Below are 144,179 nucleotides of genomic sequence, written 5' to 3'. Positions count from 1 at the left end.
AGAAAACACACCAGTAGTCTTGTCCTTCAATCATTCACCGTTTCTAGGAGCTATGGAGCATTTTGCTCCCTGTTTTATGGGCTTTTTCAGCTTCTGCATCTCATTTCTTCAGATCCACTAAGCTCCCAGTCGTAAAACTCCCAAACCAAATCCTTTGTTCTTTGCTTTTTGAATGTTTTCTTGTGAAATTAAAGCTGAACTGAAACTCCGAGTGCTATTCAACACTCTGGGTGCCACTTTACATTACACAAAGCATTAATCTGCTAAAAGTTTACATTTCAGTCTGTTTTGAGTGCGTCCCAATACTGAAAAACTTGTTTCAGTCATGATATGATTTATTTGTAGGCTACCGAGCGTTAAATTATCCCAGTTTGTTCTCGGTGTAAGGAAAATAAACAAATTGTAGTATAAGTTCTGCATGAAAGGGAAAGATTTTTCATAGTGTGAGGTGCTGCTAAGGATAAACTGTGAGTGTGAATGTGTTATTGTCACCATGTTAACCTATTTCTGCAGAACAGCTCCAACAGCATCCTTCTGTCACAAACAAGTCCATTCTTCATGTTCTCCTCCTGTGTGTGTGTGTGTTTTTTTTAACCAAACTGCAGTGCAGTTTCTCAGAGGATCATTTTCTGACTGTGCTGATGGTTTGATTTCAGCCGTGTGGTAACTTGGCCTCGAACGGTTTGCCAATTTGGACAGAAATGGAGTAAAGCGAGGATGCTGATGGCATCTCCTCTGATCACGCTGGGCTTAACTGTGCACGACCAGCCATTAGCTGCTCCAATTACAGGAGAAAAAAGGGATAAACTGAGGGACCGAAGAGTTTGCATGACGTGAAAAGGAATGAAAAGGCTTTGGATAAAAAGATACACAAAAAAAAAGAAGTCTGAGGCTAACAAACTCAGTAAGATGATTGCAGTCGGTGCAAACATCTGAACGAATCGATAAAACAAAAAGGAAACGTGCTGCTATGATCACCTCAGGAAGGGGCCTGCATGGTCATTCATGCAGCTTTGCCTGCAGGCATCAACCTGCAAAAAGCATGGAGTGTCTTTCCCAAACACTGCAGCTCATCCTTTAGCTGCAGAGGCAATGCTCCTTGCAAAAGCATGCAGATGGTTTGGAGGCAACAAAAACTTCTTTACTCTGTTTCTGTCCAAACCAGAAGAAACGTGCGCTGATGGATGAACCGGATTTCAAAAGAAATCATTAAAACTATTTTTTTTTATAGTAACAGAAAACTTGAGCCTTGCGGAGTCATTACTTGTTTGAAATGTGTCCCAGCTGATTTGCTTTCAGCTACTTTTATAACCTGTGCATGTGAAAACATTATCTTTTTTGTCTTTTTTGTCTTTTATTTGGCTCCGGCTTTCAGGCTTCTCTTTTTACGACCCACAGGAGTCACATTCTGTCCCCAAAATCAAGAGCCAGCCATTTTTCTCGCCTACAGCTTCAAGCTAAATACTTACTGTACATTTCTGAATTACAGTTGTTGTAGCAGTCGTTCTGCAGATCAATTCACAGACTAAACTCATCATCATTTAGACTTTTGTCAATTATCCAGGTGATTTTACATTCAGACCATTACAGATCCTATTTTCTTCTTTGAGTTTTTTCACAGCTCTTCTCAGTGACTTTATTCATCAACGCAAAAGAGGGTTGGACTCTTTTTAGATTCGCATCAGTAGTTGTCATTTTTTTTCTGACCATAAGATTTTTCTTTGACAAAAAAAAAAATACCTTGATGAATGTTTTATTTATCTAGTTGGACAGGATCTAAAGGATGAAAGATGAAAAATTAGCTTCTGGAGATCAACAAATTCACAAACTAAGTGGCTGGAGATATTAACAAACCCAACATTTTACCATCAGATAGTTGTTGTTTTTTTCGAGTAGAAACAAACAAATCCAGATTAGAATCTAGTAATACTACTGGACACATTTGGTTGGCTTAAAGTGAACCAGAGTTCCTTTTCCCTGATAATCCGGAACAAATTTTCAATCCAAAAACACCCTGGTCCAGGTCCAGGACCAGCTCCCAGACCCATCTTTTGAGGTGGTCTTGGTCCGTTTCCAATCGGACTGGGCCAAAATGACCCATAGCTGGGCATTATGGGATGTAAACACAGTAGGAAGGTGACGATGAGACACAGCAACTGGTTGAAATGTGGTTAGTTGAATGCACGCTCATTAGAATGATTTAACGTGATCCACATTGCTTCTCACTGTTTTCCCAACAATCTATATGTCATAAACACCTATCAGCCCGCCTTCAACGCCGACGTCTCCTTAGCAGCACGCCTCTGTCATAACAAAGCAGCGAGTAAAAAGTGTTGTACCCGGCGTTGATACAGACGTTCAAAACTGGTCAGCAAAACATAAAGTTTGAATCAGTGAACTATCCCGACAAGGAGTGCTGAGCAGGACTTCAACAACTCTCTTTAGTTGCTTTGGCCCGCCCTCATTGTTCCTGGCTAATGAGTGAAGAGATCTTTAGTCATATGGTTTTGTTTACAAGCTTTGGTTCGAAACAGACCAAAAATTATGAACAGCTCACAACCGAATTCACGTAACAACCCATCGGCCGAAATCCTTGGCGGACATCTGAGCACATCGACGAACGCAAGAAACACGAATGAATGATGAAGATCACGCATGGATCACCAAAGACCGACATTTCATCCAAGGAAAATGTACGCAGTGGCTTTGTGACACGGCCTTAAGTTTTTGATTTCAGTGAAAATTTTCCACTAGATGAAAATGGATTTCAGCTGCGATGAGATAATGAAAGTTTGATGCATTTCTGGTGTGCAAATTCCTGTTTATCCCTAATGTTTACAGAAATGAAATTCAGGCCTTTTGTCATGCGATTGTTGAGAAACGTCTGCGTTGCTACAAAATGAAAGCACTCTCAATAAGCTTTCTTAAAGACTCACTCTGTTCATCTTTTGATCTGCTTTCAAAGCGTTCCCAGTGGTCTTTTAATCATGATTGTGCTGTTTTTAGCCCAAGTTCAAAAACCTGTGTCGTGTTCTAGGACATAGTTTCTACAGAGCGGCATGAGCTCATTAGAAATTTGCCTCTGAGTTGTGGGCGGGACCAGACAAGTAACCCCGCCCTAAGCTTTTAGCCCGACAAGCGTATTTTCTACGTCACAAATCCAATATTGTTCCAACAGCTTTGGTTGGATCTGTTTCTGATCCACAATGACTCGAGTAAAGAAATACTCAGAAATGCAAACGTGGGCCTAATTTTCTTTACATACATGTCCTCCATCATAAGAAAAACATGCTAAAAACACCATTTTCATAGGGTTGTTCAACGTGAATGTACACGTCTTTTTCTTTATCCCACAGATGCTTTCCAACCTCTGTCGGCGATCCTGATGAAGCATAATGTGACTCACAGGCTCAGAAAAACTCCCAGCACAGCACACACTGCTTGGCAGCCGGATGAAGGTGCAGGGTGTGATGTGTGAACACCAGCTTTAAAATAAAATAAAAAAATAACAGCTGCCATTATTCTTTTCTCATTGAGACGCATGCAGGAGCTGTCAGACAAGACATGTGACGGGATTGGAAGGGAGGTCGGTCGAACCCGGACTTCTCCCTAATAAGTTCTGCTGGATGGACGACTGCCTTCTCACTGGGTGGCACAGCTCATAAAGCGTCTGAGCAGAAATACCACAGCAGTGCGTGCCATGTGCTTGGCTGCAGGCTGCAGCATCAGTCAGATTTAAGATACCAGCTTGCAGGAGCTTTTCCCATGGCTGAGTGCACAGAGTGATGCTCCAAAACAGGTTTAACGTCTCCATCATGGGGGGCGTGGTGATGACTCTGGTGATGGTTTTGTTTTAGAGTTGAGTTGCTTCTTTTTTGCCGTTTTCAGGAACGTGCTGAACCATCTTGTTTTTTTTGCAGATTCACTCGAGCCGCTCTCCTGCCTTGGATGGGCAGATGGTGGCACACTTTCCTTCATCAGATCTGGGTCACCGGTTTGGCTCAGATGGGGATCAGGGGGTTAGCGCGTGTCATCATCTTTGCACACAAACTGTTGTTGGTTTTTTTCTTTGGCACAAATATTTCCTAAATCTGCACCAAAACACGGGACGGAAGCTTCACACCAAGTAAAAGCACAGATAAATAGACGGAAGCGCTGTTTTCCCCTGTTTTCACCTCAATTTATTAATATAAAATAGAATAGAACTTTATTGGTCCCACAAAGGGGATAGTGACAGAGCACAAATTCCTGCATTGCTTCTAATCTAGAAGAGAAACGAAGAACATTCATTTTGCATTTTCTAATCAGCATTGTATGCAGTTTTTTTCTGCTGCTATGATTGTATGTTTACTGCTTCTTCCTTTAACTTGCCTTGTAAATTAAAGTCCTCTTGAAAACGTTAACGCTTTGACCCTTTTAGCCTCAGGGAAGTTTGACTAACTCACTCTCTGACTGACTTTACCCAAGCGTGAGGGGAAATGGAAGCTGCAAAGCTCCTCAACAAGAAGCCGGGGCTTTCTGGGACCCACATGTTGTCGCACAGACTTGTTGTGGATTATGCAACTGGATGAAAACGTTGGTGTCCGTGTGGATTTGGCCCAGCTGAAAGTTTCACATTGTTCTGGGTTTGCCTGCAGAAACGTGCAGCAAAGCATGCAAATCTGAATCGATTTGTTCTTCAGACTACATTTCATCCGCATCATTACTGGGTAATTCTCATTTCAGCTGCAATATAAATCTATAGCTGTCATAACAGAGAATCTGCCCCAGTTTTCCAAAGCGAACATGAAACTGATGTCGTGTCTGGTTACGGCGAAAAGCTGGATTATATTTACACCCCCTTTAAGTCTGTGGTGCATGAAATGCAATGCAGCAGTCCATTTTCATTTCACTTTTACATCATTTTCTAGGCCAATTATCAAACATTTACGATCCTCTACGTGTTTGAGGCTGAAACTGAAATTCTTTTATCAAAAAAACAAAGATGCTTTACAGATGTGCCAGAAATAGGAGTCAAAATGTAAAAAATAACAAAAAAAACATTAGTTTGCCTCAAAGAAACCTCAGAGTCTGAGGGAGACAAACGTAAAGCTCATAACCCCCTACCCTCCCTTTTTGTGGAGCAGAACTGGAAACAGTGGCTTAGAATGATAAAGCTGACAAAGACGGTTTTGGCTTCAGTCACCAGGAGTTTTGGGTTTCACCGTAATGTTTGAGGGAAATATTGGATTCTTTAGTGATTCTTAATCAGGGAGATTCGTGGATCTCTGGAGTCTGAGGAGAAGTGGGTGAACATGAGGCGTTTTGGCAATTTCCTGGCATTCTGAGCTCCGATGGAAAACCGACTTTTTTTTCTGCAGATTTTGGTTTTACTCCATGAATAAAGATAAGGTGGTAGTGGCTTTCAAGGCACAGGAAAAGTCCACCTTAAGTGCAGATATTAAAGTAACACGGATTTTATTAAATACAAGTTTTAAACATATCGGTAAATAATTTAAAATAAAAAAATGTGCAGAGGAGACATGTGTTACATGATGTTTTGAAAAATTGGAAAACATGTTCATAAAAAAAGAAATATAACAAAAGTCATTTAAGGTCACAAAATAATTTTAAACACTAATTAAAAAAATCAACTTAAAGTGACAAAAAGTATAACACAATGAACTTAAACATTTCCTAAAAGGCAACAAACAGAAAATCTGCATGTGAGCAACAGAATGACTTAAATAGACAGAAAAGCAATTACAGAAAATGGAAACAGCTGAGGATGAAACTTAAAACAGCTGGGATTAAAGGAAACAAAGGGGGGGGGGGGGACTGAACCCAGAAAACTATGAATAAAAAAAATAAAATCTAAATTCAGGAGAGAGAAAAAAACTGGGCTGAAAAAGAACAAATCCCCAGATTGTCACTGAATTTAAACCATTTCTCTCTTTGTGTTTGTGTCGTGTCAACCCAAAACCTATATTGACTGAGGAAAACTGCTTTTTACAGATGCATAATTTGCCAAAACGTCTGTCCTGATTTAGTTTAGTAACTTAAGTTTTTGAGGTTGCATCCTCAGAAAAGGTCATAGAAATTTTAAAAAAAGAAAAATGGAAGCAGCAAAAAACAAGGAAACAGGAACAATAAATTAATGTCACTTGCAAAGGTTTTTCTTTTCTTTTTGCTTACAGATGAATATTATTAGCAAATCAGATTCTATGCACTGATTTTTTTTAGAAAATCTTTTATGTAATCCTAAAAGAAGCAAGTTTTTTTTTACCCAAACAGTAGAAAATTAACTGAAAGTAATCGGTTTTAGTTTTATTTCTGCTCTAGCTTAGTGTCGTAAAAATGTGTGTTACCTTTGAACCTGAGGGGTTTCTGTTAACTAAAAGAGAAAAAAAAAAAGTGACAGCCTTCAGTTTAGTGCAGGGCAGGAAGATGAAGTGCTGCGTCTCGCTGTGGCAAAGGTTATTTTTAAAATGTTTTTGCGGATCGTGCATGTTCTCCTCTTTCTTGTGCGGGTTAGGAGGACTGTTTCGATGGCATCTGTGTGCTTTTCTTGCTCCACATCACCAAATGAATCAAATTCATCTCTAAATCCACTATAGGGTTCTGGCAGACGTTCTCAACAGAGAAAGCAAAGGAAAAGCTGCAGCTGGAAGAGAGAGAACATGCAGGTTAGGATTTATTCATGAAGACATTCTCATAATTTGCATTTATCAGTTCTCCAACACTTGTTGTCATATAAACTAGCTCAACAATGAGATGGCGAGCTGTTGTTTGAAGAAAACCTCTTAGGCTCTCTTTACAGCTCTCTGCTTTTCCCATCAATAGCCAGCTCATTCTGGATTAGATTTAATCAGATAATCTCTGATAAATGTTACTTAATCCCATCTCTTCCCAATTTCAGTCAGAGGCCAAACTGATGGCCATTTGGCTATTATTGCGTTTTTTTTCTTATGGCAAAAACCCATCAAAAATCCTTTTTTATGCTTATTTTGGGTTTTCGTTTCATCAAAACTGGCCAAACATTGGTCCAACTATTCCCTAAAGCAACTTTTCTTTTGAGGGATGGAAATATCCTGACACAAGATGGGAAGCTTCTGCTTCAACACAAGAGATCACGGAAAGGCATCACATGTGGTGGTGGAGCAGTTTACAGTTTGTGAAGATACAACAATGGCTGAGAGGAGCTGTGGTTTCACACGTGAACCTTTCCATCCTCAGGCTTTGGTGTGAACAAAGATCAGATAAGCCTCCTGCATCTAGCTGCGCATTACATTTGCCTTGATTTTACATACATTTACATGAATGTTTGCTCATCATCTGCTGGGCCTCATTGATCAATACCCACTTTATGCTAAATAAATCCCATCTCTCAACCTTTTTTTAGTCACAGACTGAGTGCTTCTCTTTGTGCCGGGAATTTATCTGCATTACCTTTGATAAAAGTTACCCAAAATACAACAAAGATGGGTCATTACCATTTATGCTTTACTTACAGAGATCAAAAAAATGATATGTGAATGTTTCACCAACCAAAAACCATCCAAAAAAAAGAAGCATTTTGTCTTCCAAAGGCCTGTATGGCTTCAGGAAACAACATGTGTTTATACATTGGCCAAGAAGCCTGACAAACAGCTAAAAATACATTTAATTTAATTTAGTTTCTCAGAAAATGAGGGAGTAATAATAACCTCCTTGTGTGAATCACACCAAGCTGTGAGCTCATCATCCCAACCTTTACTGAACTGGATGAAATGTCTCGCTATGCAGGGTTTTCCACGGTCAGATGAGCTGATGTCCTCTCAGGTTTAGCCATGTGTTTATCTGCGTTGTGTAAATGTTCACAAAGTTAGATTTATAGGACATAAAGAACCACAATCATGTGGGTCAAAAAGTCTGTTTGGATGTTTTGCTGAAGACTGGTGGAGAAGGTCTGGATGTGAAGAAACAACAGAAAATAGAAAACAGTTTAAAGAGCCACTTTTATTTATTAAAATTGTTGTGAATCAGGAGCAGATGAAAAAATGGCAATGGTAAAAATATCTTATTTGTGACAGAAAATATGTTTTGTTCTTTTGGCTAACAGGGACAGAGCTACGGGGGGACAAGGGGGGGAAGTTCTGCCCCACATTTGCCCCCCCCAATTTCTTAGTCAATTTTATCCCGTTATTTAAAAAGAGTAAAAATTCATCAATGCAAGCTTCCTTAAGCATTGTAAAAAATAACCAAAGCAAATGAAATGAAAACTCTAAAACTATCAGAAATACGTACTTTTGATCCCTTCATTAGTAATTGTTCCATCCTGGTGTTTTGCCCCCCCCCCTTCCTATAAGTCTTCTGTCCCCTTCCCCATAGATAATGTTCAAACACTTTTACTGTTTCTAAAAAATCTGTATTTTCTTTACCAGACCAGATTAATCCTTATCTAAATCAAGTTGATAAATAATACTGCTTAAGAAGTTTAAATTGAATCTTTATTTTGATCCATATATCTTTGGATGTTTTCTTCTATTTTGGACCAGAGGTGCATTATTTTACTTTTGCTCTATAGCACTCCTGAAAAAAGGTTTGTTTTCTTGGTTCGTGCCGGCTTGATTTAAGAAAACGTCTTCCTAGTAGACAAAAATGGAATATTGGAAAACTGAGGATTGTGAATGGCAGGTGGTCTCCTGGAAGACATTCAAGGACTTTGATCTTTCCGTAAAAAACTACCTCATTGGCTCACAGTTACAGAGATGTTGGAGCCAATTCCAGCTGTAGGTCATGAAGAGGTCAACCATGCCGGACAAAATCGATCACAAACACTGAAGGTTGGTGGGGAAGAAAACAATATTCAGAGATTCCTAATGACGTGCACATTCTACTGACTGCATAAATCCATGATTTTGCTAAACTTTTAAAACATCCTTGTCAAAAACACAAAACTCCATCGACTCAGCTATAAATAAACGCAGCAAAAATCACAAACTCTGGGTTGAGTTAGGAACACTTTGATCCTGTTATCAATTTCTCTCTTTTTTATTAAGAGGTTAATTACTTTTAACATTGCAAAAATGTCTTAAAATCAAAGAGATGCTGCAGGAAATATCTTTGTTCTTGCTGTTAATCTGTCGTATTTTATGAAACACGAGAAATCTGGCAACTTTCTCAAGGAGAATTGGATCAACATGCTAAAAAATAATGAAAAGCTTATGCAGCTGCTTTTCCAGAATCTTCTTTTAAATGTTCGTAAAGGTGATCCATAGTTCATTTAAACTTTACAACGGAGTTAAACTATTATTTCTTTAAGAAACTAAACCTGGATCTCAATTTGTCTAGATGGAGAGTCTCATTAACACATCAAATGTCATGGAACACTGTATTGATGCATGAATATGCACTGTATGATGGAAACAAAATGAAAGAAATGGGAAATAATCTGCATGAAAATGTCCAAACACATCATCAACCGTTTTCCTTCACGTCTTCCACACCTGTCTCCCCCCATGTCAGCCGCATCCCTGTGGCAGGACGGAGTTCAGATTAACAGACACACTGTGGATTCCATGAAAACCTGCTGCAAACGCTCGGCTGCGTCATCCTGCTCGCCGACACAAACACTGTAAAGCACAAAGACTTCCTTCCACCCGTGGAGGAATTCCTTCCACCGTCATTATTCACAACAAGAGGCTGCTGAGCTGCAGCGTGCACTCTGTAATTTCAGACGGTCGGAGTTGGGACCAAAGTTTGCTCCTCTCATTACGTCCGAGGCTTTGGCAGCGAAGAACTCTGCATGCGCAGTCCGCCCTCGGAGACTCCTTGCAGCCTGTTTTTTTTTCTTTTTCCTGCTGCTTGTTCTGTGCTGATCTACAGTCATGGATGCCGCTTTGCTGCATTTGGAGGCTGGATGAACGCGCAGCACTGTTTGCTAAAAGGCCATTTATGAGTTGATGCTTCAGTTTTGCACATTTTCTTTACAATGAAATGCGTTCCAAAGTGGAAACAACAGCTTTAGGGGCTCCTCTGTTTCTGTTTTTGGGATCAGATTAAAGCATTCAGCATGAAGTCACTTCGTAAAGAAAACAACATGCAGAGCTGTCTGAACACAGTCAGAAATGACATTATGCAGGCTAGCACAACATCCACTTGTAGGGCTGGGTATCACTGCCAAAGACTGAATGGATTCACAATTCAAAACACAGGAGGACAGCTGTCAATCGGGCAGCAGAAGCTGGAGTTAACAACCATTACTTTATAACAATAGTAATAATATTACTTAATCAATTATTGCAGAGGGTCTTAGTGATTGATCTCTAATTATATCACTCCACTTGTCCCAAAAATTGATTCAGGATTTTTACTAATGAAAGATAATCATAACTTTTGATACTTGATCTGCGTATGCTATGATGATTTCTGAAACAGTGTCATATCTAAATATATTCATGATTGTTCTAATGGAAAAAATAATATGCACATATTTTTGATACTTGATCTAGAAATGCTATGACAATTTCTGAAACCGTGATGTGTCTATTTTTTCTGAAATCGTGTCATTTTTAACTGTAGTCAGGATTTTTCTAATGAAAATAATCAGCATATGTTTTAGATAGCTGATCTACATGCGCTGATTTCCAAAATAGATGTCTATTTGTACATAATAATTAAGTAATTCCTCTTTGTTGTTGTTGGATTTATTGAAGGATTCTTAACTCTGTCTGATAAAAGTAATGAACCAGATAATGACAAATCATGTCATGAAAATGGTTATGGTGGAACAGGGGAGGGAGTATATAAGCTATCTTTGATTTAATGTCTAAATAACCTAAGTTTGACACGTCTTTATGAATACATAACTGCTGATTGTATTGTTTTGTGCATCGTTCTTGCTTTGATTGCTTGAAATAAACCTTTTAAAATCAAATCAAATCAAACAATTTGCTGAAAATATGCATTGCTTAGTTTTAAAAATCCTCTTAAAATCACATTTTGTCTAGTGAAGAAAAGAATTTTCCACATGATTAGTGACAATTGGGGAAAATTAGGAAAGGACTTGATTTGAAACCAAAAGAAGGCGTTGTGAGGTGAACCGGCGCCGCCTGCTCTCGCCCCCTGAGCGGCCGCTTCAGGCCCTTTAACCTCCCCCTTCTGCCACTCTGCCAGACTGACTGATCAGGGCTGTATGTGACAAATTCATGATAAAAGCACTTTTTTCTTTTTGGATTTCCATGACAATGATGCTCAAGGAGTTAGGAGGTGGTAGTTTGAAATCTTGGGGGTTTAAATTTGCTGGAGGTTGTATTTTTAACCTGGTGTTTGTAATATGACGGGAAGATCACTCCAATCATCTGCGGGTTCATTCAATTTGTCCAAATTAATTTTTTACAGATACTAGGTGCGTGCAAAAAAAAGAAGTGATTTTTTAAAATATTTTTTATTAACTTGTCCCGTCCAACAGCTGAGCAGACAGATGAGAGCTGAAAGCCTCTTTTGTTGGACACATTTTACTGTTACAATAGGGGTTATGAAACATTTGACACACTAGGTGTATACTTAAATAAACCTCTTTAGGCTAAATATCATCTTACTCATAAAAAAGGTGAATTTTTGAATAAGTGGTGGGGGAAGCACGGGGGGGGGGGGGGGGGGGGGTTGTGTAAAGGTGCAGAAAGAACAAAGGATTGAAAACAATCAGGTTCTTCAGGACGGCTGCAGGACAGAAATATAGAAAGTTTTTTTTTTTCTAATAGAAAAACAAATTAATTTTAATTATTACATTTTTCTTTTTAAACTTAGTGGCCCTTAGGGCCACTTTCCCAGCCATCAATAGAAAATGTGTGAATAATTCTTGTGTTTTTGAGGAGCCTGTGTGCAGAATCTCTGCTCTTGGCCTTCAGTCTGTTGGCTGCAGTGAGAGCCCATCTGCTGCTGCCCCCTGCGTCTTTCAGAACCACAGTCAGGGTCTGGAGGAGATATAAATGTCCGGCCATAAAATACATCCAAACATCTGATGATATCAATTTTTTTTTTTTCAGACGATGTTATGTCTTTTTTTATGTGTGATCTGCCGTCACTGCACACAAAACTGTAGGGCAGCTACAGCATCCGTCTGCATATTTGATGTTTTCTTTTGCTAAAATCATTTTTTGTTTAAACCTAACCAAAGAAACCCAAAGGAAGTCAATATATCACAAAAATTACATTTATCACAGAGGTAATTTAGAAATAAAAGATGAATAAAATTAGAATTTGACACAAAACTTTTTAAACTCACTTTGTTTGAGCACATATTAAGCATCCAGTCAGATTCCTAGACAGATTCCTTAATTTGTATGGAAGCATCTCTGTAGCATAATTAAAAATAAAAGTCAGTCATTGATATGCGTTTTCATATTCAAAATATAGCTGCATTTGTTGACTCAAAATGAAAAAGATGAAGCAATCCACCAAATGTCACGGTTTCTGTTTCTTTGCACTTGTGGTTTGTTTCCTTTTTGTTCTGGCATGTTTTGAGTTACTTCCTGTTTTATTTTGTAGTGTTTCCTGGTTTGTTGTAGTTTTGAGTTTTACTTTGGTCCCCATCCTTCCTGAGTGTTTCCACCTGTGTCTCGTTTGTCTGCATGTATTTAAGTCTTGTCATTCCCTTCCTCCTGTGCTGGCCCATAGTTTGTAATTGTGCTGTTCCCTGGTTTTGAGCGTTTTCTGTATTTTCATGTTTCGAGTCTCTAGCCTGCCGTATGCAGTGGTTTTGGTTTGGTATCTTTAGTTTTGTTTATTAAAGCCCCCGTTCCCCTGCAACCTCCTGCCTCCTCTCCTCTCTGCGCCTGGGTACTTCCCTTCTCTCCCGTAACACCAAATGGCTTTTTCTTTTTCTTCAACATCACTGATTCTGCCACTTAATTTAAATGATAAAGAAAAATGGTATTTGACATTTCATTTTCAAAAAGTTCTTCAGTGAACGTGTAGCAAAATTCAATAGAAAAATCTCACTTGACATTTAAAATGGATAAACAGAAATGCTTTTTTTCCAGTGCATCAAAGGACTCACTAACATAAAATGAAAAATCAATCCTCCAAAATCCTTTTTCATTTTCTTCTTAAAAACACTTATTCTGTGACATTATTAAAACAAAAATGCAAAATTGCATTTTCCTTTATTTACCTCATAATTTTCATGAAAGGAACAAATAAATGAATAAATGAATGAATGAATGAACATCGATTGTGCGAAAAGTGTCTCATAATTCATTTCCAGCTCAGAATGAATGTAGGATTTCCTCCAAGTACAATAATCACCAAAATCACATTATATGGACAAATTACAGCCCGAGTTGTGCTCTGGAGAAGATTTCTTCAGGTCTCCTTTGTTTCAGCGTAAAACCCTGCTGAGAAGCGGCTAGTGTGCGTTCGGCTCTGAATGCAGTTGGAGCGCAGAAGCAGAGATGGAAGGTCAAAAGATTTGGAAAAATTGGAACCACTTGCTTTTGTGGGCTGTTTGGTGTTATCTGGAAAAACACCACTCTGACGAGGAGGAGGAGGAGAATTTCTTAGAATCACTTTGTCTTCTGGTGGGGCAAAGCTCCAAACAGCAAAGATGAAGCGTGGAGGTAGAAAACAAGCACAAACGAAAAATCATTTGCTGGCAGAAGCAAGAGGAGGAAGATATTTGTATGCAACACCTTCCCTCGGATTCGCAGCAGTTTGTGACGTATATTTCCATCAGAAACCACACATCCAACAGGAAAACACAGCAGGGAGACGCTCTTTGTACTTCACTGTCCATGTCACTGTCCTCATTTTTACGTGCAAATCCTGCCGTTTATAGTAGATGTTGAAAAAGTGATTTGACTAATAACAAATGCACAGCAGCCCAAAGAAAATCCCTTCTTTTCCTGGAAACAACTCTGGGGAATCGAACTGGCTGACTTGTTCGGTAAAATCCTACATTTTTACGTCAAACATCGAAATAAGTCACCACAGACCCTGACATGTGACATTGCAACTTCTGGCAACTCGTGTCGGATGAAAACCCAACTTTTGTTTCACTTGTATGTTTTAAAAGGTTATTTGTTATCAACTGGGATCTCCAGCTGCTCACTGAGCCGACTGGATTTTCTTCTTCTCCACTGGAGAGACGTCATTTTACCTCCAGCACCAGAGGAGGGTTGAGCCGTCAGCTGAACGTGGAGACGACAGCAGACCTGTTGTGTTCTTTGAAGAGCAAACAAAAAGGACGTTGAGGATGAGATTATGTAATATGAACAGGCAGATCTGTCTAAATTGCCTGCTTTAAGGGGTCTCTTAGACTCCGCCTGTATATTACCACACCTTCAGAAAGGGTGGGACAGAAGGGGCTGCTGGACCCTCTGACTCTAGCTCTTCCCTAAAATGTCAACTAAAATATTAAAAACGAAAGTTGACGGCAAGAGACGCCCGGACAAAACTTTTATCAGACAGAATTAAGAATCCTGGAATAACAATGACGCACATGACAAAGATGAATTACTTAATCATGATGTAAAAAACAACTATTTTAGAAATCAACATGGCAAATGCAGATCATTTATCCAACATACATGCAGATGATGTTACTTATAAAAGTCATTTATATGATTAGAAAATAATACTATTTAGGTAAAATAGACATAAAATGTTTCAAAAATCTTCATAGCAATAATTGCTCAAGTATCAAAGTTAAAATATGTCCAAAATTACATTAGGAAAAATCATGAGTCAATTTTTCCATTTTTGGAGCAACTGACGTAATATCATTAGAAATCAATCAGTTTAACCATTTTACAGTCAGAATTTAATCATGAATAAAATGTAATGTTGCATGTGAACCCAACTTTTCTGTTAACACAAAAATCTTTTTTAACAGACTAAACTTTTTTCTTCACAGTATTTTGTGGATAAAATGTATTTTAATGTGTTTCTGTTCCATGTGAAGACACCAAAAGTATCCCATTTCAATAGAATTGTCATCAAATAGTCCATTTGTGTTGAATTTTATAAGTGTTCAAAGAATTCAGGCTGAATGGTTGGTCCTCACACGTTCTTAGCTCAACCAATTTGGCCCAAAAAGTTTGGACTTAGTAGTTGTTTTTATTTGTGTTGGGGTGAATACGGTAGGCCTGCGTGTGGCCAATCCATTGATGACATAAAACTGAGGTGATTATGGTGAATATTTCTGATAAAATAGTGCACCATTATACCTGACACAGCTTCTTTATTGAAAAATTAGAAACTTTTAAGCAGATTATAGCTTTAAATTCATAACTCGTCAAAACGTATGATTTCATTAACATAAACGGTCTTGGTTTGTGCCAGAAAATGAAACTGGGGGAAAACACACAACCACACATTTGTGACATTTTGGGAAATGTTACAACATGGCACGGATTGAAGGAAAAGCACCACAAATTTCAATCTGAAGTGAAATATTAAAATATAAAATATTCAGTTTGAACTGCTTCTAATTCATTTATTTATGATTTTGTTTTCTATGGAAAGTTTAAAAAAAGGTATAATCAAATTTGACCACTTTTTTCCCAGACAAACTGTTTTCTAGATCATTTTTCATTAATTATACATTTTTGATCATGTTTTGTAGGTTATTTTTAGCCCCCCCCCTTTTATTGTCTTTTGTTTAATTAAATATTTCATATATTTACTACTTCTTTCATTTTTTTTTCATATTTGATTCGTTTCCAGAGGCCAAATATCCAGATTTTCTGGGGACCAGCTTCCATCCTTCATCTCCCTATTTTTGGTGCCATAAAGAAGATGCTAATGTCGTGTTTTATTCTCCTTAATTGGTGCAGCAAGGCTTTCACTTGTGAAGCACCATAAAGTGGAAGGAAAAAAAAGAAAAACCTTTGGTGTTTGGAGGAGCGAGCAGACAAGCGCATTCATGAACGATTTCACGTTAAAGATTGACTGCTTTAAGGAGCCACGGGTTTCTTTTTAGAATGGACACAAATATACAATGACTGATGGTTTTTTTTAGGAAGATGTTAGAACATGAAAGAATCTTCAAACACATCGTCCCTAAAAGAGGATGTAAACCTTCAAACTGATTGGATGTAAAAGACTCATATGTTTTCAAACAGGAGATTAAAATCTGATTTTTTTTTTTGCATCCTTTGGTGCCACTTGGATCCTAAAAAAATCCAAAACAGACACACAAAGTGAGCGGAATAAAAATCTAAAGTCTTATTTTTCTTAACTCAACTTGTGCAATCAGAAAAAAACCCAAAAATCTTTTTTAGTTAGCACTATTAGCATTTTACATTTCCACAAAATTGTACAGTAATAAAAGCAAAAAAAGTTATTGAACTACAGCCCTCTTTATATAAGTTCGCTTCCTTCCACTCCCTTTCAAGCATTCTATAAATTAATGACTAAGTATCCTATGTTTGATACGTCTTTGTATGGATGTAAACTTGTTTAATTTTGTTTTTGTGCATTACATTATTCTTGCTTTTTTGCTTGAAATAAACCAATTCCAATCCAATCCATTTTTAACCATATTTTCCCCCTTTCATGGAGCCAATAATACTATTTATCAGCATTTTTTCCAGTTGTGAAGAAAATTCAAACGTACATTTTGTGGTTTATTCAAGAACTTTTTGGGGGTTTCTATAATTGGTCAGAGGGCATACTGGTATTCATGAGCATATTGGTATTCATCTGGCGCTGCATGTCAGCTACTGTGTAATTCTGTCTGAAGGTGAAGGCGCGACGTGAAGAAAACCCCCCATAACCACCGGGATGACTTTTATCGGCGTGGCGCTTGCAGAGCAGAGGGTGAAGGCAGTAGATGCCTGAGCCGGGGCTTTTAAAGGCTCCCTCTGCTCGCTTTTCCTCTTCAACGCTCTGCTAAATGCATTAACCCATATCAGCTGCGCTTCTCATCAGGGACCGAGTCCCAACCGTTGCTCTAAAAAACGTTAAATACACACCAAAATACTGTGTGTAACCGTACCTTCCTTTAAGGAGACGAGCAAGTCCGTGTAAAAGCGTCCATTTGTAATTCTGGCACATCATAACTGCAGCTCTGAGATTTCTGATCCAGCTGTGTGGACTTCAGTCACTGTAACCCTAACTGATCGTTTTCCTGGACAGGATCTTTTGGGTTAAAACTGTTTTACCAAAAGTATAAAAGACTGAATCTTTTGTTGCTTTTTTACATGCAAAAAAGCCAAATGTTTGCCAACAAGTCTAAATATTCGTTGACCACATTTTTCCCATTTGCATCCAAAAACATTCTATCTGCTAACCTAAATGAAGCGATGCGGAGACGGAAAAGTGGTGTTTTTGGAGAAGTGAGACAAGTGTCAGTTAAAGAACCACTGAACAGCCATTTTTTCTTCTGGAGTCAAAGATTAGAATCATTGTCGGCGATTTTTAACAGACACTGTGGTTGATATGACGAACCGCGTGACGCTTGATGTGAAACTATACTAGCTGTGTTTCCATCACACATTTGCGCAAAACTTTAAATTCATTCACTTTAAAAATTCTAGAAATTTTGAAAAAACACAATTTCACGATTACACTGTTTCCACTTAATCCTAATTATGCGAATAAACACAAATCACGCGATAAGTCATTCAGAAACATGTCTGCGGATGTAAACAACACTTTGATTGACAGCTAATACATTGACAATTCTGCCACGACACTAGCGCTCATCATCATCCAAAGGAGACCTTCGGCGGATCGGCTGTGGCGCGGCAGTCTGGCAGTTTCGTGCAATATTTTCAGACTTCAAAAATCTGAACTTTGCCAAATAGAACATGTTGTCTCAACCAATCAGGGAAGCAGCTTTGGCCCCTGACATGTTAACGATATAATCACTGGGTGGAATCTAAAACCAACATGGATAAGAATATGATTGATATACTCCTAAACTTTGATGTTTGTCATATTTGTATAGAGACCATAATAAGAAATTAGTGTAATTTTCTTCTTATTTTTAGTCCTCGTCAAACGGGGATACAGAGACAGAAGTACCGCTGAAAACGGCCGTCATTTAGACATTGATGGTGAAGCTAGGAGAGTCTCTGAATGATGTCATAAACCCAGACACGGAAAATAAATAAACCGGTGAGAACGTCGCATGAGGCATGAGTCCAAAAGCAGCAAAGAAACTTGTTAGGACAAGTTGTTCATTCAGGCAGAACTGAAACCTTCCTATGGAAATGTGTTTATGCAGCATAAACATAATGTGCTAAGAGGATTTATTATTTCAGCATCATCATTACTCATCCTGTTGGTGTTTTCAGCAACAGCTAAGAATTACAGAACAGAAGCGGGCAGCAGAAAAAAAAACAAAAAATCACACGGCATAACATGAAACAGGTTTCACTCCAAGTGTTGAAGCCCACAATGGAAACAGTTTATCTCCCCTGTGACCCCCCCACCCCCCCGGCTTCATGTTTGTGTTGACAGTTTTTCCTTCTCTTCTGTCTCCGAGCCATAAATTCTTTTTTTTCCCTTTCCACTTACATATTTCAGCCCCGTAACCCGATCCCTTTAAACTACCAACAAATAATAGGTTAACGTTGCAGATGTGTGCTGCCGTGTTTCCAGTTTTCAAGCTGACTGGCCACGAAAAAGGTGAAAAATTAGACTCATGCATGCGCGGCACACTCAGTCCAGCGCCTTTGTGTTTCACGTCTCCAACCCGGAGTGTTTGAATTTAAAGATAAAAGTCTCCTTTCTCGCCAGACTCCATCTTTGTCCTCACTGCCATAACTCTGGAGGACGCTGAGAAGCTGCCTCTGCAAAGGAGGGAAGGGGAAAAGTGCTGATGTGCGCCTCCTGTCAGACTCCTAAATTGGTCCTGGTGGTTCCTCAGAACAAGATGTAGGGATAATTATGATCAGCTGCATTGCACTTTTCCTGTGCCGCTTTATTATCCTTCTGTGATCACAGCTTGATGGTTTTTTAAAGTGGAAATGCTTTTTTTATTCCTCTTTGGTGCATGGAGTCACGGTTACAGGCTCAGGAATTTTCCTGACATCACATTACCTTTCTTCAAAGCATTCATCAAAACTCTTCTTCACTGACGTGCACCGTCAAGATGTTCTAGTTGACTTGGGGTAAAATAAATAAATAAATAAATGACAGCCAATTTAGCTAATGAAGATGTCAGAGCTGCTGGTTTGATGGATGCTCTCTTCGGTTCGATCCGTCATTTTCTGGATGTGAGGTGAGGGGTAATTCGCTGATGGCTGGATTGCTGCGTAAGCTGTGTGAGGATAAATACCTGGAGCTAATGTCTCACACTAATGGTCTCATGTTTTCCCTGAGGGCTGGAAAGCTAAGACACCAGGTTTCATCAGGCTCACAAGGATGCACATTAAAACCATACACAGACTGTAAAGATCAAGTTGCAAAGCATTTTACGATGCAGAAAATGCAGCAAGTCCATGGATTTACCAACTGGGATTCGTTTTTTCAGGACTGCTTGTTTGATGCTTCTCTTTGTGTTTTTTAGTGTCACTCTCTTCCACATATAAACCAACTATTATCTGATCCCGCAACAAAATGTATGTTTTTACTTTGAACTCTGCTATTGTCCATTAAAACAGTCCGTAATCTGACTTAAAATTGAACAGCGGCTTTATTTTTGACTTCCCCTTCATTCATTTATCTTCTAAACCCGTTTTGTTCCCTTTGGGGGTCACGGGGCTGCTGGAGCCTATCCCGGCCACTTGTGGGCGAAGGCAGGGGACACCCTTGACAGGTCGCCAGTCTGTCCCAGGGCCACGATCACACACTCGTGCACATTCATATTCACACCTAGGGACAATTTAACCTATGAAGCAGGTTTTTGGACGGTGGGAGGAAGCTGGTGTCCCTGGAAAAAGAAAAAAAACACGCATGCAAAGGGAGAACATGCAATCTCCACAAAGAAAGGTCCCCTTTTGATGTTCTGTTTCAGGCCCCCCAGCTGGGACTTGAACCTTCTTGCTGGGAGGCAAGAGCGCTAACCACTGCGCCACAGTGCAGCCCTGACTTCTTCTTAAACTTGTAATAACCTTAGATTTTGCGGTTATAAAATGTTAATAATGAAAATGGGGGCTATAGCTAATATTCAATGGTCAATTCCTGATAAAAGATGCCGTCTGACTTCATGTCCCTCTAAAACACAGAATCACAGATGCATTTTACAAATCCCAGAGCTTCACTTTGTGTATCAATGCTTAATTTTTTTTGCAGAAATTATCAGAATGTGTATGAAAAGTTTTTATTTAACAACCAGACACGACTGTGCTTCCTCAGAAAGACTTTCTTTCACTCCTCAGTTTGATTTCAAATCATCTAAACTAACAGATTTTCAGTTTTTGCCTAAGTGTTGTGAAGTTATTTTTAGTCTTAAATGTGAATTTCAATGTTCAAATGTTTCAAAGTTCTATGCTTTATTCATTTACAATTACAACGGCAATTTATGTCAGATTGTTTGTCTGTTGGGGAGAATTTTGTAATATAAAAACCGTAAAAATATTTTAAAAAAAATACAAATCTGTGCAAGACTGGTACAATACAACCTTTAAAATATAAATTTATGCTGTATAGATTAAATGAAATCATCATCATGGCGAGGCTTCGTAAACGAATATTATGAAGAGGGCTGTCCACGTCTTCTACAAGCTCGCTCGTGGCTGAGCAATCCAATATGGGAAAGGCAGATCCTGCAGCAGAGGCTGCAGGTGAAAGTCTGTTCTGGATTCGGTGCAGTCGTGAGGCCGGCTATTCTCATTTGCCGTTTGTCTTTTAGCCTAGTCCGTCGCTTGTCTTCAAAAGAGGAGACAGCGTCTTTGATGTACTGGCGCCAGGTGTCACGGTCTTTTGCCAGAGTAGACCACTGACGATGGTTGATGTTACAAGCACCAAGGGATTTCTTAAGAGAGTCTTTGTATCTCTTTTTTGGTGCCCCTCTATCTCGCTGGCCTGATGCAAGTTCGCCATACAGAGTGATCCTTGGCAGTCGGTGGTCCTCCATCCTGTGTACATGCCCAGCCCACCGCAGTTGTGACTTAAGAAGCATGGCCTCTATGCTTTGGATGTCTGCCCTCTCGAGGACTTCAACATTGGTGACAAAGTCGCTCCAATGGATGCCAAGAATGGTGCGTAGACAGCGCTGGTGAAAACGTTCGAGGACTCGCAGATGGTGCTGGTAAGTGACCCAAGACTCAGAGCCGGAAAGAAGGGTGGTCACCACAACTGCCCTGTATACACTGATCTTGGTGGGTTTTTTCAGGTGCTTGTTGTTCCACACCCGACTGTGGAGTCTGCCAAAGGCACTATTCGCCTTGGCGAGCCTGTTGTCTAACTCTTTGTCGATCCTGGCATCTGAGGTAATTGTGCACCCCAAGTAGGTGAACTGCTGGACAGCTTTTAGTTCTGTCTCTCCAATATAGACATGGGGAGGCTGGTACACTTCCCGAGGTACTGGCTGGTGGAGGACCTCTGTCTTCTTTAGACTAACTTCAAGTCCGAAGAGCTTGGCAGCATCTGCAAAGCAGGAAGTTAGTCGCTGAAGTGCTCTCTGGGTGAGAGCTAGGAGAGCTGCGTCATCGGCAAAGAGGAGGTCACTGATCATTTGCTCACGGGTCTTGGTGTGAGCCTTCAGTCGTCTCAGGTTGAACAAGCTGTCATCGAGGCGGTAGCGAATGTACACGGCATCCTCGTCATCAGGGCCATCAGTGGCTTGCTTTAGCATCATGCTAAAGAAGATCGTAAAAAGAGTGGGTGCCAGGACACAGCCCTGTTTTACGCCGTTGGTGATGGGGAAAGTGTCTGAAAGGTCGCTATTGAGCCTGATCTGGCCGCTCTGGTCTTCGAGCAGCTGAACAACCATGTTGAGGAATTTGGGTGGGCAGCCGAGACGTTCCATGATCTGCCACAGGCCTTTTCGGCTCACAGTGTCAAACGCGTTGGTCAGGTCGACAAAGGTTACATAGAGTGCCTTGTTCTGCTCACGACACTTTTCTTGAAGCTGTCAGAGGACAAACACCATGTCAGTTGTGCTCCTGTTGCTTCTGAAGCCACATTGGGATTCTGGAAGATGGTCTTTGGCAATGGTGGGCACAAGTCTGTTGAGTAGGATTCTTGCGAGGATTTTCCCTGCGATGGAGAGTAGGGTAATCCCTCTGTAGTTTGAGCAATCAGACTTTACTCCCTTGTTCTTGTAGAGGGGGATGATGACTGCATCACGGAGATCTTGCGGTAATTTTCCCTGCTCCCAGCAGCAGATAAACAGTTCATGGAGTTTGGAGTGTAACGCTGGGCCACCATGCTTCCATAACTCTGGTGGGATGCCATCAACTCCTGCTGCCTTGCCACCTTTCAGTTGCTTAATGGCTTTTAAGGTCTCATCCATAGAAGGCGCCTCGTCCAGTTCCTCCTTGAGTGGTTGCTGGGGAATACGGAGAATTGCTGACACGCCAACCACACGATCAGCGCTGTAGAGGGCTCGAAAGTGTTCAGTCCAGCGGTCCAAGATGGAAGTCTTGTCTGCTAGAAGCCTCCGTTCGTCTGAGCTGCGCAAGGGACTCTGGATTTGGTGCGTGGGCCCATACACTGCCTTAAGGGTTTCGTAGAACCCCCTGAGGTCGCCAGTGTCTGCACAGTGCTGAGTTCTTACTGCAAGGATGGTCCACCACTCGTTCTTGATTTCTCTGAGTTTGCGTTGGGTGTTTCTGCACGCAAGACGAAAGGCAGCCTTCTTCACAGGACAAGACGGCTGGGCTAGATGAGCCTGATGAGCTGCTCTCTTGTTTGCAAGCAATTCCTGGATTACCAGATCATTTTCATCAAACCAGTCTTTGTTCTTTCTGCTGGAGAATCCAAGTACTTGCTCAGAGGTCTGCAGGATAACAGATTTGAGTTGCTCCCAGAGTGGTACAGGGGAGGGATCACTTGGGCGGCTGGTGTCTTCAAGCCTGGACTGTAGACTTGCTTGGAATTTTGCCTTGGTTTCAGCTGACTGTAAGCCGCTGATGTTCAATTTCTTCTTTAGCGCTCCACCTTTCTTGGGTTTCGGCTTGAAGTGGAGATTGAGTTTGCAGCGCACAAGGCGGTGGTCTGTGTGGCACTCTGCGGTGGGCATCACTCTGGTGTGTTGGTATCTCGCTGACGCACTATGATGTAATCGATGAGGTGCCAATGTTTTGACCGAGGATGCATCCAGGTAGTTTTCAGACTGGCCTTTTGCTGAAACAAGGTATTTGAGATAGTGAATTGGTGCTCGGTGCAAAGCTCCAGCAGCAGGCGCCCGTTGTCGTTGCAGCTGCCAACACTGTGTTTGCCAAGTGCACCTTTCCAGGCTACTGAATCTTGGCCAACTCTGGCATTGAAGTCGCCAAGGATAATAACCTTGTCGTCTGCTGGGACACTTTGCAGGAGGTTGCGGAGATTGGCATAGAAATTTTCCTTTTCTGCAGCTTCCGCTTGGAGAGTTGGAGCATATATGCTGAAGAGGGTTGCATGGTACTTGTTTCTTAGTGGTAGGCGCAGGGAGATGATGCGGTCAGAGTGGCCAGTTGGAAGGTTTTCCAGCTTTGAGGCGATGGAGTTTCTAACAAAGAAACCGACTCCAGAAAGGCGTCTCTCTGTTTCCGGCCTGCAAGACCAAAAGAGGGTGTAACCTGCGCTATTCTCTCTAAGACTACCTTGCCCTGGGAATCGGACTTCACTAAGGGCTGCAATATCGATGGAGAGTCTTGATAGCTCATGCGCAATGAGAGCAGAACGACGTTCGGGACGACTGCCTGCGTCCAGCATGGTTCTGATGTTCCAACATGCCACTTTTAAACCTTTTACACCTTTTGAGGTAGGTGGGAACCTTTTTTTCCTTGATGTTCGACCGCTTCGAAGATGCCCGTTGACCGCGGCTAGCCAACAGGGTATGGGAGGAGATGAGCTTTGTTTAGGCCACCTTTTCTAGGCCCCTCTCCATGTGGAGCAAGCAGTGCGTCCCTAAAAAAGGCTGCTTGGTCGTTCAGGGTGTTGCCAAGTGTTGCCGTCATCTCCTTGCTTCAGCAACAAGCGACCAATATCCTGAACCGCCTGCATGCAGGATTGGAGCTGCGGCTGCCAGTGGCATCTTCCACCTGCCGTTTTTGCCCGTTTCCCATCGCTACAGGACTTGAGGAGTAAGTGGCACATGGACGTGGACTTGTCCTTCGAGCCTGCGCAGTGGGATTTTAAGGTGAAGTGCAGTGTGCGCGGTTCTGGCCCCACCCTTTACACCCGTGGTTCATCTGTCGTGGCCTAGCAAGCTGGGACGGTGACAGCGAGGTCCACGGATCGTAGGTTTTATATCAGACTGTCCGTGTCCTAGCCTCTGGCTCTAAAACCTTCCTCGTAGGCGCGAGAAATATGTTGTCCGGTGACCTCAGGATGAGGTTCATACGCCCAGTGGCACATGCCACAGAAACATGATGCCGACCAGAAATCGATGGATCCCATGCAGACATTTCTGGGATTGAAAGATTTATCGTTACCCTGATGAGGGAGGCTAAGGGTGTACTAGCACTTGCCCGAGGTGCACACCCAGGCTAGTGGAGGGAAGGAGACGCCTTACTACTCCATTCTAGTCTAGCTCCAAGCTAGATCTAGCCACTGCCAATGAAATCATAATTTGCTCATAAAACTGTTCAATACTGAAACTAATTTTTTAATTGTTTCATTGAACTTGTATATTTTGAACTTTGACATCTATCAAGAGTGAAATGAGAAAATTCACCCATTTACGTCAGTGTTTTGCTGAGAAAAAATATTCTATATTAAAGTTTTTTTTGTGTCACATAGAGTGTTTTAGACTCTCAGGCTTCTGGCTTCTTTTGTCTGCACATCTACGACAGTTCCTCCTTTCTTTATTGTTTCTGCCTTTTCCCTTTCGAAAGTTTTCCTCCGTTCAAAAAACCTCTGATCAGAGCATTCCCCTAAATTCAAAATGTTCATCATTTCTCCAAACCAAAACTCTGTTAGTAACTGGTCACAGATATGTAAAAGAATACTGATGAGAAAGGAAGCATTCTGATAAAAAAGAACATCAAGCTGAGTTCTTCTAAGTTTTGAGTCCGAACTAAGCCAGCCCTAAAGAAAAAAACAACAAAAAAAAAACCCTGTTTATTTATGTTTAACAGGAAAAAATCAGGAAATAAGAAGATTGTTATTCACAGCACTGGACATTGTGGATTGTGGGCCCTCTTGTGGTAACAGTGGAGCAAATATATTATCTTCTTTTCTCTTAACTTATAACTGCAGAAATAATGGGTTGGTATCTTTACGGGGCAACTAAAATGCTTTTTTTAAGTATTTTAAATGAAAAAAGTTTAATTACTATTTTAAAAAACAACTAAACTTTTCCCATAGTTGCCAAAAATCCTATTTTTTCTTTTGATTTTTCTTCTTTTAAAAACCCGTTTAGTATACACTTTACTTTATCTAAGTCTTTGCTCCTGATAACTGTCAGTTTTATTAATGTGTAATTGACATACTTGAGTCGCTGCCTATCACTACGCATGCGCTGGCCAGATTTCCTCGCCACATGCGCTGGTTTGAATTTGAACCATAAATTGCGCAGATAGACACCGCGCAGAAGCGGAAGTCAATCATTTTATTTTCATTTTAAACGCCAAAAGCTGTGTGGAGTTAAAAATAGAACAAAGTAGAGGTGAAATTGATATAGTGAAATTTGAGTTCTATTTCAAAGATGATGTAGTTAAAACCATTCTGAAAGATTTTTGGAGCTTTTGGCACTAAGTATAAAATATTTGCTTGCAGTAATTTCGATCAATATTTTGGTAGGTGTCTTTTTCGATGGTTTAGTTTCGTGTGCTTAATTTAAATTTATGTTTTTTATGCATGCATGTCCTTAAAAGGAAAATGTTCCATGTGTCTGGGTGGGGAAACGGCATCTTTTTGTCTTTTTTTTTGTATCCGTTCAACAATATGACGACCCAGAGCTTTATTTTGAAGAGGTGACCGGATGCAGCCGCCGGCAGGTTGGCGCGCCTGATGCGCGTCTCATCACGACGCTCGGAAGCGGCGCTGAGCATCAGAGCGCCGATCCGTGTCTGTGGCGGGGAGGCGGGCAGCATGTTGTCCCCGTGCCGCGGATCGCAGCTCGCAGTCCGGTTCCAGGCTCCGCGGCGCAGAGCCGCCATGGGTTAGAGAGGACGCACGCGGATCATGGATTATCCACTTTGCGCACGCCAGCGAGGATGACGCGGCGCAGAAGGGACTTGTTTTCGGACACACGCTGACAAAGAAGACGGAGCGAGACAGAGCGGCGTTTTTCTGTCCTCTTCCTTGTTTTATTGTTTTTTTATTTTTGATTGTGCGCGACAGACAGAGATGTTTGCAGAAGTGCTGTGCGGCGCCGTGGCTCTGCTCCTCTATGTCAACACTCTGGATGCTGATTTCTGCTACGATGACAGGTACCTGCGTGGCTGTGTTGCGGTGGGGGTGGGGGGGTCACGCACGGACTTTGGCGGGTTTGTATTTTTTTGCAGAGCTGCCTTTCGTGGCATCAGCACCCCACGTGGAGACCGTCCACAGCCTCCGCGCGGGTCGCATGGTGTATTCCAGTGGGGAGCGCAGATTCTGCCTGCGCTTCTCTGTCAAAACTCTGAACTCCGGCAGACACGCGCGCGCGTGTTAGTATGAGTGTCAAACCCACTTTAGACATAAAATGAAAAGAGCATTTTGTTCAGACTTCAGCACTGATGCAGCGGCAGAGCCAAAAAGGCTCCAACATCTTCCTAGTTGATCTCTGGAGAATCTCTTTGCTTCACGTCAGCTTCAGACGTTTTGGAGGGAGCAGGAAGTTTGAGCAAATGCTTTTATTATTCATTTTTCCCTAAAAATAGGCAGACTTGTCACCACCTCCCCTAAGCCGCCTCTGCTGCTCAGGCTAATGCATTACTCATAGCTGGCCTTTTGATTTTGATGGCTGAACGGCTGTCAGAGCCTCAGGATCTTTATTCACCAGCCTCTCCTCCATTTGGGTCACAAGCATCCGCAGTTTTCTGCCACATGAACCTCCTGTTGTCATTCATTTGCCCTCCTTATTAATGGAGGCGTGATTGTAACACATTTCCTCTAATCTTTTATTCATGCTTTGTGTGTGAGCAGCCTGTGAATGTAGAACAGGTGTTGAGGAACTATGAAATCCCAGCCAGAGGGGTGCAGCTCCGCTGAACAAACGCTGCATTAGCACCCCACACATCAGCCGCTGCCGCTGCCGCCTTTCCCTGCACCTCTGAGCTAAAAAATCCCTTCCTCCTCTTCTGCACACTCGCAGGAGGATTTTGTGCTGAAAGACTCCGTCTTTCCTTGTCCGTCCGCAGCCCTCCATGCACTTTGTGCTAAGGTCAGGTGATCCAGCCTCCTCTGTGCACAAAACCTGCTGATCCGTGTCCATAAACCTGGGAGGGAGTGGCAGAGAGCAGGCTGCAGGAAGTTTTAATTGGAGACTGACCGCCAAACCCTGATTACTCTTTGCCAGAATGTTAACTGGCTTTAGATGACGTTTTTTCTTGTAAAGATTACCTTCAGCAGCAGGTTTTGTCCCTGACATGCTTCGTCTGCCTGTCATCCGTGTCATCTTCTTGTAGCACCGAGTGTTTTGGCTTGCGATAGCAGCAGTCTCCGGCGTCCTCGGCCTCTCCTTGGTGGAACGAGCGGGATCAAGGACGGGCGGCTGCGGCTTCCCTGTGATGAGGGGAAATGGTCTTGGATTGGAGAAGGATCTAATGTGATGGTTGATAATGAGCTGAAAAACACGGGATGAGCAGAAACCGGTGTGGAGCTCTAGCTGTAAACCCAAATAGGTTCAGCGAATTCAAAATTTATGTGGAAACTGATTACATAATGTTTTTTTTTAAGTTATCTTACTTAAAAATGATAAGTTAATAGGAGCTTAGAATGTTTGAGTTGACACTTAACACTTTAAACTATAACTTTTTACACAGACACAATCCTCTTGGGGTCACAGGGCTGGCAGAGCTGTGGTGGGGAAAAGTCAGAGTCCCAAAACTGTTTGAAGCTTTATTTTGAAAGTACAACAGCCTTTTTTATTGTGAAACCCGGAGCCGTTTCCCTGGCTTTTTGCCACAAAAATCGACGCGTCGACGGACTAGAAATAGAAAACTCCTGTGTAAAGTTCGCATTGCGAAGGGACGGACGTCACACGACGGAGGCCATGTAAACATTCCGACTGATTACGGTCTTGGGTTTTTTCGCGTCGACGCAACGGAGACGGACGGCAGATGGAAATCCGGCGCAACGCAGCAGTCGTACCTTCAGTTCGTTCATGTGTGTGTGACTGTAAAGCGCTTTGGGCCTTCAAGGAAGGTAGAGGATCCCCAATAAATGTTTACAGCATTTACTGCACATTTTCAGGACATCAGTTAGAAAGAATTTGTGATTGTTTTGGAAAGAATATACATCATTTTCTTCTCTTGAATGTGCAGCACATCAGCAGATTATGGTGTACAGAATCGCATAAACAGCACATTTTTCGGAGCCTACAGTTCTCTCCCTTCGTTCAAGTGACAGCCAAGAAGAGTGACCCACTCCATGGTGCCAAATAGCCCTGGGGGGTGGTTTCTCGCTCTCTTTCCTTTGGAAACACTCATCATTACCACATGCCCGACTTTGACACCTACGCTGGAGAATTGGAATAATGTGTTGTGGTTCGTTTTTCTGCTGCCCTCCAGCAGGACAGAGCCGGTGAGCTCGCCCGCTGCAGCGCACCAGAGAAATCCAAAGAACGCCGCAGACGTTCCAGTTCAGCGTAAGGAGTGAGAAACGGCAACAACCGAGCTGCTTCAGAGTTTTGTTTCACATCGTGGACGTGGCGGACCCCCCCCTTCCACCGTCTCATTCCTTTGGCCCGCTGTGCTGCTGGCCGTGTGGGGATGTGTGAAGGGTGCAGGGGCAAAGCGAAGGACGCCGCTCCTCTTGATGTGATTTATGACGCCCTGCAGATGAAGCCGCTTCGGGGGCCGTCGTGCACCTCTGGTCGAGCACACAGCTGCGCATTTCCCACAGGACCCCTTTGAAAGCGCGCCGCTTGGATCTCGTTCAAGAACAAAATGACCAGATTAAATGTCCTCTTGCTTTTTGGTGTTTGGCTATCTCAAAAGCAGATAAACTGAAGGTCAGCGCCGTGTAGGAGGAAACAAATCCACCTGCCCTGATCTAACGGAGGACGGAGCGGCAGGTTGTGTGTTTCTGTGAGGTTGAAGCGTTACCACATCTGTTGTAAATCTCTCAAACACCTGCAGGAGTCTTTACATGCAAAACAGATTTGGAATCACCAACAGATCTGGGTTTATAAGGCATGAAAAGGGAGGAAATGATGTGCAACTGCTGCTTGATTATTATGGCCAAACAGGTGTAAGTATACGGCTGGAGTTTGAATCTGTTTATGATCAGCAGATTTAGGGATTTCTATTTGGAGTTTGGAGTGAAAAAGAAGCCGCTTCTGTGAGGGACACCACCTAGATGGAGGATCAGAAAAAAAAAGAAAAACAAAACTCCAGGTTGCTATTGGGAGTCTTTTTTCCCCACTCATCTTCTCCAGTAAGAGATGAAGTTGAAACTCTCTGGAGTGTTTGGATGCAGTGACGTGGAACCTCACAGCTTTCCCTGTAGGACTGGCTGCTTTTGGTTGTGGTTGTCCTGAGGGCGGCAACTCGCCACTCCAAGTATCTGGGCCTTCTCCTCAGTCAGGCTTTCCTTGCCTGAACCCTGTAATTACTGAGATGTCTGCTCTGCCGTCTCCTTTTCTTCATCATCTCTTCTTCAGCAACCCCCCTCCCCCCGAAACATAAAAGTGAGGCCTTGTAGACGTCCAGCACCCGTCACACTGGGCCTCCTGATGGGACCAACTACACACTTTCATAGTCGGCTATCATAATGACAACAACTATCACATTGTTGTCATTAAAAATTTGATATGTTAGAAAGGAAATGTCTGAACAAAAGAAAACATTTTTGGTAATTTTTGTATCCCCAAAAAATTTCATTTTCTCAAATTTCACTAAAAAAACGACATTTTCCTTTTAAAAGAGAAATTAATGAAATAAAAAATAAAGCCATAGATTATATTGAATAAGTATGATTAATTACCCTAAAAAATGACATTTCTTTTTCAAAACTTTAAAACAGAAAACAGGACTCTGATGATCATTTTCAGCTTCATCAGTTGCGTTTTTTTTGTTTTAAGGTTTACAATCAGGATTTGAGTTTTCTAAAAACTGGATATGAGGAAAACTCACAAACTACTGATCCATATTGCGACAATGATACGACACCCGAGACAAGAGATAAACCAACTAATGCATGATTTCTATTTTACTGCAACAGTTTCATATTAACAAAAGTCAAAATGTTCTGACAAATGACCCTCATCTATTGGGTCCATCCAATGACACATGTGACCAAACGGATCATTTTAGCATGTGTCACTATTTATTGCCGTCTTTTGCGAAACTCATACTGCACATGCTGAAATTGGGATGATTCTGAATTAGCAATTCGTTGTGCAAGTTTATTAAAACTTTTTCTTTCATCCGCAGATAAAAGCAGATTTTACAAAGATGTTGTTCAGAAAAATGATTAAAAAACCTTTATTTTTTTAAATGGGTTTCAACAGTAGCTCGGCCCTAACCGTTCCATTCCAATGGGGGCCCAGAAATGGGCTTATTGGGTCCATTTTATAATGGAAACGCTTCAAACACCAGACTGGTCTGGACCGGACCGCTCAATGGAAATGAGGCCTTTTTCTATCAGGTGTAGTTTTTGTTCATTCTTTTCCTAAGAGATTAAAGTGCGACAATATCTACTTTGAGACAGAGAAGCAGACTTGGTTAAAAATTAAATTTATGAACATGTAAACGTGAACATTTGAAGTGAAATCTAAATTTGTAAACTCAGATTGAAGGTGATCGTCTGTCTGTCATCCTTCTTCCACACTTTGATTCTAACCCCTGTGAGGCTGGGCGCATTTTAAAAGAAATAAAAATCTATTTTTTTCCATTTTTTTGCTTCGGGTGAGGCAGATATTTTTGGAGACTTTTTTTTAATTGTTCTGAATCTCATCGAGAGGAGAACCAATTTTCGGAATCCCCTAAAATCAGAGTAAAAGTTTAGGCAAGAAAGAAAAAAAATGCTTATTAGCTCCTTTTTTCTGAATAAATGAAAGTGTTTCTGATCTCCAAGTCTCCATTCTGAAACGTTTTGAATGTTTTCTATTTCGGATGATCTTGTCTTTTTGGCTCCATTGCTTCAGTCAAACAAACCAAAAGATGAAATTAAATTGAGGTTTTTTTTGGGGGGAATGACTTATCTTTCCTAAATCTTCGCTGGACTGGAAAGACGGATCAGTTTTAACCACAGACGGTTTGGATCCCCCTTTTTTTCCCCCCCAAAGCTCTCATTTTCCACCAGATAGCCAGTGAGGGGAGAAATTCTTATTTTAGTCCCACCACAATTGCAAGATAAGCTGCTCTGCAGAAATCCATTTGTTTCTAAAAATACCATTAATGAGGGGGGGTTCTAATGTGTTTGTGAGTTTCTGCCCTCACCAACAAAACTCCAAAGAATTGCACCGGGGGCTGTTGTCGCGGCTGAAGGGAGTTCATATTTAGGCTAATGGGAAACAGCTGACCAGATAAAACGTGTTCCTGTGAGCCGACATCAAGCTCTTAATGCAGCTACATTATTTTCTCACTTTCTTACAGGTTTAGTGCGACCCACGTTGGCTTTGGTGTTGCGTTCTCTGCGGTGAAGGCAGAAGGAAAAACAGTTAAAATAAGCGGAATATTTGGAAAATGTGGGGAAGAGATTAAACCCGAGAAGGTGTTTTATTGATCCATTTCCCAGCAGGAAAGCGTCCAAACATGTTCTGGAATGGGTCTCCAAACTCCTGTAGATATTACAGGACGTAGCTGTCAGATTTGTTCTCATTTTGTCTCTTGGTTTATTGCATTCAGAAAATATTACAGAATACACAGAAAAATTTCACTGTGACCCCATTAAAACCAAGCTTTTCTTTTCATTTTATTTTATCTAAATGTTAAAAAAGGCAAAAACTCTATTGTTCAAAACTGTTTTTTAAACAAAATTTTTATTTGATTAAAACCAAAATTTCCATTAAAAAAAAAACAATTAATGTAAACCACATATTCTTTATTATTACATTTGTTCCCCAACAGACATGCATTTGTCCTGTCTGGACCCCCCAGGACAGTCCTGGTGGCCCCGACTTCAGACGAGGTCTTTTCCAGTTCCTGAAGGCAGCGAGGACGCACATTACTGCGGACTTTAACCTACTTTAACCTTTACTAATGTGTTTTTTTATTGATAGCTATATAAGTGTTAGGCTTCGTCAGTTCATGAAAAGTGTAGATAGTTTGATTGATTTATGATTTCTTTTGTTTTCTTATCTTTATTGTGCTATTTATGACACCATGCAGAAACAACATCAAGGTAAAGTGACTTTTAACCTGAAATACACCTGATTTTTTACGCCATAAATCAGATCAACGTTATTTATAAAATACTCACAAGTACTTACACACATACTTGTGTAATTTAAGTGCTCTACATAGTAAAAACATTTGATCCAATTTAAAATCCTTCCCACTTATTGGCAAATAATGTCAGATTTTTTAAATATTTTTTTCCTTTTCAACTTAATGTATCAGTTTTTTTACCCAGAGTTTGATTTTATACCATTTTTAAACTTCAGCATCAATAATTAACATATTTTAAGCTTTGTTTGACATTTTTCTTGCTTTTTTATCTTTCAAAAAGCAGACATTATAATAAGCGTTTGTATTGCGTGTCAGGACCTGGTGGTGTAGGAACCAGCATACAGGACTCCAGGCTTGGTGCACAAACTTAAACATTTGTTAAGTAAACTTAAACATGACAGAAACCATGGACACCCAAACAGGCGGTCAAGCCGACGACCTGAAAACCAGAGACTCAAATACACGGAGGATCATTAACAGAAATCAGGACAGCTGTGCACGATTGGCAACCTGACCCTGGTGTGACTGACATGGGGGGACAACAGCATGACTGAAAACCCAAAACTAGAGCGCTCCATCCTCGCTGAGTGATACTTATCTGAGTCTTATTTATCAGCATCAGCTGATTTACTCTGATGCTGCTCTTCTGTAAAACGACATCGCTAGCCATGATCATGCTTTTCTTCATTATATTTAATCTGCTTTATCTGAATCCAATCCTCTTTTTTTTTTTACAGATTGTGTTGTTCAATCATTTCATAATATATTTCAACTAGTTTTACATTTATACCCGGGCAGCCTGTTTTCTCTTAAATTTAAAAACAATATTTGTTCAAATTCTGTCAGGTATTTTAAAAAATATTGCAGATTTCTAGAAATACCACCTCTTGTGCTATATTTGTCTTTCTGTTATGCTGTTGATCAGATTTCACATTATTGGAGTTTTATTTTGGTGCTTTTCAAATACCATGCTCACTTTAACTAAATGAAAATGTTTCCTGAGATTTATAAAGAATACGATTTTTACTTTAATCTCCGTATTTTAATACAGATTGATCTTGAGGACACCCATGGCTTCTGATTTTCTGTGTTGTGATGGTCTGCTGGTATTTTCTTCGGTGTCATTTGTATTCTTTAAAACAAACGTGGTCATTTGTGGAACATTTTGCACATATGATGATAAATCCTAACTATTTGTCCGGTCCCTAACTTTCTAAAGCCTCTGAAACCCCAACGCAGATCCATCATCCTCATTAACATGTCGACTGTGGAGCTAATCTGTCGTCACGGCAACAAATAACTGGGAAACCAAACAACTGCAGATTACAAATGCTGAGCTAATACTTCAGTTTTTCTGGCTAATCGGAGAAATCCTTGGAGACATTTCCCGGGGAGAACATTGTCCTGCTGCGCTGCAGGACGCCCTCACGTCCAGATGGTGTCTAGACTTTGGTGAAACAAGCACAGGTCCTAGAAAAACCTGGGGCACCTGATGGGCAGTAGTGGGGTTATGTAAAATATAAACAGTGAGCTCCAGAGATGACTTACTCCTGCTGCCGTCGCTTCAGCTGTGGGGTTGAAAGCTGATCAGGAGCAGTCACTGTGCCAACCTATTTTTATTATTTTTAAGCTCTTGCTGCTGTCAAGGAAAGGCCTGGGCGAGCTGTGGTAGAGCGGCATTAATCAGGGTCTGATGCTTTGTAATCACTCGACTGGTATGCGGCAGGATGAGAAACGGGCCATATGTAGCTGTCGCGTTAGCTGCCTGCTGCTGGATTGAGGCATTAGGGATTGACTTCCCTTCATTGCAGATGATGTTAACCTTCGCCCCCATCGCTGCTTGCCTAGCTGTTTAATTAAACAAGAGATTATCTCGCTTAATTCATCATGTGGTTATGGGAGGACATGAGCACATTTGCTGTACTGCAAAAAAAAGCCTGCAGTTATGTTATATGCCTTACATGGGAATATTGTTGAAAGCCTCCTTTCACAGAGTCAGGTTTGTGTGGCAGCCATTCAACGCAACTATTCAGTTATGGGAGAAAGGCGCCATCGTTGCCAAAGAATACACTGAGCTGGAACAAAAGCAAAACTTAAAAACTGTTTTGTTTTTTTACTAGTAATCATAAGCCGTGTTTCCATCGACTATCAAATTGCTCTAATTGGATTTGCGATAATAAATCTAATGGAATCACGACAATTTTGAAAAAACTCGCATTTATCAGAAAAAACGTTTTTGCGCTTGGAGGAGAAGTTGGTTTTTGAAATTGACATATTTACCAAAACTGCAATGGAAACGCATTTTCTAATTAAGCGAGTGTCGTGACCAACAACTGAATAGTGAAGCGCTTCTAGGTAGGAACTGGCTGCCTCAGGCGCCGCACAGCGGGCGTCAAAAGAGGTCTCACAGCATCACACAGATCACCCAAAATCCAGCGTGTCATGTGGGATCATTGGATCTTCAGCTCCTCTGTAAAATCATCAACCACTATGTTCCAAAATGGCTTCATCTGTAGCCCCTCCCACGTGTAAGGAGCTCGCTGCGCCACGGCCTGAAGAAGACATGTCCTTTGATTGATGATGATGATGAGCGCTAGAGCCGTGGCAGAAATGTGAAAGGATCTGCTGTCAATCAAAGTGTTCGCATCCGCAGACATGTTTCTGAATGACTTTGGTTTGTGTTTTGGTTTGTTCATCCGCATTACTTTGATTTAACAGTGCGATTGCAAAATTGTTTTTTTTTTCACATAGAATTTTGATAGTTTTGCGCAAATGTATCATGAAATCGTAGCTATAGATGTAACATATAAAGTTTGAACTGTTTAATGTTATTTTCTGACTATAGGTTGTCATTTTAATCCCACCAGTTTCCAGTGATTTGACTCTGTATGGACTAAGTTGTTAATGGATCCAGACAAGGGTTTGGATTTCCACAGCTAATGCCAGCTGATGGCTCTTAAGCTGTGGCCACTCTCAGGCTCTTGGCCCTCTTCATATTAATGGGATTATCCACACTGTGAATAAAAGGGAGCACGACATGTAAGCAGAGAACTCGAGCTGCCACAAACCAGACCCAAACTGTCCCGCACCGCATCGGCGAGGCCTCATTGCAGGACAGCCTTTTTCACTGCCCCTTTCTGTCTCTGCAACATCATTCCCACCACTCGGAACCCCGGTCCATTTTAGTAAGGCTATGACACAAGTTGGCCCGTTCAGAACAGCGTCTTTGTCTATTGTAAGACAGAGGGGTTGTGTGGTCCCTCTGTTCTTTCTGGACTTAGTAAAGGAGGCCATTTGTCACCAAATAGAGGGGAATTAATCCCTTGTTGTGTTGCCCCGTTGTTTATGGGGGACAAAGAAGCAGGACCTCAGTGTTCACCTTTTCAAGGGAAAACCTTCTGCGTCGAGGGCCAAGCTGGTCAGAAGCAGTTGCATAAACTCATTAGGTTTGGAAGTCCTCCTCAAAGCTCTGGCTGTGTTTTAGAGGAAGGAGGTCAGAGGATTCACAGCTGGTGAGCTCACAGAAACTAGACTGGGCCCTGAATGCGCTGGCTCAGTTTGCTGTTTAGAAAACCTTGGTAGTGTTGGTGGGAACATCTTGTTTAAGTCAAAGCAATTAAAGAAATCAAGACTGGACATCAGTCATCTGCTTGAACACGCCAAAACTAACAGAAGTGTATACAAACGGTGTTTCTTCGTTCACTACATGAGCACTTGTGGCCAAAAGCGACTTTCAGCCGCGTTGAAGTTGTTGGAAATTTAAATATGTATTGTGAAACTTCTTCCCTTGCTCCACTCGCTATGGAATAAAAACTCTCCTTAGGCTCAACCCAAAAGGTCCCTCAGGAATAGTTGGGGTTAGGTTTAGGGTTTTTGCTAGATACATACGCAAATGGCTTTCCACGACCGTTCTACTTATGTCTAATGGACTTTTCATGCATGTATCACCAACGCATAACTTTTATTTATACCATGGGCCGGGTGAATACTCGATTCTGATTGGCTGCTGGGTGTGCGTTAAAACCTGATAACTGCACGGTGAAAAAAGAAGTTCCGGTCACCTAGCTTAAATGTTTTGTATCACTGCGACTGCTTCTATAAAACAACCTTTAGCTTCATCATCTGGACAAAAACAAGCGGTAGGAGGTGAACTTTCTCTCTGAACTGATGCTTTATTCAACCCATCGGAAAGATCAGCATATATATATCGCCAAATCTTGACTGCGGCGTGATGCGGTATAAGCGGGTTAATGGCCTTCGAAGTGTGCACTTCACGTTGGACGGTTCAGGCTTCCACGGCGTGCATTAAAAAGTAATAACGCACACTTCGTCGGCCATTAACCCTTACATCACGTAGACAGCGCAGATATCATTTTCAAATAACATAATCGCCGCACGAATCACTAATGGATATGAACGGGGCAATAATTACACCAGTCATGTTCATTGATTTACGTGTTCTTTGCGTGTTTTATTTGTACTTCTCATGTGTTCTTTGCGTGGTTTATTTGTACTTCTTCCGTGGTTTTAGCGTGGTTTATTTGTGATACATCTGTAAAACTTTCACGTAAAGACCACAACCTTTCTCACTTTTCCACATATATTCATGTATGGCTAATTTTCATCTGCGCAAAATGTTCGTCGGGGCTTTGACATGGAATTTCTCACAGCGCTGTCAAAACTCAACTTGGGAAATAAAAACAACACAATCACAGTTACAAAGATATGCAACTACACAATACGTTCAAATGCTCTTTTTTTTTTATTTAATTATTTTTACTCTGAAACACAACAGTTGTTTACACACACTTCTAATTTACACTTGACCTGCGCTGGTCACTACCCAGGTATTTATCTCTGTGTCACGTTGGCTAAAGATGTCCTGGATCGATTTCAGGTCAGTGAATCGAATTGTTGAAAACGAACCAACATCGACCATGAACCGTATCACCAACCACAAATTAAATCATGGATCCAATCGTTGTTTAACTGAATCGTAATGGGATATCGGCCATCTTTGTGCAATTTTACATCAGACGGCAAGTCAGAACAAAAAGCCGTGCAGGAGTCCACCCCCCCCCCCCCCCCCCAACGGTCTTTTCACAGGCTGACTCTAAAATGATGCCGCTGCGCCCTGGGAATGCAGAGTGTGGTTCAGGCACTCTTCAAAATGAGAACCAAGCACGGCAGCCCACAGTTTTTCACCCTCTGTGACACCGCAGGTTTTTTGCAAGCAGACTACCAGTCTGGACCAGCTTCACACAAACTTTAATTTAATTTAAAAAAATAAAAAGTGTTCTTTTGTAAAAATGCTGTGGTGGTAGCGTTGGAGCTAAATCTAATCCAGAGCTGCAGGCCCAGCCTTTGGAGGGCTTTTAACTAAATGTTGTGTGAGATATGAACGAGCAAAAGCAGACTTTCATACTCTGCTGCTGGAAAAAGTCGTTTTTCTCCAAATCGTTGTCTGTGGACTCACATTTTAAACGAGCAATTTACTGTAAGATTGAGTCCAGATTGAAGGAAACGGATTTTGGTGTTTGGAGTTGTGACTGACATTCCCAATCCCAATTAACTGTGGTGCAAAGTGACTGCCGTCATTGCTGCTTGTCATGGTTTGGTGAAGCGGATGACTCTGACATCTCCAGATGGAAAACAGCTTGCTTTGTATTGTGTTTCACGCTTGGAGCCAGCGCTCCTATTCACGCCGCTTCACTCTCTCTGTCATCGCCAATGAGATCAAACCAGCGACGGATTGATGGGATCGCCGTTGTTTACAGGCTTGATTTTGGCGGTTTATTTTGACTGGAGGGCGACTTTCATCCGTATCTGTGGCAGAAATGTTTCTTCTCCCCATCCTTGACCTTTAACATAATGAACTCAAGCTTGACTTTTTGGTAGAGTGAGGCCTTTGTCTTTATCTGGAGGTGGATCCACTCAATTTTGGGGTTTATTTTTGGTGTGTGAGGAGGGGTCACTGGGAGAAAATACCTTTGACTGCTGAGATTTGACGACCTGGACGAAGTGCTGAAATTTGGGTCAACAAATAATAGGCCTTAGAAATACATTTTTTTAAATGATATTCAGCATAAAAATACAAATGTAATTTAAATATACAAATACGGTATGGCAGGACTACGGACCTGCCATACATTACCATTTTTCTGGGTTTATTTTTGGCCATATTTTGTCTTTAAAAGCTTCTTTGCTCTTTTCAAACACTGTTACCCAATCACATGTAAAGAGCGTCAACCCTCCAGGATCCCCCAAGAGGCTATTCTGAACGCACCCTTCTTTGGTAGACCTCACATTTCAATTTGTTTAGTGCCTAAAACATCACTAAAACATCAAATGCTGCATTAATCAGCGTTATCGTAGGAGAAATGTAGGAAACCGTCCTCGGGGGGGGGCGAGCAGACTTTGTTTTTAAATCTGCAGCTGCTTGGATCTCAGATGAAGACCCTGACCCCCCAGACCTGTTTGTTCAAACAAACTGTCACTCAAACTCTTGACATCCTCATTTCAGGCAGAGAGTGGTAACCTTTCAACTTTCTCGGACTCCCAGCCACATTTGATTTTGGGAACTAGCTCCATTATCTTCCATCTCTGAGGACAGTCACTGTGCGACGCTTCTTAAGGCGAGTTGATTTAGTGTTGGAGGGCCTTAAATCATCGTGTGCTGCTGGCAGATTTCCTTCTCATGTCAAAGAAATTACACAGCAACGCTAAACATGATATTAAGTGACTTGTGCAGCAGCCTCCTAGCCCTCAGCCGCTTCTTCGGTTCTACTCTGAAGCGTTTGCTAATGCAGCACGGCCATCACTCCACTTGATTGATGGGGCTGGTGACTCTCCCATATTACAGCTTCAGCGAAGCAGGCGGGCCTCAGACGGCAGGTTTGATCCCTGGAGTCCAGACTCTGTTCATCGGAGAGAATAGAGCTTGATTGCTGTGCCCCCGCCTAAACAGCATGTCCTCAAGCTCCTATTTTCATTCTCATCAGGAGCCAACATTATGATTAGCAGCTCATTGAGAAATGTAGATTTTCTTTTTGTGCAATCTTTTTTCATTTAAAGGAATAGTCTCTTTGGGAGCCCACAGATGGTCGGGCGCGATTACATCGGTCACTTATTATTTTGTCCTGAAACTGTTAGGAAGCAATTATTTTATTTTACAGCAGTCGTTCCCAAACGTTGGACTGCAGACCGGTACCGGTGGATTAGTTGGTACCGGACCTCAGAGAGAAAAAAAAAATCACAACATATTATTTTTTTCTGTTTTGTTTTTATCTGATTATGAAGGAAGTTTAATTTTGGAAAAACTCCTGAATTCTCTCCCCCACATCTGATTCATTCTCGACGTCTTTACGCGGCTTCTATGATCTAAAAATCGGAACCTCCAAGCTAGCAAAGTTAGCAAAACACAAGCAAATTTGAAAGCTCATTTGTGCAGAAAAGAGTCAGAGAGGAAACAGAAGAAGACTTGGACTTCAAAATAAAAGAAATCTGCATCTAACAGACAAAAAACCAGGAGTCTTTGCTCCAAATTTGGATTTATTGCGACAGTTGTACCCACAGACCAAAATAATAATGCAGAATATTCAGCAGCTGGCTGTCTCATGTTATGAGGGTGCTGCTAATACATTTGTTCAAATGGTGGATTCCTGTTTATTATTGTATTCAGAAAATACCAGTTTTAGTGACAGTTCTTATTTGCATCTGACCATAAAAGTCGGATGAGGCTCAAGTTGACATCTGAATTTGTAGCTTCTACTTTTCTTGAAATGGGTTCTAAAAAAATCTAGGTGACATTTTAATGGTTCCTTCAAAAAAAATCAAGACATTAATTAGGATAGACTTTAACGCTCAAAGGTTAAGGGAACATGGAAGCTAAAAAATAAAATAAAATCAGATATGAAATATATTCCTTGGCTGCAGTTGTCTCCCCAAAATTACAAAGCAATCAGAGATGCTCCCATTTGAAACCCTTTTTGTTGTTGTTGTTGTTGTGATCTCTCATGCATGCAGTCAACAGTTTGAGAGCAGATCTGAGCAGAAGATTGCAGAGGATCTTTTGCCGGCTGTTGGAGAAGTTTGGCCGTAAATCATAAGGATGGATGATGGATGCTGGCTGTCACCGGGAACAGATTAGCTGGCAGGAGACACGCTGGCATTTTTTCTGCTTGAGCAACGAGCTTTTAATTTGCAGCTTGACAACAGATAATTCGGGGCATTTCAAAATGAAGAAAAAAAGTTTTATAGACTGGTTTCAATGGGTTGTGTGGGTGAAATAATCATTGGCCTCACACTACAAAGTACTTTAAAAAGCAAGAAACTTTGTCAAAGTGGCTTTGAGTTGTAAAAGGCTTTAATTGTTAGTAATTGCAGCTTTGCAGTCTCTTGTAAGTACAGACTTGTTACTGCTTTTTGTACAGAAATACACGTCCTTTTTTGTCGCATTTTGACGTAGCATGAATCACATTGTGAAAGAGTCTCTCCTTTTCTGTAAGTTTAACTTTCATTTCAGATTAACTGTTATTAAAGAAGCTAAAGGGGACTTTTTTGACACTCAGACCAGAATTATCCATGATTCCCAGTTCGGCCCGCCTCTGCTTTTTTTGGTCTAATTGGCCTGTTTTCATGGGCACTTTGTGTTTTACACTAAATTGCAAACTTGGCTTTCTTGCTGTGCAATTACAATTATCCTTCGGAAAGCTGTGATTAAGCTCTGCTCCTTCTTCCACAGCAAAACGGAGGAAGGCTCTCTGCCATTCAATAATCAATATCTTAAATAGAGTTAGATGATGTGACTTTGACATGGTGATTATGAAGGCCTTCCTTGGTAGATTGCTGGTGTTTTTATCCACTCATGAGTTATGCATCTGGGGTTTAGGAGACACAGCGGGAGTGATTATGGTGCTGGAAAGCACATATGCCATCCTGTGCCATAATCACATAATCATCTTTAGGACTGATCTTATTGTTTGTTGGGTTGAAGCTCTTTAGGAAACAGGCCTTTAAGCTTTGTCTTTTATTCTACACACTCTAATGCTTTGAAGCTGTTTAATTAAATTGTTGTCCATTCATCCAAACGTACCGATTATGGTTATGACATGTTGTAACATGTCATAACCATAATCGGTACGAAGCCCATCGAGACGACTGTTGTTGTGACTTTGGGCTGTAGAAATAAAATTGAATGAAATGTTTCATCATTAGTCAATCCACTGCCTTAGTCAAAACTGCCCCTTAGGGGTAGATACGGGCTGTCTGCGGGAGAAAAATGGGCTGTTGAGAGAAAATGTTCGTCCACATTTTTTACTAAGGCGACAGGTCCTAGTGAACGCTTATACAACACATAAGGAGGAAGTGGGTGTCGTACAGATTTTCCCTTGTTTTAACCTCGGCAAAAACTGTGTCGTGTCCCTTGCCCGGCCTGTGTGTACAGCCTGACTGTTAGACATAAAGAAATTAGACAGACAGAGTGTAGTTTGTGTGGACATCCTTCAGGCATCCTACAGGCACTTGTGTATCACGGGCACATGTGCTTCAATAAAGGCCGTGTCACACAGCTCTTATGTACATGTTACACATGTTGTATTACTGATGAACTACGTTAAAACCCAAGAAGAAGTATGAATAAACCACTCAAAGGTTATTGCCATGTTTTTATGCAATTCATTAGTAATTTGTGCATCAATTACGTAAAGTGAAATGTGCCCCCTATACACAATATAAAAGTTATACGTTGGTGGTACATGTGTGAAAAGTCCGTTAGACGGTCCTGGAAAAACACAAATTTGCTTATACATTTCGCAAACGAATGACAAACGCCAGAAACACTTATGAATTACATATATCATGCATGTATCACAGAAGATCCGAAATTTCATGTGTGGAAATTATGCAAAGTTTATGTAGTGGCTGTGTGAAATGGCCTTAAGGAGCACAGCCTCACTCTCACAAGTGTGTAACATACATTTGCCTTATGATTACTTCGTGATACATTTACCACATGCACAACAATGGTACGTTTTATTTTCAGACGGTCCCTTGAGGTGGCCGTACGAGCCTTAAGGGAACTGTAAGACAAGCCTTTAAGACACTCCCTGTGAGGTGCGCTGCTCTTCTCTCTATGACCCTCCACGGGCCCCGACAACCCAATATGAATGTTAAGGTGGAAGAAATGTGCTGAGTTTTACGCGTTGATAGTTATGATGCTCTGAACAAATTGAAGAAATAAGGGGCAGGTGCCACCAACCCGAGGCGAGTCCATGGCGGTGTGTCGTAAATTCAACATCAAACCACTCAGTGCCATTTGACGAAATCATGAAGATAGATGTGGGGCAGTTGAAAGCTTTCACCTTGTCAGGCTAATAAAGCTTCAACACTGCAGATTTAAGGGTGTGTGTGTGTGAGGAGCGGCTCTCTTTGGCTGATCTATGACTCTGTTTTTCTGCCAACCTTCTGTGGCCATTTTTTTATTTCTACCCCGTCATCATTTGCCTCCGTCGTGCATCGCCTTCTCTTTAGTGCTTCATTGAGTCCGTTTTATTAGGATCAAACAGGATTTGGTTTTGGTGTTTCAAAAAGCAGTAAACATAAACCTATGACATGGATTGGGTGCAAATCCAAAATAATGGCGTGGAATTTCTATGTCAAATTAAAATCGAGGTAAACAGGGAAATCCGGAGAGAAGAGCAGGTTTCCCGGTGTCTGTGAGGTCTGGGTTTGCTGTGCTGCTTTAGTCCTGCTTTGTTATTGGCCCAGTTAGTGTCTTTACAACAGCCTTGTCTAGTTTGACTTTGTGTGTAATCTTGGAGCAGTCTCTAACAAAACACCAGTTTGCTCAAACATAATCCCTTCCTGGCGGCTCTGCCTCTGTGCTTTAGTAGCTCTCATCCTTAAACCATCTTAAACCTTAATTTGTTTGAATAAAAAAATGCACCTGTTGTGCAGATCTAGGCTATTTCAAGAAGGAAGCACTTGGCTCAGCCCAAATCCCCACTTAGGTTCGAGTAGTAAAATAGGTTAAAAGCCCTCCACCGGAGAAGAACTGCACAGATGAATATGTTTCATCTGGAAACCACCATTTTTTTAACCCCAACTGCTTCCATCAGTAGCTTTTCATTCCTGCGGTTATGGAAAAGTTTTAGGTTAGGATTAGTTGCCTGCTTCAGTTTATGGCAGTCATAGTGATTTCATTTTGAAGAATAATGAGGAAGAGCAGGATTAAAGCAGCGAAGCCTGGTTTTTTTTTTTCTCCATCTAGAACACGCCTCGAGAGAAAGTTCAATTGAATTCCCTTGTAATGAATCCCTTTTTAAACCTGGTAGTTTATTTATCCTGCGGGTTTTTTTTATGAACCAGTACGCCTTTAAACCTTTAACCTCACATTTGATGAATGACTTCTTCTGCAAGGCTGAAAAACTCTGCTATTGTGGAGCCGCTGGCTCCAAGCACCGCCTTAATCATTTAAGAGGCAAACTACGATGAACTACTCAAAACTTTATGTTAAAATAAAAATATTACATTTTTGATTCAATTTTACATCAATAAAGAGCATAAGTGAGTAGAGTTTCAGGTATTAAAGTTCCATTCTGATAATCTTTTGATCTTAATGGGTCTTTTATTAATGATTATGCCATTTTGAACCAACCATAAGCATTTAAAGAGTTACGGGAGGTCGATGAGGGTGTGTTATTTAGGGGCCAGTGGCGACATTTCTGGTGTTAGAAGGGTTAAAATATTGTAAGTGGAGATGAAAATAAAAAAATTAAATTGCATTTAAAAGTGAGAACATTTAAAAATGTAGAAGTTTAGTCAAAATGGTTCTATCCAACAACATATCTTTTGAAACTGTCCGTAACCATTTAATAGACCATTCATCCTTTTTTAAAATATTTTGTTTTACTATAATAATAATAGCAATAATGCAGAAAAGTTTTTTTTACAGAAGAAAGACAAGTGGATCTCATTTGGACTCTTTTGTAATGTGGGGGCAAATTGGAATTAGCTCTTTCCACAAATGAGGTGAAGAACAAAGTCCCTTGATAAATGCAGGTTACCAGGCACGGAAAAATAAATAAAGCTGCAGTTTTTTGTTGTCATTTCCCTTTTATCAGCCAATCACTGCGCCACTCTTTGAATGGCAGCCTGAAAAACGGACCAGACATTTGTTTGTACTGACCATGTGGCTGGCCGCATGGTTTCTTTACTCTGCAGGCTGAACATAATTACCTGTAATTGACAATGATTAGAAGTGGTACGAAGATAGTATAATGTAATATGGATTTCTATCAACAAGTTTGCTATTAGTCTTATCAGCAAGTTCTGCTCCGTATGAGTACGACTTTGGGACAAAGGCTGAAAAATCAATGCTCAGTGGTGTGTGAAGAGGATGCTGTTTGTCAGATGTGCTACCACCCACTTGGGGGAAGGTCTAAATAATTTGTTGCTTTAACATAAATAATAAAAGCAAAGGACACTGAAGGCCGGATGAAAATTGGTCAAATGTGAATATACGTGGAAAAAGGGCTTTTGATGTTTTTAAATGTATCACTAATGAACCACGTTAAAACCACAAAAAAGTAAGAATAAACCACGTAAAGAACACATAAATCAGGGTAGAACATGAACCGTGGGTGATTATTGCGCTGTTAGTCAATTTGGTAGCGATTTGTGATTAAATTATGTAATTTTAACATGAGACATGCATCCATGGTACATGCATGAAAAGTCAGTGGAAAGCCACCAATTTGCGGATGCATCTCGGTAGAATTACGCAAAATTGCATTGGGTTTACGTAATAACTGCACATAAACTACGTAAAATATACTGCCTAATACTCAACCAACAAAAATTTTGAACAGCTCAAAACCGAATTCATGTAAAGACCTGTTAGCCCAAAACCCGCGACAGACGTCTGCACACATTGACGAACGCAAAACACATCTATGAATTAGGCATGTCACGAAAGGCCGAAATTTCATACGTAGAAAACGCACAAAATTTACACAATGGCTGTTTGACACGGCCTTAAGGCAAATACAAACTTGTTGTTTTTTTTCTTCTTTTGCAATCTGCCTCTTTCTTCAAACCAGCTGTTTCAACCATAAGCAGCATTTTACGCGTCGCCTTCCAAGTCAGCAATTTCCAACTGCAAAAGGTCTTAAAGGTCAATTGTTGGAGCACTTTTCAAATAGTAAAAATCCAAATGCAAGTATTTTCTTTGGTTTTGGAGGAGGCGGTGGGTGGCTGCCGCTCGGGGAAAAGCAGCTGAAGGTTCGACGGCAATAAAGTTCACTTTGCACCTTATAAAGCCTCTGAGTTCACCTCACATGCTGCTGCTGCTGCTGCTGCTGCTGCCGCCGAGGACGTCTTGGTGAAGATCTATAATTTGCCGTCCTCTGGGAGATTCTTGAGATTTAGAGAACAAAAAGAACGTGGACGTTCAGCGGGTATGTCTTCCCTCACATCTCCTTCACACAGTGTACTGTGCTGAGCCACATGGTTGCATCCCCGGATCACTATTTTCTGTTTTTCACAGCATCAATTTGATTCCACAAAGTGGTAAAACAGCATTTCTTTCGGCGTAGAAGGCAGACGTTTGGCGTGAGCTCCGGAGTTCAATGAAACGTCTGCTCTGTGTGACATTTTTAACCCACTTTGCATGACTTGAATTTTTTATATCTGCCGAGCTCCAGGAATGCACTGTGTGCTGGTAAGCTGCCATGACAGGCACAATGCCGCCAGGGACCTTCGTTCCAGTTGCCTTAAGTTATTTTCCTACTTTTTGCTGCGGTTTACTAGCACCCACCGCTATATTTAAGCTACAATGGGAGTCTTGGCTTCGACGGGAACTTTGGGGGATAAATTATGAGTGGATAAAATGACAAATGAGAACGTTGTTTTGTCTGTGCTCCCAGCAGATGTGTACAAATTACAGCTGTGTGGTCAGAGTCCTTTGTTGAACTGACAGGGCTGGTGGTATTGATTATCTGCTCTGTGGTGAGCTTCAGAGACCAGAATTAGCACAGACTCATGATCTCAGTGTCAGCGGCTTTGGCTGCTTTGCATTGTTGCTAAGAACCAGGGTGTTAGCTTAAGTCTTTGAGGAACTGCTCACCAAGGGAGTGGTGTTTTCTGCATGTTAACACGGGAATGGTAAAAACATGTGCAATAGGAGCTCAGCCTCAGCAGAACACATTTCATAATTGGTCACAGGCTCATACAGTGTTGCAGCAATGGTACAGGAGCAGGAGGGTAACAAATGGAGTAACCAATAGAGGTAACACTAACTAGTACTTTGTAAAACCCAACCGTAGCTTTTATTGATGGGGACTGAAAAATATCTTGCTCCCAAAAGCATTGGAACTGGATTTTGTTGCATTTGCTGATGCATTGTAACAATTTTCCCACTTTGATTTAATTCCAAATATATTTACAAGTAATATAAGCATTTTACAATATTGGATAGAGGGAGATATACATGAAAATATAAATAGTTTTCAGTTTAGTATATATCCTTTTGTTGCTACAATTTAATTTCCCCATGATGTGGAACTAAAAAGTAAAAATCTTATCCCTGACTATGTTGGTTTTAGCCAAAATAAAACAACTTGTGTCATTTTCTTGGCCAAAAATGTGTTAAAATGTTTGATTAAATTCTACATCAATAATGAGTAAAAGTAAGGAGAGTTTAAGGAATTGGAGTCCCACTTCAATCATACTTTTATCTATTTTCCCTGGGCCTATGTCATGCAAAATCAACTTTTTTGTGTATTTTAATGTTAAATCCGTGCAATAAACAACCCCAATCCACAAAAACGAGAGGGTGTGACATCACAACGTGAGGAACAGCCCCTTCCAGGATGAGTCTGTGCCTCGAAGCCAAAATCTAAAAAGCTGTGCCGTTTTCCAGGACACTGTTTCTTCAGAGCTGCAGGAGTTCATTAGAAATTCACTTTGGAGTTGTATTTTTCACAGACCCTGCCCTCCTTTTCCTCTCTGTCACTGAGAGTTCTCTGTTTACACACTCTCCTGCTACTGGTGCAGCAAAAATGGTGGGCAATATTGGAGCTATCCAGCCGTACAGTTTTTAGCCAGATCCCAGCGCGTACGAGGAAAGATGCACATGGGCCTAGTCGTTTCCAAGGGAATGGTTTAGGAGCAGAGCAGGGAACTTGCTTCATCACAAGCACAATCTTTTTTCTAACACAAATGTTTCTTCTGCTCCTGATTCACAATATTTTGAATAAAGAAATATTCAGAAATGCTATTTTTAAGCCAGATTTTCTTTATCCATGTCCGCTATCATCAGAAAAATGCCACTTGTTAAAAACACCAAAAACCACAATTTTCACCATTTTAAGACCAGATATCAAACTTTGAATGTAGCAAACCATAAACCCTGTCCTCTCAGTATGATTCATGTTATATTTAAAAAAAAAAAGACTATAATAGCAGCCAAACTGGCAGCAGAGGTTTCTGTCAACTCCCAACATTGTATCCAACATCTATATAAGACCAGAAGCAAAAGTAGCATCTCCACAAAAAGTGCACCAGATATGATGCAAAATGTTCTGATCATACAAAACAACTGCTGCCACGGCTTTACCAAAGAAAAGTCATAGACCAGCTATAACGTCAGTTATAGAAACTTGAGAAATGCATGTTTTTATACTGGTCACCAGTTGAAATGAGATACTTAATGCTTCCTGGTAAACTAACAGCTGTTTGCTGATGTGTTGTTGATACAGATACTGGGACTGCCTCCTAATGAAGTGGAAACATAAAGGAAATTCCTGTACTTGTTCCTCCTGTAGCCCTTGTGCTATCCTAGGCACTTTGACATTGGGAGTTGGGTCATCTAGACCCACTAGACAGTGCTCTGAACATTTTTTCTTCAATGATTTGTGAACCTCACTGGTGTCCATGGATTACATGAAATCTTTCCACCTTTATCCACCTTTGTCATGGTAGGGAGAACAAGTCAATGTAAGGGTGGGGTCATCTAAGATAGCACAAGGGTTAATGAATACTTTATTCACAAATTTTCTGTCAGGTTTGGACTCAATTCTAGGAGATGGCCAGATAAGCTAATAAACACCAGATTTTTAAATGTGTCTGCACCTGGGCTGTAGGATAGGATCTGGAAAAAAGTTCCTGACTATCATAATTCCTATTCAGCCAAGAGCATCTGACTGTAATTGTAATTCTGCTTTATAAATGGCTCCTTCTGGTATTATTTTTACTGCCTCGTTTCAGGTCAAATGGACATAAAGTGGTCGGCTCATTATAGAGCTTCTCCCTGTCTGAACTCTTGTTATCAACAATCTCACATGACCAGAACCCAAAGCTTTTTTTTTTTACAGCTAGATGCAGCTGTGTCTCACATGATGCTTTTCTTTTTCTCAGTTTTCTTTTTCGTTTTTGTGTTTTCCTCACATTTTTCCTGAGCTCTATCAAATAAACGATTACAATGCCGTTATTTAAAGAACATCAGTAATTTTTGTTCATAGTTTGTTTTTCATTATTAACATCCCCGTGGTTTAAAGGGAAGCAGTTTGGAGGCCAGAACCGCTGCCGTTTTTCCACGCCGCGGTCATTGCCGTCATTACAACAACTGCAGTAATGTGATTCGTGTCCAGTTTCTGTCAACGTGTTGTTTTTTTGGAACTACTGTTTCCTCACTCCTTCAAAGAAAAATTGGGTTGACACAGTAAATTTCTTTCCATTTAGGAAACCTTAATACTTGATGCTGTTTTGTCTGCCCCTGGGGCCCGCTGAGTGCACTTTGCATTTTTCTCAGCTGGTGCGTATTCTTATTATTTCTGGATGTGTTCATGTAAAACTGTGCAGCCTTTCAGTTTCACTTTGTGCGAGATCTATTGTTACTGTAGGCCTATCAGGTGTTTTAAACTTCATAAAGTTGGTTGATATTTAAAACAATACTTATATACTTAAATAAATATATTTAAATACATAAAAGAATATGTACTTAACATAAAGGGTTATGGACCCTTTTTCACCAAGACTAATAAAATGGACCATTGGAGTGCATGGAAATATGTGAATCTATCTGGAATCCAGTAAAACCGTTTTAAAGTCAAAAACATAAATAAGACATCTTGATGACTGGGTTGAAAGTTCAATTTTCATGCATTTTCCAATTCCTTTGACCCATTTTAGTATGGTTATAAGTGCATTTATGTGTTATTTAATAATCAAAGTGTACTACATCACTCTATGACCACCAGAACAGTATATTATTATCCTTCTGCACCACTGGATGTTCACATTTTAGATTTTTTATATCATTTACATTTTTTTTTTTTTAAATATATTTTTATTTCTGTTCCCGGTTTTCATATATTCTCTTAGGTTGTATTCAGACTGAACACACCTGGTTTGCTAAAAGTGAACCAGAGTTCATTTCCCTCGATGATCTGGAATCCATTTTTACACTGATCCCACTCAAGCGGACTCTGGTCCGGGACCAGGAACCGCTCTCCAACCCATCTTTTGAGGTGGTCTCTGTTCGTTTCCAATCAGACTGAGCTGCAGAGATTCCTCAGTATGAATACAATCTGTACGATGGCTGAACCAAAACAGCCACCGTAGTCAAACACAAGGTTCAGGACTTGATCCGGACCAAATCAAGTGGACTCGGTCCAGACCTATGGACTTATAATAACGATCAAGGAAATTCTGATTCTGATAATATTTTCATTTCGGTCATCGCTGGAATGTGTTTATGATCTAAAAGAAGAGTGGAAGTGAAGCGTATATCATTAATTGGAATATTCAGAGGTCTCTAGTGATCAATAGCAAAAAGCAAACAGAGGCAACCTGTGGGAGGCTGCATCACCACCTGGCTGTTGTGCTTGAACATACTTTGGTCAATAAATCGATCGAGCTGTTAAGCCATAATTGAAGCTTGACTAAAAATGTGCAGTGAACTGAAATAAAAGGGTAATTAATCATTTTTCCACGGTAAGATAATCTTTTTACACCAGCAGCTTGTTACATTGCAGCCACCGTAGTGGAAAAATGAAATCCCAACCTGCTGGATAAAGAGCGAACAGGATTGCCTTTGTTTGTTAATTGGAAAGCTGCTAATACCTAAAGTATATGTTTGTTCAGCTGTGTGTGGGAGTCACAGCGCTAGTGCGTTCTCTTTATGAGCACATCTGAGCGCCTTTTACAGCAGGATTGCTTCAGGATGTGTCTGACTATTTCATTGGGAAGCCCCACTGCAACCTCCTGCTCTCCAGCCTAATGAGCTACATTGCTTTTTTCTAAACATCAGGAGGCAACACTTTTTCTGTCTGGAGCTTGAACCATCAACCGAAATATCTGGATTTAGTCGTCTTCGGTATATTCTGTGCAGGAAGGTTTTAAACCAAATACTTACAATTGGGAAGAGCTCCTTTATCCTAAAGACTTACAAGTTTGCTTTGACAGATTGTTTACCATTCTAGACGTAGCTTTCTTTTTTACCAACATAAAAAAAAAACGACAATTCTATCACTTTCGCCTACACAGGTATCATAGGTGAGTAGTTATCTATTAGTAGTTTATTTTAAAAAGTTACTTAAATTCCATATTGTTTAAAGGATTAAACAATATGCCACTCTAAAACCCCGTGCACAACCCTGGAAAAAAGGGGAAATTTCATTTTTCTGGAAAGTATCATAGAAAACAACGAGAAAGTTTGTTAATGTTGTCAATATAAACGTGCTACCAGATTTTAGGAATAATTTTCTTCACTTTGAACTCCTGAATGGTGATAATCTGGTTAAAAAATGATTTGAAAAGGCAAAATTTAATTAATTACCGTAATTTCCGGACTATAGAGCACACCTGATTATAAGCAGCACCCATGACATTTTTAAAGGATGAACCATTTTGTACATACATAAGCTGCACGTGTCTATAAGCCGCATGTGCCCACATTGAAACATGTGTTGTAGGTTGGGGATGTGTATGTGCTGAAACCGCGCGGCGCGTGTAAGAAAGAAGAGAAGGCGGAAGGAAGGAAGGGAGAGCTCGTGCAGCACAAGAGGGAGTGACAGCGCGCAGTGAAAGTGTGTTGGGGGTGCGCATTCATGTTTGATATACAGAGCGAAGGCGAACTGTAATAAAAGAAGGTTTCCCCCAGAAAAACGGTGAATGATTCTTTATTAACCTGCTCTGGAGGCTCTGAGGGTCAGAACGGGGAAGTGAACCCCAAAGAAAGCTCCGCCTTAAGTGGACAGGATCTCCCCTGCATTTTCCGAACCACCGTCAAAAAGAAAAAAAGTAATGGCAGGAAAGGTTCAACACATGATATATTTACAAAGAAAGACGGTACACTGAGTATTCAAAGTTTTAATAATATACCTGAGCTTTTCTTTCCAAACAGCGCCTGTGACGCGGCAGTAAGAGGGCAGCAATATGGTAGTAAAAGCACTAACAGGGCTGGTTAGAAAAACATACCGGTAAAAGTCACTGAGAGCAGAAGTAACGTATAGCAGCCACGCATCTGCACAGAGGCAAGCGCTGAGCAGCGCATGCGCCGGAAGTTAAAGGTATTTTTTGCTTTTTATTTCCGAAAACGACAAAAATATATAAAACACCTGATTTTATTATTAAAAGTTCCTCCAGTTTTAGCCGTTTAAATCACTAATTATGGCAGTTTAATTAAATCCAAACTTAAACAAGTGAATTGAGTTAAAGTAATTCTTTATTTGGCAATGATACCCACCTCTATTAATATATAATTAACTTAAAGTAGGTTATTACAGAATAGTTCTTACAAAAGCAGGTATCAGCTGGCTTTTTTGGTGCGTTTTGTCAAATCATACAATAAATATCAAAACTCTGAAGTCCTGCAGTGATTTTTGTAACGTTTTCTTTCACAAATTTGCTATTTTTCAAATAAAAATATTAAGTTGCTTGATTTTAAACTGAAATCAAACCATATTTGTTGATCTTTAGCTTCTTTACTCAGAGCACCACCACTGCTTCAGACCAGAAGACACAGAGTGAAAAAAAAAGTCAATGAAACCACATCAGATAATGTTTGAGGAAGCTTTGTTTGACTGCCATATGTGCCACAAAAATAATATTTTTCACTTTTGTAAATAAGAAAGATCCTTCTTTTTTATCGTTCACTGAATTGAAATTCCAACCAATTCTAATTACCTTTAAAAAAAAACGGAACACGTTTTGTTTCCATTTCAGTTCATGGTGCTTTATGTCTGCTACGTTGGTCTTTTCCAACAAAGTTTTAATGCAGTTGATATTTTCATAAAATGTTGCCTTGGGTCATTTAGTTGAATCACATTGATCATTCCAAAGTCAAGGACAGTGCTTCAGCAACATCCCCAAGCTTGGGTCTTCTACCAGAGATTTTTGGGGTCCTCCGCAGTATCTGTGCACTGCAATGTTAGAGGAAGAGCTGGCTTACAGGAACAGGCACCGAAGGACCAACAGAGGTTCAGATTGACCACACCTGACAGTCCATTGCAGCAGGGTATAAGATCTTGACAGGGAAGCATGCATGGAGCGTCACAACCAAGCAGCTAGAGGACTATACAGGGACATGTTTGCAGAATATCAACTGGAAACCTCAAGGTCATAGTGGAGGAAAAAAAACCTTCAAAGTGTTAGACAAATAGAGACCAAAGATCCTGTGGGAGAGGATGGTAATGGCAAACCAACCAGACATTGTAAAGGTGGATAAAAACCAGAGCAAAGAGAAATACCAGGGACTCAGAGAAGAACCGTAGAAAGCATGGAAAGTGAAGGTAACAGTGGTGTCCATGGTGATTGGAGTGATATATGAGGAACACCAAACTATAAGGCATGTCTAGAGAGACAAAAAAGTCAGAGATAAGTGTATCAGTCAGTCAGACTATTAAATGCGTTAACACAAACACAAAGGGTTGGGTCCGAATTCCTTCCCTACTCACTATATGGTGCGTTCGCCATTTTCTAGTGCTGTCCAAATCTACTATTCCAAAATCCAGTGCCTTAGACTTTTCCCAGAAGTCTCTGCGAAAAACCAGTGTGCATCAGTGTGCTCACTAGATCTGCGAATATAGACCACAATGCATTGCGTCGGAACAATTTTTGCCAAAAAAAGTGTTTGAATGTATTTTTTTAATAAACCATCAACATTTTCATCTTCAGGAGACAGTGGACTCAAAATTGATCGGCACAAGACGCTCACATTGATTCGATTTAAACTTCGTGAAATCAATGACGTCATATTTTTTCAAAAAAAGAAAAAAGTAGTGAGCATGGTGTCCGAACTGTTTTTAAAATTCAGGGCACTACATAGTGGCGTACTATATAGTTTTTTTAGTAGTTAGGGGTTAGGTTGGGAATGCGGATTTGCTACATAGTAGCCACGCTAAAAATCTTAGCTGCGATAGCGTAATTACAATACCTGGAACTTCCATCTTTTTTAACATGTAAAAAAAACCCCGCTACATGTTAGCTACATTAGCTTATTTTCAATAACACCCAATCTGCTTTGCAACTCTTATAAAAATGGACTCACATTTTGACAGAGCGCCGTGTACGTCTCAAAATCGTTTCGACATCAGGAAGTAAAACTACATTTATTCCATATATGGCTCCGGATTATAAGGTGCACTGTCGTTTTTTAAAAATAAATTTGGCTTTTAATTGCACCTCAGACAGTAGTACAAAAAATAAGTCTGTGTATTTTTGCTGTTTAAGGGGAAATAATAGTACTTACATCCTAACTTCCTTTGAGCATCCTGAATGTACAAGAGGACTAAATAAGGCCTTTTGTCATTAAAAAAATGTTTTTCTCATAAACAGTATTTATGCTCCCTGGGATTCCAGCATCCTTTATTTTTACAGCCGTACTGAATCATTTAGTGGATGCGCCACTACAGCATCTAGAACACATGCTAAGCAGAACAACAACATGTCTTTTGTTTTATGTCGAGTTCATTAAGTGATGCTGAGCGAGAGCGTGTGGGTTCAGGGTGGGGTGGGTTAACTCCCACAGACCCCCCCACCTCACCCCCCCTTCCCTCACTTGCTGCTGGAGAGGACTTTTAATGGAATGTGATCTGAAAGCTTGTGAATAATTCCCATGGCGACATGGTTTGTAGGTCATTGTGCCATTATGGTTTGTTCCTGGTTTATCTCTGACTAGATTTATGCGTGTGTGGTTGTGTGTGGGAGGGTGGGGGGTCGTGTGTGAGTGGAGGGGGGTATCCCTTCTTTTCTCACGGAAACACTGTAGCTTCTCCTCGAGCACTTGGACACACTGGACCCATCCAACCCCCTCCAGTCTGACCCACAAATCTTTCCTTTGGGCCACATATGGGCTGATGTGAGTTAGAAGGTATTTGTTACTTAATCCTCAATCTCTAGAATAAATAAAATATCGTTCCTCTGTATAAATACTATTTTAATGTTTGTTTCTTTTTAATAGTCATTATATCTTCTATACAGAAAATAGTCACATTTGTTCCTTCAGCCTGATGAGAAGGAACCGTCAGCTGAGAGGCCACCTGCAGAAACAAATAACTCCCCAGTGTGCAGAAACATCCAAAATTAGCACTCTGGATGATTTGGTCTTGTTTCTTTTTGATACCCTACATACAGTTTGAGGTTGTGCATGAAATATTGCTCAGGGTGTTGGAAAAATGAAAAAATGTATTAGACTTGCGTCCTAGCCAGTTGCATTCAGTAGCACATTCCAGGAATGACAGTTTGTTACTTAGACAAATACTCACTGAACAACTTTCTTCTCAGAACAAAATCTTTGGCCAGATTTGTTCTTTTCTTTTTTTTTGGTGAGATCTTTGATCTTGTCTTTAAGTTTGTATCTGGATGTTGTATCTTTGTTTGACAGCCTGGTGGGAGTGCAGTGAAGAAAGTTGGATGGAGAACACAGACGCTCTTGAGCCAAATGGTTTGTGGAGAGAGTTTTTCAAATAGTTGGTCCTCCTTTGCTGGTGTGAAAGCAGCTGGTGCGATGTGGCATCTTCACCATCATTTCAAACAGTTGGGACAGAAAAAAAAGGAAAAGATTCTCAGCTGTAAAGGTTCGCACATCTGTACAGAAACCAAGCTTTTTGGCTACGATCAACGTTTTGTTCTTTATCGGACGTTCCCAGGGTTGAAAATTACATGGTTTTTTGCACTAACAATGAAAAATGTTTGTTCCATCTCTGCATTTTGCCTGGAGCTTAAATGTTGTTTGATGCTGTTTGGGTTCTATTTATCATAGATGGAAAATAAGCGCTTGATTCTGCTCCACAGGCAGCACACAGAGAAAGGTTTTGTTCCAAGGAGATGAATAATGCTTAGCCTTAGCCTGTGCTTCCCTGTCAGTGAAAAAGTACGCCCAATGACACGGCTGAGCACAGCCTTAGTGTTTTACAGTACATGGGCTCTACTTTATGGTAACTTTGTTTTTTGGGGGGATTATTTCAGTAATTAGACACAAAAAAAAATCATCAGATTAGACCCCAGATTCTTCACAAAACCATTTTTATTTTTATGGTGGTGTCATGAGCTTTCACCACCTCGTTTTTACAGTTTATTCACAATGTAAGCCAGATGTTTTGAGGGGGAGGACCAGAAGAATGCGTGTGAGGACAAGGTACTAAGGCAGCTCTACTTGTGCAGCACATTTTCATGTGTATGGAAGTGTGTAACATAAAAAAAAAAAATAAAGTATTAAAACATGGATTGAAGAAGAGGCGAAACATCTTCAACAGTAAAGGATAAATTACTCTCAAAAAAGATGAAACACTTGCCCCTTTTGAAAATGGCAGCTCAAAATGTGTTTATCTCCTTAGCAACCATTTTATTTTTTGTCTGCCTAGGGATGACGAACAGGTCTTTGTAATTTTTAGAAGAATCGGCAAAAGTAAATTTTGGGATTTCCTTGGCAACAGAGTTTTTTTGTTAACCACACCCACATTCCTTGTATGGTCATATTGTATCTTATATTGTTTTTTTCAGCTTTACCCAAGGATTCATGTATTCATTTTTCACAATATTCCTGTAAAAAATGTGCGAACAACAGAGGAACGCCACTTCAACGCTGTTCCAGATCCACAAACTTTATTTCCAACAAGTAGCTTCTCAATGATGCTCGAGAAGTTAGGAGGCCATAGATTGAATCCCTTGAAAATTCAAAATGGCCACCTCTTCCAGAGGTTAAAGGTAAAAAAAAAAACTTTCGTTGTGGTTGTAGACTTTAGCAGGGCGGCTGTGGGGCAGAATTATCAGAAATGTGGAAGGGCTGTGGACAGAACATTACCATTACACCTTAGTATCTACCACAGGCCGCAACAAGCTGTTGAGTGTCGCTTGAAGGGTGCGTGTTTAGATGCCGTTGATGTTCAGATCAGATAAAAGTGACAGCTGTGAAGTATGGCCTGTTGGACATCCAGGAATGGAAGTTTAGCGTCTGTTGAGAGGAATCACCGGCTCGGCGCTGTCTGAATCCTTGTCCCATCCGCTGGTGGAAGCAGATAGCGCAGCTGTAAAGCCTCTTGTGTGAGAATCCGGTCAACAGAGGTGGAGCCGGAGAGTTGAGGAATGACGCAAGTCGTCTGTTCCTTCTTCCTTCCACTCCTCCCTGATCCCGAGCACTTTGGAGGTCAGCTGCCCTTCTTGCTTGACCCTAATTCCTTAAGGAAAGGATTCCTAAGTTAAGAAGCCTCGTGTTCCCCTCCCACTTTCAGCGGCTGACCTAGGGACAGTACAGCTCAGACGGAAGCTGCAGACGAGCGACTGCTGTTTTTTAAATTTAATTGAGGACATGAGTCCATCTGTTTCCTGCCTGACATCCACGCAGTGCTTTTATGAAGACCACTGACTAAACAGAAGGATGAGCCACAGCTTTGTTGTCATGTTGTTGCAAGTGTTTCTGGGAGGTTGGAAATATTGAGATATGCGTGGGATAACTTGGACGGTGGTTGTGTGTCAGACGGTGTCACTGACATTTCTCTCTGTTTTTGTTTACGCCTTCGGCATCGCTGTGTTTAATCAGCAGGTTTCCATTGTTTGTGCCGTCAATAAACATGCCAGCTAAAAATGCGTGGCACAACGGCCTGTTGTCTTCCCCTCAGGAAGCCGCTCTGTTCTCCCAGTAGGGTCTGTCGTTTCTTTCAGGTCCACCTCCACTCTTACACCCATCTGTTTCATTCCTGCAGCTCTGGCCTCTTGTGCTGCACCTGCCAAATCTATTGTCCCCCACAGAAGAAGAACAGAGCAGGGCAGACATGCATGTGTGACCTTTAAATGGCCATCTCCCATCAAGGGGAGGGGGGGGGGCCTTTGTCTGCAGCTTTTTTTTTTTAACCAGGCTTTAGAGGGCATCGGGAAGGTGGCTTCCATTTTCTTATCGTGGGAGGCGTGGTTCCTGCTGCTCGCTAATTGTGATTATGGACCACACATGGTCGTACTCCAGTGGCTCACCAAAACCCAGGATCTCGGTTCCTGGGCAGAGGTCCCAGTGTCCCCTGGCTCTGCCTCCTCCAATCGGCCCACAAAGAAACTCTTCTAAGCCTTTTGTTGGGGCCCTTTCACTTTGCCGGAGCTCTGCTAGGCCCTTTGTCCTGCTGTTCTGGGGCTCCGTGACTCCGCTCCACTCCCTCAGCTTTGTTCGCTTTGCCTACAATATGCCACCAACAAGCATTCCAGAAATGTAATGAATACAGGCCCGTCTGTTAGACTGAATGCACCAAAGTAAAGATGTGGAAAAAAACGAGGTTTTTGATTAATGTTCCTGTGAAGGTTTGCTGATGATTTGGGCTGATAATGTGGATTATTCATTGGAAAGTACTGAGAAGGGGAAAAAAAGCTAGATAATTAGCCTTTAAAACTGCCGGTATAGCTGGATTCCAGGATGTAAGTAACCTCAAAAGAGTAAACTTTTATAGGTTAAGCCTGCAGACATATTAAAGTCGCACACCTGAGTGTGTCGATTTTGTTCTCCCCATTTGACAACTGCCGTGTGGGAGCAGTGAGCCTTAGTCACAAGTGCATTAAGGTCAAGCCCCCCCAGCCATTGATTTAGGGTGTCAAGCAGGGGCCCAGTTTAAAACCCAGAATATGACAATTTTGGGGTGGACACTCCCCCACTCTACCACTGAGGTGACAATAGGTCATAAGCTGTGTTTCCAATGACTATGATATCACGCTAATTGGATTTACGATAATAAATTTGCCCAATAGAAACATGACAGTTTTGAAAAGACCTGCATTTATGGAAAACAAGTTTTTGCACTTGGAGGAAGTTCTTTTGGAGGCGTATCGAAATTGACATATTCCACAAAACTGCAATGGAAAAATTAAATGAGTCACATGACCAACAACCGGATACGAACGGCAGCCTCAGCGGCGGCCTCGGTCACTGCACAGCGGGCGCCATAGGAGGTCCCACGGCGTCACACATTTCATCCAAGGTTGAGCGTGTCATGAGGAATTGTTGGATCCACAGTACCTCTGTAAAATCACCAACCACTATTTCCCAAAATGACTTCACCCGGAGCCCCTCCCACGTGTAAGGAGCTTGCCGCTCCAAGGCCTGAATGAGTCGGCGACTTCTCCTTTGAGAGATGATGATGAGCGCTAGAGCTGTGGCAGAAATGTGAATGTATCTGCTGTGAATCAAAGGATTGTTCACATCAGTCACCGGGTTTTTGAACAACTTATAGCGTCAGTTGGTTTGCGTTTATTCGCATAACTATGACTTAGTTCAAACAGTATAATTGCTGCTTAAATTAAAACTTTGTCGCCAAAAGAATTGTGTTTTTTTGACGTTTCTAGCTTTTCAATAAAGTTTAGCGCATTTGTGTAATGGAAGCAGCTATAGAAGCTATTTGAGCATTATTGCTTTACAAGCCCTTTTCAAGTTTTTTGTGCAACCTTTTATGCCTAAAACAAATGTCCCTTTTGGTCGTGGCAGCAAATGCTTCTCAAAAACCTCCTTTAATAGTTGGATTTCACTTTATTTAACATGATGCCTTCTTTTTGCTCCATTTCATTTTTTCCTATAAAATCACAGATTCTTTTGGGGCTGCCAGATTTGCTGAAGTCAAATTTCCAGCAGGCTTCTCTAATTCATGGAGCTTTTTTTGTTCCGCCGCTAACCAGGAGTACAGTTCAGAGGGACATCAAAGAGAACTAACTACCTCTTGGGCTGCCCAATTGAAGACTTGCTTCCTGTCTTCTGTTTCAGTCATGCAGGTCATGATTTTGCCTTTAGTTTTTATGCCATTTTTAAAAAAACATTCAGAGAGGTTTTAAGGTGTCTGAGAGTTCACAGAAAGTTTTAAAGATTTTTCTTGCAGGTTATTCAGTCCAAACACACAAGAAAATGATGTATAAAGTTTTTTCTACTCGTCTAGGTAAAAAAGTGTTATACTTCGGGCACATAAATGTGGTGTCGCTATTCGATCTGTAATGGTTATCCAATCAGTACCTTGCATGCATGAAATGCGTCTACTTCTGCTTGAAGCACATTACAGCGCTTATCAGTTAGAGTGTCTTTTGAGATGTTAACACTAATTGGTACATCTTAAAATGTTTACGATACTAGAGAGCTTTATTCTTGTGTTGACAAAAGCAAACAAAAAGGAATAAGTTATTGATCAAGACTGCACAATCCATATTGCGCATGTCCAAATTTGGACAGTACAAATCTCTGCATGAGCAAATTCTGACTACACAACTGGGTCCACTCAATCCCTGCCGCGCTTGTGCAAATGTTTTCCAGTTTTGTTTAATGGCAGTTTACTTCCCAGAAATTTTTACTGATTGATCACAGCTACCCAAAAGAGCTGGAATGAGAGGGACTCTGGCACTACCCAACTGGTGTGCTGCGAGTATCCTCTGAGGGATACCTGCTTGCTGAAGGGGAGCCTTTGTTGATCATATGAATTTCTCCTTTTTTTTAATCAAATGGATTCAGTTTAGTTCTTTTTGTACTTTATAATTCAGCTCCGTTGGGAGTTCTTTTTAGGTTTTGAACAGCAGAATACTTGAGCTTGCAGGCTCCCGTGTTAAGTAATTGGTCTTCACAATCCAATAGTGCTGACAGAGGCAGTGTAATGCCACTTCTTAGTCTGGAATTCAATTTAGGTCGACAATGGAAACTGAAGAAATTGTCTCTGAATGTTATTGACTGAGAGAAAAAGATTAGCGGAGGGAGAAGTCTTTGGCGGGGTAGTGTGGAGAGTGACAGGACAATACAGAGCTGACTCTTGTGATGAAACACTCCCAATGAAAGAGATACATTTTAGCAGTTTGAAGATCTAAAGATCCATAGGCCTCCTGTCAGAACTGGGTTCTAACACTTGTTCAATATTTTTAAGTGAAGCAGTGATCCCTCGTTTATAACTGCAATTACAAATCCTCAAAACCGCAAGACCGCCAAAGGTGAACCGCAAAATAGCAAGGGACTTCTGTATTTTCATCTTTTTTTTCTTTAATTCCCCTTGGAGTAACTGTTTCATTAGTCAGCTCAGCTACTTGTTTTAACCCTTGTGCTATCTTAGATGACCCCACCCTTACATTGAGGTGTTCTCCCTACCATGACAAAGGTGGAAAGATTTCATGTAATCCAAGGACACCAGTGAAGATCACAAATCATTGAAGAAAAAAGGTTCAGAGCACTGTCTAGTGGGTCTAGATGACCCAACTCCCAATGTTAAAGTGCCTAGGATAGCACAAGGGTTAAGTCCTCACCACCAGAGCTTTTGCTCCATTCTTTTGACTAACGAAGGTTTTTAACTGTTTGTGCAATCAACATCATTCCAGAAGATTCTGAAGCAGGGAAAAGCAGCCTTGCACAAAGGTGATATGCAAAGCTCCTTTTCTCCCCGTCAGAATCTTCTGATTCATGTTAATCACAAAAAGGTTTCGAAGAGCGTGTTTTATTCAAAGGTTCCTGAGGACATTTTTGGTGTTAAAGGGTTAACTTATAACTGATCCTTTTATATGTAAGTCAGCTGACTGACTTTGAAAGATTGAGCAACTTAAAAAGAGTTGTAATTACAAGCACTACTCTACCCTTCACTAATGAATCAAACATACAAAGTCAACTTTTGTGTTTATTCGTGCTGATTTATGAATCTGGGAGTTTTTTTCTCCTTGAATGGCAAAGCAAATGAGAGAATTCAGTCTGTTAAACAAACCACACAGGCCTCGTTGAAAGGGCTTGTGTGGTTTGTGTGATTTGGTGTCCTTATAATTTTAAATGAGTAAATGAGCTCCTTTGCAAAAATGCAAATTGGCGCCATGTGGAAGACAAAGCATTTAAAAAACACGTAAGAGCCTATTTGTGTTCATTGTGGACATGTTTATAGGTTTACAAGGCACTGCAGTCTCACGCGATGGCATGCAGAGCTGGAGATGGTTAGGTTCAGTCTGCAGAAAAGACTGCCAGTCATTTTGCCATCCCTTTACATCAGCTGCACACTCACATATAAATAGTTGGTCTTTAATTTTCTATTAAAAAAGGGTCAGTTCAACTAATTTTTCCACATTTGTTATTTGAATTAAAGTAAACACTAGATTCCTGCTGCAACCTACATTATTTTATTTCTACCACTTTTGCCAGTAATATTCCGAAAACAGCTGTCAAAATCATGTGTTTCATTAAAATGTTGTGCAGGGGGAACCTGACAGTTTACCGATTTGCCAGATGCATCAGGTAGACGGGAACCTGTATTTTTTCTTTGGGACATGTCGATGGTCTCTATCAGTTTGCACCACTCAGTCACAGTGCTCTCTCTTCTGATCCAGACCTATACATATTTTTGACTATTACATAAAAAATAGTTTGTTGTTCTTGCAGAATAGTTTGGCCATCAAAGTTGGACTCTCAGTCTCTTCAGGTGCAAAGAGGACAACTTGAAATTGGGCCTGGAGGGGTTGTGTTTAAAGCACAAGAACAGTAGGAAAGTAATGCGAGCTTAGTACTTATTTTTATTGTTCAGAGTATCTGGACAAGGAGTCTGTAGCTAAAAGTCTTCCCATCCGTTTACCAAACTAAAACTCTTGCTTGTACACGAGAGTATCCCACTTCACCTCCTAATCCTCTGGGCTCGGTTCAGGTCACTGCCTTGCAGACGCTGCCTTTCAGTCGACTGACTGAGGTGAAGACTCAGCAGGGATCAGGGGCCTCCTGCTGTGTCTCCACATGTCTGCATTGACTGGACTAAAAGAGCATCACTTGAATGCATCACAGGCATGATACTCAACTGCTAACCAAGACACAACATCAACCCCTGTGTGAGATGACATAACTATACGGTCCTGAAGCAGAGGCTAGATGGTTTTCAGTAATGGCAGAATCGTAATCTTACACCGTCCTAAAGCAAACATCGATAGGACTGCATGGGATTACTTTAGGGGTCAACCATTTTGCCAGTTTGAATGAACCCCATTCATTTTGGCGATACAATACAGACAGCTTATTTTACCTAATTGGATACAATCTGGATATTTATTGTTCATTTGCCATATAAATGAAAATGTCTTTCAGCAAAGAAACTTTTTTTTTAAATTGACACTTTTTATTTTAAGCAACACAAAGAAAATGTCTGACATGACAGGTTCAAACATAAAAAAACTGACATTTTGGGTCTGTTAAGGCCCGTACACACCGGGACGAATTTCGCGCGCAATATTCGCCGACGTTTAACGCCTCGTGACTTAAGAAAGGGCACCAATGTGAGTGTGCACACCGACGCGAAAAACGGCACGTGTAAAAGCGTCATTTTTTAAAAAACGCCTCGGGTTCATTTTTTTGGTTTGACGCGCCGCGTCAAAAACTATACGACCAATGAGAACAGCGCTTTTGCACACGAGTCTGTAGCTTCTGAAGTTACAGTAAAACACAACTTGGGGGCACTCAAACACAAAACTGTCCTGCTGAGCACACATACGTCACGGCGAAGAAGATATACGCCAAGTAGCGTCTACACTGCCGCGAAGAAATAAGATGAAGATGCACTCACTGACGGACATTCTAAAATATCCCCGAAAACGCTCATGATACATTTTCAGCTCTTGTACCAGTCGATAAAACTCCCCATGTTCTTCTCTTCTCGTAACTATGGGATGTAACCAAAATCTGCGTCTTTTCCGGCGTCTTTCATCATTCAACAGAACAATAATTTCTTCATCGCTGGAACTGGAGCTGGAGCTACTGGTGCTTGAAATATTCATGTTTTCTTTGTTTGATTCTGACAAGCGCGTAAATACTTGCTCTCTTCTTCTGAGTGAAAAGCGACTTTAAGAAGCGTAAAGTTGCGCAGCGCCACCTTGTGCACAGGGGTATTTCTGTTTTACATTAAGCGCCATCTAACGTCAGGGAATGAAATTGCATGTTCACTCGGCTCATCGTCAGCGAAAATCGCAAACAAAAAAAAAGTGTTGCAAAACGCTGGCGAATAACGGCTGGCGAAAATTCGTCCCGGTGTGTACGGGCCTTTAGACTATTTGTGTCATTTTTATTTATCTTGGTACTGTTTGCAGTGTTGTGAAAAAAAGGGTTTCATATTTTTAACACGCATTCCTCGATGTGGTTCACCTTCAGCAATTGGAATTGACCTGAATTGGTGGAGACAAGCTTGTGATTGGACGACTTTTTGTGTGCATCACATGAACATAAAAAGGCAAAGACGCAAAACAGGAAGAGAAACTGACTAAGTTTGCCAGAATTTACTTCTTAATCGATTTTATGCATTCTTGCCAACACAATGTTGATTCTATCTGTGTTTTTCCATTGACACTGCTATTACCCTCAGTACTACAATGACTCTTCATCCTAATTCCTTATATCCTTACTTTTTATTGTAAAAACAAGTTTTACTTCAAATATCATATTTGTTGGAGTCAGTTTACATAAACCTCAAAAACTTCAAACCTGTGAGTTCACAGGGAAATTACTTTAGCCTGTGCAGCTAAAAATATACCTTCATGAAGGGTAATAATAGTTGCGATTGAACAAAATGTGGTCTTTTAAAGGTTTTAGCTCTAAAACGCAAAGGCTTTCCCCACTTAAGCCTCAGTGTAATAAACAGGACTGCACAGAGGCCTCTGAAGTGACGTTCTCTGTCGTTCAGGTTCACTTTGCCTCGTAAAGCCTTTCTGTGTAAGGAGGAGGTGATGGCAAAAGGCCTTATGGGTGGACCATTTGGAGGTGATGCTTCGGTAACTGTCTTGCACCTGATTTTGTCCGGTTCATCCATCTGGTGGGGGCCTCAATGAACCCCTCCATGGGTCAACATTGTCCTGACCAAAACCAGAATGTAGTGGGTCAGGTCGGGAGGGTCTCAGATGAAATGCAAACACAAGTCCAGGAAGAGTGGTCTGCCCTTTATTGATCCTGCGCCACATGTGAAAGAGGAGCACTCTGAACACGAGAGGAGGAACGAATCCAACTAATTTATTACCAACGGCCAAAAGGGTCAGAGCGTGACAAAAGCCTCCTGTTGTGAGGAGAAGTGCTGTGGAGTGTCCCCCTCCCCGCAGAGACGGCGTGACTGCCTCGGCATTAGACATGGGTCAGTCTGGGAGGAAACACGGCTGTAGAACCAGTTGGAGAACAAAAAGCTTTCTCAGTCTTGTTGGAATGTGACACTGACTTCATGAAAACCTTTTTGGCTGCAATTTCCAATTTAGACACAAACTGGCAGAAAATGAATTCCATTTTTATTGACCTTAGTTTTTTTTTTTTTTAATGAACAGTAAATAACAATGTGTCATTGTTACAATAAGTTAAGCTTCTTTTTAACTTTACAAGTTCAAAGTTGGTATCTTTTCATTTGCCAAGGAATTACAAAATAATGTTTTATCAGGTTAAAAGCTGAAAGTGACCATTGTCAACTCACAATTTGCTTGGATTTTAAACATTAAAAATATTGATGATATAAATAAAAATATTTTGACAATGGCATTCTGCATGTTACATTTTCATGTATGATTGGATTCCATTTCACCTCCTTAGAAAGTATTTTTCTGAGGAGTAAACAGCTTGACCCTGAATTCCAAGATGTTGATGTTGAATGAGAATCTTTATCAATTCAAAGGTGGACAGGAAACCTAAACTGACCAGGATCTCATGTTTGACACCAACCACCCACTTGAACAAAAGCCAGGAATAATCAGACCATTTCAGTAGATCCACCAACTCTTCCTTTAGGAACTTCAGTTCTTCCTGATGGACTGGAGAAAATCAAGTAAAGGAGAACTTACAGGACAGAGTCCCATTCAGAAGAAGACTTACTGATGAACAACGTTGTCCTCCTTTTGTTGACCCTCTTCGGTCAACGGTAACTCTTCAGCTACAGACATGTAATTTAGCCCTTGGTGATCCTTCTTCTGTTTCTTCTCATACTGTTTACTAGCTACCTGCAGTTGGAAGAGGCTTGGCGTGTCTGTCACAGCTCTGTTCTGATATATAACAGACTTGGTGTTATACAATTCCAGCTGGACACAAACTGTAATTCATTTCTCTTCCATGATCAATTTTCAAATGTTTGGCACTTCCATGACTTAAACAGAACGCCATCGAAATGTGCCTATTAAATCTTAGTCTGTGTATGTAGATCTCCAAAACGATCATAGAAACTTACGTTGCAACACAGAACTCACAATTATGTGTGTTTACAGAGACTTTTCATTGAAAGTGGTCACTCAAACCCGCGTTGCAGAGGGCGGTGTGAACGCAGTGTTAGTTATGTTCAAAGGTCGGGCAAAAGACCATGTGAGCTGAGCAGAGAGAAATATTCAAGGTGGTAGCAAAAAAAACCTCGTGAATACACGGATTCTGGGGCTTCAACAGTATTGGCTGCTTTATTAATCAAGTCCATCAACTTTAGAAAGTCCGTGTAGAAGTCTATTGTCTCAAAAATCTACATAAATAAAACAGGAGTTACTGAGTGCCGACTCAGTCCAATGAGGAAAACCGAAGACCTCATCATTAAAGGACACCTGAAAGTCCCAAAATGCGACTTCACCCCTTCACCGTTACAGTAGCGTTCAGCCGTTTACGCCAATAATGAAATTCCAGGGGATTTTGAAATGGCGAAAAGCAGCTTTGCGCTGATATGCAACACTTTACGGTACTTAAGTTCTTACGCAATCATCATAAATCAGCTAAATCTGTCTCATTTACAAATGTGTTTACAGACGTAAAGTGTTGCATAGCGTATAGCAAAATTGATACGAAAAGACGATTTTGTCCCCGTCACAATCAACTGATATACGTTGATTGCATAAATGGTTGAAGATTGCGGTATTTCAAAGAGCGTGTGATACTGCGATGTTGCGATTAACCTGAAATACACAAAAACACTTTCTGATCCAAGATCCAAACCCAGAGAAGCAGAGCAATGAGCTTTCTGCTGTCCAGTTCAGTCAGGATGACTCTGATCTGTAGATTCAGGACTCGAAGGCTCTCCAATGTGTCATCAAGACAGATCAGCTCTCCTGTGGAAACCTTTGACCCATATAAAACGTTTCCAACGCTCGGGTCACAAAGAGGACATGAAACGCCACCAAGGACCGGTCTCACCCACAGCACACCGCGGTCACATCTAGACTGAAAATAGTTTCCACTCACAGCCTTTCAGGGCGATGAACCCACCAACAGCTTCCTGCACCATCACTGTGAAATCTGTGTTTGCTGCCTATTTCTACTTCTATTTTTTAGTTAGCTTTGGAAACTCTAATATTGTTGCTCAGGGTTGCTGTTTAAATGACAATAAAAGTCTATATTCTCCAATTAAGAGCTACGGAGGATATTTAGATGACCACCTTTAGATCAACCTTCAAGCTCGAACAGAATCCTGAAAGAGACACTGATCCAACGAGTGGAAAACGTTTGTTTTTAAAGAAAACCGGAAATTCAGATGTGTAGTTTTTGACAAGTACAATTATTTCTAAATAATAGTTTAGTAGTAGCATAAAATAAAATAAAAGTTAGACCTTCCTTGGCCATACCTTTTCCACTTCAGCAGTATAGCCTCATTTGTATACATTCTGACTGAATCCAGCCATGTGCCTGTTAGCAAACAATCTGTCCGTATTTAGCCAGACGTCCAATTACTGTCACATAAGGCAGTGGACTTATTGTTTGGCTTTTCTCTTTTCTCTTCACTTGGTCCTTTTTTTCTTCGAAATCCCATCTTTAAGGGATGAACGAGTCTCACAGGAGCGAGTTGACAAATGCAAATATGTTACCTAGCATATAGTTTGAGGAAGCCTGCTTTGTTAGTGTGTTGGGCCATGTGGCAGTGAGGTTTTCTGGTTTTCTGGTGATCAGCATGCAGGTCACAGCCTTGTGTGCCCGTCTTGTCCAGAACAAAGGGCTGATCTGGGATGCTAGGCAGCAGGCACGGGCATTCACTGAGCTCTCTGCAATACAGGACAAGCCCGCCATGCTCCAGACTCAATGTCTCTATGTCCCAGTGTTTGCTTGTCTGCTGTGCCATGAAATGGAGCGAGGGTGTGCGATTGTGGCCGTGGAGCAATGCAAATATGCCCCCTTTTTTTTCAGGGGGGAGGATGCATTTTGGAGTGTTGCTGGGGGGAATTGGCCGCAGTGAGTGTTGTAGAACGAGGGGTGCATTTCACGCTTTAGCAAAGCTTACATGGATGAATTCTAGTATAAGTATTACCTGTGTGTTTTTTTCACTATATTTATAAAATGACAGCTTAAAAAAAGCTGTTTTTGACCAAAGACTTTAAACAAATTGCATAATAATATTGAAAAGCAAAGTGGATTGGGTTTTTTGTGGTGCTTTAAGTTTTTTTTGATACACATTCATCCAGACTTTCTCTTCTGCTCATGTGGTTACAAATAAACGAGATGGGAAACACTGCATTTCTAGTTTGTTCCTTGATAATGTTAAAAAGAAAAGACTAACACAGCAGAATGGACTAAGCACACATCCTAAGGTTTGCATGTTAAAGGGTTATTTACAAAGTAAATGCATCCTGCTACAGAGCAACAAAAATTATAACTTCCTTGCCCCCAGTTTCCTGAAGGCTTTTTCCAAGAACTTTTTTATTCTTGGCTCGATCGTCGCACACGTCAAGCCGAAGAAAGAAGCAATTCACTTTTAACAATGGGGATTTTATGGGGGTCTCTGAGGTACTCAGCTACTCTTCTGTTTCCTTTTCCTTCAGCTTTATACTATAAAACCTTTAGAATCAAGAAATGATATGACCTTTTGTGGACTTTCTTTTATTTATTGTCACTTTGATCTCTGCAACATTCATCCATAAAGGCAGTAATTTACCACAAATTCATTTTGAATGAATAAATAATACTTTTACATATATAAACTGTATTATGAATAACAGGAAATTATGTAAGGGGTAATGCACTTTGAGGTGTCATTATCAGAAATTAATTGACAAATGGAAGGTGCATCGGACACTTGCTTCTGGAAAGCAATAATGAATGACTTTAAGGGCATTATTATCCTGCTTATACCATGGTCACTAATGAAAAAATAAATACAAAATCAAGTATTAGTATTTTATTCTTGTTATTTTTTATTTTTAACTTATTTTCCCAATAAGCAGATCATTTGATACACAGAACCTGCAGCTGGTGAATGAGGACTGACCAATGCACCAAACATTATGTTGAGGGCTCCGAAGCATCATTTCAGAGGGAAAGGACACTTCTTTGCGCTTGTTTTTGTCCAGATGACGAAGAAGCAGTTGCAGATTGCTTGTATCCACCAGTAACTCTGATACATATATGTCCATAAACAAATCATTTATTTTATTGTTACTAATAAAATTATTTATTAACATGCATTCGCTCTGTGTCGAGGAGTGAGATGAGCAGGACAGATAGAGAGGCACGTAACTTTTTCTAATTATCCCTTGCCTTATCTTAGATGACCCCACCCTTACTTTGACGTGTTCTCCCTACCATGACAAAGGTGGATAAAGGTGGAAAGATTTCATGTAATCCATGGACACCAGTGAAGATCACAAATCATTGAAGAGAAAAGGTTCAGAGCACTGTCTAGTGGGTCTAGATGACCCAACTCCCAATGTTAAAGTGCCTAGGATAGCACAAGGGTTAGGTTCGACTGACATCCTGTCATGTCCACTATCCAAGTTGGACATTTCTTGGGTCCAACAAGTTTAGGCCAGTGCAGTGATGTAGACCATTGGACTAAAACATTTTTTTTTAATGTTAAATATCCCTTTTTCAATGGACGCCCTGCAGCCAATCTGAATAGAGTATTTACCCAGACCATGATAGAAAACCAAGTTTTGCGCTGGATATAAACATTTGTAGCTTTTATTTTGTGCCTTTTTGCAAAAACATATTTTTGTTTTGTATTTTGCTCTTGTTGTTCTACACTTGATAAAAAAAAAAATCTTCTTTAGTGAAAGAGAACTAGTCCCATTTGTGCTGTTTTTTCTTTTTTCTTTTTGAATGCATGATTAATATAGCGGTTTGAACATCTTTGTTGTTTAAACAAATGTGAGGTTAACATGAGAGCGGTGGAGGCGTGGCATTAATGACCCGCTAACGTGCCCATGGGAAGAAACATTAGACAAACAGCTTTCCGGAAACACTGAGCAGGCTTCCCCTGCGTCTCTGCAGGCCGTCTAAAAATACCGCTGGGCTTCTTTTGTGATATTGAATCTTGGTGCTGACATATAGTTGGCAGACCTTCCATCATTTTACCCAAACTCCCAAAGGACTCGATTTTCTTTTTACTGCTGTCACAAATGGAAATCTTCATGAGCCTCATAATGTACAGGGCGGACTTTCTCTTTAGCGGTTCTGGACTCAGACAGTGTGGACTTTTGCAACGCTCCAGAATCACGATCAGTATTCGCTCTATTGATTGAAATGAATGACGTTACTAAAACTGAAGTCACAACTGAGGTTTTGAACTTGACTGCCATGTTGGACGCGTTGTGTTATTACTTATTCTGTTTGCTGTCAGCTTGAAAAGGCGCGTTAATAATCTGATATAGTGTAGAAAATGATGTAGTTGGATGATGTATGTATGTTTGTTGTTTGTGTTGATGGGTAAAATGATAAATATTCATGTATTCGAAAAATACAAGTTAAATTTACTCAATTACATGTAAAAACATTATTTTTTAAGAAACTCACAAAATGTTTTTTAAAATCTTGTCGATAGATGTCAGTTAACAAGTCAACAACAACTAATAATAACCAAAACAAAACCGAAGTAATAGAATTGTAAGAAAAAGTGAGAATTTTACAAGAATTATAAGTACATTTTACTAGATTCTTGCAAATTAAACAACACGTACAAAATTGTTACAAGGATTTTTAAGTGACTGTAATTTTTTCAGTGGATGCTGACGTGACTGTGGCTGGATGCGTGCCCTGAGGTGTTTTTGGGGGAGGCGGCTTCGTCTTTTTCCTCCGCTCTTTGAAGGATATTAAAGCTTCAATGTGGTCATAGATCTCTGTTCCCTCGATAGCTTCATCTCCCATTTATTAAGCAGAGTTGCAGGAAAAATCCTGATGACATGTTCTCGGTTTTCAATCTCTTTTCAATATTTAGCCTCATCTCTCATTTGCTCTGGCTGCATGGCCTCTGCACCCAATCGATCTTCAATTTTAGCCTGTTTATGTGGGATTTTTCAGACACTGGATCCAGCTATCATTAAACTGTAACGCTCACATTGTGGGGGGGGGAAGCTGCTCTGGAGGTGCACAGTAATGTTTTTCACTTCAAAAAACAGATAATTCCAAAAGTGTTTTTGGTGGAAAATGGGTTAAATTTGCATATTCTGTATCTATCATTACCTTTTTTTTTTTTCACTTGCATGAACTATTTTTTAAAAGACTCACTCCAGTGAAAATAGTGTTTTTGGTGGTTTTAACATGTTCTTGTGGAATTCTACTGACGATTGAGGACATATCTAAAACAGAGAGCCCTCAGCAATGGGGAGGGGAACGGGGGGCGGGGTTGCTACACAACTCAGAGCTGAATTTCTAACGAACTCCTGCCCTGCAGAAACTATGTGCTTGAAACCGACACAGCTTTTTGGATTTTTGCTTAAAATAAACAGCATAATGATTATTAAAAGACCACAAGGGATGCTTTAAAAATGGAAAAAAAAGGGCACAGCAGTGGGACTTTAGATGTTCCATGCTGTATAACTAAGATTTGTCCAAGCTTTGGCCAACTAAACAACGAGGATAAAACTGCAGTTTCTGATGCAACAGAGAACAGAAATAACAGACTAAGCCTCATGAAGAAAATCCACACAAATTCTGGAAAGGTACACACATGCAGACAGAAGCAGATTATCAGGAGAGACTAAGGGAAGGTGAAGACGTTTTTCCTCGTTAGTGGCCCCCATGACCTCTCCGTTCCTCTGGGAGTGGGTGTGCAGGTCGGTGTTTGGGGGAGGAATGTGCTCCCGGCTGGAGAGGGTCCGAGCGCACACAGGAGTCTGCGCTGCTGCCAGCTCTCCTGAAAAATCAGGTCCAGCCAGCAGCGGAAACCCGATCCTCCTCACCAGCTGGCCTGTTTGCTCAGAAGAGGAGAGCGGCGCGGCGTTGATGAACACACATGCTGAATCAATGAGCTGACAGATTGGAGAAAGCAAGCATGACTTCCTGGACCCAAATGCAAATGTTTTACTTCAACTGCGGGTAAAGTCATTTATCCGCTCTGACAGTGGTGAAAGAGTGAAGCAGGAGGCCACAGCCCCTTTATTTCTGCATTTCTCAGTTATTCCATGATATGTTTTTGTGATTCTGAACTTTAGCACCGTTTATCGGAGCATCCTTAATTGAGTGGAGGTTTAATCTGACAAAGGAGCTTGTGAAAACACTTCAGCGTGTCTGAGAAATCCAGTGGAGATTTGGACGAGCGGCTCTAAACCTGCAGGGTTCCAGGCTTCATCAGCCTCTCCAGAGAGAGACAGAGTGAGTGGAAACCCAATCACTTTTGTTCTGAGATCCAAGGCATTTCTTTTGAATCCCTCCTGATTATTGCCTTGCCTTTTTCCAGCATCCCAAAGCCTGGTAGTACTTACTGCATTCCCTGAGATCCATCACAACAGAGAATATAGCCACTCATCCCTTTCACAGAATGGGTTCAGTCTTTGATGGATGTTGCAATCCCTGCAGCAGCAAACAAAACTTCTCACGCGCTCTTTTTGAAGGAGGATAGCTCTGCTTTGGCAGCTCTTCGTCAGGACACGACGTTTGGCCTGAGATTCCAAGAGCATCTAAGGATGTGGCGCTTTTCTCCTTGATACTCTGCTTTTCCCTCTTCTTTATTTACTAATAAAGGGGTTGTCAGTTCCTGCACGAGGCGTCCCGGTTTTCTCTCCACCCATCTCCCTCTGAGCTCATTTGTGTGGGAATTGCGACAACAGTGAGGACAGATTACAACCTGGTGCGCTTGCTTTGTTACCAGTTGTCATGTACCATTTATCACGCTTGCAAATTGCAACACCTCTGCTCTGCTTTGGCAGCCACCCTCTCTCTGGGGCGGCTCATTAAGAAAACCATCAGGATGCCGTAGAGGAACAGCGGAGGTGTGTGGAACGGGACAAAAAGCCGTTGGCATCCATGCAAATATTCTCGTGTGGCAACATGTGCTAGCAGGAAGAGCTGGCAGGCACAGACATTGACAGCTAGAGGCTGATGTGACAATATTAGGTGGGTTTACCTGTGACAAAGGGGATGTTTGGTTGCTAGTGTCCACATAAACAAAGAGCTTAAAGCTTGAACTCTGGTATACGGTGTCCTTTGGCTTACATTTTTGTTTCTTCCTCCTGTATGTGAGCTGCCAGGTTGTTTGTCCCTAGAGGCCACAATCTCTCTAAACACCGTTTCCCAGCATGCATGTGTTTGTGTTTGTGGCTGTGGGTTTGATGGTTTTACTTAATATCAGATCCACAGGCCTCGGTGACTAAACTGTCCAAAACCTTTATCACTTTGTGGTAAAACTTTAAACAAATATAAAAAATTTAAAAAAGATTGTTTTTCTGAATTCCCAGAAAGTGTAAATCTACATTGAGCGGTAAACAGCTTTTTTCCACCTGACATTTCCATTTCTTTTCTCTCACAGCCGTGCAATCAAGACCAATCAGGACCTCCTTCCAGAGACCCCCTGGACAAACCTCTTTTACGATGACTTCTGGGGCACCTTACTCACACACAGTGGCAGCCATAAGTCTTACCGACCCCTCTGCACCCTCTCCTTCCGCCTTAATCATGCTGTGGGTGGGATGGAGCCTTGGGGGTACCACGTGGTTAATGTGGCCTTCCACGGTGCTGTAACTGTCCTGTTTACCATCCTGGCTCGCCTGCTGCTCGGAGGAGGACCGTGGAGCCTTCTGGCAGGCTTGCTCTTCGCTTCTCACCCCATCCACACCGAGGCGGTGGCCGGTGTGGTCGGACGGGCCGACGAGGGTGCTGCCCTGTTCTTTTTGCTGTCGCTGCTGTGTTACATCCGTCACTGCAGGCTGCGGGGGCCGGACGGGGCCCTGCGGCTCACAGCGTGGCTCCTGGGCAGTTTGGGATGTGCTGCATGCAGCATGCTGTGGAAGGAGCTGGGAGTCACCGTCCTGGCCGTGTCTGCGTTGTACGACGTCTGCGTTGTCCACAGACTCAGGCTGCGGCAGATCGTCACGCTCGTCTACAAGGTAAACTATTTTCCAGTCGACAACCCAGGCAAATATTTTGGCACAGTCATTTCAATACACATTCATTCAAGTCATTTCAATGACAAAATAGCATGAGCAAAAAGCAGTTGATTAACAAAAGTCCCTTATCCTTCTGACTAACCAGCAATGCAAACAGTTTTCTTCCAGCCACAGCATACAACTGAAGGAACTCATTTTGGTTTCTACCGAGGACCTTTTGTTTTTTTTGGTGACGTAAAGGGGTGGGGCTCTGGGAATTGTAGTTCTTGGTTGATTTGAAAAAAGTTCGACCGGACAAAAATGTTTTCCCTTGGTCGGCAGGAGGCTCCGACAGAGCTTTACCGTTTGTTTGTAAATTTATTTCGAATTCTACATAGAAAACAACAAAGGGAAATTGTTTCGTGATTAGAAGAAAGGGTTAATGGAAGACAAAGTGTGCATTATCACTTTTTATACCATGGTCCGGGTGAATACTCGATCCTGATTGGCTGCTGGGTGTGCATTAAAACCTGATAACCGCAGGTTACCTCAACACAATAATAAAGAACAAACAACAACACAGTACCTCATTTTTATAAGATAGCACCTACACAAACAAGAAGCTGTAGAACTCAGATTCATCTTTCTTCCTCATACTGAAAACTATTCTCTTTTGCTTAAAGTGGTTTATACTACTATTACTGTGGTGGTACATCATTCAGACTCTTCCATAACTTTACTCCATATGTTGTTATACAAAAGCTCTTTTTAGTTTTGCGTGCCTCGACTTCTCTCAGATTAATTTCCTTCCTCTAACTATAACCACCCAATCTGTCAGAAAACATTGCTTGTAAATGTACTGGTAGAAATAACTCATGAGTGTGATGTCCACAACTTACATAAAGAAAAATTCTTCCTGTTCTTTTTTGTAAAGCGCACAACGGTCTAAAAGAGGTTTTGTAAGTACTTCTCTAAATTTCTAAACAATAGCTTTAAGTTCATTGATGTTTTGTCTGCTGGGTGATGAACAGATTCACCACCCTGATTCAATGCTGTTTTTATTCTATTAAATTCAGAAAAAAATACATAAACTAGATTTTATTTTCTGATTTTAAAAAAAATTGGTTTGTTTAAATCCGTGCATATTCCCCCCCTGCTGTTGCAGAAATGAAGAAAGTCAATACCTTCCTATTTCATCTAATATCTATATTTTAGCAGATTATATTTTTCTTCTGTTTTGCATACCAGTAACAAAAAATGTAAATTTTTATTTTTTTAGAGTGCCCAAGTGAACAAAAGCAATCATCTTTTTTTTTCTTTCTTATTATTGAAGCACCAGCCTTTTTTCCCAAAAGCACCTTTCAGAACCAATTACCATTTACCGCCTATTCAGTTTGCCATCTGCAGCTCCCCACCCATCGTGGTAAATTCAGCGGGATGTGTGCATAAATGTGACCAAAAAGCGGCAGAGCAGCCAGTCGGAGTGTGGTGAACTGGCCCCAAAAGCCGGAAAGAAGAGCAAACAGTGAATCCCTCGTGTCCCTGTTACTGCTCGGTAAACTGTGGTGATGAAGACTCGACCCGTTGCTGCCTCCGTCACCGTGCTGTGCCCCCATCGTTTCCACTTTATCGTCCTCATCGTGTCTTCTGGAGTGTGGTCCGTCCATCGCTGCTGGAAGACGAGCCCTCTAATGACTTGTCAGGCCCGCTTAGACTGTAAGGAAAATGGGCCAAAAGGGCCGAAGTAAATGATGCCTCAGAGCTGACAGACCAAACACAGCGCCAATCCCATTGTCTTTGGGAGAAAAAAGGGACTGAAAGATGCTTTTAGTTTTGCCGCAGTGGAGGCTCCGTGTATTTCTGTCATTGTTTGCCACTGAGGTAAACAATGGCAAACAGAGACTCCGTGGCAGATTTCTGCTTCCACTTCACACTGAAGTCAGTGTTTGGTGTTTTTACTACATCAGCTTTGCATAAAACTAGAAAAAATATATAAAAAATCTGAAATAAAAGCTTTACAATTAAATGTAAGATACTTAATATAAAATCCGGCATTGAAACAAGAAAAATCCTGAATGTCAATAAACTTAAAAATATTTCTCAAAGTTTTGTGTCGGGTCAAATCAGCTTAAAGCTAATGAAAAACAAGATTGTAAATTTGAAAAATAAAAAATAAAAAAATAAAAATTTGAAAGAATGAAAAGAAGATACTATGATTTTTTATAAATAAGTAAACAAGTAAACATTATTTTATTTGGTAAAACTTTTCAATTGAACTTTTTTATTCAAGTTTTACATTTACACTTATTTATTCACATTTTTTTCCAAGTTTACAATATTACCGTAGTTTTTCAATTTTACAATTTTTAATTTAATAAAAAAACTCATTACGTTTACAATATGTTCTTTTGAGTTTAAAACTGTTTTTAGATTTTATTTTTTGTTTGAATCACAGTGTCTTGTTTTCAATTTTTCGAATCTTTTTTTTTAAAATTTACTTTTTTTTCCCCATTCATTTTAAAATGATCTAAATTTGACCCTATAGTTGTGCAGTAAATGTTAGTTCTTTGTAAATTATTGTTGTAACATCAAATGCTTTTCGAAAACAATGCAACACAAACATTTTATTATTGTTTTATTACCTTCACCATTGAGAATAATAAAGTAAAGGACTGATTAAAATAGTTGAAACCAGTTTTTCTTAACACAAATTCTGCTTCTTATGTAATCTACTGTGCTTTGAGTTGCCTGAAATAATTATTAAAGAGAAGAACTATTTAAAAAAAAAACAATTGCTGTGTTTTATTTTTGCTTAGGGACCTCCTGATCTAGGATTATGTTTTTGCAGCTCTGTAGCCCTTTTTTTGTAACACTGAATGCATATTTTCCAAAAGCCACATACAAAATATTTATTTTTGCTTTTTAGATAAATGAACTTGAATTGCACACGAGTGAAGAATGAGAAAACGTTTCTCTGACGGTCAGGCCTTTGTTTTTGTGACACGCACATTTCAGCTGACAACTGTCATTATCATAGCGTGTCATTTAGGCTCACCACAGACGGCATAAAAGGCAGAACAACAGCTCTCTCATTTCCAGATCTAGACTTCCTTCTTGTTGTCTCTTGAGCAAAGAGGACTTTGTGATCAGGCATGAATTTCACGACCCACTCTGATCTAAATGACAAACAGCCCTTTCACAATTTGGAACATTTGTCTCCTATGATGTTGAGTGGTGGCCTGCAAAGGGGAGTTGCAGATAAAACACTGACTGCATGTAAGTTAAATTGTACATTAAACATACATTAATGCACAAAAATAAAAATAAAACTTCTTATAAGACCTCCTAATAATGTTTTCGAAAGATTGAAGTGTAAAAGCACAAATGTAACTCTATCAAACTCGTAAGAAGGCAGATCAGTTGCATGAGCGACAAGCTGTAATGGGCCAGCACCGTTTTATCTCCGAGATTTCTACACAGCTCATTTGACATTTAACACTTGAAACAGTAAAGTGCGGCTTCCTTATCTGATGGTGGCGTGCAGTCAATTACAGTACATCTGGAGTTTTATCTACAGCTCCCTTTGTGTCATTACGGGCTCTCTTTGAAGACTGGAAGCTGCTCTTTTATCTACAGGTTCATAAAAAACTCGTCCAACAATGACTGCAGGTCACATAAAACCTTAAATATAATTCAGTGGGCTTTTTACATCTTAATGCTTTTGATATTGTGGAACAGATAAGAATTTTGCCACCGTTGGTTAGTCTTCGGGGTTAGGGGTTGCAGTTATTGTGGATTAAAGGAATCCAAATATGTGCTGATAAAACACGTTGTAAAGTAAAATGTTGTAATGCGTTTTTAAATGAGCTTTTTTCTTTGTAAGTGCACATTTGAGGGATGACTTTATGGGAAACCAGTGTTTGAGTTCATCTGTACTGTATTTATGCAGTGAAGCTCTATGGCTTTGTGCAAATCTCTTTACTTTTCACCACTTTATGTGCTATATAGTGCATTCACCCTTTATTGAGGCGGTCCAAATCATTGACTGTACAATAACTGGACGGATCGCGTGTGTTGTAACCTATAGAAAATGCCTTGCTTCTGGTTCCAACCAAATGAAGTCAATTCAGTCGCCATTTTCCCATGATTTGTACATTGGCATGTTGGAACCCGGTGACCTCAGTAAACTGTGATTGGTCTGTGTTGGTCTAAGTCTACATTTTTATGGTGACCACTCTCTCCTATCAGGAGTGAGCATGTTAGAAGGTGAACGCGGAATCTGTCAATCAAACACCTACATTTATTGAGGAATCTGTTTGGTCAGTTTATAACTTGAATAACTCCTGATGCAGCAAAACATCACGAATAAAAAAAAACATTAGGATTATCAAGAACATGTTAATAAAAGATATCAGATCCAGAATGGTTATTCTGACCAATAGAATGAGTAACAGCTGTTTCTTTTCTCTGGAGCCAGCAGGTACTTCCTGTTTGGAATGCCAGGGGGGAGGAGTCACTCAGACCAGTTCTCTTTTACAGTCGATGGTCTGAATGTCCTAGAAGTCTCTGAGAAACTAGCGAGCATCAATGCTTACCACATCTGCAAATGTAGAACAAAATGCATAATGTCAGAATAATTTTTCATTATAATAAATGTATTATGGCGTATTTTTTCCACAAAACATCTGCATTTTCATCATCAAAAAACAGTGGATTTAGTCTTCCTAAAATGTTTGGTGTTTTAGACCGTAAACTGGCATCCTAATTTACCATCAACCCTTAAACATCGACAACCGTAAAATAACACGGGCTCTCTGAACAACTGTGGGTGTTCGACCTTTTTACGTGATTAACGTTATTGAAATGCATTTTGGAGCAGAAAAAAAGCAGCTTTTTACTACTGTGTAGTAAAGTTTTAAAACAATTAACACAATTCCAACAGACTCTGTCGTCAAATTCAAAGATGTTCAAAAACCACTGGAGCTAAAGCTTTGGTGTCAGAGCGGCCACTAGCGTACCACATTTTTTGGCGATTCAAAACAATTATCAAAAAATTAGAGCAGTTTTAGCAAACAATGTTCTGTAGAGTTCAGTTTTCAAATAAAGTTAAATACTTGTTTTTATTTTCAACCAGAAAATGCTCCACTGGATGCAATAAACATGGCGTATTTATTTGCACATAACCATTTTTCTAAACCTAAAACGACCGACACTCGTTTCCAGCAGCATCAGCCTTCTATTTTTCTTTCTGCAGTCATTAGTCTGTATGTTTAGGGTTGAATCCGCCGGCACGTACGCCGTTGATAACTGCTGCCAGACCCAGCTTCAGTTTAAAGTCTTCTAATTGGTTCTTTCCAAGACGTGTTCGGTCTTGAAAAGGGGAGGAAAGAAGCTGTCATTAAATTGTTTATTCAAGCTGACCTTTACAGTGCTGAGATTCTCCAGTTGCTTTTTGCCTGATTAAAGCCTTTATGGCCATGTGCTGCCATGTATCCAGGCCATGAATTGATAGCGCTCAGGAGTTAGGGCGCTGGCAGCGATGAGAATGCGGTGAAACCACACGTTATGTGGAAAAAAGGGCCTCACAAGACTGTTGTTGTGCACCGGATTAGTTAATAGGCTCATTTCCAATACTAGATGAAGACAATTACAGCCCATAATTTCATTGAGGAAGGAATAGAATCTGATAGCTATTAGCATGTGACGTTGGACTGCGATTGTTTGGTTTAGCAATAAAAAAGGAACGTTGGAGACGGTGAACAGAAAGCCTAAAAGGAAAAACAGAGCGGTCGTAAAACTCCTTTATTCTGATTTGTTGTGCGGATGCTGTGCTAAGCTTTTTGTCTACGTTTTAGGATGTAATGTGTTTTTGTTTCTTTTGTTTCAATCATGTGGAGTTTAAAGCTTGAGCTCAAACCCAGATGGGACAAGACTTTTGAAATCTGACGCTCTGAAGTCGTTCACTGGAGGCAGACGATGCATCTTTGCGATGCGACGTCAATGCCTGACGTCTCGCAGCCTTTTCTAAGCACACAAAAGGTCTCCAAAACGTCCTGAGGGAACTCAAAGCATTCCTTCGCGGACGCCCTTGTTCTCCTCAAACATCTAACAGCACGAGTAGAAAAGGTTTTTCCAAATCTGGGACGAGACCCAGCTGGCTCCAGAGCATGTCAAACCTGCACACATCATCTTTTCACGCCTCCTGTTGTTTTTTTCCTTTCACTTGTCCTGTGAGGAATGAGTCTGGAGGGCGAGGACACTGACAGCCGACGTGGTCGGGGAGCTCAGGTGTTTGGGAGCTGGAAAGGTCTGACCTTGATGGAAGGAAGGAAGAGAGATTGATGGGAGGAAGAGTTCTCACATGAGCTCTTCATGATGTACACTAGGTGGGATTCCCAGCGTTTTCGCTGATGCTTAAAGAAACTAAGGCCACCTCACAGAATCTTACTTGTAGCTCCACAGATGCTCCTCTATGCTCTAATGACTCCTGTCAACATGTGATGGATTGAGCTTTTTGGGCTCAGCTGATGCCCCCTGCCACCAACTAGCTACCTCATACGTGAAGATACAGACCACTGCTTCTGCTGCAGATAAAAAAGAAAAAGGGCAGCACCTCAACCTATATCAATAAAAAAAAAACAATGTAGTCCAGTAGAATACCTCTTTTTTAACCCTTGTGCTATCCACAGCACTTTAACATTGGGAGTGGGGTCATCTAGACCCACTAGACAGTGCTCTGAACCTTTTTTCTTCAATGATTTGTGATCTTCACTGGTGTCCATGGATTACATGAAATCTTTCCACCTTTATCCACCTTTGTCATGGTAGAGAGAACACGTCAATGGAAGGGGGGGGGGGGTCATCTAAGATAGAACAAGGTATAAGGTGGTAGAATGTAAGTTACATAATAAATTCAAGGAGAAATATGACAAAGTGGCTACAAAAAGAGAAAGCAGATCTTCTGTGTTACAATTTAGTTTAGCTTTTATGATTACTGTTGTAAATATTTATATGCATTCTATGCCTTGATGATGATGATGATGACGATGATGATGATGATGATGATGATGATGGTATTCCTCCAAATAGGGGGTTCTTAGTCTTTCTTCTGAAAATTGCTGTGATGAGTTGTCATTCCACATTTGATCCAATGCAACTTAAAAAATCTCTCAAAAATAATTTTTTTTAAAAATTCTGCTCTGAAGATTAACAACTGCATTGATCAACTATTTTTAACCATTAATTTTGTAATAAAAATTAGATTGTTAGCCAATTTAATTCAATTTTATTTATATAGCCCAATATTACAACAATAGTCGTCTCAATGGGCTTCATACTGGTAAATGTATAACATGAAATCAGTCACAAAATTCAATGGGTAACTGCAAAGCTACACTGGACATCCCTGCCGTTAGCCCCTCCTTCTCTGTAAGGAAAAACTCCTAAAAAGAAATAAAAACAGAATCCAAAACAAAAGAAGAAACCTCAGTGGTGTCCACATGAAGGAGGGATCCTCCCCCAGGACGGACAGCCCATGTACCACAACTCTTAGAGAACGATTAGCTTATCCAACTGTACAACTACATGTTTAAATAGTCCAGCAGATGAATGGTGGGGGTTGGCTCAAAACCCCACCCCCGCATAAAATTACTCAAAAAAAAGCAACTGAAACCCCCCAATAAAAAAACAAAGGTTGAAAATACAAAAAAGCAGCCGTTACAGATACACTTTTTTCATTTGGTAAAAGTTTGGGGTTTATAGTTTTTTTACATTCTTGTATGAACTTCTCACCATAAAGGGTGGCAGTGGCTCATGCGGTCGAGCAGGTCATCCAATGTTTGACGGGTCGGTGGTTCAATCCCCCCAGTCAACCGTCGTTGTGTCCTTGGGCAAGACACCTCCCTGCCTCCAGTGGGGCTTCACTGGTGTGTGAATGTCCATGAACGTCCTGGTGATGGTCAGAGGGGCGGTAGCTGCAAACTGGCAGCCACGCCTCTGTCATTCAAGTAATGAGGAGTGAATGAATAATGGACATTGTGAACGTCTGGAAAAGCGCAGATAAATCAAATCCATTATTGTTATTATTTTATTAAATTCCAAAAAATGTTTGCCAATTTAAAGGATTTTTTTGGTAAATTTGGGAAGGTGTGCCTTCGGGGTTTAGTGATGTCTTTGCTTTGCGCCAAAACCAGGTGATGCAGGTGCCGGCGCGGTATTGAATTCAGGACAACGGTCCATCAGGCAGAAGTGGACCTGACGTTTCCAGCAGCAGCAGCAACAGCCAGTCATGTGGAAGACTTTCCCTTCAGACAGAAGATGCATCAAGAAAAGAGAAGCAGGACAATGAAGAGCTGCTCAGCTCAGGCTGGTTTAAAAGCTGTCTTCAAACAATCAAGTGAATTTTTTTAAATCCTCACTGCGTCTCTTATTTTCTAAAATGTGTTCGATTTCAGCTTAAACAAAACTATTAGCTAAATATTAAAATGTGCGATCAAAACAAGCCTAATTAGACAGCTGGCATCAATACAATTCTCCAAGTTGATTCTGCTGTTTTACAGTCAGGAAGCCACCATCATGGATCTGTCTCTCTAACTGAACGAGTCGCATCAGGTCTTCAAGCTGTTGCAAAGACAAAACATCTAGCACTTGTCATCTCTTCGGCTAGAATATAAGTGAAAAAGGTTTTTCTAAAAAAGTGTATAAAGGAAAAAGGGTTGGAGGGCGTGTCCTAACGGAGGGACAGCCAAGGGACAAAGCATCAATTTGAGATGGCTCCTATGGTGAACATCTCAGTAGTTTACATTTACAAAAAAATAAAAAATAAACCTGGTGGACGCTTAAAAACAAAGCTTTGGGGTCCGTGTGAAGGGATTTAGAATGGTTGCAGAATAACAGCTGATGTCATTTTCAGCTGAAAGACGGATTCATGTTTAGCAACTAAGACGTCCTAAAAACAATTTCAGGCTTTAAAGGAGGTGGTGGATAATCCAAATCAGAATCAGAATCAGAAATCCTTTATTGATCCCACACGTGGGACATTTGTTTGTCACCATAGCAACTGACAGCAGAGGTGAAAAAAAGACTAAGAATAATATAAAAAAACAAGAACAAAGAAAATGTAGCATAAATGCAAACAACAAGGTAGTATTATTTAAAAAGCTATTTACAGAAGAGTGCAGGTAAAAAGATGTGCAAAAGAAATGTGCAAAATAGAAAAAAACAAAATAAATAGATGATAAAAAATGTGCAAAGGTTATCTTTTGCATTGTGATTTGTTGTACAGGGTTATTGCATTGGGTATGAAGGATTTCTGGTACCGGGCAGTTTTGGAGCAGAACTGTCTGAGCCTCCTAGAGAAGGAGCTCCGCTGTTTGTCGGGAACAGGGTGGAGAGGTTGTCTGGGTTGTCCATGATTGAAAGGAGTCTGTTCAGTGACCTCCTCTCCATCACTGCTTCAAAGGTTTCCTGTTTGCAGCCAATGACAGAACCCGCCTTCCTGATCAGCTTGTTCAGTCTGTTGGCCTCACTGACCGCAATAATGTTTGAGTGACTCGTGTTTGGTTTCTTCTTGTTGTTGTTGTTTTTTTTTTTGTTTTTTTTTTTTTGGGGGGGGGGGTCATTTCCTAGTCTTGATGTCACCTTAGGCTTGAACTTCCCCACCCCCATCCCCTCCCCTCCCCTCTCAGATTGCGTGGTCAGATAGCATTTAAGGAAACTGATTCATGGGCAGCCAAGAAGCGTTCTTGCCACGTACTGAATTCCACGCACCCTTCGGCCCTCTGGGATCAAACAAAACCAGATTATTTTACAATTCAACCCCACCAAGTGTTGGTTTCTAGTTTTTTTTTTTTCATCTTCCCTTCAGAACTCTGAAATCGTTTTCGGTCTTGTTTAGCTGCACTTTCTGCTCCTTTGGTCAAATGTTTGTAATAAATGGGCTGGAGGCTTTTTACAGTTTCGCTCGCCCCACTGTCCCATACTGGAATGATTACAGCAGCAAAGCCACGGGACAATCCAGCAGTTGTAAACATAGATGCCGTCTGTGAGGGGGGAAAAATAAATCCTTAAAAAAGGGTCTAAAATAAATTCCAGTTGGATTGAGACTTGGGTTGATTAAAGGATCAAAGCTCAGTTCTGTGACTGACCTCAGGACAGCGCATCCATTCTAATAGATGAACAGACAGATGTGAAGTGGTTTATTTATTATTTAAATAGAGCTGGATAGAATCAGGTTCTCTGGATCTCAGTGTTTTGACACACTAAAGCGAACCTACAGGTTTCATTTTTCTGCTTCACATCTGGGAGTTCTTGTCCAAATCCCCGCTGATTGGAAATGTTGGTGTGTACAGCTTTAGAATGAATTCAAGCCTGCATGAAGGCACGGGGGGAGACGTACTGACAGATCACAAAACTGTCATTTATTTTATAAAGGTTTTATGTATTTATGAGGCTGGTTTGCTTTTTGAATAACATTCACAGCAAAGTCCCAGTTTCTACACAGCAAAAAGAGGTAGAAATAGGAAAAGAAGAAATCAAACGATCTATAATAATCTCTCCATGCAGCAATATAGTTTACTTAAGAAATTGAAAAACAACGTTTCTAAATCAAGAACTGACATAAGCATTCAAAGAGAGAAAAATAATCTAAAAGAGCCAACTTTTTAGATAAATTACTTCAAATTGAATTTTCTACAGTCCACTAAGAAGATTTTTGTTTACTAGTTCCAAGCAAATGGTTTGTATTTTTGATATTTATTTAACCTACTAATAGATCATTTTGGTTATTACTGTAATAAGTGGAAATGACTTATTTTAGAACAAAATGTGAACAAAATAAGAATATTTTATGTATATTGGGCAATCTTAATAAAACATCATCACATCTTAGACTGTATTCAAACTGGACACATTTGGTCCGCTTAACCCTCGTTCTATCTTAGATGACCCCCCACCCTCACATTGACGTGTTCCCCCTACCATGACAAAGGTGGATAAAGGTGGAAAGATTTCATGTAATCCATGGACACCAGTGAAGATCACAAATCATTGAAGAAAAAAGGTTCAGTGTACCGTCTAGTGGGTCTAGATCAGTGTTTTTCAACCTTTTTTGAGCCACGGCACACTTTAACCTTGACAAAAATCCCGCGGCACACCAGCATCCCAAAAAAAAAAAAAAAACAGAAACTCATAGTCTGTTTTGATCTACAGCCCCCCCTCCTCTGCCACAATTATCACAAATTGTGGCAGAAAAAGCAGGAAGTTGCAGATGTTTTTTCTAAAAGATGTAATAAAACTTAAGTTACATACAAACTGTATGTTCGTTGTGGTTTCAAGACATGTAACAAGGACGACTCATTGTACGCTGAGGCGCTATCCCTTTAAGCCAATGCATCATGGGATATGTAGTGTGAAAACTGCCAGAAAACGGCAAAAGACTCGCGTCTCTGAGCTTCATGGTTTTGTTCACTTGTTCCACGGTCTGATACCGGATTCTGTGGAAAGCTACACCGCTAAAGACGAACTTTAGCTGGTGTTTTTGTTGGAACTGAGTGAGTTATGAGCTAAATTGGAACAAGGAAGTGAATACTTTAACCACTTCTGATTGGTCAGACTGATGACATGTGATTAAGCCTTCAAGAATGATTGGTGGAGTCGTGGAGACAGTAAAAGCTGCTGGACTTTTCAGATAACAGTTATAGCTGCAGCTAAATCGCGTTACCGTCATTCTTATAAAAATGTCTTTAATAGAATCAAATAAACACAAAGAAAAAAGGATTTTATGATCTTTCATATTCCTAACTACTCAGTGTTTTATCAGGGCCTGTTTGGATGAACACAGAGCTGATTTCCTGGAGATGGGAAATGTTTTTAGATCAATTAATGAGGGCAATTTTCCACGGCACACCTGACCATCTCCCACGGCACACTAGTGTGCCGCGGCACACTGGTTGAAAAACACTGATCTAGATGACCCCACTCCCAATGTTAAAGTGCCTAGGATAACACAAGGGTTCAAGGGAACCAGAGTTCGTTCCCCTTGATAATCCAGATCAAGTTTTCGGTCTGGGACCAGGAACCGCTCTCTGACCCATCTTTTTGAGGGGGTCTCGGTTTGTTTCCAATCGGACTGACCTCCGGTTTGCTCTGAGTTTCCTCACTCTGAAAATGCTCGATTCCAGCCTCGGAGCGGAACAACTGGTAAACGGTAAATGGCGTGAACTTGCATAGCCAGTATAGACAGTATAGACAGTACCAAAGCGCTTCACAGTCACAGTCCCATTCACACAGTGATGGTGGCCCCCCGCTGCCGAACACCTTCCACCAGAGAATCAATTTTTTCTATTGTCAAGACAAGGGTTTGCAGCAAAAGGACTCATTTTAATACTAATTTTCTTATCCTAGTTATGAATGAGAACAAAATACTGTAAAGAACCTTGGAAAGTGTGTTGAGCCAAGAGAAGTGGCAAAAACTTCAAACCCAATAAAATAAAATATAAGTTTTAAATCTGTTACAGCTTACAGTGCGATGGAGTTTTTTGGAAGATGTTCTCTCTCCGCTTATCGCCTCTACTTTGCTAAACGTATTTTTTTCCAAAACGTATCATGTTTCTGGCAAACGTACAGCACATTGTTTTTCATTTTTCTGCAAGAAATGTTTAAAGTTTTGGCAACAACTGCAAGTCATCATCTCACACCACAAGTCATCTTTTTCCTGGATGTTCTGTGAGCTCCTGTCATGCTTGTTACTCGCCAGTATATACAGCTACAAATGTTATGGTGTCCCTGCAATGTGGTGGTCAACTGTAACATGACACACCAGAGAGTTATTTTCAAGACAAAAAAAAAAAAAAAAAGAAAGAGAGAAATAATGCCGTTTTCTACGACTGCGACTTTGACGTCCGTCTGCTTAGCTTTAGATCCCAGCTCTGCCTTGGGCTCTTTCCCTCCACCGCTTCAGATTACAGCCATTGAAACTCAGCAGTACAATGGCTTTAATCTCCCAAATGCACAGTAATGAGTGGTAATCCAGAGAAGTCTAGTTTGGACAAAACTCCACTCAAATGGTGCATTTTATTCCCATTCTCTGTTTATCTTTAGGGACCTGTAGAGGCCACGAGTCGCTCAAGGCCAAGAATCCATCCCCCAAGCTTGGAGCTTGAATTTACAGTAGTGGTCACTCGGTCTCGTTGGACTTCACAGTACAAATAAATATGGGAAATGAAAGACCAGAATCAGAAACTCTGGGTTTATTTTTACTAACCACTTCTGCGGTTTCCCTCAATAAATATCTTCTCTCCAACGTTAAGGGCTTGGAGTTGACTTTGGTTTTCCTTTGTCATTAAATTCTCTTTGTTTGGTCTGCTTGACCCGTTGGGTTTTCAAAATGTCACTGCAGTTTATCCCGAGAAGCAATGAAGATTGATTGAAAAGATGTTGCTTTTTTCTGACCTTTTAGCTGATAGAAGTCTATATATACTTTTATATTTTATCAAATGATGTTATTAGGTCATGAGAACCAACAGTCTTGTTTAAAAACTCAGTATTCCCGAGGCCCCGCTCATCAGCAAAGCGGCATTTAGAACAAAAAGCAATGGAGTGAGGCGGGTTTTCTCCACATTTTCTTTCAGTTCAAGCATCACCAACCACAGAGTTAGACAAAGTGGGTGATTTTCTGTTGATTATCTTGTTCTTCTTCTCCTTGATCTCCACTTAACCCCCCCCCATCACTTCTCCTTCACGGCTCAGTCGGACTCAGATTACGTTCTCCTTAAAGCAGTAAATCCATCTGAACAGAGACTGCCCCATGATGAGGTCTAAGGGACACTAATGAAACAAGAACCTTTTTAGACAGTCACTTTTGATGCCTAAACCGATATCTTCTGGGCCTAAGATTGAAAGATGGCTATTTTTTTAAATCAGTTTTCCTTATCAAAAATGATTTAGATTTAGGACTACATATATAACGCTAATTGTTTTACAAAAATAAATAATTGCGTCCTGGTTCAGTGTTTAGGACAAATAGAAAAGTTGCAGGTTGTTCTTCAGTCGTACATATATTCCCATTTTTTTATTTACACACTTAATGTTACACTTAAAGTCCTTTAAAGACCCTCTCAAATCAAGTGTTCCCAGTGGTCTTTTAATAATGAAAAACTTGTCGCTTTCTAGGACATAATTTCTGCAGAGCGGCAGTAGTTTAATAGAAATTTGCCTCCGAGTTGTGGGCAGGACTGTTGGTGCTGAGCAGCCCCGCCCCACTTCCCCTCCCTGTAGCTCAGAGCTCTCTGTTTAAGGGGAGCAGGGAGCTTGTGGTCCACTCAGCAGATTTTCTATGTGACCAATATGTTCTTTTCAAAACTGCTTTTTTTTGTCTGCTCCTGATTTGAATAAAGAAATACTTAAAGCAATCAAATTTGAGCTTAATTCTCTTTAAATATGTCCTCCATCCTCAGAAAAATGCCACAAATACATTTTAAAAACAACCCTAATCCAAAAAAAGAATCATTTTTCCAATGGAGTGGAGTCTTTAGGAAAAGAAATTTCACTTTTTGTTGTTGCAAAAAATGAATTCCATTCAGGTTGAGTGTTTCTGACAAATTAAAAAAAGTAGCAGGTTGTTACGAGGCCTCAATATTCAGACTTCTGAGTTTGAACTGGCAGTGCCCTTTTTAATAATAATAATAATGATTTAATAATGCATTTGTGCTGCGGCACTTTCATTTCCATTCAGGGAAAAATAAAATCAGGAATTGTGATTTAGCGCCGGTGGTGACCTTGCAGTGAGTCTGAAATATGTCTCGATATTATTATGTGATGCTTTTTGTTGTGGTCTCGTGTCTACTTTAGGGAGCAGCAGGTTTTATGTGTATTAGTTTGGTAGTGAATAAATGAGTTATTATTTGCCCACTCATTGCTGGCATCTTTCCATGACTTTCTGAGTTGGCTCCTCAACCATGGTTGTGCTCTGGACCCCTGCCAGCCCCCAGAGCCCACTCTGGAGGGCCTCAGATGGGATCCTGCGGGGTTAAAAGCTTCGATTACCAGCAGTTTTAGGGTCATCCGCAGTGGGCTCCAACTTCATGACCTTCAGCTTCACATGAACCCTCCATCCAACAGTGCCTCTCACGACTTTTGGTAAACCCTATTGTGAAGGTTGATGGTTGAACTCAGTCATAGTCATTTCTACGTAAAGACTGCATGACGCTTTTCAGCTCATCTTGATCCGATGACAGTTAAGATCTTTACTGAAATCAAGAATTAAAAGACATCAGATACGATTGTTTCATGTCTGGCTGGCAACAAAAAGCACAAAACCAAGAAAAATTTAGGACGATGACTTTCAACATCTTGCAATATTCTTTCATTTGACAATATCTGGTCATTTTAATGACTGAATATTGGCGTTTGAAGCCATTTTTTTAGCTCGCTGGTCTGCACGGTCCAGAAAAATAAATAGACCACATCCATTAGAAATCAGCCTAATGGCTGTTGGAACAAAACTTCAGACTCACAAAAGAAAGCCATAAGGGCAATAAACTGGTCCACGGCAGATTCTCCAACAGATCCATTCTTCCACAGATTCAGCCTCCTTAAGTTACCGGAAATCAATACATATAACGCATGTGCGATGTACAGTGTTGTTAACAAATTAAACAGTCGTTTGTGTGACCACTTCTCTCAGCCTCTCATCACCATGACACCAGGGGAAAGCATATGCTAAAAGGAAAAAAACAGAAAGTTACAATTTACTAGCTTCTCTGACTTTTCTACAGGTCCACAAATTTGGAATATTTTAGAAAATGACGTCAAACAGTCTGCTACAACATACATGTTCAAAAGGAAACTGAAATTTGTCAACATACTGTACATAATGTTGCTGTGGCCGAAACCACTTATTAATGTGTTTGTGATTTCTCTCTGTTTGTGACACTTATATGGTCACGCACCTCAGTTTATGTTATTCAAACTTATTGGCTTATTGTCCAACACTTTCCACTAATATTACCATTAAATTCTCAGATTATTCTTTTATTTATTAAACTATTATAATACTTTTCTTTCCACCACTCATCTTTGATACTTTTACGCTAGACTAAAATGCTGGACCGCTAATAATAACATCTCCTTCGGGGGTGTCCATTTTTTCCACGTTCTGTATTGTGAGGGGATTTGTTATTTGTGACACATTGTGGAAAACTAAACTAAACTAAACTAAACTAAACTAAACTAAACATGCCCAGAAAGGCCTGTGTTGTCCGGATGGCCTATCCAGATAAGGCACACAAAAAAATATGGCACCATAACAGTGATCGTGGAATCAGCTGAAAACGTGTCTATTTTTATTGGAATCATTGTTAGAGTTTTTTCCACTAGAATGGATGAAGGTTTCAGATCAGAACTGCAGTGAATGTTTGCTGCTAAAGCTAATCTGCAGTTGTTGTTTTTCTGACTACAGTTGGGATGGGGGGAAAAATACAGAAAAAAAAGTATTGATAAGCAAGAAATTATTGATCCTTTGTGTGGAAAACAAGTGTTGGGAAAATGGCACCAAATATTAATGTGTTATGCATGAGATTCCACTGCCTCCATCTGTGACTGTAAGGCATCATTATTACAACTAATAAAGACAAAGTGAGAAAGTTAGCAGTCAAATCAAGATATTAGTAGATATTATGGCGAATTGATCAAAATATATATTTTCTAAACACCCACTTCAATGTAAATTGTGTTTTTAACATGATTCTGTTGCATTTTTCCTGATGGAGGACGTACACTAAAGTAAGAAAGTTGGTCTTAAAATTGTATTTCTGAGTATTTCTTTTTTTCTAATCTTGAATCGGGAGCAGATAAATAAATGCCTTTTGAAAAAGATGATATTTGTGACAAAGAACATACGCCGTTTTTTTTTTTTTTTTACCTCTTAAGGCCTGTTCACACCGGGACGAATTTCGCCGGCGATTTTCGCCGACGTTTAACGCCTCGTGACTAAACAAAGGGCACCAATGAGAGTGTGCACACCGAGGCGAAAAAACGCCACGCGCCAAAGCGTCGAAAAAAAAAAACGCCTCGGGTTCGTTTTTTTTTTTCGACGCGTCGCGTCGAAATCTATTCGACCAATGAGAATGGCGCTTTTGCACACGTGCCTGGAGCTTCTGAAGTTACAGTAAAACACAACTTGGGGACGCTCAAACACAAAACTGCCTTTCTGAGCACACATACCAGCGAAGAAGATAGACGCCAAGTAGCGTCGACACTGCCGCGAAGCAATAATGACGGACATTCTTAAATATCCCCTTACCAAGCACCAGTTGGAGCTACTGATGCTTGAAATATTCATGTTTTCTTTGTATGATTCTGACAAGCGCGTAAATACTTGCTCTCTTCTTCTGAGCGAAAAGCGACTTTAAGAAGCGTAAAGTTGCGCAGCGCCACCTTGTGTACAGGAGTATTTCTGTTTACATTAAGCGCCATCTAATGTCAGGGAATGAAATTGCATGTTCGCTCGGCTCACCGTCAGCGAAAATCGCCTGGGTGTGAACACAAAAGACGTGGCGAAAAACGCTGGCGAATAACGCCTGGCGAATATTCGTCCCGGTGTGTACGGGCCTTTATGCTGCACAAATACAGTTGGAGAGCTTGGGGTCTTTCTGTCTTTCGCTGCCTATCAGGCTCTCACACTGTGATCATTAACATGGATCTCCTCAAGTCATCTGAAGTGAACTCAGCTGAAAATGTGTGAAAATAGCTCAAAATGAGCATACGGTGAATGCAGCAGCCTGGCTCAGTATATATGCAGGCATGTATTGTACAACACATTGTCAGGATGTGAGAAATTAGTGTCTTATCTTGTTTTGAGTCCCAGTAATCAGGTTTTACACCCAAAGGTTCTGCGCTTTCTTGGATTATCACAACCGCTGTAGCTGATAAGAGGAGATAAATGGTGGCTGTGTGGTTCAAGGCAGATTAGCTGTTCCAGCAGTTGAGCAGGAAGGACACAAACAGAGTTTCTATCCATCCATCAAACCCACAGAGAGATTTATGGAGGCTTTCACAGGAATCCAGAGCGCCTACCAGATATCTGCTTCATATGTGTGTGTCTGTGTGTGTGTGTGTCACTGTCTGAAGGTTGTGAAGGCGGTGTGATTGGTGTTGTGAACTCATTTTCACTTCCATTACAAGTCTATGAACGTGGACAGGATTTTGATGGATGTCAGCTGCAGAAAATGGATCTTTAGCAACAAAAGGAGGGTCATTCAGGAGGCTGGCTCAGGAATTCCTCTCAAGTGTGACGACTGAAATGATGAACTTCAGATTTGATGGACTTCCGATATATGAGTTGGTTTAAAAAAATAAATGCATATATTTAAAGCATTAGGCTATTATATTTTTGTAATTATCCCCATTTTAGCCTAACATCTCAATCTGCAGCTGACATTTACAGAAAAAGAGAAGAAAAAAGCCTTTTAGCCTGAATTTCCTTTCACTCAAATTAGTTCAATCATTGTCCAGGGGAATAAAAGGTAGACAGAGGCACAAACAGGGCTCCCTTAATTGGGCGGTTTTGCATTTCATCTCCAAGGATATTTGATGCGGCTGATTTATAAAAGCCTAAATTGTTGCAGCTCTGAGCTGATTGCGACTGAAGCACAAAAGAGAAGAAAAGCCCCGCCCACAAGCCTCCTGTGGGGCTGAGCTAAACCACTTATTTCAGACTAAACTGGATTATTGACAAAAAATACAAAGCTGGAAGGCCTGGGTTTTCCTTCCTGAGAGGACCGCTGCTCCTGCGGAGTTATCGGCCGACTAATTGAACTGCTGCTTTTGAATCTGTTTAACCAGAAACAGGATGGGGAAGGAACATTTCTGTTGATTCTGAAGATACCAGAAGATCTAATAGACAAGATATGGTTTATGTTATTTTGTAATTTCTCTCCCAGTACAACTTTGTATTTATATATATGATTTTCTTCATTATTTCTTGAAATTCCTAAGATTGACCACTTTAACGAGATTGAGATCCTAAATCCGTGCTAAGAAGTCCCCTGCAAAAAGAGGTAGCCTTAAAATAGGAAAAGAGCACTAATGTTATGAAGAAAATCATAAGAAAGTAGCCACATGATCTGTCCATGAATCAATATTTTTTACTCAACAAGGAAATCTAGAAATAGGGAGTTCCATAGGAATTCAAAAAGGAAAAATAACCAAAAAAAGAAGCCAACCGTTTGATGGAATCACTTCAAAGTGAAAGTTCTCCAGCTCAATAATATGTTTTTTTTTTTTCTAGTTCTAAACAAATGGTTTGTATTTTTGAGCTTATGAACCTAATTGCTGTTCATTTTGATTATAGTGACGAAAAAACTATTGTAATCAGTGAAAATGACTCATTTTAGAACAAAATAAGAACAAAAAAAAGATTTCAGTACAAGTTGGTCCACCTTAATAAATCCACATAAAATCTAAAACGAGCTCTTATTCTTAACACGTCTGTTTTCAAAATAATGACAATAAATGTCAGTCTAACCTTTAACACATTTATTGAACTTTAAAATAACAACCTCATTATTGAACCAAAAGCTAAACTGCAATTTAAATTGGTGCTGTCGTGTGATTCATTTTTTTGTGCGATGAATTAATCATAACCTTTAATTTTTTGATCAAATTAATTTATTTTTAATCAAACCTAATTACTGCTGTCAAAAGTCTAATTTTAAGGTAGTTTTGTTTAAATTTGTGACACTGTGTTGCAGTAAAAGATCAAATTAGAACAAAAAAAAAGTGGCTTCACAGAGGCGGATCTTTTTCAATCGCTTACAGCTTCAGAAAAAAAACACATAAATAAAAACACTAGAACAAAACTACAGGTCCACTGTTCTCTAATTCATCACATATAGTATTGAGCCTTATACAAAAATTATTGACCACAAACTTCTTATTAATACCATAATATACAGTACAGACCATCAAAAAAATACATTTAAATACATTATTTTGGTTAAAAAAAAAATGTCCAAACGCAATGCATTGTGGTCTATATTCACCAATCTAGTGAGCATTGATGAACGCTGGTTTTTCGCAGAGGTTTTTTTAGGGCATTGGATTTTTGGAATTTAGATCCGTACAGCACTACAAAATGGCGAACGCACTACAAAGTGCACTATGTAGTGATTAGGGAAGTAATTGGGACACAGCCGTGTTTTCAGCAGAGTTTAAATAAAACATTTATGCAAGTAAACAGTTGGACATTTGTTTAATATATTTATTAAACAAATTAAGTTTATTTAAGTATTGAATCAAGTTTTCCGTTGCCAAGATTTTGGAGCAAACTCGAAAACTGGAGCAGACTCATTTTAATAATCATTTCATTATTCATATAATCATTATTTCCAGATCCTTTGCTCTTAATGAAACAAAAAAATCTGCACCGTGCTATTTTGAGAAACGCATAGAAAGGTGTAAGACCATTTGAAACAACTTCAAACCTGCTAAAACATCTCCATGTCTACAAACAAGGTTTGAAATCTTTGCGAGCATCAAATAGTTTGCAGTGTTCGGATTTTACTCGGTGAATGTTTTAGGGGGAAATGTTCCTGTGCAGCACAGGAATGTAAATGAGCCTCCTTCCACCGCACTGACATGTGGATGTAGTTAAGGTGAAGGTGTGTGCGGAGTCTGGGAAGACTCAAGATGACATATCTGTTTGTCACGGTGCCAGTTCGGAGTGAGGACGTTTGGGAGGATTTCCAGAATATCTCCGGTAGCAGCACTTCTGCTTCCCAGAGGTGTGTGCGCACATAAGTGAAAGGCGTGTGCCAAGCCGGTGCCCTTTCCAGGCCACTTTCATTAAAGCAGGAGCAAAAATCCATTTGCATATTTAAAGGATAAACAACGGATGAATTTATCGTGTTCCCTGGTTAGGAGTTTGGCTCAGAGCCACCATCTGTCCTCTCCTAAAACAGCAGAAACTGTCTGCTACCTTGTGAGCGTGGGCTTAGAGGAGACGCTTTTTCTTTAAAGTCCGTTGAGGATTCTTGTAAATCTGAGCTGCATATTTCTGAGGTGTATTAGTGCTGCTCCATCAGCCTCTCCAGGGCAGAATAAAGCCGGTGGGCCTGACAGAACCTGGCTCATCTCTGTGTTTGAGCTGCTGCCGCTCACCTGCTTTGATTGAAAAGCGGCTGCAAGGCTTCTTTGATTTAGGGAATGCGTTCAAACTCCAAACAGAAACCTGGTGAAACTGAAAGAAGGTGATCCTCCCTTTCATGTGGGGCAGCAGAGACGGAGCACTCTATGCCTGTCAAGCCCAAATCTTCAGTCTGACCCACTTCAGCAGACATGACATGTTTTAGTTTGGAGGGACATGGAAGCAATTTAATAATTCAACGCCAAAATGTTTCCAGTATCAAAACAGACTCTTGTAGGTCAAACATGAAGGCTTTTGTAGCTCTTCAATATGTGCAGCAACCAAGCCAGGAAAAGATGAAGACGCTCAATTTGTAAAACATTTGTAAACCTCATTTTTGTCCTTGAACAAACCTCGCATGTCAAATCAGTCTGCTGATGAATGCTTTACATCAGACGGGATTTGGGGACCCTTGTGTTAAAGCCTTAATCACAACTACCCCTAGGGGTGGACAGGGGATAACTCCAGGTCGCTAAAACCTGTACGGGCCACGCAAGTGGCACTTAACCCTTGTGCTATCTTAGATGACCCCACCCTTACATTGACCTGTTCTCCCTACCATGACAAAGGTGGATAAAGGTGGAAAGATTTCATGTAATCCATGGACACCAGTGAAGATCACAAATCATTGAAGAAAAAAGGCTCAGAGCACTGTCTAGTGGGTCTAGATGACCCAACTCCCACTGTTAAAGTGCCTAGGATAGCACAAGGATTACGCAACATGCAAGAGTAAGTACGGTGAAGCCATACTGTTAGAAATGAGGAAATTAGAGTGTAGTTTGTTTAGGGACATCCATGTGTGGACAGTTAGGTATCAATTGCAATGAAATGTAAGGATGCCGTACGACAGCACCACCCATACATCATAAGTGTGTGTAACCTTAATTAGCCTCATGAATACTTCACGATACACTTACCTGTCCGGACAGAACTCGGGTCTGGACTCAGATAATGGCAATCAGTGTGGCACAGGAGATGACCAAAAACACTGGCACAGGACAAAGAGAGACTCAGACTACTTAAGACATGAGGGAGGGGATCACAGTCAGGGAGGATTAGACAGACAGTCACACCTGTAGGGGACAGACAAGGGCAGGAAGTAACGATCCCTGAAACAAGAGGAGAGTTTGTGTTAAAAAAATAAAACAGGAAGTGCTAAACGAGTCAACACAGGTGACAAATATTAACCAAAAATGCACAACTCAGGACATAACATAAGACTCACGAGACATGGCATTACCACACACACACAACAATGGTATGTTCCATTTTCATGACGTCCCTCGAAGTGGCCGTAAGAGCCTCACGTAAACTGTAGGACACACCTGCGCTCCTCTTTCCTCTATGACCCTCCCACGGGCCGGACCACCCAAAAACCTGCAGCACTCGTGGCAGTCAACCCCCTGTCTGGACATTTGACACGTGGTCACAGTTTTTACCCTCAGATTTACACAGACTGAAGCCAAAGAGCACAGAAACTCTTGTTATCATAGGAATAAAATGAACGGACATCTTTCAGACCACGTTCATTTTCTCCAAACGGTCACTTTGTTTGGCAGAGAAAGAAGACTTTGATGCAGACCAAACAAATCTAAGAGTGTAGAATTAAGAAAAGAAAAAACAAGCAGAGATGAAAAATGTTGTTCATCATATATGTCTTTAAAAAATAAAGATTTTGTGAACTGGTATGTTATTTAAATCAAATGTGATTTAAATGTGTTTGATTTGACTTCCTCATTAAGGAAAGTAGCTATTGCGCATCTGAAAAGGTGTTAGAAGGTCTATCATTTGTGCAAAGTGGTTATATGCATATAATTGCAAAAATCTGGGAGGGGTTGGTTAAACATCTGGCATGGTGGGCTTTAGATGGAATGTCCACCTCAAAGAAAGCCTCCAATGTCACCGGAAAAACAGAAATCTCATTAAAAAAGGTCTGGAAAGTTGTTAAGTATAGCAAGAGTTGCCAAATTGATTATAATGGTTAATGTTGATATAAATCTGACTAAAGTACTTCTTGCTCCAACTCAAACTGAATTAGAAACACGACTCCAGACTGAAAAATTGGCCTTTTGTTGCCAGAAGATTGAAGATCTTCATCTGTGCCATACTCAGCCACATCTTCATCAAATACACGTCACTGCTGGGCCTTTTGACAGAGATGACCTTTTTCCTCCTTCATGCTTGGGATATTTTCCAAAGCCGCTGTAAATAATTTATGCAAATATCAATCTCCAGATTCTTTTCACTTCTGTTTGGTGTTTTTTATTGCCTGCAGAAGCATGACAAAATGAAAAAAAAAAGGATAATCCTCGGGGTAAACAGGAGTAGTACTAGAGCAAGCCAGCTGGGCCGCATGTTGTACAGATATTGTTGTTTCCAGACCAGCTTTTTTTTTTTAATCTGGTCGGTTTATAGATTTTTCTTTGCTGATGATGTTTTCTTCTGCATTTTTGAGATGACATTCTTTCCGGCAGGAATGACAGCAGTCATTAACGCTCAGCATCAGTCTTCAGGGGGGGGGGGTGGGGTGTTCTCTGCAAAAACAATCGGTAAATGACTGCAGTTATCAGAGGCAATTGATCGACTGAGCCCCCACAGTGGGAGTGCAGTGAAGTTAATGATCACAGATGAGACAGTGTTACACTCTTTGGCATGTGTTGCTCAGAAAAGACCACACCCTCAGGGAGAAACCTAATGCATCATTAAAATGCATGACCACATTTTTCAAAGTTATTAAAAGAACAAACTGAATCCATCCCACTAATTATGTAGCCCTGTGACGGCCTGGAGATTCAGATTCAGGCATCTTACATTATAAAACAAGCCATTTCTCTTATTCGTTAATAATATATTCATTTTTGATACATTTTTAGCCTCATTTTTAGCGAACTGTTTTTCTAGAGTTTGTTCTCCAACATGAACATTAAGAAAGATTCAGAGCAGGCTTCTAGGGCAGGGGTCACCAACCAGTGTACAGCGGTCCGGATCTGGACCCAGAAGCTGGGTCATGGGGACCCAAAACCCGAATCCGAACTTGATGCAAAACTAACATAATAGGCGCCTCTATTTTAAATCGAACAGCTCAACCAATACAGAAGTTCTTTTTTTCGGAGCTGATTTGCACATTTGGCACACCTGCTGGGATCAGTTTGCCGTCCCTCCAACCCTCTCTGTCAAAAATTCTACTGAATTCATTTGAGGTGAGAGTTACAGTAGGTATTAATTACATGCAGACTAAAAAATATATTACACTAAACATTTAGACATCATTAACTTCAAGAATTTTTTTCCAACTGGACCTCTTTGAGTTGAAGTTGAAGACCCCAGGACCCTTTTTCAAGGACCTGCTAGAGTACAGTGAAAATATTCCACCGTTTTATTTTCCCACAGGTTGTTTCATATCAGCTCCCTTGAATGATGGATGGAGTTCATATTGCTGTTGGTTTGGATTTGCTTACAGAGACCATGAGGTTTGGATGAAAGATTAAGTCCTCTGTGATAAATCCACTGCCATTCTGATTTATAATTAAAAAAAAATGTAGGGGATCTTTTTGGGAATTAGATTTCATAAAATCCCGCAGCAGTACTGGACTCCAAGGACCAGATTGTTTTTGCAATTCTTCTGCGCCTGTGAGTGAAAATTTGACCCCGGCCACAAACTCCAAAACTCCCCAAAATGTGCATGCACCTAAAGGAATTTCAGGCATAGTGAGCGACCCTCCTCCAAAAAAAAATCAATTAAAATGACATCCCAGGGAGAGAAACAGTCCTAAAAAATGAAACAGACGGTACAACAATAGAAGAATCGAGGTGGGACCTAGAAAGGTTTTACCTCCGGCTCTCGCAAAATCAGGACAAGCTACTTGGGAGAAAATGTTGGAAATAGAAATTGTAAATTTTTATCAGTGTTAGTTTGGCGAGCTTGCAAAAAGTTGCGTGTCCTTATTGCTTGCACATATTTTACCAGTATATTGTAGAAATAATAATAATAATAATAATTGACAACATAGACATATTAGGAATGTGGGCGTGGTTAGCAAACACACGTTGCCAAGGAAATCCAACAATTTACATTTGCAGGTTCTTCTAAAAACGACAGACCTGTTATTCAACGCTGGGGGACCAAAAACTAAATTGGTTGCTATGGAGATGAGACCAATTAAAAAGCTGCCATTTTGAGAAAAAAAAAAAAAAAGAGTATTTTTTAATGAACTTTCTGCAGGGTGGCAGGGGCAGCGAAGGTGGAGGGTAGCGACTGGGGGCCATATAACGCCTCTCACAGCTGAAAGTTTTGGATGTACCATTTCTCATCAGTTATTTTCAAATGATGAAGTGCATGTTAGATCTTTATCAATGTGGGTCAAAGTAAATGGAGTTTGATTTCTAGTGTTTTCTTGTGTTTTTCAGAGGAAGAACCTCCACCTGCTGCTCAGCGTGTTCCTGCTGGCAGCTTGGGGCGTCGTCTTGTTGGCCGCCCGCTTCTACTGGATGGGCAACAAACCCCCGAACTTCTCCAACTCCGACAACCCAGCAGCCGACTCGCCTTCGCTCCTCACCAGGACCCTGACCTTTTTCCACCTGCCTGCCATTAACTTCTGGCTCCTCCTCTGCCCCAACACTCTCAGCTTCGACTGGTCGATGGACGCCTTGCCTCTGATCAGGAGCCTCGCCGACTGGAGGAACTTTCAAACCCTCGTTTTTTACGCTGCTCTGCTGTTGCTCGCCTGGTTTGGTCTGTGGAAACAGCAGAGGGTCCAGAGTAGAGACACCAACGGGAAAGCGCATCATTATATAAACGGACGAAACGGGAACAGTAATGGATACAGTCATCATTGCAACAGCGCGAGTGGCTCTCATGCTGAAGAGCACTTCAACAACACACAAAACGGCACCAAAAAGCACAACGAGAGCAGGACTTCTCTGCCCACCACTGAAAACGTGGTGGTGTTCTCTCTGGGCCTCCTGGCCATCCCTTTCCTGCCCGCTACCAACTTGTTTTTCTATGTGGGATTTGTGATCGCGGAGAGAGTCCTGTACATACCCAGCATGGGCTTCTGCCTGCTGGTTGCAGCGGGGTTGAGGTCCGTGCACATCCGGCTGCGCCACCGGTTCTGCAGGAGACTGCTGGTATGCTGCAGTGCAGCACTGATACTGCTGTTTGGTATCAAAACTGTTCTGAGGAACCGCGACTGGCAGAACGAGGAGATGCTCTACAAGTCAGGGATTTATGTCAACCCTGCTAAAGGTAAGGCTTAGATTGCACACAGACTTTTTTTTAACTAAGTAGATTCACAAAAAACACTTAAAATAAACTTTTTTTTTTTTCAAACAACACCTGATTCACAATGATTTGAATAAAACCCAGAAATACAAAATTGCTAGTATATATATCCAAAAAAAGAAATGCCACAAGAACATTTTCATTTAAGTGGGTCTTTAAATGCCACAGAATTCTTTCTAAGGTGCAAAATTAAATGATAAAAATGAGTTTAAAGTGCAGGGAAAGGATACTTTGTATTTTCAATTTATTTACATTAATTGTCACTAAGTGCGTCTTACATTTTTAGTTGATCAGATATGAGCTTAAGCTTTTAAATTGTGCATCTCTGATCCAAAAACATTAATGGATGAGGCGTCGTATTACGCATCAACCTTATCTGCAGGAAATTAAAAATCATTCCAACCTATATTAAAAGAAAAAACAAATTATGAGAGTCCTGATGAGCCCTTTTATTATTATTTTTTTTAATCCAACATCCGGTCTGATTAACGACACCAACCGCTGGTTAGTTGCCCCCCCCCCCCCCCCCCCCCCCCCCATCTCCCAGATTCAGGCTTTAAATCTTAATTTAATTATTCCAAACAAAAAATTCCCATGAAAAGGTCATCCCACACAGCCTTCTGTCCAGTTCACCACGCTGTTTGTCGGGGAGCGAACCAGGGAAGCAGAGGGACCCGTGGAGCTAATTTCCCTTTCAGATTGTGCGGCAGAACCGAGGCGTGGCAGCTGTTTGTTTTGGCAGCAGTGGCGTTCCGCCTGCTATTCTAACGATATTAGAATGAAAATTAGCCCAACAGATTTTTAGCAAAGCAAAAATAATCTTAATTCTGCTAGAAACGCTCTCATAATGTGCTGCAAAAAGCTTTCATGACTCAATTTTCAAAGTCTCATTACGTCTGTATTTGATGGCAGCTTTTAGCCATAAAGCTCAATTACAATTCATTTTTCTGTTGTTTTTTTATGTAAAATGCTTTTTTAAAAACCTTATGCATGTTCTTCTGTATTCCAAAGCTCCTTTCAGCCTTTCATCACCTGTCATTTAGCATCACCTGTCTTCAATGGCGCCGCGGTGGTCTTCTTTTTAAACCCTCTTTTAGGAAGAGGCTGCTCTTGCATGAAACTCCCCCTGTGAGGCATCTCTGTACTAGAACTCCAGCTGCAGCAGAACTGCTTCATCATTAGAGATCGCAAAGCAGTGAACTCAAGGCAGCGTGAGGCTTTGAACAGCAGAAGACGGTTTCGTCTTTGTCCCTGTCCTGCCGGTGCCATCCAGCTTCTGGAAACCAAATGGAATAACACTGTTGGCTTTTGTTTCATCTCTAACTTCTGCTCTTTTAACAGCGTGGGGGAACCTTGGAAATGTCCTCAAGAGCCAAGGAAAGATGGAGAAAGCGGAGCAGGCCTACAGAAATGCGCTGTACTACCGCAGCAACATGGCAGACATGCTGTATAACCTGTGAGTTTTCATCGCATTTCTGCTTCCTATTTGGTCTTCTGGAGGGGCCTGAACAGCTTCATCAATCTGGAGGGGTTTCTGTGCAGAAGTGCAATCTGGCCTTTTATTCTGCTGTTCTCCTGACAGCACTATTAACCACGGGACAGTAGTCTATGGGGAACAGGCAGAGCGCTGACCCATCCCGTCACTGTTTGAATGTCTGTCATTAGTACAAATCCTGCTTCCACTTTATCAGAAGCTTTTTTTTTTTTTTTTTTTTTAACTTGTCCTGTCCAACAGCTGGGCAGACAGATGAGAGCTGAGGGCCTCTTGGGTTGGACATATTTTACTTTAACAAGAGGGGTTATTAATCTTCAGACAAACCAAAGGTATGTCTGAATAAACCCCTTTTGTAATTGAGGCCAAACTTTATTAATTTCAATCATGTTTGAAAATCTTTGGTGTTGGACCGGACGGAAAAGGAAAGAGGGGAAGAAGAGAGAGGGACGTTAGAGAGAGGGGGGGTAGGGGGTGATAATAGGAGGGGAAGGGGGATAAGACCATGAAGCAGCATAAAGCAACAAGTTTACTGGTTGTTAATCATTATGGTAAGGTTCAAATGTAGAAAAAAAAAAAAAAAAAAAAAAAAAAAAAGGGGCGGAGCCTGTCCACACACACACTCAAATGTTATAAACACACCTGCTAGCTGCAAAAATGTCCACCTGTCGACATGTACACAAAACAGATAGTGTTCACGAACGCATACTTATGCCTTAAAACCAACTAGTGTGAAATCTTTCATTCATTCAATCATGCAAACTATTAGTGCAAAGGTGAGTTAACACCAGTGCTCAGGTGAGTGTTTATGTTCTTCTAAAATGGATGGTGGAACGTGAAAAGAAGGAGGGAGAGTGCCCAGCCATCCCCACCCCAAGACCCCCACCGCAGCAGCAGCGGCAGCCGGAATCCCCCAACGCCACACGGGAACCGGCAGGGAACAACCGCCGCCCGGGCGACCAAGCCCGCCACCCAGGCCAGGGCCAGCAGGGCCGCCGCAAGGCCCCCAGAGCCAGAGAGCAGGGACGCACGGAGGGAAAGAGAGCGCCGCCCCAGCCCCACCAGGAGAGCAGCCCCCCCGCCGCGCCGGGAGAACCCAACGCAGGGCCCCACCGGAGAAGGACGCCCACAGCCCCAAACGAGCACCCCACCACCACCCAGGAGTTCCGGGCATCCCCCCGCCCCAACCCCAGGTACGAGCCAGGACCCCCCAAGGGAGACCCGCTCCGCACTCCAGGCAGCCACCCGCCCGGCCCACGGTTGGTCCAGGGAGGAGCGAGGCAGGGGCCTGCCGCCCCCGCCCAGGAGGGGGGAACCCCGGGGAAAAAAGAGGGCCCACAAGGGGTGTTGTAAATATGGCCCGACCAGGCTCGGCCACAGTTGGAAATTTGGCGGGGCCCAGCACTCAGGAGCAAGGACCAGAACCCACCCCCCAGGGACCAGAAACCCCGGCTCAGATGTAATGTGAACCCCCCCACCGCGCGGAGAGAGCACCGCCGGGCCCAGAAAGCCGGCACCCCGGGGACACGGCCGCCGCTGCAAAGGGGCCCGTACCCCCCACCAGGGAAGAGGCAGGGGACAGACGGACCCAGGTCCCACCTTCCTTGCAAAATGTGTGTGCGTGTATGTGTGTTTGAAAGGGTGTGTGTGCATGTGTGTGTGTTTATGTTGGGATGTATATATTGAGGGGGGAGGGGTGTGTGTACTAAGGGGGGTGCGGTTAAAATTGGCGGGTAGGGCACTGAGGGGACATCTCCTGATTACTCACAGTGACGTCCCCTTTATCAGAAGCTTTTAACTTCAGACATCTCCGTCTGTTGAGCTCCACTGTGATGACACCGTCAATCTCTCTCATCTGCTGCAGTGGTTTGCTGCTCCAGGAGAGCAACAAGTTCTCAGAGGCCCTCCACTACTATAAGCTGGCCATTGGGAGCCGGCCAACGCTGGCTTGTAAGTACAGCTATTCTGTTTTTTATTGACGATTTCAGGCTCTTGTGGTTGTGCTGCTCCATTCAGGCAACGGTGAACAAGAACGGCGGTCATTTGAAACAAAGAGATGGATCCCAGAAGCCTCTGCTGTCAGGCAGATTAAGACAATCAAGCACAGCCTGGATTTAAAGGCCATGTCACTTCTTAGAAAATAAATCTGAATGTTTTGTTTCCAAAATAATGAGCATAAATGCTCTTAAACTTCTATTGAGAAGGCTTTGAAAGGTGTAGACCAAAGAGAAATGAAAACAACTTCAAACTGGATAAAATGTCTTGAATGCTAAAAAACAAGGTTTTAAATCAAATAGTTTGTTGTGTTCTTTTTTTTCTCTTCTTACTTTCTTTAGGGGGGGGTCATCTATCCTCTCAGATGTGTAACATAAATCACCATTACCTGATCAGACAGTATATTAGCTCCCCATTGTTCCAGGCATCAGTCAATGACATCAGCAGATCATCCAAAACGCCTCATCCCTTTCTTCTGGGTCAATTATACCTCTAATCACGCTCCTGGTTGGACAGGGAAGTTCTCATTTAGCCACCAATTATGCACTCTGTTGTGGCTGATAACAGTGTTCATTAATTAGGCAGACAGCCCTTTAAAGCCAGACTGAACTGATGGTGGGCTGTTTTTCTGTGCTTACAAGGTTAAAGCATTTCTCACTGTCTGCTTAGGGGTTGACTGTTGTAGCTTTTTTAGGTTGTTTTGGCTTTTATCTGGGTAAATATATTAAATGCTTTACTTGGAAATGTTTTTTTTTTCATCATTTAAATCATTAATTCTAGGTAGTCAAATAAAAAATGGGAAAAGAAAACAGTAAAGTTGTCCTCCACTCCTCTTGAACTTCATTTACCATCAGCAGTATTTTGAGAAGTCTTGCACATTGATCTCATTGCAGTTGATGAATTCCACCATCCGGACCTGATGGGGGTTTGTTTAGACAGAAAGGTCCACAGAGGCTCCTTGCATGCAAACACGCATCGATCGTCGACCAATCAGGGGGAAGTTTAAAAGCCTCTGAAGTGTCTCACAGATGCAGACCAACGTCAGACATGCAGAACAGCCTGAAGAAGATCTACGACAGCTTTTGCCGTTTGTTCATATGCAAATGTCATTCAGATGGAAATGTCTGCTGACTGCTGCCTCCGCTCTGTGAGAGCATTATGGAGGCAGAGCTGCTTAAAAGTGTGCAGTGACCAAGAGTTTTGTTAAATCAGCATTTCTAAAAAAAACGGGGGGAAAAACACACAAAAAGCCCAAAATGAGGGGGGGGGGGTCAGAAACATCATTTCAATTTAAAATCATTATTATATACATTTTAGAATTGAAGTGTTTTATTTGCATTTCTGAGTTTCATCAACTTTAAATAAATCCATAGGTCATTTTAATTTGCAATAACAAAAAAAAGAGTATAGAACATTTAAAACATGATCCCACTGAACCAACGACAATCAGAATGTGAAACCTGCAAAAAATGATTTTGAGTCTACATTCTAGTTTACAAAAGTTCTCAAGTAACTTCTGCGTCCTCTGGCAGATTTTGGGACTCTCCAATATTTTTTGGGGGGTGCAGAGGTAGGCTGGTCAACCTCTGATTGGAAGACCGCTGGTTAGGTTCCCGTCTTGCCCGCCCGTTTGTTTACGTGTTCTTGGGAAAGACACTGGACCCCACATTGGTCCTGGTGGTTCCAAATGTGCGGCAGTGTCAGATTGTGTGTTTAAATAAGTGAATGGGACTGAGACTGTAGAGCGCTTTGGACCTTCTATAAACGTAAGAAAGCAATATGTACCATTCACCATTTTTGCACTTCATGAATCATAGCTTCTGCTTTTATTTTAAAGACCCACTCCGACAAAAATTGTGTTTTGTGTGTATTGTTATGGCTTTTTCCTGATGGTGGACATATTACAAAAACTAGAATATTGGAGCCAAAAATTACATGAGTATTTATTCAAATCGCTGCAAATTGGGAGGAGTTAAAACAAAAAACCTGTGAAGAAGAGTTCATTTGTTTTCAGAGAAAATATGCTGGACGGTAGAAGGAAAAAAAAAACAGAAGAAAGGAACGTGCTGATTGGTTGTTAATGGGTTGTAAGCTGGACAGCCTGAAGACAGAGAGCTCCATTATGGGTGACAGTAAGGGGGGCGGAGTTGCTCCGTGCCAACACAAGTTTCCTGATTTTGGCTAAAAACATTAACATTAATTTTGAACTTCTTTTTTAGACTGCTTACACTGTGCAACGGTTATGTGACGTTTTCCTTTAGTTTTATCATTTTTTTCTGGCTTTGCATTTTTAACAAATTAATTGCATCTCCTGCTATTATTAATGGCAAATGCACATTTATTCAGCAGCAATCTGATTTAAATTTTCCGTTTTAGTCATCGAGTGACGCCCTTTTTATGTACTTTTATGTATATTATTATATTCAGTTGTCAATTTTAATGTGTGACTGTTGCACAGACCACTTTTTTGAGTTTATTTTTGCCAGTGACAGTGAAAATAACAAAATGCCAAAATATATCTCAAATAGATCCAAAGATGAACGGATGTTAGTCACGTTTATTCTGTTGCAAAAATTCAATTTTCATGAATGAAGCTGGAAAGCAAAGTACAAATCTGTAGCTGAAGACGGTTTCATTGTTTTGTTTTTAATTTGACGTGAATTTCAGCAAACTTGAATATTTAGACTGAATTCTGATGTTTCTGGCGTTTCATTGGTTCCAACAGCGGCCTACTTGAACACGGGCATCATCCTGATGAATCGGGGTCACACAGACGAAGCCAAGCGCACCTTCCTGACATGCGCCGACATCCCGGACGAGAACCTGAAGGACCCGCACGCTCATAAGACCTCTGTCACCAGCTGCTTGTACAACCTGGGGAAGCTGCTCCATGAGCATGGCCATCAGGAGGTAACCGCTCAAGAAAAATCCCATCTCTCTGCTCATCATGTCTGGTAGATAAACTATCGGTGTTTGTTAAAAGCCAAAAACATACTAAAACGGACATTTAAAATGTCATTTTTGTTAAATGATGCCTTCAAATGTGAACACCTGGTCAAATAGGATCAAGCTCCTATTTCTTTTGGATGGAATACACTCCCCATCATTAAAACATCACATACTGAGCGCCTGTACATTTACATAGATTTATGTCGGATCATACTTATTTGGTACAAACATAAACAGCCTCATGGCTCTCTTGGGAACTCACTTCTTTGCGTGATCCAGAAACAAAAATCTAAGAAGATAAAACACAGGAAGTGGCTCAACTAGACTTCGGAGGATGTTAAAAACGTTCTTGCTTTCATAAAGGTACGTTGAGAAGGTGTCTCAGTCGTATCTGCACAGATATTCCTCAGGCTGTTTCCAAGAAATTCGCTCCGTTTCGTCCCCGAAGGCCCTTTGGCGCTGGCGAGGCGAGCTGGTTTTCCGATGCTGCACGTTCATATTTGTGGAAGCCGTGATGCTGCTGATTCAATCAGGAGCCGAGCGAGACAACTGCTGATTCAATTAAAAGGTCTTTTTAGAAGCTGTTGGCATTCTGGAGGCAGAGCGGGGTCCCACTTCCCCTGACCTCCAACCACAACATTTGGTTCAGCAATAAAGCAGCTGAAGGTCAGTCTGCTGCTGAAACTCCGGAGACCGGCACGCCGCATGCCCCAGAGTCGAGAAGTGACACTGCTATAGTCACTCCTAACAGCCATGATGCTCTGTTTTAACAACGCAGACCCCCCCAATTCCACACTGTGTTCACGCAGCCCAGCATGGCACATGCAGCTTCACTTGCTAAATCTACACACTGTGTAACGCAAACCTTTGATTCGATTCACAGGAAGCCCTCTCCGTGTTCAAAAGAGCTCTGCAGAAAATGCCAAGACAGTTTGCGCCGCAGAGCCTCTACAACATGATGGGTGAGTGCAGCTCCTGTTTCTGGATCGCCAGCGGTTACTTCTGGATGCACTTGGAAAGAATTGGCGGCTTTACATCAATCTACATAAAACAAACATCATACTGAAAAAGTCCAACTTTCACTGAACATTTGGAATTATTCAAGCACTTGAGGCTCCATTAACACTTTCCCTGAACAAAAAACTTCAACCACAGAAAGGAAAACACGTCGCTAACGTCGCACTGTGACAGACATAGACATCTACCACCCCCACCACCACCCCCCACCCGGAAAAAAAGAAAAAGATGACATCACAGCAAGAGAAACCTCAGAAGGTGTTCTTTTTTTTTTCTCTAAATTCACTAACGAAACCAAAACACACGTTTTATAGATATCTGGAGGACGTTTCGAAATTATTATGGGATGGCTACACGACCTATGGCTTGGTAGCCATGTTGTGGCAAAGTGTAAAATTTGGTGGTTCTCATTTTTGCTCAGTCTGGGAAAATACTTTTCTTTAAGCAATCTTCACTAAACTTCAAACACATCCCACCGCCGTCTAAAACCACAACAAAAGTCTCAGGAAGAGGCTGCCATCTTGAATTTAGAAAAAAAATCTGTCCTCCGAGGGATTTCAATCCATCGCCTCCCAACTTCTCGAGCATCATTGGGAAGTGATTTGGAAAGAAATATTGGGTTTGTAGATTTTTATTGGCGTTAGCGTGGCAAGATTGCAAAAGTGGCGTTCTTCTGTTTTCTCGCACCTTTTGTTAACCGAAATATTGTAAAAATTTGAATACACGACATATGATATGACCATATTAGGAACGTGGGTGTGGTTAACACAAAACCTATGTTGCCAAGAAAATCCAAGAGTTCAGTTTTGCTGATTCTTTAAAAAATGACGATGGCCATGTCCGAATTCCTTCCCTACTCACGACATAGTGCTGTATATAGTGTCTTCAACATTTTGTAGAGCTGTCTGAATCTACAATTCCAAAATCGAGTGCCCAAGAAATGTCCCAGAAGTAAAAAAAAACAGTGTGCAACAATTCTCACCATTCGCGAATATAGACCACAATGCATTGAAGTCAAACTATTTTAAAAAAAAAAGTGAGCATGGTTTCCCAATTGGTTTTAAAATCCAGGGCTGTAGGAAGTCCTGCACTATATAGTGTTTTGGTAGGGTAGGATTTCGGACACAGCCATAGGCCTGTTCGCCACCCCCAGGTACACATAAAATGGTTGCTATAGAGATAAAACTAACAGAAAAGCTGCCATTTTGAAAAAGAAAAAGTTTATTTTTAATGAACTTGTCTCGTACAGCTCTGATCGGGGTGACAGGGGCGGGTCAAAAAAAATCCAGCAAGGGGAGGGGAGGGTAGGTCCTGCAGGTCGTACAACTCTGTTTGCGGCTTTAATCCCATTTCTCTTTTTAAACTCCTTTTATAATCAGTCGGATTCACATTTACAAGATCATGTCAAACAGAATTAATTTGCTTTCACTTTGACAGCAGCTCAGCTTGTGACCCCCCCCGGCATCAGCTCTTCCCCTTTCCTGTTTGTCTTTAAACCCGACACAAACAAACACCTCAAACCAGAGACTCCTGTCATCCAGGCTTGGAAACGCCAAAGGGGCTGTTTATGTGTTGGCAACACACAACACGACGGAGCTCCTGAGCTTCTGTCAAAGTGTTGATGAAAGCTGCAGGTCCCATGAAGGATAAACGCCACGTCTGAAACGCCGGCGCCAAGCCAGAGATGCGCGATTTCTGCCGCCTGCCGTTGTTTCCTCCCAGAGCTGATTTTCACACTGGGCACACCTGCTCAGATCAGTTTCCCGTTTTGCTCTCATGCTGCTTGTCAGACGCCAACCAGCAAAGTGTGTCATCAGGGTGGTGGTAATCTGCACGCCGCTGGTCTCCCTCCAACCCTCTCTGGTGGGCTCAGGAATGTTTGTTTTCAGCTCTTCGGACTAGAAACAAGTTGAGATTGCGTCTTTGGCTGTCTGAGAGCAGCATGAAGCTGTACAGGACTTTACACCCATTTACAGATGAAGATCTTTGGTTTCAGTGACTGGAGGAACAAAGTTTCAACATGAGTCACCTCCCCAGTTGGAGGATTTGAACGTTTTGTTTGACAAAAAAGAAAAGAAAGGGCAGATCAGTGCAGTCTGGGCAGAAATGCAGACCTTGCATACCGGTTCAGTCCAATGTGGCAAATGTTGAACCAGAAGACCAAGAACCTCAATTTATTAATAGATCTCTGTTCCCATCATCTTTTTGTCAACAAGCGGTTAAGAGTTGGAGGATGTTGAGGTCTCACTCAGGGCCATTCAAGAAGACTTCAGAGCAGAGCTGTCACTCTCTCTTTCAAATCAATAAAAATCAGTTGATCTGGTCGGACATCTGGCATAAATGCCACCCACATTCCTTCCTAATGAGGCGTTATGGAAATGCCCCACCTGAAGGAGGCCTAGCAGCTGACCCAGGACACCCCGGAGAGATCGTATCTCTCAACTGGCCTGGGAACGCTCAGGATCCCACCAGGAGATCTGGAAAGAGGAGGTCTGTCTCTACGGACATCATCTGAATCTGAGACAAGCAGAAGATAAATGGGTGGATTGGGGATTAAAGGAGCTCCGAACCAATTGAAATGTATTAATATTTGTTTTAAAGCTAAAATGGGCGGCAGTGGCTCAGGGGGTTGAGCAGGTTGTCCATTGATCGAAGGGTCGGCGGTTCGATCCCCGCTCTCCCAAGCTAAACTGTCGTGTCTTTGGGCAAGGCACTTCACCCTCCTTGCGTCCAGTGCAGCTCCACTGGTGTTTGAATGTGCATGAATGTCCCGGTGATGGTCAGAGGGGCCGTAGGCGCGAACTGGCAGCCACGCCTCTGTCAGTCTGCCCCAGGGCATCTGTGGCTACAACAGTAGCTTACCATCACCAAGTGTGAATGAATAATGGACACACTGTAAGCACTTTGAGCGTCTGGAAAAGCGCAGATAAATCCAATTCATATTTGCAGCTGACAACTTCATATGTCCCTTTTTTATCCGTTCAGATCGCCCTCTGATGTACTGTCAAAGATTTATTGTCATAAGCACAGTAAGAAACGGGTTTCCCTGCACAATGAAATTCTTACTTTGCTGTCTGCAAATTGAAAATTCACACAAAATATACACACACAAAAAACAAGAAAACAAACCACAAGATGTCGTGCAAATTTTGAATGTGCAAAACATTGGAAAGTGAAAAAAGTCTTCCCAGTGGTCTTCTAATTATGATGATGCCGTTTTTAGCATAAATCATAAAACCTATGTTGTTTTATGAGCGGCAGGAGCTCATTAGCAATTCACCTCTGAGTTGTGGGCGGGACTATTTGCTACGCTGCCCCCCGCTTCTGCTCCTGAGAGCGCGGAAGGGCGTCTAAGTGGCCTGCCCAGCAGATTTTTACGTCACAAATACAATCAGCTGCATTCTTTTTTCTATCTGAATAGATTAATACTCAGAAATACAATTTTAAGCTTCATTTTCTTTATGCATGTCCTCCATCATCAGAAAAATGCCACAAGAACACGTTACAAGCCCAATTTTCACTGGAATGGGTCCTTAAGGTCTAGAAGGGAGGAGCAGGAGGATGAAGGTTTGGAATTTGAGCTTCAACATAAATGCTTAACATCAGGATCGCATGATGGATTTTTGGGGAAAATGCATGAATTTTTAGTTATGACCCTATTATGAAACATTACTAAACCTAACTCTAAAAACAAAACAGTTTTCTTCTTCATCACTTGATTTGTAGAGCCTATTTCATCAACATGCATAGAAAACAAGGGTCTTTACATAAAGGACATAAACATTAAAACAACAAAAAGTCATAAAACACAATAAAATAAAAACAATGAAAAGATGGGTTTAAGATGGTTATGTATAGATGGAGATAGAAAGGGTAATAAATGATAAACCCTAAAAGCCATAAAACAGTCTACAGCTAAAGAAATAAATGTGTATGAATTATGTAAAAGATGTGATCGTTAACAGCTGATGTTATCCTGAAGGCTTCTGCAGAAGTTTGCAAGCATAACTTTTGCCTCTGTCATTTTAACAAAGACTTAACTTAATCCTGTTTTTCCCAACATTTCCTTCACTTCAGTTTGTTTGTAAAAACCTTTTTTTTTTTCCAGAAACAATGGAGGAAAAGGTTAGGCCTTGATGCCTTTGAAAGACCTTGTTTTCCTAAATTTGTAACGGTTGGGATTAGGTGCGTGTCACCTGTTTACCTCAGAGTTTTGGTGCTAATCCCTGTGGAATTAAAACCTCAGCTGACTCTTGTCCAAACAACTTATCTAGCTCTCTGACAGCTCACATGTTTGGATTTAGCTCAAATTATGAAGCAAATTACAGCAGGTTAGAGTCCCACTCTGCGCTCTTGGTTGGATCTTGCCTGTGTTGTGTAAGGAGCCCATGTTGTCAGATTCCTGCAATAATTCGGCGGTTATTGGGAGTTTAGGAAAGAGTGGCCGTTGTTGTTTCAGGTGTCTGCAGGCAGAGGCTCGGGCCCGTCTGTGGGGGAGGTATCGGATGATGTCTGACACGCCGGGGGAGAGTAGGGGAGAGCGCTAGTGAAAATTTCACACTTATCCGACACTGTGAGAAATGTCTACTTTCATATGTTCCACGTCAAAACATTTTCATTTCTTTAAAGAATTCGGAGGTTTGTGTTTGCAGAAGACGCTGCGAATGGATAAATCACATCTGTGGGGTAAATGAGTCTGAAATAAGCGTTGGATTGCATCAGAGCTCAAAATCTTGCTTTTTACAAAGCAGCTAAAGTTTAAATCATTTTCTTTCTTACTAAACTCGCTTTGAACTTGTTCATCTCTAAACCCAAGAGTCTGCAGCCTGAGGCTCCGGGGCCACATCCAGCTCCTTGACTTTGAGGAAAACCGCTTACAATGGAAACAAATATTAGCTTTGTTAGTTACGTTTTGTCATTCATTTGTGGGGTTTTTACACTTACGTGATCTTACATGAGTATTTTGTTATTTTATTTTATTTTTTTACCTCTGACGTTACACTAAATCAAGAGGCATCAAGAGATTTACCTTCCCTCCAAAACGCACACATAAAAAAAAACGATGGTAAAAAGGTTTTGATCTGTTGTCAGAGTGGATTATTATTAGATTAGGTTCAAACTCAAATTCTTGTTTATCCCTTGAGCTATCCTATGCACTTTAACGTTGGGAGTGGGGTCATCTAGACCTCACTAGACAGTGCTCTGAACCTTTTTTTCTTCAATGATTTGTGATCTTCACTGGTGTCCATGGATTACATGAAATCCTCTCCACCTTTATCCACCTTTGTCATGGTAGGGAGAACACGTCAATGTAAGGGTGGGGTCATCTGGACCCTATAGGAGAGCACAAGGGATACGTCTACTTGCTGTTCTGAGGCAAAACTCTAAAAGACCCACTCCAAGGAAAATTGTGTTTTGAAAGTCTCAATCCGATCATCTTCTGATCTATTTTCAAAGTGTTCCCAGTGGTCTTTTAATTAGGATGACGCTGTTTTTAGCCAAAATATAAAACTTTTGCCATTTTCTACGACATAGTTTCTGCAGACTGGCTGGAGTTCATTAAAAATTTGCCCCCGAGTTGTGGTTGGGACTATTGGTGCGGAGTAAGCCTTCACTGATTTCCAATCACTGCTTTGTTTACACGCTGTCCCCCTCTGGCTTACAGCCCCTCACAGCTTCAACCTAACATTAGCCATGCAACAAAAGTGGCAGCAATATCTGAGCTATCCCGCCGTCCAGTTCTGATCCTGATTCCAGCTCAGGCGAGGAAGTGGATGAAGGATGTCTGACAGTGGATGCATCAGAATGAAGCGGAGCAGGTAGACTTTGGCCCGCTCATTTCAGTTGCTGCATCACAAAAGAGAATGTTTTTAAAAGCCGTTTTTTTTTTCATCTGCTCCTGATTTGAAAAAAGAAATACTCAGAAATGCCATTTAAAGCCTAGTTTTCTTTTTTTGATACCTTTTTCTTCCCAGCCCGGTGCAAGTCAACAATTGCGTTTCTGGTGTCCTTAGACAGCTCTTTGGTCTTAGCCATAGTGGAGTTTGGAGTGTGACTGTCTGAGGTTGTGGAGAGATGTCTTTATATAGATAACCAGTTCAAACAGGTGCCATTAATACAGGAGTGGAGATCCAAAAGAAGTTACAAGTCTGTGAGAACCAGAAATCCAGCTTGTTTGTTGGTGACCAAATACTTATTTTTCACCATAATTAACACACAAATTCTTTAAAAAAAAAAAAAAAAATCACACAATGGGATTTTCTGGATATTCTTTTCTCAATTTGTCTCATTGCTGAGGTATACCTATGATAAAGCTCTCATCTTTTTAAGCGGGAGATCTTGCACAATTGGTGGCACTTTTTTGTCCCACTGTATGTTAGAAAATAAACCTCAAAATTGCATTTCTGTAGGATTTCTTTATCAAAATTATTGTGAATCAGAAAATGCGTTGAGCGTGTCAAGCTCCCTGCTCCAAGCTCTTAGCAGTGGGGAGGAGAAGTGGGGGCGGAGATGCTCTGTTCCTACAGACCCTATGCTCTGGAAAATGCTTCTTTTTTTGGCTAAAAACGACAATCATAATTAATGCTTTGAACAAAGATCAAAAGATGAGCGGAGTGGGACTATAAAATAAATATCCAAATACTGCAGAATCTTATTTGACACAAGACATTTTTCTTTTTAAATATACCCTGCATGTGCTGCTGTCAAAAGTAATAATAGAAATAGAACATTGTTATATTTGAATTATTGTGAATGTTTACAAGCTACTTTTTAAATGAATGACATAATGGACTTCAAACCCGGTTTATTTTTCTAAACAATGAGGTGGGACTTTGTGGTTCTTGCTGGGTTTTGGTCGGTAAGAAACTGGACCAAATGGCACTTTTAGTTCTAGTGACCTCTGCTCCTAACCCAGTCTGTCCAGAGAAGTGCAGCTGACGGTCCCCATGCTTTGCCCCCACAGGGGAGGCCTACATGAGGCTCAACAAGCTGAGCGAAGCCGAGCACTGGTACCGAGAGTCGCTGAGAGCCAAGCCGGACCACATTCCCGCACACCTCACTTACGGCAAACTCCTGTCCATGACGGTAAGACTTTGATCACAACCTCATCCAAAAGAAAAAAATTATATCCAAGCTTATTCCACACTCGTATTTTAGATTCCAGTTTGGCTCCGTGGCTAGAAAACAGCTCCACACTGAACAGATTCAGGTTTTGGAAGAGAGGAGTTTTATAAATTATACATATTTTATTTATTATTCTTTTAGTTTTGCTTTTCCAGATCCAGAAAAAAAAAGCTTTTTCTAGAGAAACCTTGGAAGCAGCTCCTGATTCAGCTGCAAGTTTTTAAAACTTTCTGGGATTTATTCCGCAGCATAAACGGTTTCAAAATGAGCTTCTTTTATGTTTATACGGTTTATTTGCCATTTCATTCCAGAAAGTAACATGGAAATATGTATACAAGCACTGTAAAGACCGAAATGCATCCCTCCTCATCCTTACAGATACAACAGCAGACATCTTATGAAGAAGTGATCATGCAGTCATCTGTTACAGATTTCACCTTGATAGTTGTGCTTGGAACAGAGTTCTTTAGGGAGAGCTGTAAAAGCTAAAAAAGAGCTGCTGAGGGACGAAAAAAATTGTTTTTTGATGAATAGTTGCAGAGAGGGTCATAAGAAGGGTGGATCCAAACTCTGCAGATGACATCCCGCACTCCCACTGTCTGGACCCAGATGGGAAGAAGTGAAAATGTTCAAAAGCCTGCAGCGTTTGTTTCTGCTGCTCGGCTGAGGAACCAAAGTCTTCCTGGCCCTGTCCCGCTTCATTTCCCAGACCGAGGCAGAGTCCTTTCTAAACTTCTTTCCTTTCATACAGTAGTTGCCTTTAATTTCGTCCGGATCCCCGGTGGTTTGCGTGGAAATCTCACTGGCAATCAGATTTAGTTAAATACCCAAACCAAATTTTGGCTTTTTTGTGAATTCACTAAAATCGAAGTCCATCTAGGAACAAGTTCAGCTTTTGATTTGTGATCCAGAGGTGAAGTCATGGCCCCGTTTTCTTCTCTGTGGTCGAAGCCTTCGTGCTGCCAGCACGTCTGACTAAATGGAAAGTTAACATTTATCTGTTACCAAATCCAGGCCGAGCATCCCCACTTAACGCATTATATATGTTGGCTTTAACATACATATCCAAACTGGAGTAAAAGAAATAAATGTATTTTCATGTATCAGAAGTGCCTAAATGTGGCTAAAGCCTTAGTTTCAACTGTCGTTATGGGTGGATATGGGCTGTCTGCTGTTGACAAATGATCAAACCTGTATGTAGGTGACCCCACAGTAAATACTACGGTCATAAACCACTCAGTGATTCTGCAGAGCTAAAACGTTCATGCACATTTTCTTCTATGGGCCTGCTGCCTGCCGGTGACAGGTCGTAGTGAGCACTCAATACAACGCTAAAGGCCCGTTCACACCGGGACGAATTTCGCTGGCGATTTTCACCGATGTTTACCGCCTTGTGACTTAACAAAGGGCACCATGTGAGTGTGCACACCGACGCAAAAAAACGCCACGCTTCAAAAAAAAAAACGCCTCGTGTTCGTTTTTTTTCTGTTTTTCTTTTCGTTGAAATCTATTCGACCAATGAGAACGGCGCTTTTGCACACGTGTCTGGAGCTTCTGAAGTTACAGTAAAACACAACTTGGGGGCACTCAAACACAAAACTGCCTTGCTGAGCACACATACCAGCGAAGAAGATAGACGCCGAGTTGCATCTGCACAGCCGCGAAGAAATAATGACGGACATTCTAAAATATCCCTGAACCAAGCACCAGTTGGAGCTACTGGTGCTTGAAATATTCATGTTTTCTTTGTATGATTCTGACAAGCGCGTACTTGCTCTCTTCTTCTGAGTGAAAAGCGACTTTAAGAAGCGTAAAGTTGCGCAGCGCCTTCTTGTGTACAGGAGTATTTCTGTTTACATTAAGCGCCATCTAATGTCAGGGAATGAAATTGCATGTTTGCTCGGCTCATCGTCAGCGAAAATCGCCTGGGTGTGAACACAAAAAACGTTGGCGAATAACGCCTGGCGAATATTCGTCCCGGTGTGTACGGGCCTTAAGGGTAAGGACGGGTGAGGTAGGTGAGACGCAGGCGTGCCGTACAGGTTTTTTTTTTCAGTCCTCCCCAAATCCTGCTGTTTGTTTGTTCAAGGATCCCGACAGTGCTGTTCAGGTAAATAACTTGTCAACTGTTTAGGTAATTAAACTTAATTCCAGTGGAGAAAAAGTGGCTTTGCGCCGTTATGCAACACTTAACGAATGGAATGTGCTGCATATATTCTTTTCAACGAATCAGCTGATTCACGGTGATCGCATAAATGGCCAAAGGTTTAAGGTATGTCAGAGAGCGGCCGTCGCTGGTGAGAGCTCCGGCCTATAAAGGTTAATAGATCCTCTCTACACGTGCCCGGATGACCAAAAAACACACAACACACGCACAGGTCAGTACTACGTGTGGGTGCATTTGACTTTTTTTTTATTACTAGTTGAAATCGGCCAAGGTACAAATACCTTATTAAACTGAGCAGCAGCATCTTGTTAAATAGGATTTTCCCTTTGCACCAGCTGGAAGAATTAATCAGTTTGAGTCGTAGATAAAAGTCTCTCCTCAACATGTCGTACATTACAGTAAGTAGAAAAGAAAAAAAAACAGTTTGGAATCCAAATTTGAATGGAGCCAAATCCCGTCACTCTGTCAGAGACCGTCTCGGGGTGTAACCCAACCCCCTCGGAGGAGAGGGTTGAGTCTGGATGAAGTGGACTCTGGCGGGAAGTCATAAAGAAAAACTCTGTTTAGGGACTGGCTTATGAGGAATATGGAGTTCAGATCTTCAGGGGTAAAAACTACGGTTCTGTTCCTGAGGATTTGGAGGACAGTTTGAGCCCTCGTGATCCTCTGAGTGCAAATGATGTCATTAAAGAAGGTCGTGCTGCGGTTTCATGCCCACATGATGCATTTAAAAGACCTCACTTTTAGAACATGTCAGAAAGTATGTTCTCAGCTTTACAGGCGGCCGTGAAATGCAGCTCAGAGTCCGTTCCCTCTGCCTCATGTCAACAGCATTTAAGCTTGATCAAAAGCAGTACAGGAAGTTGACCTAACCCCTCCAGCTCTTCATCATCATCCTCTTCTTTTAGCCTCCCAGTGGAGCAGCTGTAAGTGATGAAGGACTTCAAATACTGTCAGGGCTTTCAGGTTCAGGTCCCCACAGGAGGGCGTGCAGAGTCAAAGAGGAAAGGAAGGATGCCGGAGCTGGCGTCTGATACGGAGACGACAGAAGTGGGTTCAACGGGAGGATGGGAAAGGTGAAGGAGGGAAGTCACGCATTCGGCACTGACGTGTTCACACCTGCACCGACACCATGGATGCACCAAAGGTTTCACACTTAGTGCACTCCCGTTATTTTTATACCTTTTTATCCATAGGTTTATCCACAAGTTTGTCTGATGCTTAAGGAGAGAGTATCTTCTGCGTTTTTCTTTGTTTGATTTCATAAAAAACACAAAACGTTAAGATCCTATGAGTCTTGGAGAGATTGTAAAATAATTACAAGCAAACATTTTGCTATAGTAATTCAATAATTCAATACCGATGCACAAAAATCATAATTTAATCAGCTAGATCCAATCCAAAAATATACTTTTGTCAATCATTCCTTTAACAGCGGGGCATTAGCTCCAGCATTGATGTTCTTTGACATCACAAAAGTCGCTTTTCTCAGCTTCCGAATCTGCTGGAATTACATTGATGGCGAGGGTTGAAAAGTTATGGTATGGTAAAGTGTTATGTTAAAGCGTTGGTATACAAGTGTCAGGTGTTGAAGGGTTAAGCTAATTTTGTCTCATATTGCCAATTCAATATGAATCAATTAAGTTAAGGCATACATTCTATTGATTTTTATATTTATCGATATATTTATTTATTTGTTTATTTATTGAATTTGGAAAACCAATTTGCCAGCTTGTGCTGACCCTCAAACCCTCCACCTGCACATGGGTGAACAAAAAATATTCCAGAAGCGATGTTTATCAGAGGACGTCCGGGATCTCTGCTGAAACACCATCAGCCACGTTGAACAAACACTTAGCACACGCTTGATTTCCCTCCCACATCTAGGGAAACCCCTTTCAGATATTCACATGACTAAATTACCTTTCTACTGAAGCTCAGCTCACTAAAAATGCAGTCGCTTGACTAAGTTTTCAGTCATTAATACCACATGGTGTAGAGGGGAAGTGAGTTTATTCTTTAGTTTGACCAATCTGATGAGATTTGCTTCACTTTACACTTTAAAATGTTTTGATTTGCTTAATAAAGTCTTTTGTAACCTTTTCGTCCTTTTTGATACCTCAACTCTTAATGAAGATAAAACACCAGTTTGACTAATACATTATTCATGAAAACCATCATATTGACCAAACTGATTGTATTTATAATGCATCCACTTTGAGAGGCTGAATCTGGCTCAAGCTGGATCTCAAACTGATCCGAGATCAGAAAAGTGTAGAGCCGCTGGCTGACTCTACACCTTCAGCTGTGACTGGCTGCCTTTTATACCATCGTATTGGTGAATACTAAATTCTGATTGGCTGCAGGATGTCCATTAAAGGAAATAATGGACACCTAAAAAGGTAATAGCCTCAATGTTCTGTATTACTGCGCGGGAACAGAAACATAGATGTACTGACGTTATTCCACAGTTTATCCCAACATCAAGACGGTAGAAAAGATTTGTCCTTCAATGATGAACATGACAGGACCACTGTCACATTTTACCATCAAAGATTGCCTCCATTTGAAATTGTTTGTTGGCTTTTTTCTGTCTTGCTCACCTTATTGCTCTGTACACAGTGAATATGTCTTAAGACTTGTACATAATTGTATTATTATTGAAAGATTTTATGTTGATTTCATTAATCAGTAGAGTTAATGGTGGATATTTCTTGTACTAAAAGTGATCTACTACTTGTGGATGTCTGTTTCTGTAAAACAAACGTTTGCTTCATCATTTTGATGAAAACGAGCGGTAAGAGGGGAACTTTTCCTCCCAAAATAATGCTTTATTCACCTAGCTTATTGTTTTTCAGCCTTTTTGAGCCAAGGCACACTTAATCCTTGACAAAAATCCAGTGGCACACCAACATCTAAAAATTAAAAAAAGGAGAAACTCTATAGTCTGGATTGATGTACAGTCCTCTCTGCATTGTTTTTTCTAAAAGTTGAAGCTGCAGCTAAATCGCGGTACCGCCATTCTTATCAAAATGTTTTTAATAGAATCAAATAAACACAAAGAAAAAAGTATTTTACAATCTTACATATTCCTAACTACTCAGTGTTTTATCAGGGCCTGTTTGGATGAACACAGAGCTGATATCCTGGAGATAAAAAAGGTTTTTAAATCAGTGAACACACTACACTACACTACACTACACTACACTACACTACACTACACTACACTAGTGTGCCGCGGACACTGGTTGAAAAAAACTGACCTAACGAGATGTTTAGCTTACCGTATTTGTTCCCATATTTTCTCTCAAAAGTGCAACTTGTAATTAATTTTTTATCAACCTAAGTAAAATTTTCTTTTGGTGGCTTCAAATTATACTCTAGTGACTTTTAATCCAGAAAAAATTCCACCGTCCTCCACTGGTCGGTCCTCGTACACCAGCTGAAGGGCAGCTGGTTGGTGCAGGCTTGGTAGCCGTTACCATGACAATGCCTTACACCAGATATCGCACCGTCTACGTCTTTGGAAAAACAGTTCAAACAAAAAACAACAATGTTAATCCACCAATATTTGATTTAGAATGTATTTCGTAAGCAAATATAAGTGGGATGATGCCCTTCGAGGTGGCCATATTTTAGAAATGAGAAGTCTTTGCGAAAGCTGCCCTGCAGGTCTCCGGGGCTTCAGCATTTCTTCGTCATATTGACTTGATTCTCCCAGTTTGGATGCTTTCATCTTTGCAACAGTGCACACACACTGAGCGGGGAACTTCAGTCAGAGTGAAATCCCTGTAGGCAGGCGGACCTTTCGGTTTCCCTGTACTTCTGCAACACTTCCCTTTTAATTTTTTTCCATGCACCACTTGCTGACTTGTTTCATACGCAGGTCAGGCCACACACGGGGGCAAGTGGCGGTTAGGCTCCATGTTATGAATTACTCTTTACCCTGTTTTGACCACCTTTCCAAGCGCAGCCGCGTGCACAAGGACACACGATCTTGCAAAGAAAACACTTGCGGCCAGCACGTTTCATGTCCATTTATTAAGATTTATTGTTCAAATACGTCTGTGGTTGTGAGGGGGAGGGGGGGCATTAAGTATACATTATGGTGTTTTGGCTGTTGAGCTGAGTACGGTATTTTCATAATGAGTAGTTTTGAGGAGTGGTTGAAGTAATAATCATATGTTTGGAATCCTTTCCTCTCAGGGGCAGAAAGCAGAAGCAGAGAAGTACTTCCTCAAGGCCATTCAGCTTGAGCCCACAAAAGGCAACTGTTACATGCATTATGGTAAGATCTCTCTTTAAATATTTAATTCAGCAGATTAACACAAACTCATATTTGGGGGAGTTTTTTGATCCGTTTACTTCTCCTTATGCCCAAATTCTCAGTTTAGAGGAGGATGATGATGGGATGATTTCCCTTTGATTGAATGTGACGAATGTACTCTTTTCTTTGGCATTGTTTTCCATAACTTATTCGTGGCACAAAGTTGCCTTTGAGTAATTAGTCTCATAACTGTTAGTGAGTAAAGTGTGTAAGGAGTTAATCCTGCAAAAGTCTCTTAGGTCTTAAACGGCATTTAAATGTGATCTGATGGGTCTGCCTTCCATCACTGCACCAGGTTGGCAATGTTTTTTGAAACTATAGAGTTAAAAATGAATATATTAATCAAAGTAATGTTTTACTCATAGGATTACTGTATTAATTTCCATGTCACTCCTAAAATACACTATGGACTTTCACTGGGTTGAAATGGAGGACAATTATTTTGTGCTTATAAAACTGAAATGTACCCATTCTTTATGACTGTACATTGCATATTTCAATATGGTTTTTGAATTTTTGATGTTCATTTCAGCTTTTTTCCATAACTTTCTGCACGTTTTTGAGATGTAACTTGATTTTTAAATACATAGAAAGCGACGACTAAAAAAACACTCGATTAAAACTTTTTATTTTGGTGTATTTTTCCACCAGTTTCGGTGTGTTTTCTGGTCCATGGTGAATTTCAACAGTATCTCATTTTACTGCTGTTTTTTTTATCTCCAGTTTTATTTAGTGCAGACAGACTTAGCTCAGTTGTACATATATGTCCAGAGCTGGAGCTTTATATAGTCCACTATGCTCAGTGATGACTTCATAAACACTAGAGAGTGTCCTTTCTCTCAGGTTGTTAGTCAGTCCCTGGCCTCAGTGCTGTCAGTTTCTTTCAAAGTTATTTGTGAATGTTTCATTTAGTGGTTGATACAAGCGAAATCATTGGCTCTCAAAGGGTTAATCCTTATGACCATGGCCCCGTAACCCTTGTGCTATCCTTGGCACTTTAACATTGAGAGTTGGGTCATCTAGACCCACTAGACAGTGCTCTGAACCTTTTTTCTTCAATGATTTGTGATCTTCACTGGTGTCCATGGATTACATGAAATCTTTCCACCTTTGTCATGGTAGGAATAACACGTCAAAGTAAGGGTGGGGTCATCTAAGATAGCACAAGGGTTAAAGCTGCATTGATTGTCTTTGAGGGACTCTCCCAGTTTAAGTTAGACACACCTGTAAACCAGGTGGGGATGTTTTTACCAGATGGAAACCCATTCATGAGGTCAGCTGATATGACCCACCGAAGATGGATTGTTTGTTGCACTCATATCTAGTGTTTCAGCACAGTTGCAGAGGCAGACTGGGCTGTACCGGAGCCAAAAGCAACAGTGTTGGACGGCGTCTCCCTCTGTGCCTCTGTGGGGATTCTTTAGTGTTTTAATAGCAGCGTTGTTCTCTCCTGCCCTGTTAGGTCAGTTTTTATTGGAAGAGTCACGGCTGCTGGAAGCAGCAGAGATGGCAAAGAAAGCTGCTCGCCTCGACAGCGGGGAGTTTGATGTGGTCTTCAGTGCAGCCCACATGCTCAGGTAAGTCTTTGATTGAATTCCTGTTTTTTTTTGTGTTATTTTTAATTTCCACAGCCTAAGCACCGTGTGCATTTTTTTTTCTGTGGGCACATGATGGATGGTCTACAGTTTTCCATGGCAGGGTAGAAGAGAGGCCGAGCGTGAGTGAGGGAGGTCTACTGTCTGCACGGTTTATCCGGGGGCTTACTCTACTCCTCAGCCCCAGTGATTTACTTGGCTGTTCTTCATAATCCGGCTTTTTTCAAGAAGCCCTAGAAGTGCTGCTCCGTCTTAGCACTCAATAAGTGCTAGATGTTCTTGTGCAGTTTGTCAAACTTCAACAATCTCTTGGTGTATCTTCAACTGGGGGAGTTCCTGATTATACTTAAACAATTTTAGATGGCTGCAAACATCAGCTGATGAGGCCTGGAGCTCTTGCGTTCGTGACCATGAGCCAGGAGTTGGGCAGCAGCTCTTTGGACATCTTTAAGTCAAATCCTCTACAATTTCTGGTGTTTTATCAAAGTGTTTGCACATTTTTTTTTTACACAGCTCCAAGAAAGTTTCCCCACAATTCCTTTGACATTAGTTCATGACAGATCTACGCCACCAGCAGTTTTCAATAGAGTGCTTGTTCCAGGGTCCAGACCTCTGACAGATAAAACAGCTTTAAACCGTGTTTGGGTTGAACTCATCTCCGCCTGCTTGGCATGGGGTCTTTCTCCTGCAAACTTGTTACTCTTTATGTGTTTGTCTTGGATAAAGGCAAGGAAAAGCTTCGCTCGATTGGGACACAAGTATATCTACACAAAGGGAAAAAGGAAGATTACAAGGAGGAACAGAAGCCTACAAATTGGTTCTTGTTATTTATTACCCTCTTGGGCCCTTGGTTTTCGACCATTTGGCTCCCAACCTAATAATTTCTCCCCTCCACTTTTACGCAGTTATTTTTTTACTTCAGTGCCTGTTTATAGTGTGAATTTAGCACAGGAAAAGTTGGCCCCAGGGAATAGTTTGGACTTGCTTCTAATCTGTCAATTCCAGTGACAATGAAACAATCCAAAGGGGTTTGTTCAGTGTGCAGTGTAGGGAAGAAGAACCCGTAGAAAACACACAGTTTGTTTTCAAATGGATTACCATGCAAATTGCAATATAAACATAACTACAGTTGAATCACGATCTATCTGAAGGGATTGCTCAGTTTATTGGAGTGCAGGGATGTGTAATATGTCCAGATTGTACATACTGGACTAAAAGTTTATATTTATTGGCTGCAGTTTCAAAGATGATTGAAGCTGATTAATAGGCCACCTCTTCTCAGCAAACAAACATAGCATGCATTTACCTAGGGGTGAAGGGAGTCAAAGTTTCTTTAAATAGTCCACTTCTTCAAATTGTATCTTCGTTTTTAGTGTAGTCTATGTCTTAGTAAAACGAAATGACCAACAGCGTGAATGTGAAGGTGTGGGAGTTTCAGATGTTACGTAGTTTCCTATAACACTTTTGATTTACAAAAATGCATTCATTTATTTTTCCTGGCCAATGTTTTAGGCGGCATCACTCCCAAACATGAAACTGTATCTTTGGGATGTTGTCCAGATGCTTTGATCCACTCTTACCCTGGATTTACACTGGTCTGTTTGCGGTGCATCTCTGTTGAGCTGCGTTAACACACAAAAAAATAGAATCCATCTGAATCGTTTACATCGCCTCCGTCATGTCTGCGTTTGACGTGTGTCCCTCTGCTACACAAGCCGTACGCAAGAATTCCTTTTCCAATTTCATCATATCGATTCCATGGCGATAAACGGAAAACAGGTCCAGGTTTACAAACTTCCATTGTACTTTCAAATTAAATGATAGAGTTTCATTTTAAATTTAAGATGGCACGCCCACCCGACAATGCATATCAACACCCGGAACGTGCATTTTCGCCGTAGAGAAAAGTACAAATGAAGACGGACCAGATACCCACAATCTGTTACAGAAAAATTTGAGTGTGTCATCGAAGATTGCTGATTTGCTTTATTAATCTATAGTAAAAAATACACTTTGGGCAATTATCACTCTAAAATGGCACAATGTTGCTGGATTTTCAATATGTAAGCTAAACAAACCAAATGCATTTCTGTCACCATAAATAAATAAATCTTCAAAGTAAAGTGTCGGTAAAGGTAACAACTTTCAAAGTAAAACTATTAAGTGTTTTTCTAGATGGGGGGGGCAAAATAAAGGGGGCTTAGCCTCAGTGAACTGAAATAAGTTCTGAAAAAACAGACTACAGTAGTACAGTACAGGAGTAGACGCTATGAATAAAAATATAATGAATACAAAAGTACAAATATCAAAATCTAGTGATCAGTTATGACGTCATGTGACTCTCTGCTAGCATGCTGGTGAAGTCGTACTAGAATCTGTCTGTAAAATGTTAAGCTTGCATTTCATTCTAAATCTTTTGTTGTTATTTTTTTCGTTATGTTTTGCCGATTCTAATCTTTAAATAAAGTTACAAGTCCATGGTGATTAAATCCCTGTTTAAAATGTTTATATATCCAGTAAAGAGACACATAGCAACCATTCAAACATAATATATGGAATAGTTGGAGTCGCGGTTTGATCTGTGAATCGTTGATCTTGTTTCTTTAAATCAAATCGGATCGTCACCAAACGGTCCTACTGAATCCGTCTGAGTGTTTACAGAAACCCATCACTTATCAGGTGATCCAATCAGCGATTAAATGCTAAGACCAGCTTACAAAAGTGGACCAGAACCTTTTGTATTCATGATGATGACTTCTTTTTCTTCTTTTCTTTGAGCACCAATTTTTCATTAAGTTTTTGATAAGACTGTCTGAGCTTCATGGGTTTGTTTACTTAGAAAGGCCTCCCCCAGTTTGAGTGAGGTATCAAGCTCCCCCGAGTCTCTCAGTGTTGTTCAGTCAAGCAGGACCAGTGTTGGATGGAACCTCCTAGGGTCTCCCTGACTTTGATCTGGAAACATGTAGATGGTGATTTTCTAATAGATCCTGACAGCTTAACTGAAACCGTGAATCCACCGCTTGTGCTTCCTTTGATCATCATGACTTAAGGGGCACCCCAGCCTGCCCTCAATGAGGCCGTCCTTGACTTTTTCTAAGCAAAATTATTTGCAATTAGGCAATTGTTACCATCAGTGAAGTGGAGATGTCGGAAAAACCAGAGCATTAATTGAAGGAGTTGCAGATTTGTGCGTACTAGAACAATAAGCAGAGCGGTGAGAACTGGAAGAAAAGGTTTGTGTGTTTTAGAGTCTGAACAGCAGCCAATCTTTCACAGAGTATCAGGAATTTATTAAGTAAATTTGGGTTTCTTTGTCTTCAGCTTTAGTGAAGTTAAAATCTACCAGACTATGAGCTCTACCATGACTATTCCCTTTCTGCAAGAATCCAATAAAGCAGATGTTCAAACCTCCAGGCTCAATTAGAGTGGAAGAGCTTGTTATGCGCCGCTCAGCGCAGATGTTATCAAGCCAAATATGCAATCGTACGAGAAGCCTAAAGGCGATTGGGATCGGCCTTCTCCATCCCTCACCCTGCTCTCCATGTTATTTCCTCGCTGACCCCCAAGCACCAGTAAACAGGCAGGGTTCAAGGCCTCATCCGAAGGCAGGAGCAATAAAAATGAGTAATGATTCTGTCTCCCTGTTTTCCCTTTTTCAGGCAGGCCAACCTAAATGAGGCAGCTGAGAAGTTCTACGCACAGGCGGCCAGCCTGAGACCCAACGTGAGTTTGAAAAAAACAAAAACTTGACTGGCTGTTCGTGCCCATTACGCCTCACTTTGATGGACACTTTGCAATCACAATCTGGATGTTGTTCCAGCATCATTAGTGGTCGGTCGGTTCCTTCACAACGGCGCTCATTGTCTGTGGAGCCCAGAATAATGAGAGTTTGGTTTTTAGCAAGCCCAGAGCTTTGCTTGTGCAACATCCATCAACAGCTTCAAAGCAGAGGCCAGGGTAAGCAGATTGGAAAGAATAATGATAATAACAGTCAGTCAGTGGACTGAGGCATCCTGAAAATGAGAAGGACTCCATCCTAAAAAGCTCTGGCAGGATGGGTCAAGCTGTTCAAGCGAGGCCCTCGGAGGGAGGCGGGACTGTTTAGCATGTGGTCACCGTGTTTGTTCCTGTGTGGTGATTGCCGACGTTCAGTTTTGGATTAATGATCAAAAAGATCCTCGCAGTGTTATACAGAGACTGCAGCTCAACTTTGCATGCACACAAACCCTCGCATAACATATACAAACATTGACAAACATAAGAAAAAGTCTCATATAACAGAAGAAGGAGCCTTTGCTTCCATCTGTTTTCCTTTGCTCTTCTTTGTGTCAAAACAGAGCTTAAATTTAACAAAAATAGATATTATTTTTTTTAATTTCCTTTTTTCTTCATTGAGTTACACCCCAGAGCAAAGAATAGAAGTAAATTAGTCTCATAAAACATATTTCAATAACGAATCATAGGGCTCCAGTTGTTTTTTTTAGCCGTAAAATTTATAAAATCATTCACAAATTGAAAAATAGTTCAAAAGGGTGATTACACCAAAAGAGCATAATATTGTATATCAAATGTTTAAACTAAACCAATAATAATGTACAAATTAATGTATGTGAATACATAACATCTTTTTGTTAAGCTACGTTCACAGCAGCGGTAGCAGCAGTTTAGCTCAGGCGATAGAGCAGGTCGTCTAACAACTGAAGGGTTGGCGGTTCGATCACCGCCCTCCCCAGCCAGCGGCCCATCTGCTGCCCACTGCTCCCCCAGGGTCAAATGCGGAGAAAAATTTCCACATTGTGGGATAAATTTAGTATTTTCACGCCGGGCTCGGCATTGAACAATGAAAGCGCTTTGTGACCGTATCATATGCATTTCGGGACTGAGTTTAAAAAGCTCACGAGTCGCTACGCAAAGTTTTAAGTCTGTTTTCTACGTACACGACGCCATTGAACACACGCGGAAAGTTAAACCAGTTGAACTTTGATACAGTGGTTTGATAGTGACATGTGGGTAGCGTCTTTTTTGAATTCTAGGAAGTGCCAAGCATTTGGAAGACATTGATAGCTGCGGTTTGTGTCTGGCTGGAATTCTATGTCTAAGTGGGAATAGAGCTGTGAAAGGAAGACCCAACGCAAGATTCCCCAAATGTTATGCGCTGTAGGTGGCAGACATCCGCTAGTAGCGACAGTCCAGTGTTTGCTCAAGAACCAGCATTCACCGTGTTCTCCATTTTGCATCACGTGCCCGATGCGCATGTAGTATACGAATGTGGCCAATATGCAGTCATTTTTCTTCGTCATAAATTTTAGTATTTTAATCATCTGATTTATTTTATATCACCTCTTTAAGGGAAAACAGTGTATAGAATTGATTTTTTTTTAGAAGATTGTAAAATGACATTTGGGTTTTGGCAACATCATAAAAAATGCAAAGACAAACTTTTTAAAGTAGCAATATGTGTAATAAAATAGCCAGAGATTGACCGGTAATATATTTTGATTAAGTACATGTGCATTTTACTAAGTGAAATAAAAAATTATGTTTATCTTTCGGATTTTTAACCAAAAGTCAGTTATTTCGGCAGAAAACAACCCATTAAAAAAGAAAAGCTCACTTAAAGTACACTTACACTACAATTAATTGGATAGAGAGAGAGAGACACACACACACACACACACACACACACCATATGTCAGACAAACAATGTAATTCAAAAAGTGACAAGAATTTACCAATAAAAAATAACTAAAACAATTTAAAAAAAATTCATCTTTTAGTGATAAGTTATGACGAATTTGCAGCTAAATAAATATTAGATAAATAAAGATCTGATTTTCCTTTTTACCATAATCTAAAATAGAATGCATTTATCTGCTGCATTTCTGTAATTAAAGGTTCAACTCTTTAAAGTTATTTTTCCATTAGAGACCTGCACAGAGAAATCTATTCCCTCCGTTACAGAGATTTTATTTTCTTCTGTAAAAGTTCAATCCTTGCTTGTTTTTTGGTTTCTCCCTTAAGTTTGACCTTTTAACGTTTCTCCTATTTGTAGACCTCATAACGTGTGTGATGTCAGTGCGGCTGGGTCATTTCCCAGGCTAGCTTCACATCAAAGTCTCAGTCAGCAAAGTGTGTGACACTTTGTGGTCCAGCTTTGCTTTTGCTCCTGTGTTTGCCTCTTTTTTGGGGGGAGGGCGGGGAGGCTGAGGGGATACAGAGCAGCAGGAAATGAGAAAAAGATAAATGCATGGAGGCTTTTGACAACTTTCTGTAGAGGGGCAAAAGTGAGGGATGAAGCAAAGGGGTTACATAAAAAAAAAGTTTTAGATTTATGAAGGAAGTACAGATAAGAAGCCTTCGGGGCAGATTTGAAGAAATCGAGCTAAAAACTGAACTTCATGGTTGAAGAGTAGAATCTTTTAAGAGAACGACTCTGCTGGTCCATCTTCTTTCCTGTGGATTGAAGCCCTTCACAGGTACTTCTTGTGCATTTGGTTTAGCCGAACAGCTTCCTCATCAGTCCCTAAACACCCTCATCTCATCTTAACCAAGATTTTTTCCATCCAATACTTTCTCCAAACTAGGATAAACCCGTTTCAATGCGTATTAGCCTTTTTGTGATCCCGGCTAATCCCTTAAAAGCAGTGTGGCAACGCAGACCCAAAATTAAATAATAGAAGTAAATGGAAGAACACATGCAGATAAAATCCTCAGCAGTTCTTAAGCCTCCTCAAGTTGTGCAATCTGTTCAATCCTAAACTTTGACATTCACCAGGACGACCACAACTCGCTTAACATATTACAGTCTTTACAAATTCCACAAAATACCATTATAGCTGCACTTTTCCAGCATATATCCATTTGTCAGCCATAACTCCTGGGTACAGTTTCATGTGTGGCCCTCTCACGGTTACCTTAAACCATGTCCATGTGTATAAACAGGATTTTTTTTTGCCAGTAATTTTCTGACTGCTTGAAATGACTAACTCTTGAATTGATCCCCGAGCATTTTCTTGTGGTTTCACCCTTTAAAACAGCAGGGTCAAAGAAACGTTAATTTATTGCACAAACCAAAACCGTCCAGCCTTTAAATTCATTTCAAACACAGTGAGAAGTTTTTCAAATCCAATACTCTAAATCGTCAAGACTTCCTGGTCATTCAAGCGTTTACTTGGAAAAATACAAATAATCAGTTGTATTACACGTCTGCTGGAGTATTTTCTTCCTTTCAGCAGCAACAGTATTCTATGATTTATTCGTCAGCCCCATTTTGCCTCGAGGAGAGCAGTACTACTGGACATATTGTTCCCATTCAAACTTTCATGGTCTGAGCATCATCCATCCCACCTTGACAATGGAAAAACACTGGGATGTTATGAAAGGTGGGTGTGTGGAGTTGGTGCAGAAAAAAAAAAAAAAAAAAAAAAAAAAAAAAAAGCAGGCAGTTAAGAATACCTGCAGAGCTGACAAAAGCAAGACGGATGGTTTCACCATCAGCAGGTGTGGAAGCAACACCCGTCAAAATGTCTCAGACTGAGCAAAAGTGCGTTTTCATCTCAGATCACTTCAATCCAAACTCTGTTAAAGCTTGTTATTTTGGTTGTACAGGTTAAACTACGGACACACCGCTTATGTAACACGTGTTCTAGAACACGCTGAACACATGTTCTCCAATGCAAGTAGGGGTTACACTTGACAAGCAGGGGAGGGCTTCTTCTTCTTCTTCTACTGCTACTAGCGCATGTCCACCACCTACAGTTGGAAGAGCCCGCGTGAGAAATGATAGAGCGGTGTAAATCTGGCAAGTCTTGCTCCAGGCATCAGAACGACTTTGTGTCAGAGAATTCCGGCCGGACACAAACCGCAACCATTAATTTCTCCTCCGTGATCAATTTTCAATCGATTGGCACTTCCACGAATTTAAAGGTACATCATACGTCACCAACAAATCCGAGTTCCTGCTTGGTCAAAGTTAAACCTGGTTCAACTTTCAACGGCCATTAGATGGCTGCGCGTTTTGTGCGTAGAGTCTGAAAACGTTTGTGGAATCCCAAAACAGGCCTTTAAATAGGCTTTTCGCATACAAATGTAGCTTCAGATCTTAAACCAACAAAAACTGATTTCAGTTCCTTGAATTGTCTTCAGTTTTAGGCTGCGCTCAGACCGAACGCGGTTTGTGCGTCAGGGGTCATCCATTTCCGATGTCAAGTTGGCGTACGGGTTGTGCGGCACGATTTGGTCTGGGTAGCTGCTTGTTTAGAACGTTGTGGCGCGTCAAAATTTCAATTCAAATAACTGAACTTTGGTGTTGAATTTACGTTGCGTCAACCAACCAGGGACTTTTTTTTAAAAAAAATCTTAATTGAAAAGTCTACAGAATCTTAATACCAAAATTTGTCAATTTTAAAATATACTCATAGAAAAATGAGTCACAAAAATGTAGCAGGGGAACAGAAGAAAAAAATAAAGACATTTGTCGTGTAAACAAAAGCAGTTTAATCAGGCACCTACTTTGGCCCTTATGTGTTAAAAATATCAGTGGGTGGAGTCCAAAAGCAAAATGGAGGATAATCTGATCATTCTACTCCTAAATTTAGATACATTTCTGTTAGGCAATGACTGTACCAAAAAAGTCAAGTTTTTGGGCACATTTTGGACGAGTGTCGAGCAGAGAATTTGTTTGCTGCAGTGTAACAGTTCCTCTCAACTTGGAACCTGGATGGGGATCAGATGGAGCTCCTCCTTCGGTCTGTGTCTCCTCTTTGTCTTGGCACGATTGCACAACAGACACTTTGGTCCTTGTGACTTGCCCAAATGAACTGATGAAGACGATGATGATGATGTTGCCCGTTGGCACCGGCAGAAATAAACATTTGATTATCGTAAAGCCACTTCAAAGCGCCGCTGCTCCCTACCACATTCATCCCACGGAGCAGATGCAGAAACGCTAAGATCAGTAACCAAACTAAACAGTCTGGGTGATCTGACAGAACCAATGCCGCCACGGGGTCTGTACCCCCGCCCCCCCTCATGTGATGATCTCAGAAAACATGTTTTTCTACAGATTCTAGAAAGATGTCGCGTCAGGATCTTGTGTTTTTATCTTTAGAGAATAGAAAAGACTTCCACAGTGTTTGTCCATTAAGTGGGAACAGACAAACAGAGGTTCGCTGGCTCCCTGGTTAGATGAAATTTGAATTTTTAATCAAATTATATCTCCAATTTAAGGATCATTTTTAGTCACTAAATGGCTATCAAGCCAACATCATCTTCATTTTCCCCCAGCGACCCAATTGCTGCTTCATTATTCATTTTCTTCATAATGAGAGGAGATGAGTTTTTGCCATTTGTGCTCCAAACTTGGCATGAGTTAAAATGCAGTAATATTCTCATTTGGATCTCTGTTTCAGTACCCAGCAGCCTTAATGAACCTGGGAGCCATCCTCCACCTCAACGGGAAACTGCAAGAAGCTGAAGCCAATTACCTCAGAGCGCTTCAGCTGAAGCCGGATGACACCATCACCCAGTCGAACTTACGTAAGCTGAAGAACATCATGGTGAAGCAGGGCCTGAGGACTACCAGCCCCTGACTTCTCCCAGCCCACCTTCCTGCCATCTGCACACCAGACCCAGAAAAAGGACGGCCGACGAGCTCCGGATTCCTGTTTTTCAACCAGGAGAGCCGGAAGACACAGAGGGAGGATGTTTGCACAGAGGCCAAGATTGTGCCGCACAGTTCCTCTAATGACCCCTGAGCTTCCTCGTTACCAAGTCTCCTCAAACTCTTCTAGGATCTTTCCTAAAAAAGGTGACAGGTACATAATAACACGAGGAGCTGCTTGATGGGTTTCAAGCACTTGTTCAACCCAGAACATGAAGAAATATTGCTCATTTCTAACGTAATAATCCAAGTTACTTAAATCTGTTCCACATCCTACGAGTTTCTTTCATTTGCTCGTGAGATTACACACACTTCACAGTGAAGTTAAAGTTGATGAAAAAGCGCTTTCAGTGAAACATTTTGAAGAAGGGAATTGGGTTTGTGAAATCATTGCAGGCAATGATCAACTGAAAGCCACAGAAAATGTGGATTTTGCTAGAATAAAGAAAAAACAAAGATTAGTATTAAAGTTCAAGTTATTGTGTCCTCTGGCAATAAAGCGTCCAGAAAATTAATTTAAAATGAAGCTTCTTTAGAAATGAAAACTTCATATATTTGTTTCTGTTGCAAAGCTTTTACAAAATAAAAAAGATTGGATGCCTTTAAAGGGACATTTTCCTCATTTTCTTGGCTTGAGCAGGTGCTTCATGTGAGTTTCAAGCCTAGAAATAACCCAATATCGCAGCATGACCCACCTGCTTTACCTGTGAATTCCAACAGCTGATCCTTTAAGGACTAAACAACAACTAGTGGACTTTATTCCACTCAAACAAAAACAAGAAAGGACCTTCAGATAAGGGAGAAATTCTAGCCAAAAGCCTCACTGATGCACAGCGTCATCATGCGTTTAAAGGGAAACATTGTGTCTCGTGTTAAACAAAAGTCATTGGGTTTGTATAAATGAAAAGTTCTGTTTATTCAGAAAATCATGAAGCAGGTGGGATCCAAGCTAGTTTGTACAAAATGGAGTACTTCCAAAAAAAAAAAAAATCACCTGCTTATTCAATTTGTTTGTTTGTTTCTGCAGTTAAAGTCCCATTCTGATCGTCTTTTGATCCATTTTCAAAGAGGTCTTTAATTATGATTATCCCATTTTTAAGGTTAAATTCAAAAACCTGTTTTCTAGGACATAATTTTTGCAGAGCGGCAGGAGTTCATTAGAAAGTTGTGAGCAGGACTGTTGGCCTAAAGTCAGCCAGCCCTCATTTCCCATCATCCCTTCGTTTACACTCTCTCCCACTAAAGGAACAAATTTAATACCCCAACGACTCAAAAACTAAAAATAAGGTGGGACACTTTCACAAAAACTCTTTCAAATAGCAGTTTTCTTGTGCTTCCGCTTCCCATTTTGAATCAATTCTCAGATATTTTGAATATCTATAATATGATAATTTTTCATCAGAAAAAACCCGCAAGAACGTTTAAAACGCCAAAAACTCCACTTTTATTGGAGTGGGGTCTTTAATCTTCACCTTAGTGCAAAGTTCGGAGTCTTTGTGCTTTTTTTTGGTTTTTTGCACCATGATTCTTCTCGTTGATTGCTTATTATTCACCCATGTTACCTAGCAACAGAAGCAGCTGGCACTGTGTTTGTTGATGTGAGCTGAAGGAAGTTTTGTTTGTGGTCATCAGCGAGTACAATTTCAAACAGTAGTAGTGCCTGCAGTCCTGCAGGTTCCCGTACTGGTAGCTGTCATGGTGCGGTCACTCCTCTGTCAAGGTTGTTGTTACACCCCCACCGTGAAAACGTGCTAATTCCTTGTAGGTATCTATACATTTAGTCTTTTTGTGAAGGATCACAGTTGCTTTTTGCTCGAGTGAAGGAATTGTTTCACTCCGTGTCTCTGCTCAGGGATCTTAAGCAGTGGGTTGTCGTGGAAACGTGTTCACAGAGTGTTTACTAAATTAAAATGTATTTTTGAAAGTTGTATAAATTATCAAGATTTGTAACCCTTTTTCTCCTTTTTGTAATATAAAGATGAACAATGTGCCAGAAGAAACCTTTTTTTTTCTCTTTCCTGATGTTTTTCCACAATAAATTGATGGTGTTCTGCTCTTCTGGTTCTTCATTTTGGTGTCCATCACTGATTCCCGTATGCGTGTCATTTTAAATCCTGCAAACACAAAGCACCCCGTGAGTCAGGCCTCCGAGTCGGGTGTTTGTTGTGCTCGTGTGGTCTGCCATGCTTAGTAGGAACTTTTACTGGGCCTTTAAACCCCTCTTTGCAAATTAACAAAAACGTGTCGTAAAAACAAGTCGGATGGATCTCCGCTGCTCTGATCTTTGCACAGCAAAGGGGACGTAAACATTCCCATATGGAGACGGCAGCTCGGTGTGGAAGCACTGCTGGCGTTTCTCAGAGCCTGCTGACAAACAAAAGAACCAGTTTCGTGTGAACGCAGCAGTCATGCAGGGCTTCACACGTCATGTTCTCCGCTGCCTTCACTGGACTGGAATGTGCTTCATCGCACTTCATCCTCACCACACAGGTGCTCCTTGTTTCAGCGTCTTTGAGGGGGGGAAAAAAAGGCTCTGCTACTCTTCAGAAATTTAAAGGGGGATCACAGCAGAGTTTTCTTCACCAGTCATGAAATTATTATTTTCACAAATACCGTTTCGACAAGTTAAAATAAAAAATATTGAACTGATGTTCCTAGATATGCTGAGGAGACCGATTTAGATTTGTAGTAAATTTATTTTGTTTCAGCACAGTGGGAAATGCCTTAGTCCCAACTGTCCTTACAGGTGGATACAAGCTGTCTGCAGCCTGGATATTAAAGTTGTAGAAGCTCTGTGATGTTCATGCACATTTCTATATGAGCATGCTACAGTGACAGGTCACAGAGAACACCTAAAAGGCCTATATCATACAAAATCAACTTGGAGCTTTAAGTGTATGATAATGTTAATTCCTCACTTTGGGATAACAATCCCAAAGCAGCATTTCACTCTTGAAAAACCTGTTTTCTGACCACCAACCCCTCCGAATCCACGAAAATGAGTGGGTCCCCCCATTCTGACATCACAAAGTGAGGAACAGCCCCTTCCAGGAGGAGGCGCCGCCCCCAGGCTAACACACGCACACAATCTTTTTTTGTGGAGCCAACGTTGATCGGCTATAGCCTTCAATTTATATGAACAATATACACATCGATCTTTGTAAAAAATACAGATGTTTGTTTTCATGGGCAAAACGCAGACACGCTACAGAGGCCGACTCCAGGTTGATGTCAAGAAATGGGCGGCACCCACAAGGAGAGGAAGGCGGAGCCTCAGAGACTACTTACTTCAGGGTAGGAAAATGAACAGCGAAAATAGCTCTTATTTGATAAAAAAATATTTTAAGTGTCCCAAACTGATATATGGCTATAGTTTACTCTGTAGGGCTTAAGAGTAGCATTATATAGGCCCTTTAAATGTGTATAGGTAAATAAAGGGAAGTAGGTGAGACGACACAGGCGTGTCATACAAATGTATCTTTTTTCCTGCACACTGTGCAAGCGGCCCGTTAGTACCGTTCATGTGATAGGTCTGTGCTCCTTGCTGCAGCCTGACTGTTTAAAATGAGGAAATTAGACAGTTTGTAGGTTAAGTGGCCAACCTGCGGACACTTAACTCATCACGTGCACACCCTGTGCACGTGGCATTTGCACGCGGTCAGTAAGGAGCCAGTACTAGAACCTTACGAACAGCTAGATTGTAGCTTAAGGACACCGTAAAAACGTCATGTCTCCTCGTGAATTCAGGTTCTTAACTCACTGCATCACAAAAGCAACATTCTGTATCGGCCTGTTAAAAAGGTCTAAGAACTTCCTACTGAGGCTGCTTCCCCAAATGAGGACTGCCCTGTGGATGAATGGATGGAATGTTACGGTACTTTTATTTTCAGACCCATTGCTTCAACCTCTGTGTTCAAATCTGTTGGGACTAACTGCTTTGTTTAACTCATTTCTTCCTCTTTTCAAAGTTTGCCAAAAATGAGTCAACCTTTTCAGGTGACCTTGTCATCCATGTTTCATCTTATCTTATCAATAACCCTATTGTTTTCAGTCCTTCCTGTAGCGTGGCGCTCTGCGGCCTTCTGCAAAGCCATGCCCCATTCCTTCCATGCACACGTCTAAACTACTTCAATCTGGACTCGCGAGGTTCGAGTCCAAAGTGTCCGTCTGTCGGGCTCTGTGGGATAGAAAAAAGGGGCTCAAAGCTGTTTCCCACATTTTTTACTCCTGAAAAATTCCATTTTCACCTCAGTAATTGTCAAAGCTTTCAGTTTCCGAGAGATTAAATAAACAAAAGCTCAGTGCAGCACTTTAGTTGGACTTGTCACTGAGCTTTTATAAAACCTTTCTTGGTTCAATTTGAACGTCACACGCTCTACAGTTTGCTTTATAATCTTGACTTTTTTTTTATTTAAGAATTAGTTCACAAATTTAGCTTCATTAGCGAGAAATGCATCAAATCAGTCTTTTTACTCCTACGGTCAAAGTGAGAGCAGCAACAATCAAACCTTTTCGGAATAACATTTGAATATTTGGACGTACGTATGTGAGGTGAAACACAAAGGAGGTTTTTGATGCGCAGGACTCAACTCCAGTTTGTTCAGGAAGAAGTAAAAATAATACTTGATTGGAAAAGTTTGTCTTAATTCATGTTTTCTCTCTTACACTAAAAACAATACCTCCAGCAGTCTTTGTGCTTTCATCATCGCCACATTAGATAAATTCCCTGGTGTCCTGCACCAAAGCAAATCAAAAATGTCTCCTTATCCCATGATTCCTGCGTGCTTCTTCCCCATTTGACCTCTTGTTCTTCAAACTCCTCAAACCAGGAGAAAGGAATTCCGCTCTGATGTGAAGATCTGCCGAATGTTATCTAGCAAATATTTTGTGGAATGCGCTGATGAACTATCAGGACTTTGATCTGAAGGGCCTGAGCCAGGGGCTTGCAGCACTGGAGCCGTTCCCTCTGGATGCAATACCCGCCTGCCGTTATTGCTTTGTAGAAGCAGCATTAAGGTGAAGCTCTTCCATCAGATGCAAACTCTGCCTCTTGCTATTGAAGTGGGGTTTTTTGTGCCTGTAAAAGGAACGTTTCAAAGAGGAAATTGCCTTTCTGCAGGATCTTGTTTCACTTTAATTTTCAGCTCTCTCAGAGCAGTTGCGTCTAAACTCATGAGGTTCATGTCGTTTCAGATTCTACAGTTTATTCTCGTTATTTCATAATGTCACACTGTTGATCGTTTCTGGTGTGCAGCCATTAAATCCACGTCCACTGCGAATTGAGCTAATTCAGGCTAAAAGATCATGACTTTTAAAAGTTCAGAATGATGCCTCACTCGTGCAGAAGACAATGACGGCATGCATCCAGTGCAGATGTCGGAACATTTCATATTCTCAGAAATTCCCTAATGAACACACAATGCGTCACTGCATGGACAATGGGAGCAATTCTCGTGTTCCGCATTGTGAAATGTGACAAAACACAGGGCGCAGCTCTCTGCATGTATTCTAAAAAGGCTGTCACACTGTATTGTAATTTATTTATTTATTTAACTAGGTTGTAAAGATCCAGAGAAGTTGTAAACTTTTACAAGAACGTCCACAAGACCTGCAGGAAGTGTGCTGTGGGCTGCTCCTGTGTCTATGGAGGTCATTTATGATGGAGGTTAAGCCACATGGAGCTGCTCTGGTGCCTCTGCACTTTTTTTAAGGTCAATTATCCAGTTTTAAGGGTACTGAATGAAACAAAAAAAAAGACAAATGGTGAAGCCGTTTGGACCCGTTTTGCTTTGATGTCACCAGAATAACCACAAAGGATTTTGTGGTCAAGACCACCCTGTTTGGGGGATTTTTCTCTGTTTTTTGTGTGATCTACAACAACACTGCAGTCGTCACACCAGACGAAATGAACTCCTTTGAGAAACTATTTCATTTAAACAAACTAAAGATGCAAAAGGTTTTCCTACCAACAAAAGAAAAGAAAAAAGCCAGTAAAGCAGCCCGTATTCACCTAGGAGGGCAATTGGGAATAGGGCATCATCTGTATTAGTGCCATTTGTATAAACTGTCCACACATTTCAACAGTCAGACTGTAACTCCACCAGGACCAAGGCCATATGTGATAAAAATACCAAAGTGAGTGCAGATTTAAACATGGCATCTCCATAAAACTCATCTGTCACAGAACTGCCGTTTTTCCTGCAGCTACTTTCTTCACTTTGGAAACTCAACTAAAATTCTTCGTCTTTAGTGCTAAAATCATGAAACAACCATGCTAGAAATGTTTGGAGCACCACAAATAAAAGTAGGGGTGAATTTTCCTGGTGCTCCCTGTACGATCTGTGTTTGAAATATCACTTTGTCAGAACAATAAAGATCTCCGTACAAATCCAAAACTCATATTTACTGTTTTAATTTTAAGTTCTACAAAATCTGGTTTGGGCTCTGACTAATTGTTGGCATTATCCCACAAGTTGGACTTTATCCTTACATAAACCAGCTACTGCAATCAGCAGGAGCAGCGTGTGATATTTCATAGCTGGCTGCGTGAGTTTGTGCAGGTGTCGGCATAAAAAAAAATAAAAAAAATTAAAAAAGGGAGTTAAAGACACAACCCAGATCCCTGCTGCTTTAAAATGGCCACCTCTGAGGATTTACAGAGCCCCTGCGAGCTGCCAGACCTTAGAGGCTTTCTCAATACAACACACAGCTCAGGAAATGGGACGGTTTTTTTATGTGTACACTGACAGAATGTACTTTGTCTTCCTCTGCTCAGCGATGTGGAGGGGCAGTAAACCTCCAAACTGGAACATTGTAACGTGTGTGTAAAAATACAAAATATGGAGCCTGTGCATGGCTGAGTATGGGTCATCTGTATGTTGAAGACAGAGGAAGCAGGTGCCGTCTATGCATATTAAAACTGCCATGATTGGGTCGTTCCAGACGTACAGACAAGTATGGTTAGATATCAAAAAACACAACAGGATCTTCTGCAGACAGCTGGATTTCCGCTCACACAGGACATGCACTGCTTCACGCTGGAGGAGAAGTTCGTCACGGGGCAAAAAAATCTGAAGGTGAGCTGGGTAAAACTCAAATCGGAGCTCGTTTGCTTCCATCTTCATGCCTTCATGGTATTTAGGAGACTTAGGCAGACTGGATTCCAGGTGGTTTAACCCAAACTAACAGCTTTGGCACAGAGACATGCTCCTTAACTGGTTTCACTTTGTAACTTTGATTCATTGGTAGACTCCAGCTGTATCAAAATAAGGCACCTTTGTAGCAAAAAATAAATAAATAAATAAATAAAAAAATAAGAAAGAATTTCAGTTGTATTTTGTGTAAAATAGCAGTGGAATTCTGAAATAAGTTAGAGGCACTAAATTCATTAAAGGAAATAAGATCATGATGTATGTAGAGTATAAGGTAATATAACCTTATGAATCATAGGCAATGACACCACAATGAAGTTAGTGCATTTGTCATTTTTCCACAGCCATCCAAAGAAAACCAAAACTATTTTTGTTCTTTTTTGGACGCCAAGTTTTTCTTAAAGTTCAGGCTTCAATTTAGCTGAGGCTGCGCTCAAACTTATCAGAGAGCAGAAGTGCTCATCACAGAAAGACTTGATTGCAGGACATTAGGGGTGAGCTGATAGACAGACTTGGGAAAAAAAATAAAACATTAAAACAACCCTTGTGCTATCCTAGGCATTTTAACATTCGTAGTGGGGTCATCTGGACCCCACAAGACAGCCCACTGAACCTATTTTCTTTACTGATTTGTGATCTTCAGAGGTGTCCATGGATAACATGAAATTCTCTTCAGCTTTGTCATGTTAGGAAAAACACCTCAATGTTAGGGTGGGGTCATCTGGACCCCGTAAGATAGCACAAAGGCTAGACAATATAAAACCACAGCTACATGAGATATATGCTTAACAGTGTTGGTACTTCACAAAGTGTATAAAACATAAAAATAAATAAATAAATAAAACTGAAGGAGATGAGAACAAAACAAAAGACAATTTGAGAGCAGGGAGGCTTATATACACCGAGGGCCCAATCAAGAACAAGCAGCAGCTGCTCTGATTTCAAACTAAGAACAGGTGTGAACACGGAGCAGAGCAAACCAGAACAGAAGGTCAAACAGAAACTAATATTTACTGAAAAAACCATATATTGATATAGATAGATATATCTATTTATATATCTATAGATATATATAGATATCTATAGATATAGATATATAGCTATATCTATAGATATATATAGATATCTATAGATATAGATATATAGCTATATCTGTATCTATATCTATATATAGATATATAGATATAGATATATATAGATATATATATCTATATCTATATATAGATATATATCCATATATCTATCGATCGATAGATATCGATGTAGATATATCTATCTATCTATGGATAGGTAGATATAGATATATATAGATATATATATCTATATATATCCATATATATAGATATAGATATATATAGATATATAGAGAAATATAAAATATATATATATAAAAAAAAAAAAATCTAAATCCAAACGTTTAATATAAATGGTGAATATTAAATCCAAACATTAACGTTAAATTTAAAATCCAAATCCAGATGTTTATTCTATCGATCGATCGATAGATATATATCTATATCTATATATCTATGTATAGATATATATCTATCGATCGATCGATAGATATCGATGTAGATATATCTATCTATCTATGGATAGGTAGATATAGATATATATAGATATATATATCTATATATATCCATATATATAGATATAGATATATATAGATATATAGAGAAATATAAAATATATATATATAAAAAAAAAAAATCTAAATCCAAACGTTTAATATAAATGGTGAATATTAAATCCAAACATTAACGTTAAATTTAAAATCCAAATCCAGATGTTTATTCTATCGATCGATCGATAGATATATATCTATATCTATATATCTATGTATAGATATATATCTATCGATCGATCGATAGATATCGATGTAGATATATCTATCTATCTATGGATATATCCATATATATATATATAGATAGATAGATAGATAGATAGATAGATAGATAGATAGATAGATAGATAGATATAGATAGATAGATAGATATAGATAGATAGATAGATAGATAGATAGATAGATAGATAGATAGATAGATAGATAGATAGATAGATAGATAGATAGATAGATAGATAGATAGATAGATAGAGAAATATAAAATATATATTTAAAAAAATATATATATATAATCTAAATCCAAACGTTTAATATAAATGGTGAATATTAAATCCAAACATTAACGTTAAATTTAAAATCCAAATCCAGATGTTTATTCTAAGTGTTAAGTCTAAATGTAAATGCTTCAATGTTAAACCTAAATTTTAAATCAAACTAAATGTGAAATCTACAGTAAATGCTGATTCACAATCTGAATTTTAAATAAAAATCTTAATGTGAAACCTACATTTTAAACCTAACTCTGAATATTAAACCTTAATTATAAAATCAAAATATAAATGTTAAACCTAAATTTTATGTCAAAATCTAAATAAGAAATCTAAATTTCAATTCAAAATCTAAATGTTAAATCTAAAATTTAAATCGAAATTTAAATGTTAAATCTGGATGTTAAACCTAAATGTTAAATCAAAATGTAAATGTTAAACCTAAATTTTAAATCAAAATCTGAACGTTAAACCTACATTTCAAGTCAAAATGTAAATCTTAAATCTGAATGTCAAATATAAATTTCAAATCAAAATCTGATCGTTAAATCTAAACTTTTAATACAAATCTAAATGGTAAATCTGAATGTTAAACCTGAATTTTAACAAAATCTGAATTATAAACCTGAATTTTTATTAGAAATCTAAATGTTAAACCTGAATTTTTTATCAAAATCTAAATGTGAAACCTAAATTTAAATCAAAATGTAAATGGCAAACATAAATTTAAATCAAAATGTATCTGTCTAACCTGAATTTTGAGTCAAAATTTAAATTTTAAAGTTAAAGTTAAACCTAAATTTTAAATCAAAATCTAAATAATAAACCTAAACTGTTAATTTAAGCTTCGCCCTGACCCAACATTTAACCCTTCAATTGGAGACTTATAATAGTGTATTCTAATTTGGATATCACTCCGAATCGATGATGTCATCAATCGTCGCCAGTCATACGCAGTATGAACGTATTCTACGTTTATTTTTCTTCAATTTAGTTTTGCTTTACATCATATTTAATTGATTGTTTTTCTGCTTTTACTGTATTGTATGTTTTTTATTGTTCAGCGCTTTGTGATTTTATCTGTGAAAGGCGCTATATAAATAAAACTTACTTACTTCGTACTTACTCAGTAACTAGTAGCTGCTAGGGCTCAGAAAATGCACAATATCAATTTCACAACTTTAGAACATTGTGCAAAAACATAAAAGTCATTACTGTGTGGAATAATAAACCTAAATTCTAAATCAAAATCTAAAAGGTAAACCTACATTTAAATTAAAATCTAAACGTTTAACTTCTTATCAAATTAAAATAAAGTCAAACCAACAAAAAGAGAATAAGTGTAAAACAATTTGGCATGCATGTTGTTAGTTTTTCTGTCAGTTTTTAGGAAAACTAAACCCCCCAAAAATATATATTTTTTGCAAACTTATAGTACTCAGTGCAGCAAAGTAAACTTAAAAATAGAGCAAAACTTCTGAACATCTTGTTTTGTGATGGAAACATTAAAATGCAAAACATTTCAGTGTGTTGACTCAGAACACAAACAGGTAAATAGTTTGCACATTGTTCACGTATGAAGTTTCGGTCTTTCGTCACACATGCATGATATATGTAACTCTTAGGTGTTTCTTGCGTTCGTCACTCGTCGATGAGCGCAGATGTCCGTCAAGGGTTACTGCCGACAGGTCTTTCATTTAATTTGGTTCAGTTACAATTCAATAACACAATATCGCAACACAGTTGTCTCAACGGCCTTCACACCAACAACTGTACAAAAAATAGAATCAGTCATAAAATATGAACAACAGCTTATTGCTAAACTAAACTAGACAGACTCCGGACATTCCTGCCCTAAGACCCTCTTTACGTGAATTTGGTTTGGAGCTGTTGAGAATTACACAGTTTGTGAG

At 40.7% G+C, this 144,179-nt stretch overlaps 1 protein-coding gene across 1 annotated transcript; it reads left to right on the top strand.

Annotated features, from left to right (window-relative positions):
• The first annotated feature begins 26,037 nt into the window (after positions 1–26,037).
• LOC101161726 (transmembrane and TPR repeat-containing protein 2-like) lies at positions 26,038–133,993 on the top strand. The gene is made up of 12 exons (XM_023956084.1): positions 26,038–26,435; positions 73,658–74,234; positions 99,802–100,639; positions 102,017–102,131; positions 104,032–104,117; positions 106,888–107,072; positions 107,995–108,073; positions 115,093–115,214; positions 121,627–121,708; positions 123,210–123,324; positions 127,002–127,065; positions 132,753–133,993. The coding sequence occupies exons 1-12, from the start codon at positions 26,353–26,355 to the stop codon at positions 132,930–132,932; spliced, it is 2,526 nt and encodes an 841-aa protein (XP_023811852.1). The 5' UTR covers positions 26,038–26,352; the 3' UTR covers positions 132,933–133,993.
• The last annotated feature ends 10,186 nt before the right edge of the window (positions 133,994–144,179 follow it).

Source organism: Oryzias latipes, chromosome 6, assembly GCF_002234675.1.
Source record: "Oryzias latipes chromosome 6, ASM223467v1".
NCBI classification, from domain to species: domain Eukaryota; kingdom Metazoa; phylum Chordata; class Actinopteri; order Beloniformes; family Adrianichthyidae; genus Oryzias; species Oryzias latipes.
Note: the sequence above shows the minus strand (reverse complement) of the source record. Positions and strands in the feature narration are given on the sequence as shown.

Bases quoted from the DNA above. Each gene is read 5' to 3' on its own strand.
- LOC101161726 (XM_023956084.1), top strand. From the start codon at position 26,353: ATGTTTGCAGAAGTGCTGTGCGGCGCCGTGGCTCTGCTCCTCTATGTC. The intron at 100,640-102,016 runs GTAAGGCTTAGA...CTCTTTTAACAG, and splicing joins TTATGTCAACCCTGCTAAAG to CGTGGGGGAACCTTGGAAAT. The intron at 127,066-132,752 runs GTGAGTTTGAAA...TCTCTGTTTCAG, and splicing joins CGGCCAGCCTGAGACCCAAC to TACCCAGCAGCCTTAATGAA.